The following is a 144179-nucleotide window of genomic DNA, read 5'->3' on the forward strand; positions in this document are numbered from 1 at the left end:
ATACTTTTCTTCGCGGCCTTCGTTTTCTCCCATTCTTCTATGCGTGACTTAAGGGTCACTTGACATTCATGGACTTGGCTTGGAAGCATCGGTGCTAATATGATTTTCCTCCCTTGGTGTTGGAATGAATACTTATTGGAAAATCCATCGTGAGTAGCCTTCTTGTCAAATTACCAAGGACGTCCTAATATAATGTGACTTGCACTCATGGGCACCACGTCACAAAGGACTTCATCATTGTATCTTCCTATTGAGAAAGGTACAACAACTTGTTTGGTCACCTTTGCTTTACCCACATCGTTGAGCCACTGAAGTTTGTATGGATGAGGATGCTTGGAAGTCTTGAGACCCAACTTTCCTACCATGTGAGTACTTGCTACGTTTGTACAACTTCCTCCATCAATGATCACCACACAAACTTTATCTCCCACGTGACATCTTGTATGGAAGATATTATCTCTTTGTTCATCTTATTGACTTTGAGTGTTCAAAGCCCTTTTGACTACAGATATGTTGGATGGAAGAGTCATGTTAGTAAATAAGGAAAAAACGAAATGTGTGTAGGACCTTACCAGAATATACTCTCACAAAGCCTCACGAGTCATTCCAAGGAAAACTTGAATGTCACTCAATCAACTCGTGTTTGCACTCTAGGACTTTAATGGCTTTTACTTGTCCTATTCTGATCTCACATACTCTCCAGCCTTTTTCCTCTCGATTCTCTTGTCCCAAGTTCTAGAGAACTTTACTCAAGAACGTATCAAGTAAATTTCTACTTGTTTGGCATTGGCTGCAAAAGGGTTAGTAAAAATGGAAAAACAAATATAATGAAAGGGTGGCTTAGAAATAGAAAGAAGATAACATAAAGGGTTACTTACACAAGTCACTTCACAACCTTCTATCACCACAATCAATTTAAACGGCTTACTTGAATTGCTTGGTGATGATAATTGTTGATGAGTGCTTCAACTTCTTTTCTTTCTTTTGAGTGCTAGATTTTTCTTTCTTTTGAGTGCTTCACTTTCTTTTCTGATTTTTTTATTTCTTTGACTTTGCACGTCTTTTTGTTGTTGTTGCATGTTACTTTCTTCCACCAATAGCTCTGATACCACTTGATGTAAGGAACTTGTACCTTAATAATTGATTGTGGTTCTAGGAAGGATGCAAAATAACCTGCATAAGCGAATGGCTCAAAAAGAGAGGGTTAAGGGTCGTATACGTATGGTGAATAGGTGGCTATTTAAAATGAGAGATGGAAGCGGAAGATGGTTGATATGGCTAAGGTTATGGCTTATGAAACAAAGGGATGGTTGTGAGGATAGTATCTTAAAGAAGACTCAAAGAAGAACCAATGCTATAGAGAGCAAAGACCCAGACTTTATATTGCTTCTTCAAGGGGTGGTATTAAATACTTTGACCCACTAGTTATATGAACTAGGAACCAGAAGTTTCAAGGTGAAAAGAAAGGGGTTGATGCCACAAGTATAAAATACTTGATAAGTCGATAAAAGTCACCAGGACTTAAGGAAGAGAATAATCTCACTTATATTAATAAAAAAGGTCTGATTACAAATGAAATATAATGTCCTATTTATAGTTTTTGAAGGGACTTGGCCGAATAGGTACATGTTGGTTCGGCCAGCCCTTGTACATTCCTAAAATGACATGATTTTTAATGAAAAAACAAGACTTTAATGAAAATACATGCTCTTGGCTGAATGGTTATGTGTTGGTTTGGCCCTGAGGATGATTTGAATGCATTTGGAAGTTATTTGGGTGCCAAAATGAAGAGGAAAGAGTCTTTGGCCGAATAGGAAGCATCCCTTAGTATTTTGGTGCCAAATTGATGTCACATGAGTGCACATGCTTGAATGATGCACATGGCAGCCTACTTGAATGCACATGGGTGATCTAGGGAGCCTTGTGGTGTAGCCTTGTGCATGAGATGATGGTTGGTCATGTGCTCCATCTTGGGCGTGCAAGTGTCTCCTCCTAGCTAGCTTGAATGTGGAGCTAGCTTAGCAAGCATGGGGTTGTTTGTGAACAAGCTTCCAAGCCGAGTCCTAGTGAGCTCCATAACAGCATGTTCAGCTACATTCAACTACCATTGATATCAGTTTTGAAAATCAACTCCAAATAGTTCAACTAGCTGAGTTTAGCTAGCCTTGAGCTTCTCAAGCTGAATTGAGCTTTCTTTAGTGTTCCATGAGCTGCCATGTTCCTTCTGAGCTGTTTGTTAGCTGCATTTGATGTCCAAATAATCCACCAAGTTACCCCAACATGTGACATGATCCAATGTACCTACATGTACAAGGAAACAAGGTAAGCCCATGGCATTGAGCTGATATGAGCTAAATACCTTCCTGCCATGCATGAATATGGTAATGTGAGCTATGATTGAAGGTCATGAGCTAAATATATCATCTTATAATATGTATGAACTAATGCATAAAGCTTAAGTGCTAAAATAAATGCATAGGAGCTGATAAAATGAATGATAATTATGCTGCCTTGATGTATATGTGATAATCATTCTTAAATGAATGCAAGACTAATATAGCATACTTAACATGCTTGAAATAACATTGTGGATATATGTTGTATGCATGAATATCATTTAACATGGTATTCATAATAAATGATAAATGGAAACGTGTAATAATAATATCCTAAGAAATGATATTTAATCATAGCACATATTTGAATGATATGAAGGACATGATCAACTAGGCATAAGATGGAATTATTATGATAATTTATACTAACATGTGAATGCATGCTTATGATAGAATAGAATGTATGAATTATATAATATAAGATAAGGTAAGGAAGAACTCCCTTAGAAACAGAAATGAAAAACATCCATGGCTTCAAATCTATGTTTCTCAAATCGATTGTCCTCAAATCGAAGTAGTTTCTCATTGAAGACCTTCTTGATGTAGGAAGGATTGAATCTTATGTTTTCCTCCAATAGATGATTCACATGATTTGTTTAACCTCTGGCTTCAAATCTGGTAACTTCACGTCCTTTACTGGGAGGACCCAATGTTTGGGAACCATCACATGTCATTGGAACAGGAGAGACAAATCCCTTCACGAACCAACTTGATCCTTTTTCTTTATTCTTTGAATCATCATAATGCTTGGAAAGGACCTCTATATCTTCATTTCCTCCTTTTAATTCACCATGCTTGTTGGTGAAAAGGTTTGTCTCTTGGTTGGAGTCATCACGTCGCTTGGTGAAGATAAGTGTTCTTTGAATGACTCATTCGGGCTGATTTAAATCATTATGTTCTTTCACCATTGTGCCTCTCCAAAATATTGCCTTGAAGGTTGGTATGATTTCTTCACCAAAAGGATGAAACAAGTTGCTGCAAAACAAATCAAAGTTAGTAAATGAAAAACTATTAACAATATGAATGGAAATAGCAAACATGGAGGATGTTTAATGGGTGTTGGTTGCTTGATGATGAAAAATTCCATTGGTTGCTGAAATCTCTTCAATAGTTGTAATGTACTTGGAGCCTCAATAATCACAACTTGTGGCACTTCAATTGGCACATTCTTTAGAATTTCAAGAGGTATATCATTTGAAATGTCAAAGGACATGTCTTGTGGATCGCCAAAAGTCACATCTATTGATTCTTCAAAAGACATGTTTCTTGAATCTCCAGCTTGAAAAAATATGTCTCTTGGAATATCCTGCAAGGAAAAAGAAATAGTAGAAGAAGATTTGTTAGGTAAAATTTGTCCTTCACTCTACTTCTCTTCTCTACACTCATCCTTTTCAAATATGCCATTTTCAATTTGCTCCACTACTTGCAAATCATCATTTTCAACTTCAACAGATTCATTTCCAATTCTTCTTGTCCCTCAAAATATTCTTCTTCAATGGTATTTTCTTTGATTTGCTCATTTCTCCTTATATCTTTAATACTTTTCTACATGGCCTTCGTTTTCTCCCATTCTTCTATGCGTGACTTAAGGGTCACTTGACATTCAAGGACTTGGCTTGGAAGCATCGGTGCTAATATGATTTTCCTCCCTTGGTGATGGAATGATACTTATTGAAAATCCATCGTGAGTAGCCTTCTTGTCAAATTACCAAGGAAGTCCTAATATAATGTGACTTGCACCCATGGGCACCACGTCACAAAGGACTTCATCACTACATCTTCCTATTGAGAAAGGTACAACAACTTGTTTGGTCACCTTTGCTTTACCCACATCGTTGAGCCACTGAAGTTTGTATGTATGAAGATGCTTGGAAGTCTTGAGACCCAACTTTTCCACCATGTGAGTACTTGCTACGTTTGTACAACTTCCTCCATCAATGATCACCACACACACTTTATCTCCCACGTGACATCTTGTATGGAAGATATTCTCTCTTTGTTCATCTTCTTGACTTTGAGTGTTTAAAGCCCTTTTGACTACAAATATGTTGGATAAAAGAGACATGTTAGCAAATAAGGAAAAAATGAAATGTGTGTAGGACCTTACCAGAATGTACTCTCACAAAGCCTCATGAGTCACTCCAAGGAAACTTGAATGTCACTCAATCCACTCGTGTTTGCACTCTAGGACTTAATGGCTTTTACTTGTCCTCTTATGATCTCACATACTCTCCAACCTTTTTTTCTCTCGATTCTCTTATCTCAAGTTCTAGAGAACTTTACTCAAGACTGTATCAAATAAATTTCTACTTGTTTGGCATCGGCTACAAAAGGGTTAGTAGGAAGGGAAAACAAATATAATGAAAGGGTGGCTTAGAAATAGAAAGAAAAGAACAAAAAGGGGTTACTTACACAAGTCACTTTACAACCTTCTATCACCACAATCAATTTAAACGGCTTACTTGACTTGCTTGGTGATGAGAATTGTTGATGAGTGCTTCAACTTCTTTCTTTTCTTTTCTTTGCTTTTTCTTCTTTTTGAGTGCTGTATTTTTCTTTCTTTTGAGTGCTTCACTTTTTTTTCTGATTTTTTTTCTTGATTTCTTTGACTTTGCACTTCACTTTGCACTTCTTTTTGTTGTTTTTGCATGTTGTTTTCTTCCACCAAAGCTCTGATTATCACTTGATGTAAGGCATTTGTACCTTAACAAATTGATTATGGATCTTGGAAGGAACCAAACAACCTGCACAAGTGAATGGCTCAAAAAGATATGGTTAAGGGTGGTAAACGTATGGATGATTAGGTGGACTGTTTAAATGAGAGATGAAAGCGGAAGATGATTTAAATGGCTATGGGTTATGGCTATGAAACAAAGGGATGGAAGTGAGGATAGTATCTTGAAGAAGTCTCAAAGAAGAACCAATGCTATAGAGAGAAAAGACCCAGACTTTATATTGCTTATTCAAGGGGTGGTATTAAGTACTTTGACCCACTAGTCATATGAACTAGGAACCAGAAGTATCAAGGTGAAAAGAAAGGGGTTGACACCTCAAGTATAAAAATACTTGATAAGTCGATAAAAGTCACCATGACTTAAGGAAGAGAATAATCTCACACTTATATTAATAAAAATGGTCTCAGTACAATTGAGATATGCTTTCCTATTTATAGTAAATGGAGGGAAATGGCCGAATAGAGACATAATTTAAATGCTAAAAGAGATGATGGTTCAGCCCTTGATGAAGGGAAATCATCCTTGGCTGAATAACACTTGTATCCCTTCAAATTGGTGCCAAATGGAAGAGGAGATGATGCTTGGCCGAATGGTTAAAGGGCTCTTCATCTTGGCGCTTAAATGAGTCAACATGCAAGGCACATGGGGGCTGGTCATATGGCATGAACATGGGTGATTTAGGAGCCTTGTGGTGTAGCCTTGTGCATGGAATGATGGCTGGTCATGTCCTCCATCTTGGGCGTGCACGTGTCTCCTACCAAGCTAGCTTGAGTGTGGAGCTAGTTAGCAAGCATGGGTTGTTTGTGAACAAGCTTCCTAGCCGAATCCTTATGAGTTTCATAACAGCACGTTCATCTATATTCCACTACCATTGACATCATTTTTGATAACTAAATTCCAAATAGTTCAACTAGCTGAGTTTAGCTAGCCTTGAGCTCCTCCAGCTGAATTGAGCTTTCCTTAGTGATCCATAAGTTTCCTTGTACTTTTTGAGCTGTATAGGACGTCCAAATCATCTACCAAGCTACCTCATTGTGCATCACACTCCAATGTACCTATATATACAAAGAAACAAGGTAAGTCCATGATATTGAGCTGTTATGAGCTAAATACCTTGCTATCATGTATGATTATGGTGATGTGAGCTATGTTTGAAGGTCATGAGCTAATTATATCATCTCAAAATATGTGTAAGATAATGCATGAAGCTTAAGAGCTAATATGAATGCATATGAACTAATGAAATGATTTATAATGATGCTGCCTTGATGTATATATGATAATCATGCTTAATATGATTATAAGACTGTCCTAACATGCTTATAACATTGTGTATCAATCATAAAGATATGGGTATATGTTGTATGCATGAATATCATATAACATGGTATTCATAAATGATAAATGGAAACATGTAATAATAATATCCTAAGAAATGATATGTAATCATAGCATATATTTGAATAATATGAAAAACATGATCAAATAAGCATAGGATGGAAATAATAATATGATAATTTATACTAACATGTGAATGCATGCTTATGATAGAATAGAATGTATAAATGATATAGTATAAGATATGGTAATGAAGAACTCCCTTAGAAACAGCTTTGAAGAACATCCATGGTGTGTTCATGTCATGGAGAAAGTTGGAGCTAGTTTGGATCGTATCATCTGGCCTTAAATGACTTGTAACATGGTGAAAATTTGGGCAGTTCCTTGCTGAGGTGGCAACTATTCGCGAAAAGGTACGATTTCACAAATTTTAACTTAGGACATATTTGAAGTGTCCTAAGTGGTGATGATGATGGTGTAGCTCCCCAGCTGAAATGAGGTCATCTTGTAGCTCAAATCTTCAGCTCAATCCAGCTATGAGCTCACGAGCCTCCAGATAACTTTTCACCAATGAATCCTTATGCTCTCCTAAACGTCCCTATGTGAGTTTCCTTGCTGTTACATGCACCATTTAGCTCCAGTGTAGCTCCCAAGTATTGGTCGAATATGCCTAATTGCATAACATAAGAAAATAAACTAAGTATATAAACTTATATAATGTGTATATTATAAGAATGTGACTATAATATATAATAAATACTTATATTTCACATGTTAATGAATAAGTTATTATCATAATAACAATAGATATAATATATATATATATATATATATGATAATAACTATAGTGTAACATATGAAATAAGCAAAGTTAGAAAGTTTCTTCCCTTGTAAGGTTGAAATAGCCTTTGTAAACATGATGCTGAATTGGATCACATCACTTAGGCTCTTACAAGGATTCCTCCTCACCTATATAAAGGAGGCTCCCCTTTCATTGTTTCACGTATCTTTTTCATTGAAAAATAGTATAACATTGATTACATTTTTGTAAGAGTTGATTACCTTGTGCATTCGAAGCATATTTTTCTTTAAGTTCTTCCAAGTTCTTGAGAGAGAGATCTTCACACTCTGATTTTCCTTCTCAATGCGATTAAGAGAGCTTGTTAGAGTCATTTTGTTGAGTTTTCCTTTTTATTATGACTATGAGGGTTCGGTAGGACATATCCATCTATCTTTCATCTCCATAATTCATCCTCCTCCTCCACTATCATCACGCCATCATCCTTTCCCCATTCTTAAGGTTTGTGTTAGCATATACCTATCGGGGGTAAATTTTCAAATCAACTTTTACGAAGTTCTAACCGTCAAATTCTGATATGTTATCTTCTTTGTGATCTTTATCACGTTATCTTTTCAACGAGTATTCATCCATCAAAATGCACATTGATATTTAAGCATATTAGGATAGTTTTATAATCATAGTAAACATGATTACCTTATATACATCAAGGCAGCATCATTATAATTTGTTTTATTAGATCATATGCATTCATATTAGCTCTTAAGCATCATGCATTATCTTACACATATTATGAGATGATATATTTAGCTCATGACCTTCAATCATAGCTCACATTACCTTATTCTTACATGGCAGCAAGGTATTTAGCTCATAACAACTCAATACCATGGACTTACCTTGTTTCCTTGCACATATAGGTACATTGGAGTGTGATGCACGATGAGGTAGCTTGGTGGATGATTTAGACGTCCTATGCAGCTCGTAAACAACTCACAAAGTACAAGGGAACTCATGGAACACTAAGGAAAGATCAATTCTGCTGGAGGAGCTCAAGGCTAGCTAAACTTAGCTAGTTGAACTATTTGGAGCTAAGTTGTCAAAAAATGATGTCAATGGTAGCTGAATATAGCTGAACGTGCTGTTATGAAGCTCATAAGGATTCGGCTAGGAAGCTTGTTCACAAACAGCCCATGCTTGCTAACTAGCTCCACACTCAAGCTAGCTTGGTAGGAGACACATGCACGCCCAAGATGGAGCACATGACCAGCCATCATTCCATGCACTAGGCTGCACCACAAGGCTCCCTAGATCACCCATGTGCATACCATATGACCAGTCCCCATGTGCCTTGCATGTGGACTCATTTAGTCACCAAGATGAAGAGCCATTTAACCATTCGGCCAAGCATCATCTCCTCTCCCATTTGGCGCCAATTTGAAGGGATACAAGTGTTATTCGGCCAAGGATCATTTCCCTCCATCAAGGGCCAAACCATCATCTCTTTTAGCATTTAAATTATGTCTTTATAGGGAGATACATGGGCTGGCCGAACCATTATGTCTCTATTCAGCCATGTCCCTCCATTTACTATAAATAGGAAAGCATATGTCAATTGTACGCAAACCATTTTGATTAATATAAGTGAGATTATTCTCTTCCTTAAGCCCTGGTGACTTTTATCGACTTATCAAGTATTTTTATACTTGTGGCGTCAACCATTTTATTTTCACCTTGATACTTCTGGTTCCTAGTTCAAATAACTAGTGGGTCAAAGTACTTAATACCACCCCATGAAGAAGCAATATAAAGTCTGGGTCTTTGCTCTCTATAGCATTGGTTCTTCTTTGAGACTTCTTCAAGATACTATCATCACTACCATCCCTTTATTTCATAGCCATAACCCATAGCCATTTCAATTATCTTCCGCTTCCATCTCTCATTTTAAACAGCCCACATATTCACTATACGCCTACCGCCCTTAACCCTCTCTTTTTAAGCCATTCACTTGTACAGGTTGTTTACTTCCTTCCTAGATCCATAATCAATTTGTTAAGGTACAAGTGCCTTACATTAAGCGGTAATTAGAGCCTTGGTGGAAGAAAGCAACGTGCAATAACAACAAAAAGAAAAATACAAAAAAGAAGTGCAAAGTGAAGTGCAAAGTCAAAGAAATCAAGAAAAACATCAGAAAACAAAGTGAAGCACTCAAAAAAAAATCCAACCCTCAAAAAGAAGAAAAGCAAAGAAAAGAAAAGAAAAGAAGTTGAAGCACTCATCAACAATTATCATTATCAAGCAATTCAAGTAAGCCGATTAAATTGATTGTGGGGATAGAAGGTTGTAAAGTGACTTGTGTAAGTAACCCCTTTTTGTTCTTTTCTTTCTATTTCTAAGCCACCCTTTCATTATATTTTGCTTTCCATTCCTACTAACCTTTTTACAGTCGACGCCAAACAAGTAAAATATAAAGTCTGGGTCTTTGCTCTCTATAGCATTGGTTCTTCTTTGAGACTTCTTCAAGATACTATCCTCACTGCCATCCCTTTGTTTCATAGCCATAACCCATAGCCATTTCAATCATCTTCCGCTTTCATCTCTCATTTTAAACAACCCACCTATTCACCATACGCCTACCACCCTTAACCATCTCTTTTTGAGCCATTCACTTGTGCAGGTTATTTGCTTCCTTCCTAGATCCACAATCAATTTGTTAAGGTACAAGTGCCTTACATCAACATGGGTGAATAACCATGTAGTGGTTCATCTAAGGTGGTGTTCTTATTATAATACATGATGTTTTAATGATAAATGATGTACCTAAACCCAAAAGAATTTAACAATTCGGCCAAGTGTGAAAACACCCTTGAAAACACATATTTTTATGAAGATTCATGATTTTAATGAAAATTCATGCCTTAGGCCGAAAGGTTAGGCGTTGGTTCGGCCAAGGGTGTGTTTTTAATGCATTTAAATAATTGAATTCAAAAGTAGGTTTAGATAATTGAATTCAAAAGTGGATATAATACATGGTGAATAGTGATGATGCTTGCCTCATGTCTCTTCTAGTTCTAAGCATCTTTTGGAGGAAATTTCTACATCAACGTGCACCTCTTGAGATGGGGGACTCATTCTGAAATTCAACTTGATGAAAGGTCACAATGCTTGGAGGTAACCTGATGTAGGTTGATCTGCACGCTTTGGTAGAAGAGAGTAGATAGTCTTATTGTGTCCCAATCTAGGATTGACAAGTACTGATGTCCTTGAATTTATAGGCTTAGGCTGCAATAAAATAAAAAAGAAATAAGATTAATGATGGACTTAAGAAATGGATAATAATATAAGTAATGGAAATAGAAAGAAATGAAATAAAGATTAAAAGGAGATGGCAACAGAAGTATAAAGTTGGTGATGGTCTGGATGAAGGATGTTGATAATGGTTGATGATGAAATGGAGATGGTGGTGTTGTTGTATCTCAAGCACGCCAAAGAGGAAACAATGTTAGGAAGCACAATCCCGTTCTTCACAAACTTGCTTGAGGGGTGGTAGAAGTGTCTTCAACCCACTAGATATCAATCTAGTAATTTAAGAATAAAAATGGAAGGAATGACGCCATAAGTATATGAATTATACTTGCTTAATCGATAAAGTTCACAAAGAACTTTGAAGAGAAATTAACTCACAAGAGTATATTTTATATATGAGATGAGATGAGTACAAATGAAGGCAAGCCTCTCAATTTATAGGAAAAGAGAGGGTTTGGCCGAATGGTTACATAGGTATTCGGCTAGGTACATGTCTTTATGGAAGTACATAATGATTCAAGATGAAAGGATAAGTCCCTGGGCCTGCTGATGGTTCGACTAACCCTTCATGAAGGGCCTTGTTGTTTCGGTAAAAGGGTGGGGAGGCCCCTTGGCCGAATGTGAATGTTGGTTTAACTTGGCGCTAAAATAATCTACTTGGTTGAATTATGATGTGCCTCCTCATGCTTGGCACTAAAGCTCTCATGTGCAAGGCATGTAGTGTGGCCGAATAGGTATGGAGCTCTATCTCAAGTCTCTTGGTGATTTAGGCCTCCAATGGGTGTGATCTCTTCACCAACGTGGTGAAAGGGCATCTTCATGGGCAGCATCATTCATGAAAGGTCACAATGTTTGGTAAAGGTAACCTTTCATGTTGGAGCTAGTTCGGAGGTGAATGAGCTAGAGGTGAGCTGGCCATAAGTCAAGGTGAGTTGTAGCATGGTGATCGTTTTGGCAGCTCATTTTGAAAAGGTACCTCTTGAGGTGGTAACTATTCACGAAAAGTTACGATTTCATAAATTTTGACTTAGGACATATTTGAAGTGTCTTGAGTGGTGATGATGATGGTATAACTCCCCAGCTGAATTGAAGTCATCTTGCAGCTCAAATCTTTAGCTCAATCCAGCTATGAGCTCACGGGTCTCCGGATAACTTTTCACCAATGGTTCCTTATGCTCTCCACATGTCCCTATGTAAGTTTCCTTGCTGTTGCATTCTCTATTTAGCTCTAATATAGCTCCCAAGTTCTGGCCGAATGTACCTACACTTAAAATACAAAGAATAAGTTAAGTACATGAACTATATTAATGTTTATAAGATAAATGTGTACTATAGTTTATAATAATAACTCATGCATCATATGATAATGAATGAATGTGATTATTATAACTACAGATTATATGCATGAATATAAATCAATGATGCAAACCATAGTACATAATGAATACACATGTTATGATAATTCAAGTATAGTCTAATATGCAAATGTATTCTCATAATAATATATAGTGCATAAATGAGTAAATATAATATAATGTACGGTAGAACTCCCTTATATTGAGCTTGATGGATTTTTAATGATGTGAGTATGTCATGAAGAAAGTTGGTAGGCAAGATCACATCATCCTCCCTTCTTTTGGGTTATTTGTCCTCAAATCGAAAGATGACTTCTCCAAATTGTACGCCCATTCAATCATTGTTGGTTTGCCTCCATAGATCATCCTTATGAAAGGATTCTTATCAAAAGTAATATCCTTGAATAGGTTTCTTGAATGTCCATGACCTGAAAAGATAAGAAAGTTTCATAATCAAGAGAATTATTAATTATGGGTAAATGAAAGTTGTACTCCTATTATCATGTTTTGGATTGCCAAAAGTTATGTCTTTTGAAGACATATTGTCTTGAATGATCATATCTCTTGGTACCCCAAAAGACATATTGTTTGGTTCTTCAAAAGTCATGACCATTGACTTATAAAAATTATAGCTTTTGGCACTTGAAAAGATAATTCTCTTAAGATTCTATGGATCATGCCTCTTGGTTCCTCCATTTGACCAATTGTGTCATTTGGAATATCTCTTTGATTTGTAACATCACATTCTTTTAAAAGAGTATGTAACTCTTCATCTCTACACTTTGAATCATCATGACGGTTTATGGAGAGTCTTAGCCTTTGAAACTTCTTGAAATGCTTGAGTTCAATGCACCAATCAGGCTTATAACGACAAAGAATCTTGTGATTAACATTTAGTAGGATAATACCATGTACATAACTCAAATTCTTGCAAATTAAATCAAAGTTAGAATATGAAAAATTATAAACAAAATAAATGAAAGTATCAAACCAAGGTGGATGTTTAATGGGAGTTGGTTGTTGAATTCATTTCATGATTGGCAATGCACTTTGAATATCAACGAACGAAACTCTTGGTACTTCAAGTGACGCTTGATGTAAGGTAACTCTACCTCTTCGATTGATTGTGGATCTAGGAAGGAAACAAAACAACCTACATAAGTGAATGACTCAAAACAAATGGTTTGGATAGTAGATGTAAAGGTGAATAGGGTAGGCTATTTATAATATGAGAGATGGTAGCGGAAGATTGTTGATATGGCTATGGGTTTGGTTGATGAAACAATGTAATGGTTATGAGGATAGTATCATAAAGAAGACTCAAAGAAAAACCAATGCTATAGAGAGCAAAGACCCATAATTTGTATTGCTTCTTTAAGGGGTGGTAAAAAGAACTTGGATCCACTATCTATATGGAGATTGGAACCAAAAGTATCAAAAGGAAGGGGTTGACGCAACAAGTAAATTATTTACTTGATAAGTCGATAAAAGTCATAAGGACTTAAGCAAAGAGAATAATCTCACTTTAATTAAACAAAAAAGTCTGATTACAAATGAAATATGATAGCTTATTTATAGGTTTTGGAGGGGCATGGCCAAATGGTTACAAGGGGTTTCGGTCAACCCTTGTGTCTCCCTATAAGGACATAATTTAATACATAATTAACTTGAATAAATAGGTGAGGGTTTGGTTGAAATGTAGGAACATGTCTCATGGACGAGTTCCAAATGATAAAGCAATATGTGATTGGTTTATATAGAGTTTGAGGCCAAAGTTGAAAGAGATGATGTTGTCTTTGAACTTACCGAGTTTACAAAAAGCCATAAACTGAGTCAAATCTATTGAAAGAGCTTAGGAGGAGATGTTAACTACGGAGCAGAGTGATACGATCCAAACTAGCTCCAACTTTCTCCATGACTTGAACACACCATGATGTTCTTCAAAGCTGTTTCTAAGGGAGTTCTTCATTACCCTATCTTATATTATATCATTTATACATTCTATTCTATCATAAGCATTCATTCACGTGTTAGTATAAATTATCATATTATTATTTCCATCCTATGTTTAGTTAATCATGTCTTTCATATCATTCAAATATATGCTATGATTACATATCATTTCTTAGGATATTATTATTACATGTTTCCATTTATCATTTATGAATAGCATATTATATGATATTCATGCATTCACATCTTTATAATTGATGCACAATGTTATTTCAAGTATGTTAAGTATGTTATGTTAGTCTTTCATTCATTTAAGCATGATTCAATTCATTCGTGAAATGGCAGAATGCTTAATCATTCATTTGTTAGCTCACGTGCATTCATTTTAGCTCCTAGGTCTTATACATTAGCTTACATATGTTATATCATTATGTACTTAGCTCATGACATGCATTCATAGCTCATATCACTCAAACACCTCACGGCAGCATGCATTTTACCTTAAATGAGCTCACACAGTGCTTATTTTATTTGTTTGGTGATTCCTATAGATGAAACACAAAACAAGGCATATTATGGTAGCTTGGCTAGCTAAAAGGACAAGCACAGCAACTCACACTAGCTCATGAACATTATGGCAGCTCATTTCATCACATAAGGAGATTAAACTTAGCTGGAGGAGCTAGCATGTAGCTGAACTTAGCTGGAGGAGTGCTTTGGACCAAATTACTGAAAAGTGGACTAGAGGTAACTGGAAGTAGCTGGGAGAGTAGCTGAGGAGTTGAGAAGGCCAAAGCTAACTAGCTTGAGTTCATCAAGCTATAACTCACCTAGTTAGCTACCAAGACACTCACCTAGCTTACCTTGAAGCTAGTTCATCTCTAGGCTGCCCAATGGATGCCATGTCACCTAGATGCATGTTGGAAGCTAATTCACGCCTAATTGTTGCCTAACTTCATTTCATGGACTTCAAGACATCATCCTATGGTTTCAACCTCATCAAAGCAGTAAGACCCATGTGCATTCATGTAGGCTGCCATGTGCATCATTCAAGCATGTGTACTCCATGTGACATCAAATTGGCGCTAAAACACCAAGGGATGCTTTCATTCGGCCAAAGGCTCTTTCCTCTTCATTTTGGTGCCCATATAACTTCCAAATGCATTCAAATCATCTTTAGGGCCGAACCAACACATAATCATTCGGCCAAGAGCATGTATTTTCATAAAAGTCTTGTTTTTTCATTAAAAATCATGCCATTTTAGGAAGGTACAAGGGCTGGCCGAACCAACATGTACCTCTTCGGCCAAGTCCCTTCAAAAACTATAAATAGGCTATTATATTTCATTTGTAATCAGACCTTTTATTTTAATTGAAGTGAGATTATTCTCTTTCTTAAGTCCTGGTGACTTTTTATCGACTTATCAAGTATTTTATACTTGTGGCATCAACCCTCTTCTTTCATCTTGATACTTCTGGTTCCTAGTTCATATAACTAGTGGGTAAAAGTACTTAACACCATCCCTTTGAAGAAACAATATAAAGATTGGGTCTTTTCTCTCTATAGCATTGGTTCTTCTTTGAGCATTCTTCAAGATACTATCCTCGCAACCATCCTTTTTGTTTCATTGCCATAACCATACCCATTTCAATCATCTTCCGCTTCCATCTCTCATTTATTAAATAGCCTACCTATTAAACCATATGTTTACCACCCTTATCCATTCTGTTTTGAGTCATTCACTTGTACAGGTTGTTTTGCTTCCTTCCTAGATCCACAATCAAACGAGAAGGTAGAATTACCTTACATCACAGAGTTTACAAATGGGGAAAAGAGTAGGAATGCCTTCAACTCCCCATCATGTTAAAAGAGGCAAGGGCTCGAGTTCTATATATACTGATAGAGATAGTTCTATAGCAGTTTCACAGAAAAAGATGCAATCTCAGTCTTTTACTGCTAGCTCGTGTAGAGCATATGGGGAAAGAATTCAATATCAAACATGTGGTAAATTACACCTTGGAGCATGCAGACTTCTCAGTGGAGCTTGTTTCCAATGTTGCGAGATTGATCACTTTACTAGAAAATGTCCTAAGAAATCTGAGACAATTCGGCGCAATCTGAAAGATCGGTGGCAGTCTTAAATAGAAGCAGATGAAGGGGTAGATCCAGGGGATAATCAAATTCAATGCAGGGAGAATAGACTTGGGGAGTCACTAGAATTTACAAGTTTAAGACTAATGAGGATCGAGATGACCATGAAATCATAACATGTATTTTTCATCTTTTTGATGAGCCTATATTTGTTTTAGTTGTTCTTGGTTCTACACACTCATACATCAGTAGAAAGTTGGTTAAAGCTAGAGGAATCCCTTTAGAACCAATTGTTAGTGAGATGATAGCGGTAAACCCTATGGGTCACAGTACGAGAGAAACTCGAGTATGTAGAAAATGCCCTATAAAGTTCCAAGGGATTGTGTTCCCAACAAACTTGATGGAGTTGCCCTTTGATAAAATTGAAAATATTTTAGGCATGGATTGGTTGTCTTCACATTATGGATGGGTTAATTATCGTAAGAAACGCTTATTTCTAAAAGATGTAGAAGGTTCAGAAATCATAGCGATCGACAAAAAAACGAAATCACCATCGAATGTGATATTAGCTATGACTGCAAGGAAAATGATGTCAAAAGGATATATAACTTTTCTAACCAATATGATAGATACTTGAATACTGAAGTTAGAGTATATGATATTCCCACTGTTAGAGAATTTCTATACGTTTTTCCCGTGGAGTTACCGGGATTACCTCCGGATCGTGAGGTAGAATTGAGGATTTAGGTTTATCTGGGTACCAAACCTGTTTCTATGGCTCCATATAGGATGACTTCGACTAAATTGAGAGAATTAAAAGCCTAACTGCAAGAGTTACTCGATAAAGGATTTGTGAGACCAGTGTTTCTCCTTGGGGAGCACTTGTGATATTTGTGAAAAAAAGATGGGCCTATACGATTATGTATCGATTACCGCTAGTTAAATAAATTAAAAATAAAGAACAAGTATCCTCTTTCGAGGATTGATGATCTGTTTGATCAATTAAAAGGACCAACAGTGTTTCTAAGATAGATCTAAGGTTAGGGTACAATAAGCTAAAGATCAAAGAGGACGATATTTCAAAGACAACTTTTCGGACTCGGTATGGGCACTGTGAATTTGGGTGATGCCATTTGGTTTGACTAATGCTCCTACAACATTTATAGATTTAATGAACCGAGTGTTCCAACCTTACTTGGATCAATTCGTGGTGGTATTTATAGATGATATTTTGATATATTCCATGTCAAGAGAGGAACATGATGCTCATCTTTGAGTAGTTCTTCAAACACTTCGTGAGAAGAAATTGTATGCCAAATTGTTAGTGCAAAATTTGGTTAGCGAAATTACTTTCCTTGGTCACATATTATCCACAGAAGGCATAAGAGTAGATCCCAGAAAGATCCAAGCTATAGTGGATTGGTAACCCCCAAAAAATATTTCTGAAGTTCGGAGTTTCTTGGGACTTACTAGTTATTATAGACGATTTGTGAAGAACTTCTCAATGTTAGCATTGCCACTAACTAAGTTATTACGAAAGGATATTCCATTTTTCTGGATTGAGAAATGTCAATAAAGTTTTGAAAGACTCAAGATAATAGTAACAAATGCCCTCGTGCTGGTACAACCTGAGTCAGGTAAAGACTATGTTGTTTTCAGTGATGCATCCCATAATAGACTGGGGTGTGTACTGATGCAAGATGGAAAAGTTGTGGTTGATGCCTCGAGACAGTTGAAGAATCATGAGAAAAATTATACGACACACGATTTAGAATTGGCAGCAGTTGTGTTTGCATTGAAAATCTGGAGTCATTATCTGTATGGTGAGCGGTGCCATATTTATATGAATCACAAGAGTCTAAAGTACTTGCTGACTCAGAAAGAATTGAACTGAGGTAAAGAAGATGGATTGAGCTTTTAAAGGATTCTGATTTAATTATCTATTATCATCCGGAAAGGCGAATGTGGTACGTATGCACTGATCCGAAATTTTTTTGCCTCTCTACAGGCTTTGGATACGCATATGTCATTGAAGAAATATGGTACCTTGATTAGTGAACAAAGACTTCGAAATAAGAATCATAAGGTGGAATAAGGTACTTGGGAAAGAGAGGAGGATATGAGAATACAATTTCCATACCTCTTTGTTCAAGTATTTATTTAAATTTGAGGATGAATTTTCTTAAGGGGCAAGAATTGTACTACCCCAAATATCAGGTCAGTGACCTTGTTGAAAAAATTTAAAAATTTAAGATTTATTTGAATAAATGGTAAAATATGAGAAAATGATTTGGAATAGTGTTTAGACTAATTTGTAAAAATAGATAAATTAAGAGGGCACTTTGGTCTTTTAAGAAGAAAAATGAATTTACAATATATTTCTTATTAGGGATTTTAAATGGGGAAACGAGGAAAGTTAAGCTCTTTCTACTATTATTCTTCTTATTCACGTGGGTTGAGCTCTTCTCCATACTATAAGGTAAACATAAATTAGTTAGTTCTTCCTTTAAATTTTGGTTGCTCTTGTAACATTAAGTGATATGTAAGCTTAAGGAAGGATTAATGAAGAGTAAAATTAAGTGGTGGATGTTTTATATGAGATTTGAGGAAATGGGTTTTTGAATGATATGTTGATATATGAGTTTTTATTATGGTTTGTTAGTAGAATTGAATTGTCAAATGAGTGAATAAGAGATTAGAAACATTGGATATGATTAAAAACATGTTAGAAAAAAGTTATATGATTCTTGGGTTGAGATGTTATAAGAGGCTAAATGAAGTAAAGTTAGTTGGTTTAAGTAAAGAAGAGTTTAAAGGTATTGTTGGAGGTAAAAGTAAAAGATTATAGGGGGAATTAAGTGAAATTCGAGCTGAAAAATGGTAAATTTGGGCAATGGTATCGATACTAATAGAACAGTACCGTATTATTGGTGTAAATGGGTAGAAATTTGATGAACAATATCGTTACCGATGTAAGTGGTATCGATATTGATAGGGTACCTATACTAACATAGAGAATTATCGATACCATGGATAACAAAATACGAAAATGGTATCAATACCGAAAGAGAGTATCGGTACCATAGTGTAGTAGTATCGATACTGAGAGAAAGGTATCGTTACCATAATATAGAATTATCGATACCATGGTAGGGGTATCGATACTATTGAGTTTGGAACTCTAAGATAGATTGGAATTATTATAGAAATTGAAATAATGATACTTTTGAGTATTATTAAAGTATAAATGTTAGGGAATATACTAACATTTGGTATGATATATGTGTTAAATGGTTGCTTGTGTAGATCATAACCAAGCTCCTGAATCCAGTAATAAAAAGGGGAAAGATAAAGTTGCTGATTAGCTAGATATCTCTACATCTTGTTAGCGGGGATTATCAAGTGAGTACATTTATTGTAATTATCTAAGATGAAGAAGATTCATAATGATTCAAATTAGAATATTTTAAATTAATGTATGTTTTATAGTATTGAATATGTTATCATTATATGTATGTAAAGGATATTGGAATAAGTTTTAGAGTATGAACTGCTCTAAACCGAGTTCATAACTGAAATGCATACTAGTGCATTAAGACATAAAAGGATGCCATAACTGAAAGGCATCATGGTTCATTAAGGCATGTAAGGATGCCACAACTGAAATGCATAACGGTGCATTAAGGCATGAAATGATGACACATTTGAAATGCATAACGGCGTATTAAGGCATGAAATGATGCCATAACTGAAATACATAATGGTGCATTAAGACATGAAAGGTTCTATAACTGATATGCATAATGGTGCATTAAGGCATGAAATGATGCGATAAATGAAATGCATAACAGTACAATAAGGCATGAAATGATGCCATAAATGAAGATAATAAATAATTACTAAAGAAAAAAGGGAAAATATACAGAAAGAGAAGTATGTTGGACATACTAAGAATGTTTATGATGATAGTATGAAACAAAGTTGGTTTTAATAATAGGGAATTATCTAATCCTTATGGATGATACGAATTATTTCGAAACCAAATAACTATGGTAAACTTAAGTATACATTGTTGTTTATTTACAATATTATGTCTCATTAAGTATACATCAGCGCTACTACAACTGCACTCCTTACAATTAAAGCCTAACACCAATCCTTATAAATTTAACAAGGGGTGGTAATGTAGACTTTGACCACATTGATATCTTTAATCAAAATGACCTAAAGTATCAAAGGAAGAAGAGGGTTGGCACCACAAGATCCAAAAGAACTTCATTAGTCGATAAAAGTTCAACAGAACTTAAGAAAGATTAAAAACTTTCAAGTATATTTGATAATGCAAAGAGATATGCCTTACAAATGCCAAGGCATTGTCAATTTATAGGAAACGAAGAGACTAGGTTGAATAAACATGTGTTGGTTCGGCTAGACACTTTCTTAAATGATTACATTGCTTGAAATGAAAATTTCTATGTTGGAATGATGAGAAAACAAGACATTGGGTCGGTTAGGATAGTCATTCTTTTGGCCAAATGATGGTGTTATTTTTTCTCTTGAATTGTATAAATAAGTTATGAGAGAGCCTTGCTGAATTGGTGTATTGCTCTTAATATTTGGTGCCCAAATGAGTGGTGGAGAGTGTTTGGTTGAATGGTGCGAAACTTATTCATAGTTTTCACCCAAGTAGTTATAGGATTCCTTGTTTCAATTCAAAACAAAGTCACATGCCTTTTAATGAAATCACATGACCTTGATTTAATGTTATCTTCCATGCCTTGTTATGAGGCATCCTCAACCACATGACTTGCACATGGTGTGTGTGGTTCCTTTAAGATGACATAGGTGACTAGTGAAGCAAGCTAGTTAGATGAGCGAGTAGCTTAGCTAGGCACCTAGTGTCACTTCAGCTACCTTCAGCTGCCATGAGTTCTCAACTACATCCATCTATTGTTCAGCTACCTCGGCTACATTCCAGCTAGGGTCGTCAACTTTGTTGGTTTCATGAGCTAAAGTAAGCTAATGTGAGTTGTAATGAGCTGCTTTAAGTTTATGTTGAGCTAGTGTAGATGTCAAAAGATGAGTGAGTTTCCAATAAGCTAGCAAAAGGTTCCCAAATATCCTTATTGTAATACCCCAAATACCATGTCAGTGACTTTATTGGAAAGATTTAAAATTTGAAGATTTATTTGAATAAATGATAAAAAGTAAAAAATGATTACGAATAGTGTTTAAGACTAATTAGTAAGAATGTATGAATAAAGAGGGCATTTTAGTCTTTAAAGGGAAATAAATTTAAAATTCATTTTTATTAGGGTATTAAAGTATAGGAAAAAGGGGAAAGTGAAAAACACTAAGTTATCTTCTTCCCTTCTTTCCCATGAAAGAGCTCTCCTCCATAACCAAAGGAAAGGTTTAATTTGGCTAGCTTTTCCTTTTATTTTTGGTTGGTTTTTGAGACATTGAGTATTATAGAGGCTTAAGGAATGATTAAATAAGATTTAAACTAAGAGATGAATGAATTATTTGAGATGAAACAAAATGTGTTTATGAATGACATGTTGGAATATGAGTTTTTACTGATGTTTATTTGTATATTTGATTGTCAAAGAAGTAAATAAGATATTAGAAGCTTTAGGTATGATTACAAACATGTTAGAAAATGATACATGCATCACAAGACTCACATCAAAGGAAGAAGTAATAACTGTTCCAAATGATCCACTCGTCCAAGCATTGGAAAAGAAGATCAGAACAGAAGAAGACTTGATACGACTTTTTGAATGGGATCCTGATCTTATTTGGTCAAGATGTTTTCTGGATATACAACCGTCTGTCTCTTGTCTTTCCAACGATTCTTGAATCGCATCATTCTAATATCGGGAACTCATGATATGACTATTTTACTGAAGACGGTGGATGCAGGAAATCCTTTACGGGATTAATACGTGATTTTGTAAATATTACGAATTTTCAATAATTTAATGATTATTTGTAATATAATTTAATATAGTATGAAGAATTATCTTTTAGGATCATATTTATTATTTTATTAGGAATTAAGGTTGGGTAAAACAATATTTTTAGTTATTATTATTTTATTAGGAATTAGAGTTAAGACATGTTTAGTTTAGTATTATTTTATTCTTTAGTTATTTAAGACCTTTAGAACTCAGCCCCTATATAAAGGAGGGTTCATTCAACTTTGTAAATGAAGATTTCTTTGATTAATAATACAACGAGAGTTCGTTTTTGCAAGTGCTGATTGCCTTGTTCCTTCGAAGCTTCTTCTCCTTGAGTTCTTTCAAGTTCTTGTGAGGGAGATTAATCTTCACACTCCAATTTGCTTTTTCATCGCGACTAGGAGGGTTGGTTAGAGTCATATTATCGTGTTTACCTTTTCATTACGACTAGGAGGGCTCGATAGGACATTATCCATCGATTTTCCACATATCCATCCAAGTCATCAATCATATTTACCGTTCACCTTTAAAGAGAGATCTTTTGATTTCTTGGTTATCTTATTTTATTTGCAATTCCTTTATCTTTTCTTTATCTTGTTTTAATCTTATTTCTTATCTTGTTTCCAGCACCAAAAAGAAATCCCAATAACCCTAATTGCTACCACCACCTTCCCCTATTCATTCCCCATTGTTCTTCATCTAGTCTAGAGCTTTTCTAGGTTTGATTCTTCAATAAGAGCAACGTTCATTAACCGCCACCGCTTCTTATCAATTGGTATCAGATTTGGGCTGATTCTTGGAAAAAAACAAGCAATCTTGCACAGAAAACCGTCAAGGTATCCCAATAGAGCTAATTCAGAGAAGATTCATCGTTTCAGGTTCTTTTTATTTAATTTTATTTTAGATTCAAATCCTTCTTGTTAGTTTGGTATTTTTCAAAAAAAAATAAAAAAAGGAAAAAAAAGGTAAAAAATAAATAAAAAAAGTCAAAATTTCAAAAACAATTGCAAACGAAGGTATTTATGGATGATTTTCTCCATATCTCATATTGATACTAAGATTATTATCCAGTCCAAATTTCACCTCAATCGGAGTTCATTAGAGCCTTCAAATACATCATTCAAGCTTCATCGATAGATTCGGTCTAGAATCTTGTCAAATTTCTTGAAAATTATACAGGAAGAATTTCGTGGTGAAAATTTCCAAATTTAACTTCATATATTTAAGATAATTCACAAAAAAATCATAATTTTCGGAGATCAAGAACACCTTCAAACAAAGCGATCAACAAAAACATATTGTTTGAGAACTCACCGTTCAACGGAGTCTACTGGATACTATTGAAGGTATTTGGTTCTGAAATTTTACAGGTGATTTCTTGATGCATTCAAAGACATTCATGAATTTTACAAGTGAGTTTTAAAGAGTACAAGATTAGCTTACTTGCCTCTCGTTCTGTTACTTTCTTGGAGTTACTTGTGAGGTTTCTTGTTTTGTTGAATTTTTTTTCTTTTATTTTCATTTTACTTTAAATTTTTTCCCGAGTGTTATGATTTCAGGATGGGCGACAATAACAACAAGACACTTACGACTATCTTAGCCGCACTTGCCCGACTCATGACTCAAGTTGAAAGATTTGATGAAATCATGAGAGAACGACAAGAACCACAACTAGATTTACCAAACCAGAATACAAGACCAAACAATGCTGAACTTTTGGTACCCAGGCGAGAACAACCACGTTTCCAAGCACCCGAACTCTTTGCAAAACCAAAGTTCATGATCCCATCTTTCAAAGGAGACAACGATCCAGACAGGAACATCGAATGGGAAGGAAAAGTTGATCTCATGTTCGCATACCATGACTGCCCCCAAGCTAAACAAGTTCACCTCATCACCATACAATTCGAAGGATATGCTCGAACTTGGTGGATGCAAACAAGGAAAAAGATCCAAAACTTCCAAATTCCAACAATCACTTCTTGGACCACCTCAAACAAACCATGAGGAAGAGATTCCTACCGGTATATTATACACAAAAAGTTAAACTACGACTACACCGACTTCGACAAGATAGAAGTTCAGTTAAAGGCTACTCCACGGAGATGATGTCCTTACTCAATAGGGCTAACATAACCAAAAACAAAAGGTCACCGTGTCAAGATTTGTCGTCGGTTTAAACTTAAACATCACGAAATCCAAAGGAGATTCCGATTCAGAGAACATTACGAAGGTACTTCATTCTCTTACGAAGGTAATCCTTTAAATCCTTTATCTACTCTATCTTCTCTAAAAAAAAGCCAAGAGATGACAAACCTAACAAGGAGAAAGAACGACCAGGAAAGAATAACACACTTCTATCCCCTAAAGATCAAATGATAATTTGTGAGGAGGTAGGGAAAACAAAAAAGAAAAAGATGAGAAAAAGGCAAAATCAAAAGAGGTCACTAGTTACAAAAGCCAAAAGAATAATGACCCATGGGTGGTGAGTGAACCTAAATGTGAGAAGAAAAGAGTGACTCAAAATCAATGTGTGAGCACAAAAGAATTGAGAGAGAACCTTCTTTACAAATAACCTTCCATCCTTGTTCACTTTAGGGAATCAATTGTTTCGATTTCTAACATTAAAAAGGATTTGCCTAGTGTGTTTTCATCTTTGTTATAGGATTTCGAGAAGTGTTAGGTGATCCACCTAACAAATTACCACCGAAAAGAGGAAAACAACACCAAACCAATCTAATTCAAGTCTTTATAGTTCGTGCATAGGGAATCCATGTAAATGATGAAAAAGTAAAAGCAACACGAGATTGGCCCACACCATCTTCCATCTCCAAGAGTTGTCGAATAGTGTTAGGTGACCCTCCTGATGGGTTACCACTTGAAAGCCCTAATCACTATGCCATATCAATGAAGAGTCACGATTTACGGGAGTCCAAAGGTAAGTATTTTATTACTCATATTAATGACAATGTAACGTACTTCTTCTCCTTTTTACAAGGTAAGGCTCGTGAAGTTGTCATCCATACTAAACATAACTCCTTTAAGTGCGTAACAGACCGAGGTAAGCAAAATACAGTAGACAATGCACTACCACGAAGGTATACTCTTACCTATCAAACGCATACTACTATTCGAGAATTGAACATATCAAAGATGTATATCACAATAACTCGGATATTTTTGATATTTCTACCCATACTTTTAAAAGTGCTTTTAATGAGCTTTATCTTGTACATGAGTTTCCTTGCCAACTAAACAGGTTTTTCAGTCCATAAATCTCCTCTAGAGAATTCTTAATTTATGAACCACACTTAGGAGACTTAAGGGATTACTTTAACAAACCAGTTGGCATGGTTTTTAAACACTCATTCTCGCCACACAAGAATAAAACCATGGATAAATTATCTGAAGCAATCATGCAGAAAGCCAATAGTGGTTGGCGCCATGTTGAATTTCAACCTAAACATAAGACTTGTATACAAAAGAGGATTTCAAGACTACAAGAAATCAGTTCCTACAAAGAAGAAACCTCGACTAAAACACATAAAGACACATCAGATTGATCCTGGTAAATGTTTCACAAGTTTTTCTTTCAACATATCTAATTCTCTTTCTTTTGGATTTTAAGATTCGAGGATGAATCCTTTTGAGAAGTGGGGGAATGATACATGCACCAGAGTCCATAATACATGCTTCTTTGGACTAATGTTTCTACTCGAACCTATTAGAAGAACAAAGTCTCGAAGATTCAAAGCATATCTATTGGTAAGTATAATGTGAATGAATCATTAAACGATTTTAATGTTTCCCCTTTAATGGTTTAGATTCGAGGTCGAATCTTTTTGAAGAAAGGGAGGATGATACATGCATCACAAGACTCACATCAAAGGAAGAAGTAATAACTCTTCCAAATGATCCACTCGTCCAAGCATTGGAAAAGAAGATCAGAATAAAAGCAGAATTAATACGACTTTTTGAATGGGATCCTGATCTTATTTGGTCAAGATGTCTTCTATATATACGACATTCTTTCTCTTTTCTTTCCAAAGATTCTTGAATCGTATCAATCCGATATCATAAACTCAAGATATGACTATTTTACTGAAGATGGGGCATGCAGAAAATCCTATACGGGATTAATACATGATTTTGTAAATATTACGAATTTTCAATAATTATATTGATTATTTGTACTATAATTTAATATAGGATGAATAATTATCTTTTAGGATCAGATTTATTATTTTATTAGGAATTAAGGTTGGGTAAAACAATATTTTTAGTTATTATTATTTTATTAGGAATTAGAGTTAAGACATGTTTAGTTTAGTATTATTTTATTCTTTAGTTATTTAGGACCTTTAGAACTCAGCCCCTATATAAATGAGGGTTCATTCAACTTTCTAAATGAAGATTTCTTTGATTAATAATACAACGAGAGTTCGTTTTTGCAAGCGCTGATTGCCTTGTGCATTCGAAGCTTCTTCTCCTTGAGTTCTTTCAAGTTCTTGTGAGGGAGATTAATCTTCACACTCCAATTTGCCTTTTCATCACGACTAGGAGGGTTGGTTAGAGCCATATTATCATGTTTACCTTTTCATTGCGACTAGGAGGGCTCGATAGGACATTATTCATCCACGTCATCAATCATCTTTACCGTTCACCATCATAAAGGAGATCTTTTGATTTCTTGGTTATCTTATTTTATTTGCAATTCCTTTATATTTTCTTTATCTTGTTTTAATCTTATTTCTTATCTTGTTTCCAGCACTAAAAAGAAATCCCAAGAACCCTAATTGCTACTACCACCTTCCCCTATTCATTCCCCATTATTCTTCATCGAGTCTAGAGCTTTTCTAGGTTTGATTCTTCAATAAGAGCAACGTTCATTAACCCGCCACCGCTTCCCTATCAGAAAAAGTGGTGTAATTCTTGGTTTAAGATGTTCTTGGGAGATTTTAGATGTTATAAGGAGTAAATGAAGGGAAGTTAGTTGGGATAAGTAATGAAGACTTTTAATAGTATTGTTGGGGATAAACATAAGGAAGTTTGACGAATTTTGGGTAAGAATCGGGCTGAAAAATGGAAAATCTGGGTATGGTATCGGTACTGTAAGAACAATACCGATACTATAGGTATAAATTTAGGGAAATCAGATGAATGGTATCGATACCAAGTAAGTAGTTATAGGATTCCTTGTTTCAATTCAAAACGAAGTCACATGCCTTTTAATGAAATCACATGACCTTGATTTAATGTTCTCTTCCACGCCTTGTTATGAGGCATCCTCAGCCACATAACTTGCACATGGTGTGTGTGGTTCCTTTAAGATGACATAGGTGACTAGTGAAGCGAGCTAGTTAGATGAGTGAGTAGCTTAGCTACGCACCTAGTGTCACTTCAGCCACCTTCAGCTGCCATGAGTTCTCAACTACATCCATCTATTGTTCAGCTACCTCAGCTACATTCCAGCTAGGGTCATCAACTTTCTTGGTTTCATGAACTAAAGTGAGCTAATGTGAGTTGTAATGAGCTGCTTTAAGTTTATGTTGAGCTAGTGTGAGCTGTCAAAAGATGAGTGAGTTTCCAATAAGCTGGCAAAAGGTTCCCAAATGTCCTTATTGTAATACCCCAAATACTAGGTCAGTGACTTTATTGGAAAGATTTAAAATTTGAAGATTTATTTGAATAAATGATAAAAAGTAAGAAATGATTGGGAATAGTATTTAAGACCAATTAGTAAGAATGGATGAATAAATTGGGAATTTTGGTCTTTAAAGGGAAATAAATTTAAAATTCATTTTTATTAGGGTATTAAAGTATAGGAAAAAGGGGGAAAGTGAAAAACACTAAGTTATCTTCTTCCCTTCTTTCCCGTGAAGGAGCTCTCCTCCATAACCAAAGGTAAGGTTTAATTTGGCTAGCTTTTCCTTTCGTTTTTGGTTGGTTTTTGAAACATTGAGTATTATAGAGGCTTAAGGAATGGTTAAATAAGATTTAAACTAAGAGATGAATGAATTATTTGAGATGAAACAAAATGTGTTTCTAAATGATATGTTGGAATATGAGTTTTTACTGATGTTTATTAGTATATTTGACTTCTCAAAGAAGTAAATAAGATTTTAGAAGCTTTAGGTATGATTAAAAACATGTTAGAAAAAGTGGTATAATTCTTGGTTTAGATGTTCTTGGGAGATTTTAGATGTTATAAGGAGTAAATGAAGGGAAGTTAGTTGGGATAAGTAAAGAAGACTTTTAATAGTATTGTTGGTGATAAACATAAGGAAATTTGACCAATTTTGGGTAAGAATCGGGCTGAAAAATGGAAAATATGGGTATGGTATCGGTACTGTAAGAACAATACCGATACTATAGGTATAAATTTGGGGAAATCAGATGAATGGTATCGATACTGAAAGGGAGTATCGGTACCATAGTATGGAGGTATCGGTACTAGAAGAAAGGCATCAATACCATGGATCCAGAATGTAGAAATGGCATCGATACTGAAAGGGAGTATCGGTACTAGAGTATAGAAGTATCGATACCATGGAAGGGGTACCGATACTATTGAGACATACATTATAGGATAGGCTGAAATTGTTATAGAAAATTAAATAAAAGTACTTATGAGTATTATTAAAGTATAAATGTTAGGGAATATACTAACATTGGGTATGATATGTGCCTTTAATGGATGCTTGTGTAGATCGTAATCAAGCCTATGAGTGAAGCAAACTAAAAGGCAAAGATAAAGTTGTTGAGTAATTGTATTTTCATTTTTGGATATAATATTGATACAGGCCAGGTGAGTGCATATATTGTAATTATATGGGTTGAGGGAGACTTACAATAAGTCCACGTCAAATGTTTAAATTAATGCATGTTTTACCTAATATGACATATGTTTATTATGTGTGTTGAAATTATATTATGAATAATTTTTAGGGTAAGAAATGTTCTTAAAATAAAAGATTAATTGCCTAGCTGTGCATTTGGCAGAAAGGTGCCAATATTGCAAGTTAGATGAAAGGCTAAATGCCTTCGAGTAAAAGATTAATTGCCTAGCTGTGTATTTGACATAACGGTGCCAATATTGCAAGTTAGATGAAAGGCTAAATGCCATTGAGTAAAATACTTTGAGTAAAAGATTAATTACCTAGCTGTGCATTTGGCATATAAGTGTCAATATTGCAAGTTAGATGAAAGGATAAATGCCTTTGAGTAAAAGATTAATTGTCTAGCTTGCATTTGGCATAAAGGTGCCAATATTGCATTAGATGAAAGGCTAAATGCCTTTGAGTAAAAGATTAGTTGCCTAGCTGTGCATTTGGTAGAAGCGACCAATATTGCAAGTTAGATGAAAGGCTAAATGCCTTTGAGTAAAAGATTAATTGCCTAGCTGTGTATTTGGCAGAAAGGGGCCAATATTGCAAGTTAGATGAAAGGCTAAATGCCTTTGAGTAAAAGATTAAGTGCCTAGTTGTGCATTATTGGTAGAAAGGTGCCATTAATGCAAGTTAGATGATAACTGTGCTTTTCGTAGAAAGGTACCACTAATGCAGGTTATATGAGGAACAGTGCATAGTTGGCATGAAAGGATACCGTAAATGAAAATGTATAACAATACATAATTGGCATGAAAGGATGCCACAAATGAAAATACATAATAGTGTATTAACGGGATATAAGGTGTCGGTCATGACAATTATAAAAGATAAAGGACCATTTGGCACTTTGGTACAATACATGTACATTACTTTCTCCTTTAACGGACATATAACAAATAAAGAATAATTGGGAAAATATACAGCATGATAGGTATGCTGGGCCTACTATGAAAATTTTTGATGTTTGTATGAAAGAAATCTTGGTTAACTGAGAAATATTTATTTGATCCTTATGGAGTATGCGATTAAATTTGTCTTTAAATAGTCATGAGATACTTATGTATAAGTTGCAAATTCTTTACAATATTATGTCTCACTGAGTAAATACTTAATGTGTGTTGATTTCACTTGTAGGTAAAAGTAAAGACTAGCTGGGTAAGTGGTGCAGTACCATCTATCATCAATCTAGGGTCAACTCTCATCAGTAACAGAAGGACAATCATGTTTCTTTGAAAAATTACTGCATGTAATCAAAATTAGGAAAAATGCTCTGGAATGTATTTAAAGTGGTAATTTTGGTAATATGTTTCAATGACTCTTTTATTGTTGGACTAAAATGTTATTTTTTAAATTTGAAATAAAGTTTTATGGTTTTTACAAATGGGTGAAAGTTTTTAAAAGTAATGTGACACCCATGACTTGTTTACGGAAACGTATACGGGAAATGGGTGTTACACTTATCACCTACAAAGGCAATGAAAATATAAAGATGAGCTATTAAACATATGTAATTTAATGTTATGCATGTGATTACATATGTATGAGCTAGTAATGACTTCAAATATATACAATGTGTATGAATGTCATGAGCTAAGATATGATGCATAATCATAAAATAGACTAAGTAAATATGTGAAATGCATGTTAAATGCTAAGTAAAGTACAAGTCTCTATATATCTATATATCAAGTATTATAGTTATGAATTCAACTAAGTATATACTAAAATGAATTATATTAGGCATGAATCTCGTATGGAAGTTTTCAAACAATACGTTTAACATGTTAAAGACATGGATGCAAAGCATAGTATGAGTTCATGTTATGTTGATGAAAATAATTAAAGAAATCTAAGAAGAATATAGTGAAAAATCCCTGTTCCTTGATGAGTTCCACACTTAAAGAAAGAAAAATGTAAACTAGAAGGTGCAGAAGTAGGATCACATCAATAAAGCCTTAAAGCAAATTTGTGGGTAACACAAGTTGAATAAAGGAACACCAATTGGGTTGAATATTTGGAATATTTTCCTTATATGATACATTGCAAGAAAGGTAAGGATAACATTGTGATAGACGCTCTCTCGAGATGGTGTGTTCTAGTTTCTATTATGGATTCCAAGCTTTTAGGTTTTTTCTTTATTAAAGAACACTATGCTATTAACCTTGATTTTGGAGAAAGGTATAAGCTTTGTGATGCAAGAGTTCAAGATAAGTATTATAAGCATGAAGGCTTTATTTTTAAAAAAAGGAAGATTGTGTATACCATAATGATAGGGAAGTAGTGGCGGATTGATAAACGTTGGTCTTGAAGAATCAAACCTAGAAAAGCTCTAGACTCGATAAAGAACAATAAGGGATGAATGGTGAAGGTGGCGGTAATAACTAGGGTTCTTTAGGGTTTCTTTTTGGTGTTGGAAACAAGATAAGAAACAATATATATAAAAGATAAAGGAATTGAAAATAAAGAAAAATAACCAAGAAATCAAAAGATCTCCCTTATGAAAGTGAACGATAAAGATGATTGATGGTGTGAATGGATATGTGGAAAATCGATGGATAATGTCCTACCGATCCCTCCTAGTCGCAATGAAAAGGAAAACACAATAATATGGCTCTAACCAACCCTCCTATTGTAATGAAAATGAAAATTGGAGTGTGAAGATTAATCTCCCTCACAATAACTTGAAAGAACTTCAGGAGAAGAAGCTTTGAAGGCACAAGATAATCAGCACTTGCAAAAAAGAACTCTCGTTGTATTATTAATCAAAGAAATATGATTTACAAAGTTGAATGAATCCTCCTTTATATAGGGGCTGAATCCTAAAGGTCCTAAATAACTAGAGAATAAAATAATAATAAACTAAACATGTTTTAACTCTAATTCCTAATAAAATAATAATAACTAAAAATATTGTTTTAACACAACCTTAATTCCTAATAAAAATAATAAATTTGATCCTAAAAGATAATTGATCATCCTATATTAAATTATATTACAAATAATCAATATAAATATTGAAAATTCATAATATTTACAAAATCACGTATTAATCCCGTATAGGATTTCCTGCATGCACCGCCTTTAGTAAAATGGCCATATCTTGAGTTCCCGATATCGGATTGATGCGATTCAAAAACCGTTGTAAAGATAAGAGACAGACGGTTGTATCTCCAGAAGACATGTTGACAGGATAACAACTGGATACCCTTAAAAACGTTGTTTCAAATCTGCTACTATTAGACCCTTACGGATGAATGCTTGAACTACGATTCGAAACTTGTCTTTAAGAACTTTGGTCTGACCTCGTATCATAGGGACAAGTGGTATGGTAAATTCATCATCCTTAGTTTTAGGGTGTGTAATGCATGTATCATCTTCTCCTTCCTTAAAAGGATTCATCCACGAATCTAAAATATCAAAAGGAGACAAGTGAAGTAAGGCTCTTCTGATGCCTTAACAAACTGATTATGGATCTAGGAAGGAAGCAAAACAACCTGCACAAGTGAATGGATCAAAAAGATATGGTTAAGGGTGGTAAACGTATGGTGAATAGGTGGGTTGTTTAAAATGAGAGATGGAAACGGAAGATGGTTGATATGGCTATGGTTATGGCGATGAAACAAAGGGGATGGAAGTGAGGATAGTATCTTGAATAAGTCTCAAAGAAGAACCAATGCTATAGAGAGAAAATACCCAGACTTTATATTGCTTCTTCAAGGGGTGGTGTTAAGTACTTTGACCCACTAGTTATATGAACTAGGAACCAGAAGTATCAAGATGAAAAGAAAAGGGTTGACGCCACAGTATAAAATACTTGATAAGTCGATAAAAGTCACCATGACTTAAGAAAGAGAATAATCTCACTTATATTAATCAAAATGGTTGATTACAAATGAAATAGGAAAGCCTATTTATAGTTTTTAAAGGGACTTGGCCGAATAGGTACATGTTGGTTCGGCCAGCCCTGGTACCTTCCTAAAATGACTTATTTTTAATGAAAAAACAAGACTTTAATGAAAATACATGCTCTTGGCCGAATGGTTATGTGTTGGTTCGGCCCTAAGGATGATTTGAATGCATTTGGAAGTTATTTGGCGCCAAAATGAAGAGGAAAGAGTGTTTGGCCGAATAGGAAGCATCCCTTGGTGTTTTGGTGCCAATTTGATGTCACATGGAGTCCACATGCTTGAATGATGCACATGGCAGTCTACTTGAATGCACGTGGGTCTTCTTGCAATGCTTTGGTGAGGTTGCAACCAAAGGATGATGTCTTGAAGTCCATGGGTAGCGTAGAGATTAACTAGCTTCAAGGTAAGCTAGGTGAATGTCTTGGTAGCTAACTAGGTGAGTTATAACTTGATGAACTCAAACTAACTAGCGTTGGTCTTCTCAGCTCCTCAGCTACTCTCCCAGCTACTTCCAGCTACCTTTAGTCCACTTTTCAGTAATTTGGTCAGAAGCTCTCCTCCAGCAAAGTTCAGCTACATGCAAGCTCCTCCAGCTTAGTTGAAGCTCCCATTGTGTTTTATGAGCTGCCATGATGTTTGTGAGCTAATTATGAGCTATATATCGATCCCCAAATACTCCAACAAGCTACCCCAATGTGTTCCATGCTTCTATGTACCTACATTTGCAAAGAAAACAAGTTAAATTAAAGGCATTAAGCTTGTATGAGCTAAATACTTAGCTGCCACGCATGATTATGGTATTGTGAGCTATGATTGCATGTCATGAGCTAAATATATTGATATGATCCTGTCTAGCTCCAATTTTCTCCATGACTTGATCACACCATGGATGTTATTCAAATATGGTTCTAAGGGAGTTCTACCTTACTTTATCTTATATTTACTTATTTATTCTCTATATATATTATTATGAGCATACATTTGCAGATTAGACTATACTTGAATTATCATAACATGTGCATTCATTCATTATATGGTTTGCATCATTGATTGATATTCAAGCATATAATCTATAGTTGTAATATTATTTATTCATTATCATATGATGCATGAGTTATTATTATAACCTATATGTCACATATTTATATTATAAGTTATTTACATCAAATACTTAGCTTATATTATGCTTTCTTTTATAGGTGCATGTTCGGCCACATAAAGGGAGCTGACTTAAAGCTAGAATCAGAGTCCAGGAGCTAAGAGAACTTACATAGGATGACTCGGGAGATCATGAAGAACAAATGGTGAAAAGTTGTCAGCTGACCCCCGAGCTCATAGCTCATTTGAGCTGGACTTTTGAGCTAGCTAGAGACCTCATTTCAGCTGGAGAGTTATACCATCATCTTCACCATATAGAGCACTACAAATATGGTTTAGGTCGAATTTTGTGAATTCGTACCTTTTCATGAAGAGTTGCCATTCTGATGTGATCCCTTTCAGCGTAAATAATGGACTTGCATCTCTAACCTTTCTCAATAATCAAAGGGGGATTTTCTTTAACTTAATCTTTCTTTATAACATAGTTATGATAATAACTTACATACATTATATTTATAGTTATGATAATGATATTATGAATGTATGAAGTTATTGTTATGAACCATATATTTATATATTTATATCTTATATTACTTAGCTTATAAATGTTTTCTTTTATAGATACATGTTTGGCCACATGATGGGAGCTGACTTAAAGCTAGCATTAGAGTCAACGAGCTAAGGAAAACTGACTAGGACAACTCCGGGACAGCTCAAGAACATTTTGGGACAAAGGTTCCAGCTGACCCCCGAGCTCATAACTCACTTGAGCTGGACTTTTGAGCTAGCTAGAGACCTCTTTTCAGCTGGAGAGTTACACCAACATCTTCACCACACAGAACACTACAAATATGGTCTAGGTTAATTTTTGTGACTTCGTACCTTTTCGTGAAGAGTTGCCATTCCGAGAAGTGCCTTTTCACAAGGAGCTGTCCTATGTCTTATACACATGTCCTTCATCTATGGCCAGCTCATCTTCAGCTCAAACACATGGGAAGTAGCTCAAATGATGAAATGTTGCCTTCCACAAATGTGACCTTTCATAAATAGTTGCTGCCCCATTGACGCCATGTCATCTAGAAGCAAGTTGGATGCAAAGTCACACCTAAGTTGCTACTCAACTTCACGCCAAGTAGGAGACACACCATAAGACCCCAAGCCACCCATGTGAGTGCCTCATGACCAGCCCACACATGTGCCATGCGTGTGGATAAAATGGGCACCAAAATAAAGAGGGTTCTCTCTATTCGTCCTAAGCATCTTTTGATTCAAAATTGGCGCCAAGATGAAGAGCAAGGAAACCATTCGGTCAAGGACATCTTCATTCATTAAAACATCATGTATTATTTAATAGTCATGTATTTAGCTGAATGGACACCTATTTATTCGGCCAAACCTATGCTAGCCTATAAATAGGCTTGGATATTTCATTTGTAAAAACAACCCTTTGATATTATAAATCCTTTGTGAGATTATTCTCTCTTTAAGTTCTTTTTAGAACTATATCGATTAAGCAAGCCTTTCTAAAACTTGTGGCGTCATTCCTATCCCTTGATACTTCTGGTTCCTAGTTCTTATAACTAGCGGGTCAAAGTCCTTAATACCATCCCTTATAAGACTTATAAGAAACAGGTCTTTGCTCTTTTATAACATTGTTTCCTCCTTAGTTTTATAAGATACAATCTGTTCATCACCATCTTCCATCACCATTATCACGCCTATATCATCGCCAAATTCCATTTCCATTTCTTCATCTTTGAATTATCCTTCAAACATCAACAAGGCATACGTCCAGCAATATCATTTGGAGGTCAAATTCATCAACTCTTGAAGGATTCTTCAACAACGCTTTCGCATCCCATCTTTGATAACTTTTCTATCCATTTTATTTCTTATCATTTGTTTTCTTCTTCCATATTCCATTTTAATCATTTCTTTCTTTTAATTTTGTGCAGATTACTTATTGATTCAAGTGTGGCATTTGGTGTCTCTCCTAGATCAGGAAACAACAAGGTTACCAACTTCTCCATTATTGAAGAAGCCTGGTTAGCCTTACATCACATTCCGAGAAGTGCCTTTTCATAAGGAGCTGTCCTATGACTTATACAGATGTCAAACTCATAGAAAGTAGCTCAAATGATGAAAGGTTGTCTCACACAAATGCGACCTTTCATAATTAGTTGTTGCCCCATTGATGCCATGTCACCTAGATGCAAGTTTGATGCCATGTCACGCCTAAGTTGCTGCTCAAATTCACGCCAAGAAGAAGCCACACCATAAGCCCCTATGCCGCTCATATGAGTGCCTCATGAACAGCCCACACATGTGCCATGCATGTGGATGAAATGGGCGTCAAAATGAAGAGGCTTCTAACCATTCGACCAAAGCATCATCTTGTTTCAAATTGGCGCCAAGATGAAGAGACAAGAGAACCATTTGGCCAAAGACATCTCCCCTCATCCAAGCATCATTTATTTTCGTTTTAAGACATGTACTTTGCCAAAAAGGCATATATCTATTCGGCGAAGCCTTTACAAACCTATAAATAGGCTTTGGCATTCATTTGTAAAAAAAAACCCTTTGATAATATAAACTCTTTGTGAGATTAATTCTCTCTTCAAGTTCTTTTAGAACTATGTCGATTAAGAAAGCTTAATTCTTAAGTTTGTGGCGTCATTCCTTCCCCTTGATACTTCTGGTTCCTAGTTCTTATAACTAGCGGGTCAAAGTCCTTACTACCATCCCTTATAAAACTTATAAGAAACGGGTCTTTGTTCTTTATAACATTGGTTTCTTCTTAGTTTTATAAGATACTATTTCCATCTCCATATCCCATAACCTTCATGCCAAATCTATCTGATGTAAGGTAATTCTACCTTCTCATTTGATTATGGATCTAGGAAGGAAGCAAAACAACCTACACAAGTGAATGACTCAAAACATAATGGATAAGAGTGGTAAACGTATGGTTTAATAGGTAGGCTATTTAATAAATGAGAGATGGAAGCGGAAGATGATTGAAATGGTTATGGTTATGGCGATGAAACAAAAGGATGGTTGTGAGGATAGTATCTTGAAGAATGCTCAAAGAAGAACTAATGCTATAGAGAGAAAAGACCCAATCTTTATATTGTTTCTTCAAGGGGTGGTGTTAAGTACTTTGACCCACTAGTTATATGAACTAGGAACCAGAAGTATCAAGATGAAAGAAGAGGGTTGATGCCACAAGTATAAATTATACTTGATAAGTCAGAAAAAAGTCACCAGGACTTAAGGAAGAGAATAATCTCACTTTAATTAAACAAAGGGTCTGGTTAAACATGATGATTGCTTTCCTATTTATAGGAAATGGGGAGACATGGCCGAATGGTTACAAAAGGATTCGGCCAGCCCTTGTGTCTCTATAAAATGACATAATTTTAATGCTAAATGACATAATGTTTCCGCCCTAGATGGAGGGAAATAACCCTTGGCCGAATAGATCTTGTGTCCCCTCAAGTTGGCGCCAAAATGGAGATAATGAGTGCTTGGCCGAATGGTGAGAAGACTCTTCATCTTGGCGCCTAAATGAAGTCACACACCTAGCACATGGTGGGCTGGTCACAAGGCGTGCACATGGCTCCTCTAGGATGCTTGTGGTGCATCCTTGTGCATGGAATGATGGCTGGTCATGTGCTCTCTTTTGGGCGTGTACGTGTCTCCTCCAAGCTAGCTTGAGTTGTGGAGCTAGCTAGCAATCATGGGCTGTTTGTGAACAACCTTCCTAGCTAAGTCCTTATATGCTCCATAACAGCATATTCAGCTACATTTAGCTACCTTTGACATCACTTTTGGCAACTCAGCTCCAAATAGTCCAACTAGCTAAGTTTAGCTAGCCTTAAGCTCCTCCAGCTGAATCGAGCTTCCCTTAGTGTTCCATGAGTTGCCTTGTAATTTGTAAGCTGTTTGTGAGTTGCATATGACGTCCAATTCATTCACCAAGCTACCTCAACATTCATTACGCTCCAATGTACCTACATATGCAAGGAAACAAGGTAATTCCATGGTATTGAGCTAATATGAGCTAATTACCTTGCTGCCATGTTTGATTATGGTAATGTGAGCTAAGTTTGAATGTCATTAGCTAATTATATCATCTCCTAATATGTGTAAGGTAAGGTATAAAGCCTAAGAGCTAATATGAATGCAAATGAACTAATGAAATGCATTATAAGTATGCTGCCTTGACGTATATGTTATAATCATGCATAATATAATTATATAGCTATCCTAACATTCTTAACATATTAAAATAACAATGTGTAAGATGTATTCATACTAAGTTATTCTTTATCTATTAAAACATTATATAACTTAACGTAGGAGGGTGTTAAGTTATCAAATGAATCAAAAGCTTCTAAAACTTAGTTAAGAGAACTTCCTTGAATTTTTTGGCTCTTGACCTAGTAATGGGACCATGTGGCATGACTTCCGGATCTGGTGTAGTGATTATCATCCCCCCTTTTTTAAGCGATTTGACCCGAATCATGTCCATCCTCAAAGGGATAAGTCGGTGATATTGAATGAAGCGCTAACGCCACCAACTCACTGGGCAATTCAAGTTATAGGCATTGTCGTTGATCTTATCTACAATCTGAAATGGGCCTCTCGGGTAGTTTAGACTTTCTTTGGTTTGGGAATCTTTCCTTCCTAAAGTGTACCCAAACCCAATCTCCCACGTCAAAAGTTACCTTATTCCTTCCTTTGTTTGTTGTTCATATTGTCTCGTTCTTCTCTCAATATTGTCCTTAACTTGTTGATGGAGTCTTTTAAAAATTCTGCTTTGTCCTTTCCATCTTTGTTCACTAATTGATCATAAGGTAAAGGAAGTAAGTCCAAAGGAGTTAAAGGATTGAAACCATACACTACCTCAATGGAGAAAATTTGGTTGTCGAATGAATGTTCGATTGTATGCAAACTCCACGTGTGGTGGCATTCTTCCCACGTCTTGATGTTTTTCTTGATGATGGATCATAGTAGTGTTGATAAAACTCTATTAACTACTACAGTTTAACCATACATTTGAGGATGACATGTAGTAGAGAATAGTAGTTTTGTGCCGATTTTACTCCACAAAGTCCTCCAAAGTGACTTAAGAACTTACATCTCTATCTGACCAATGGTTCGAGGAAGTCCATGTAATCTTACCACTTCTCGAAAAATAGGTTAGCAACATGAATATCATCGGTCTTGTGGCATGGAATAAAGTGAGCCATCTTGGAGAATCGATCAACACCACAATATTGAATCCTTTCCACTCTTTGTTTTTGGTAAGCCCAAAACAAAGTCCATTGAGATATCTATCCATGGCATGGTCAGTATTGGCAAAGACATATAATCCATGAGGCAGACTCTTGATTTTTCCCTTTTACATACTAAAACCTTTCACATACCTTTTCAACATACCTTTCATCTTTGGCCAAAAGGTGTTCCTTCAAAATGTTAGAGTCTTTTCAACTCCAAAGTGTCCCATGAGTCCTCCTTCATGCGCTTCTTTGGTTAGTACTTCTCTTATGGAACCTTGTGGAATACATAGTCGTCCTTCTTTGAAAAGATATCCATCATGCTGATAATATTTATCATGAGCACCTGTTTCACATAACTTATACCTTTCTCCAAAGTCCAAATCAGTAGCATAATGTTCCTTAATGAATGAAAAACCAAGAAGTTTGGAATCCAAAGTGTTAAGTGAGACATACCTACGTGAAAGAGCATCTGCCACGACATTATCCTTTCCTCTCTTATAGTGGATGACATAGGGAAAAGACTCGAGAAATTTAACCTATTTGGCATGTCTCTTGTTGAGTTTGTGTTATCCTTTGATATGCTTTAATGCTTCATGGTCAATGTGTATCATGAATTCTTTTGGTAATAAGTAGTGCTGCCAAGTCTCCAATGCTCGAATGAGTGCATACATTTCTTTGTCATATGTTTGATAGTTCAAAGTTTCACAATTTAGTTTTTTCACTAAAGTAGGCAATGGGCTTTCCTTCTTGACTTAAAACAACACCAATTCCAATTCCTGAGGCATCACATTCAACTTCAAATGTTTTCTCAAAGTTTGGCAAGACTAGTAGTGGAGCCTTTGTCAAACAACCCATGAGTTCGTTGAATGCTTCTTCTTGTTCTTTTCCCCAAGAGAAGTTTGAATTCTTCTTAATAATCCCTGTTAAGGGGGCGGTAATAAAACTAAAATTTGGTACGAACCTTCTATAAAAACTGGCTAATCCATGGAAATTCCGGACTTGGCTTACATTGATAGGCTTTGGCCACTCTTGTATTGCCTTAATCTTTTCTGGATCCACTGATCCCTGTGAACTTACAATGAAGCCTGAGAAAGTAACTTGATTAGTACAAAATCACACTTCTTGAGATTAGCATATAGGTGCTCTTCTCTCAAGTGCTAAGAATAAGGTAATGTTCACATGATCTTCTAGTGACTTACTGTATATCAGATATCATCAAAGTAAACAACACAAAACTTACCAAGTAGGGCTGAAGAACAGATTCATGAGTCGCATAAAGTACTAGGAGCATTAGTCAACCAAAAGGCATGACTAACCATTCATACAAACCTTGTTTGGTCTTGAATGCAGTTTTCCACTCGTCACCTTCCTTTATTCTTATTTGATGATAGCCACTTTTCAAATCAATTTTGGAGAAGATGTTGGCTCCACTAAGTTCATCGAGCATATCATCCAACCGAGGTATAGGGTGCCTATATTTGATAGTGATTTGATTCACTGCCCTACAATCCACACACATTCTCCAAGTTCCATCTTTCTTTGGTACCAACAAAACGGGTACAACACAAGGACTTAAACTTTCCCGAATGTAACCTTTGTCGAGGAGTTCTTTGACTTGCCTTTGTTCAATTGGGAATGGTCCTATATGTTGGTCTATTGGGAATGGTGGCTCCAGGAATGAAATCAATTTGATGTTCAATTCCTCTAATTGGTGGCAATCCATCGGGAATTTCTTCGAGAAACATATCCTCAAATTCCTGTAAAAGATTAGAAATAGAAGAAGGCAAGCCTTCAAGAGGGTTAGTAAGAAGAAAATTTTCCTTATATATAAGTACAAGTAAAGCCTTCTTAGTTGATAAATATTTCCGGATATCTCTGCTGGATGAATATTCATCTTGGAGTATGATTTCTTTGGCCTTCTTTTTTCTCCCAGCCTTCTATGCGTGACATGAGGGTCACTTGGCATTCATGAACTTGGCTTGGTAACAAGGGTGCCATATAATTTTCTTCCTTGATGCTGGAAAGTATTTATTAGAGAATCCGTCATGGGTAGATTTCTTATATGCCAAGGACGTCCTCGTATAAGGTGGCTTGCACTCATGGGCACCACATCACAAAGGACTTCTCATTGTTCTTCCAATTGAAAAAGGTATACAACTTGTTTGGTTACCTTGGCTTCACCCACATCGTTGAGCCACTGAAGTTTGTAAGGATGAGGATGCTTGGAAGTCTTGAGACCCAACTTTTCAACCATATGAGTACTTGCTACGTTTGTACAACTTCCTCCATCAATGAAAACCACACAAACTTTATCTCCCACGTGACATTTGGTATGGAAGATGTTCTCTCTTTGTTCATCCTCTTGACTTTGAATGCTCAAAGTCCTTTTGACTACAAGAATGTTGGATGGAAGAGACATGTTAGCAAATAAGAAAAAAATTGAAATGTGTATAGGACCTTACCAGAGTATACTCTCAAAAAACCTCACGAGTCACTCCAAGAAAATTTGATGTCACTCAATCCGCTTGTGTTTGCACTCTAGGACTTTAATGGCTTTTACTTGTCATCTTCTGATCTTACACACACTCCAGCCTTTTCCCTCTCGATTCTCTTGTCTCAAGTTCTAGAAAACTTTTACTCAAGACTATATCGAGTAAATTTTACTTGTTTGGCGTCGGCTGCAAATGGGTTAGTAGGAATGGAAAGAAAAATATAATTGAAAGGGTGACTTAGAAAAAAATAGAAAGAAGATAATAAAGGGGTTACTTACACAAGTCACTTTACAACGTTCTATCACCACAATCAAATTTATAGGCTTACTTGAATGGCTTGGTGATGAGAATTGTTGATGAGTGCTTCCAACTTTTCTTTTTTTTTTTCTTCTTTTGAGTGTTTTCAATTTCTTCTTTTTGAGTGCTTCTTTTCTGATTTTTTTTCTTGCTTTCTTTGACATTGCACTTCTTCTTTTTGTATTTTTATTTTTGTTGCACGTTCCTTCTTTCACCAAAGCTCTGATTACCGCTTGATGTAAGGTAATTCTACCTTCTCATTTGATTATGGATCTAGGAAGGAAGCAAAACAACCTGCACAAGTGATTGGCTCAAAACATAATGGATAAGGGTGGTAAACGCATGGTTTAATAGGTAGGCTATTTAATAAATGAGAGATGGAAGCGGAAGATGATTGAAATGGTTATGGTTATGGCGATGAAACAAAAGGATGGTTGTGAGGATAGTATCTTGAAGAACCCTCAAAGAAGAACCAATGCTATAGAGAGCAAAGACCCAATCTTTATATTGTTTCTTTAAGGAGTGGTGTTAAGTACGTTGACCCACTAGTTATATGAACTAGGAACCAGAAGTATCAAGATGAAAGAAGAGGCTTGACGCCACAAGTATAAATTATACTTGATAAGTCGATAAAAAAGTCACCGGGACTTAAGGAAGAGGATAATCTCACTTTAATTAAACAAAGGGTCTAGTTACAAATGATGATTGCTTTCCTATTTATAGGAAATGGGGAGACATGGCCAAATGGTTACAAAAGGATTCGGCCAGCCCTTGTGTATCTATAAAATGACATAATTTTAATGCTAAATGATATAATGTTTCGGCCCTAGATGGAGGGAAATAACCTTGGCCGAATAGCTCTTGTGTCCTCAAGTTGGCGCAAATTGGAGAGAAAGGAGTGTTTGGCCGAATGGTGAGAGGACTCTTCATCTTGGCGCCTAAATGAAGTCACACACCTAGCACATGGTGGGCTGGTCACAAGGCGTGCACATGGCTCCTCTAGGATGCTTGCGGTGCATCCTTGTGCATTGAATGATGGCTGGTCATGTGCTCTCTCTTGGGCATGCACGTGTCTCCTCCAAGCTAGATTGAGTTGTGGAGCTAGCTAGAAATCATGGGTTGTTTGTGAACAAGCTTCCTAACTAAGTCCTTTTAAGCTCTATAACAGCATATTCAGCTACATTTAGCTACCTTTGAAATCACTTTTGGCAACTCAGCTCCAAATAGTCCAACTAGCTAAGTTTAGCTAGCCTTAAGCTCCTCCAGCTGAATCGAGCTTCCCTTAGTGTTCCATTAGCTACCTTGTACTTTGTAAGCTGTTTGTGAGTTGCATATGACATTCAATTCATTCACCAAGCTACCTCAACGTTCATTACACTTCAATGTACCTAATGTGCAAGGAAACAAGGTAATTTCATGGTATTGAGCTAATATGAGCTAATTACCTGTTGCCATGTTTGATTATGGTAATGTGAGCTAAGTTTGAATGTCATGAGCTAATTATATCATCTCCTAATATGTGTAAGGTAAGGTAAAAGCCTAAGAGCTAATATGAATGCAAAGAATGAAATGCATTATAAGTATGCTGCCTTGATGTATATGTTATAATCATGGATAATAAATTATATAGCTACCTTAACATGCGTTAACATATTAAAATAACAATGTGTAAGATGTATCGTAATAAGTTATTTTCTTTAAGGAGTGGTGTTAAGTACGTTGACCCACTAGTTATATGAACTAGGAACCAGAAGTATCAAGATGAAAGAAGAGGCTTGACGCCACAAGTATAAATTATACTTGATAAGTCGATAAAAAAGTCACCTAAGGAAGAGGATAATCTCACTTTAATTAAACAAAGGGTCTAGTTACAAATGATGATTGCTTTCTTATTTATAGGAAATGGGGAGACATGGCCAAATGGTTACAAAAGGATTCGGCCATCCCTTGTGTATCTATAAAATGACATAATTTTAATGCTAAATGATATAATGTTTCGGCCCTAGATGGAGGGAAATAACCCTTGGCCGAATAGCTCTTGTGTCCTCTCAAGTTGGCGCCAAATTGGAGAGAAAGGAGTGTTTGGCCGAATGGTGAGAGGACTCTTCATCTTGGCGCCTAAATGAAGTCACGCCTAGCACATGGGTGGGCTGGTCACAAGGCATGCACGTGTCTCCTCCAAGCTAGATTGAGTTGTGGAGCTAGCTAGAAATCATGGGTTTTTGTGAACAAGCTTCCTAACTAAGTCCTTTTAAGCTCTATAACAGCATATTCAGCTACATTTAGCTACCTTTGAAATCACTTTTGGCAACTCAGCTCCAAATAGTCCAACTAGCTAAGTTTAGCTAGCCTTAAGCTCCTCCAGCTGAATCGAGCTTCCTTGTTCCATTAGCTACCTTGTACTTTGTAAGCTGTTTGTGAGTTGCATATGACATCAATCATTCACCAAGCTACCTCAACGTTCATTACACTCAAGTACCTAATGTGCAGGAAACAAGGTAATTCATGGTATTGAGCTAATATGAGCTAATTACCTGTGCCATGTTTGATTATGGTAATGTGAGTAAGTTTGAATGTCATGAGCTAATTATATCTCCTAATATGTGTAAGGTAAGGTATAAAGCCTAAGAGCTAATATGAATGCAAATGAACTAATGAATGCATTATAAGTATGCTGCCTTGATGTATATGTATAATCATGGAATATAATATATAGCTACCTTAACATGCTTAACATATTAAAATAACAATGTGTAAGATGTATTCGTATAAGTTATTCTTTATCTATTAAAACATTATATAACTTAACATAGGAGGGTGTTAAGTTATCAAATGAATCAAAAGCTTCTAAACACTTAGTTAAGAGAACTTCCCTGAATTGTTTGGCTCTTGACCTAGTAATGGGAGCATGTGGCATGACTTCTGGATCTGGTGTAGGTGTGATTATATCACTATCACCATTCCAATACCATCTTCATCACCAATTAAAACATCATTCATTCATCATTAAGGCATACGACCAGCAACATCATTGGTGGCCGAATTCTCATGCATTGAAGGATAAATCAACATTACTTCCGCAGCTCATCTTTGTAACATTCCTTTCTATTTCAATTCTTTCCATTTATATTTACTTTTCATTTCTTAATTATCATATTACTTAATCAATTCTTCTTCTTTTGTGTAGATTACTTTCAATCCAAGGTGTAGCATTTGGTGTCTCTCCTAGATCGGGAAACAACAAGGTTGCCAACTTCTCCATCATTGAAGAAGCCTGGTTAGCCTTACATCATATATCAACATATAATATGTGTGAGCTAATGTATATGACTTAGGAGCTGAAATGAATGCAAATGAACTAACAAATGAATGATTAAGCATGCTGCCATGTCATGAATGTATTGGAACATACTTAGATGAATGCAACACAAATATGAAACAATACCATGCTTGAAGTATCATTGTGTAGCAATTAATATAAACATGTGGATATGTTATATGTATGAATATCATATAACTTGGTATTCATAATAAATGATAAATGGAAACATTTAATAATAATATCCCAAGAAATGATATGTAATCATAGCATAGATTTGAATGATATGCAAAACATGATGAACTAAACATAGGATGGTATGAATGATATGATAGTTTACACTAATATGTGAATGCATGATTATGATAGAATAGAATGTATAAATGATATAATATAAGATAAGCTAATAAAGTACTCCCTTAAAATCATCTTTGAATAACATCCATGGTGTGTTCAAGTCATGGAGAAAGTTAGAGCTAGTTTGGATCGTATCATCCTCCCCTTATTTTAGGTGATTTGTCTTCAAATTGAAGTAGTTTCTCATTGAAGACCTTATTGATGTAGAAAGGATTGAATCCTTATGTTTTCCTCCAATAGATGATTCACACGAAATGTTCAACCTCTTGGCTTTAATTCTGGTAACTTCACGTCCTTTGATGGGAGGACACAATGTTTGGGAACCATCACATATCCTTTGAATGGAAAAGACATATCCCTTCTCGAAACAACTTGATCCTTTTACTTTATTCTTTGAACCATCACAATGCTTGGAAAAGACCTCTATCTCTTCAATTCCTCCTTTTAATTCACCATGCTTGTTGGTGAAAAGGTTTGTCTCTTGATTGGAGTCACTATGTCGCTTGGTGAAAATAATTATTCTTTGAATGAATCCTTTCACCTTTGTGCCTCTCCGAATGATTGCCTTTAAGGTTGGTAGTATTTCACTATAAGGATGAAACAAGTTGCTGCAAAATAAATCAAAGTTAGTAAATGAGAAACTATTAACAAGATGAATGGAAATAGCAAACCAGGGTGGATGGCATTGGTTGATTAATGATTATAAACTCCATTGGTTGCTGAATTCCCTTCAATATGTGCAATGTACTTGGAGTCTGAATGATCTCAACTCTTGGTACTTCAATTGGCTCATTCTTTTGAATTTCAAGAGGTGCATCCTTTAAAATGTCAAAGGACTGATCACCAAAAGTAACGTCTATTGATTCTTCAAAAGACATGTTTTTTGAATCTTCAACTTGAAGTGACATGTCTATTGGATTGTCCTGCACATCAAAAGAAAGAATAGGAGTAGAATTAGATAAAATATGTTCTTCACCCTCATTTTCCTTTTACTCTTTGCTCCCATATTCAATCCTTTCATTTTTCTCATTTTCAACTTTGTTCATGACTTTAGCTTTCTCCCATTCTTCTATGCGTGACTTAAGGGTCACTTGGCATTCATGGACTTGGATTGGAAGCATCGCTGCTAATATGATTTTCCTCCCTTGGTGCTGGAATGAATACTTATTGGAAAATCCATCGTGAGTAGCCTTCTTGTCAAATTGCCAAGGACGTCCTAATATAATGTGACTTGCACTCATGGGTACCACGTCACAAAGGACTTCATCATTGTATCTCCCAATTGAGAAAGGTACACAACTTGTTTGGTTACCTTAGCTTCACCCACATCGTTGAGCCACTGAAGTTTGTAAGGAAGAGAATGCTTAGAAGTCTTGAGACCCAACTTTTCCACCATGTGAGTACTTGCTATGTTTGTACAACTTCCTCCATCAATGATCACCACACAAATTTTATCTCCCACGTGACATTTGGTATGGAAGATGTTCTCTCTTTGTTCATCCTCTTGACTTTGAATGTTCAAAGTCCTTTTGACTACAAAGATGTTGGATGAAAGAGATATGCTAGCAAATAAAGAAAAAATGAAATGTTTGTAGGACTTTACCAGAATATACTCTAGCAAAGCCTCACGAGTCACTCCAAGGAAACTTAAATGTCACTCAATCTGATCGTGTTTGCACTCTAGGACTTTAATGGCTTTTACTTGTCCTATTCTGATCTCAGACACTCTCAAGCCTTTTTCCTCTCGATTCTCTTGTGTCAAGTTCTAGAGAACTTTACTCAAGACTGTATCAAATAAATTTCTACTTGTTTGGCATCGACTGCAAAAGGGTTAGTATGAACGGAAAATAAAATATAATAAAAGGGTGGCTTAGAAATATAAAGAATAGAATAAAAGGTTACATACACAAGTCACTTCACAACCTTCTATCACCACAATCAATTTAAAAGGCTTACTTGAATTGGCTTGGTGATGAGAATTGTTGATGAGTTCTTCAACTTTCTTTCTTTTCTTTGTTTTTTTCTTCTTTTTGAGTGCTGGATTTTTCTTTCTTTTGGAGTGCTTCACTTTCTTTGCTGATTTTTTTTATTTTCTTTCACTTGCACTTCTTTTTGTATTTTTATTTTTTTTGTTGCACGTTGCTTTCTTCCACCAAAGCTCTGATTACCGCTTGATGTAAGGCTTTTCTGATGCCTTAACAAACTGATTGTGGATCTAGGAAGGAAGCAAAACAACCTGCACAAGTGAATGGCTCAAAAAGAGATGGTTAAGGGTGGTAAACGTATGGTTAATAGGTGGGCTGTTTAAAATGAGAGATGGAAGCGGAAGATTGTTGATATGGCTATGATTATGGCGATGAAACAAAGGGGATGGAAGTGAGGATAGTATCTTGAAGAAGTCTCAAAGAAGAACCAATGCTATAGAGAGCAAAGACCCAGACTTTATATTGCTTCTTCAAGGGGTGGTGTTAAGTACTTTAACCCACTAGTTATATGAACTATGAACCAGAAGTATCAAGATGAAAAGAAAGGGGTTGACGCAACAAGTATAAAATACTTAATAAGTCGATAAAAGTCACCAGGACTTAAGGAAGAGAATAATCTCACTTATATTAATCAAAATGGTCTGATTACAAATGAAATAGGAAAGCCTATTTATAGTTTTTGAAGGGACTTGGCCGAATAGGTACATGTTGGTTCGGCCAGCCCTTGTACCTTCCTAAAATGACTTGATTTTTAATGAAAAAACAAGACTTTAATGAAAATACATGCTCTTGGCCGAATGGTTATGCGTTGGTTCGGCCCTAAGGATGATATGAATGCATTTGGAAGTTATTTGGGCGAATAGGAAACATCCCTTGGTGTTTTGGTATCAATTTGATTTCACATGGAGTCCACATGCATGAATGATGCACATGGCAGCCTACTTGAATGCACATGGGTCTTATTGCAATGCTTTGGTGAGGTTGCAACCATAGGATGATGTCTTGAAGTCCATGGGCAGCGTAGAGATGAACTAGCTTCAAGGTAAGCTAGGTTAGTGTCTTGGTAGCTAACTAGGTGAGTCATAACTTGATGAACTCAAGCTAACTAGAGTTGGTCTTCTCATCTCCTCAGCTACTCTCCCAGCTACTTCCAGCTACCTTTAGTCCACTTTTCAGTAATTTGGTCCAAAGCTCTCCTCCAGCTAAGTTCAACTACATGCTAGCTCCTCCAGCTAAGTTGAAGCTCCCATTGTGTTCTACGAGCTGCCATGATTTTTGTGAGCTATTTATGAGTTGTATATCGATCCCCAAATACTCCAACAAGCTACCCCAATGTGTGCCATGCTTCTATGTACCTACATGTGCAAATAAAATAAGGTAAATCAAAGGCATTGAGCTTGTATGAGCTAAATACTTAGCTTCCATGCATGATTATGGTATTGTGAGCTATGATTGCATGACATGAGGTAAATATATCATCATATAATATGTGTGAGCTAATGTATATGACTTAGGAGCTGAAATGAATGCAAATGAGCTAACAAATTAATGATTAAGCATGCTGCCATGTCATGAATGTATTGAAACATACTTAGATGAATGCAACACGAATATGAAACAATAACATGCTTGAAGTATCATTGTGTAGCAATTAATATAAACATGTGGATATGTTATATGTATGAATATCATATAAATGGTATTCATAATAAATGATAAATGGAAACATGTAATAATAATATCCCAAGAAATGATATGTAATCATAGCGTAGATTTGAATGATATGCAAAACATGATGAACTAAACATAGGATGGTATGAATGATATGATAATTTACACTAATATGTGAATGCATGATTATGATAGAATAGAATGTATAAATGATATAATATAAGATAAGGTTAGAAAGTACTCCCTTAAAATCAGCTTTGAATAACATCCATGATGTGTTCAAGTCATGGAGAAAGTTGGAGCTAGTTTGGATCGTATCAATAAGTCAAAAACATTAAAGGATGCACTCACGTTATACTCACTGGGAAGATCAATGCGGTAGGCATTTTCATTGATTCGTTCAAGGAATTGGAATGGGCCATCGCCTCGTCGGTCTAGCTTGGATTTCCTTTGTGTCGGGAACCTCTCTTTTCTCATGTGAACCCAAACCCAATCTCCTGGTTCAAATGTGACATGTCGTTGGCCCTTGTTAACTCGGTTTACAATTGCCTCGTAGGTTTTCTCCATCTTGAGTTTGGCTTTGGCATGAATGTCTTTGACAAGGGAAGTCTTCTTTCCACCATCTAATCTGGCAACCTGATCTATAGGTAAGGGAATAAGATCCAAAGTAGTTAATGGGTTAAAACCATAAACTATTTCGAATGGAGAATAACTTGTTGTGGAGTGAATGGATCGATTATAAGAAAACTCAACAAAAGGTAAACATTCTTCCGAATTACGAGTATTCTTACCTACCACCGTTCTTAGAATTGATCCTAGAATCCGCTTTATTACTTCGGTTTTCCATCGGTTTGAGGATGAAAAGAAGTGGAATAGAGAAGTTTTGTGCCAATCTTACCTTATAATACCTTCTAAAAGTGGCTTATGAACTTAGTGTCACGATCGGACACAATGGTACGAGGAATACCTTGAAGGCAAACTATTTCTCGAAAAAATAAATTAGCAATGTGTGTGGCATCGTTCATTTTATGGCAAGGAATAAAGTGTGCCATCTTTGAGAATCTGTCCACAACCACAAAAATATTATCTCGTCCTTTCTTAGTGCGGGGTAAGCCAAGTATAAAATCCATCGATAAATCGATCCAAGGAGAAGAAGAAATCGGTAAAGGCATGTACAAACCATTAGGATTTACCTTTGACTTTGCTTGTTTGCACGTGATGCATGATGCACAAATCTTGATACGATCATAACTAGCTCCAATTATCTCCATGACTTGATAATTCCATGGACGTTTTTCATTTCCATTCCTAAGGGAGTTCTTCCTTATCCTATCTTATGTTATATCCTTTATGCATTTTATTCCATCATAAGCGTGCACTTACATATTAATTATCATATTATTATCATATGCTTTGTTGATCATGTTATTCATAACATTGAAATATATGCTATGGTTACATATCATTTCTTAGGATATTATTTCTACATGTTTCCATTTATCATTTATGAATACCATATTCATGCATTACTTATTAATTCACATCTTTATATTTCATTCAATGCACATGCATTCATAGTTATCTCATTTTCATATCATGTCACGCATACTACTATATTAGTTTTGCATTTATTTTAACATTTAAGATGTTCACGTGTTATGCATTAGCATATATCATAACAGCATACATGCATTTCGTGTAAATCCATGCATTCATTTTAATACTTATGTTTTTTCACGTGTTATTCATGTTAAGCATTCACATAACAACATATCATTGATTTAGTTCATTGCATTCATCTTTTAAGATTTTCACGTGTTGTTCATTTGATGCAACCATGGTTTACCAAGCACAAGGACAAACATGGCAGCACTTGTTCTCATTCATAACAGAACCATATCATTAAAATAACTTGCTATTTTGCATGTGTAGGAACATTAATAATCTGCCCCAGGCTGGAAAGTTTAGTGAAACATTAGAAGATAAATTCCACTCACAAAACATGGCAACAAAGGGTATTAAAATATGGCATATGTTGAGTAGCGTGTTGAAGCACTTTCAAGACTTTTCCAGCCCACAAAAAACGGCAATGAGGACTATTAAAGAATGATACATGGTGGCAACACTTAAGAAGACATAACCCGATCGTGGGCAGCTTGGGAGATTAAATCGGCTGGAAATGCATCATATCCACCATCCTCTGTCTTTGATAATTAATTCCCACCTAATCAAGCTTAAGAAGAAGACAATTCATGCCACTTTGATGCTACAAATCCTACACACAATTGCACCTAAGAAACAACCCATGTGTGTGACTTGGCATTCCACTACAAACAACCCATGTTCTTGCAAAGATGCTTGTCTCCACTAGCCATCACTTGAAGGGAGGATTCGGCCAAGGTACTTTCCTCATCCATTTGACCGAATTTATGCATGAAAATCATGCTCAAAATATGTTTGGATTATATGCCTAAGAGTGCCACATCAACAAAGCAACATTTGGCCAATTATAATGGAACCTTCGGCCATGCAAATGTAACTTACGTCCATGTATGTTTTAATTCCTATAAATGGCTTTCATATTGCATTGTAAACACAACTTTGAATTGAAATTAAACTTGAGAGTTTTCTCTTATTGAGTCCTTTGTGACTTTTATCGACTTATCATGTAACTTGTTACTTATGGCATCATTCTATTCACCTTGATACTTGTGGGTTCCTATCTCTTTATAGATAGCTGGTCAAAGTCCTATTTACCATCCCTTATAATGATTTGTAAGGCTGGATCTTTGCTCTTTATAGCACTGGTTCTTCTGAGATACTATTCATTCCTTATTTATCATCCCTTATTGAAGCAATATAAAGTATGGGTCTTTGTTCTTTAACATTGGTTCTTCTTTGAGTCTTCCTTAAGATACTATCATATTTACCATTCCATTATTTCATAAACCATTTCATAACCACAACCAAACGCCTTCTCTATCATCCCTTAAACCGACCATTTACCATCACCTTTATGACTTTTAACTATCCATTTACAGCGTTATCTTATGCAGGTTGTTTTGCTTCCTTCCTAGATCCACAATCAATCATTAAGGTGGAAACACCTTACATCAAATCTTTTCCACTGTTTTACGCATGTGCAGTCAAAAGAAGTGTTCCATGACCATATCGAGTGTTTTGTGAACATCGACGTGTCCCATGAGTCCTTCGGCATGTGACTCGTGAACCAAGAACTCTCGCAAAGAGCCTTATGGTATACACAACCTGTTCATGCGAAAAAGAAAGCCATCTACAAGATAAAACTTGTTAAAAGCACCTTTTACACATTGTTTATAAATCTCAAAAAAATCTGGATCGTTAGGATAAAGTTCTTTAATATGTGCAAAACCCATAACAGTAGCATGAATTTGAGTGATAAGTGTGTATCGTCGAGATAATGCATCAACTACGATGTTATCTTTCCCTTGTTTGTATTTGATGATGTAAGGAAAAGATTCAATGAACTCAACCCATCGAACATGTCGTTTGTTTAACTTACCTTGTCCATTTAACCATTTGAGTAATTCATGGTCCGTGTGAATGACAAACTCTTTAGGGAGAAGATAGTGTTGCCACACTTCGAGTGCTCGGACGAGTGCAAGAAGTTCCTTGTCGTAGGTAGAGTAGTTCAATTGTGCACCTTTTAACTTTTCACTAAAGTAAGTGATAGGTTGTCTTTCTTGCATGAGGACGACACCAATGCCTATGCCTGAAGAATCACATTCTAGCTCAAAGGTGTTAGAAAAATTGGGAAGACGAAGAATAGGGGCAGAACATAACTTATCTTTAAGAAGTTCAAAATCTTTTTGTTGTAGTGGTCCCTATTTGGATTCAACTGACTTTTTGATGATCTCGGTTAATGGTGCAGTAATGGTTGAGAAATCATTGACAAAGAGATGGTAGAAACTTGCTAAACCATGAAAAGATCTTACCTCGGTGATGGAAGTAGGCGTGGGCCATTCTTGAATTGCCTTGACATTCTCTTTATCTACATGGATACCCTGTACACTAACTATAAAGCCTAAAAACATAAGCTTATCACTATAAAACACACACTTATCCATGTTAGCATATAAATGTTCTTGTCGAAGAAATTCGAGAACCATTCGAACGTGAATGACATGAGAATCAAGAGAAGATGAGTATATAAGAATGTCATCAAAGTAAACGACAACAAATTTACCTATAAACTCCTTAAGAATGTGATTCATTAATCTCATGAAGGTGCTTGGAGCGTTTGTGAGTCCAAAGGGCATAACAAGCCATTCATACAAGCCGAACTTTGTATTGAATGTTGTTTTCCATTTGTCACCTTCTTTTATTCGAATTTGATGGTAACCACTCTTCAAGTCAATTTTGGTGAAGATACTTACACCATGTAGTTCATCCAACATATCATCTAGGCGTGGAATAGGATGCCTATACTTGATTGTTATCCGATTGATAGGTCGGTAATCTACACACATTTGGAATGTGCCATTTTCTTTGGAACTAGGATGACGGGAACCACACAAGGACTAAGACTCTAATGAATGTGTCCTTTATGTAACAATGAATCTATTTGTCTTTCCAATTTCTTCGTTTCCTCAGGATTGCATCTGTAAGTGAGGCGGTTTGGTATGGTTGATCCAGGGATGAAGTCGATTTGATGTTCGATTCCTCTTGTAGGTGGTAAACCATCCGGTGGGTTGCTTAAGACATCTTGAAACTCCTTCAATAGAGAATAAAATACACTAGGTAAATCTGTGATGTTAGTGATAGTTGATAAAATGGAGTCCTTGAAACGGACTAGAATGCACAGCCTATTTTGAAAAAGGGTCTCTCTCATGTCTTTTGCACTCGTATAAATGTTTTGAGACACTTTTATTTTAACATTGAGGTTCACTCACCACCTATGGGTCATTTGTTTGGATTTTATCAGTTGTGACCTCTTTTGCCTTTTTTTTCAAGTTCCCTATCTCCTTGAGAATTCGTTGTTGATCTATGAGAATCTCTTTGGGGGGTAGAGGGTTAAGTTGAAATATTTTACCTTTTATTGGAATTGTGTAAGTGTTCTTTCGGCCATAATATGTGACGTCGTTGTCGTATTGCTAAGAACGTCCTAGGAGAATGTGGGATGTTTGCATCGGAATTACATCACACCATACGTCGTCACAATACTTTCCCATCTTGATATTAACGAGACATTGTTTAACCACCTTCATCTCGGTACTTTCATTAAGACATTGTAAGCAATAAGGTTTCGAATGTCGTTGGTAAGGAAGTTTGAGTGATTCAACAACGTTGGAGCTAATGACGTTGACACAACTACCATTGTCAATGATGATGGATAATGGTTGTTCCTTGATTAGGCAGCGTATGTGGAAGATGTTGGAACGTTGTATGTCAGACTCGTCGGATGCTTGGATGTTCAAGGTATGGCGGATAACTAAGATTGTGTCATTGTACTCATCGCTTCCATAGTCATCACTATCTTCTTTGGCTTCGGTATGTGTTGGAATGTCGGGGGTGTCATCATCGTAGCCAGAATTATAAGATCCATCACCTAGTATGGTTAGAGTCCTCGTGTTTGGACAATTACGGCTGATATGACCTCTTCCTAAGCATTTAAACACTTGATGTCTGATGTTATCCAAATCAGCATCATGGATATTCCACCCTTACAAGGGAAGAGACTTTCTAACTTTACACATATACATGCTTATTTTATAGTTATTTTATCTACATATATTATATCTATAGTTATTATGATGATAACTTATCCATTAATATGTGAAATATGAGTTATCATAATATACTATAGTACACATCCTTATATTATACATTCTATAAGTTCATTTACTTAGTTTATTTCTTTATGTTATGCATGTAGGCATATTCAGCCAACACTTGGGAGCTACATTGGAGCTAAATGGAGCATGCAACAACTAGGATACCTACATGGGAACGATTAGGAGAGCATAAGGAGCAATTTGGTGAAAAGTTGTTTTGAGGCCTTGAGCTCATAGTTGGATTGAGCTGAAGAATTGAGCTACAAGATGACTTTATTTCAGCTAGGGAGCTGCACCATCATCATCACCACTTAGGACACTTCAAATATGTCCTAAGTTAAAATTTGTGAAAACGTACCTTTTCGCGAATAGTTTCCATCTTAAGAGGAACCATTTCACTAGGTACTTCCATAATGTTCATCATGCTACAAGTCACCTATGGCTAGCTCACCTTTAGCTCATTCACACCATAAGTAGATCAAATATGAAGGGACACCTTTCTCAAACATTGTGACCTTTCATGAATGATGCTGCCCATGAAGATGCCTTATCATCCAAGAGCACGTTGTTGAAGAAATTACAAACAATGGAAGCTTAAATCACCAAGTGACATAATATAGAGCTCCATGCCTATTCGGCCACACATATTCCATGCACATGAGAACCTTTTGGCGCCAAACATGAGAAGACACATCACCATTCGGCCATGGGGAGAAAATGGCGCCAAGATGAACAAGCATACCCATTCGGCCAAGGGAGATGTCTTCCCATCCTTATTTGAATCATCAAGCCCCTTTATAAAGGGTTAGCCGAACCATCACAAGCCCAAATAACTTAATCTTTCATTTTAAAGCATTATGTATCTTCATAAAGTCATGTATCAAGCCGAAACATCATGTAACCATTCGGCCAAGCCCTCTCATTTCCTATAAATAGAGTGGCTTGCCATAATTTGTAATCATCTCATCTCTTATATAAAATATACTCTTGTGAGTTATTTCTCTTCAAAGTTCTTTGTGAACTTTATCGATTAAACAAGTATAGTTCCTATACTTGTGGCGTCATTCCTTCCATCCTGATTCCAAAATTCCTAGATTGTTATCTAGTGGGTTGAAGACACTATCACCACCCCTCAAGCAAGTTTGTGAAGACCGGGATTGTGCTTCATAGCATAGTTTCCTCTTTTGCCTGTTTGAGATACAATATCACCACCATTGCCATTTCATCATCACCATCATCCATCTCTTCCATCAATTCCGTAACCATCTCTATCCTTTCTTTATTTCATTTCATTCTTATTATTTCTTTTCATTACTTATATTATTATCCCCTTTATTAATTCCATTATTAATCATTCATTTCTTATCTTATTTTGCAGCCCAAACTTATAAATTCAAGGACATCAGTACTTGTCAATCCTAGATCGGGACATAATAAGGCTATATACTCTTTTCATCAAAGTGTGTAGATTCACCTTACATCAATGTCTCTTGCTCGGGTGTCATCTTTAGGGGCTGGAAGTGTCTCATTCTTTGCTGGTCGTTGTTTCTCCTTGTCGGGTTTGTCATCTCTCAACTTTTTTTGAAAAGATGGAGTAGAAGATAAGGAAGGATTTGAAGGATTACCTTGGTAAGAGAATGAAGTACCTTTGTAATGTTCTCTGAATCGAAATCTCCTTTGGATTTGTGCTTCGATTGTCATTGCTTTCTTTAGTGTATCTTCAAGGTTTTCATATCCATAGAGATCAAGAAGATCAATGATGTTTGAGTTTAAGCCGACGATGAATCTTGACATGGTGTCCTCTTCCTCTTCGGTTATGTTAGCCCTATTGAGTAAGGACTGCATCTCCTTGTAGTAATCTTCAACTGAACTTCTACCTTGTCAAAGTCGGTGTAGACATTGTTTAACTTCTCGTGTATAATGTGTCGGTAGGAATTGGTTCCTCATGGCGTGTTTGAGTTCGATCCAAGAAGTGATTGGTTGAATTTGGAAGTTGTCGATCTTTTTCCTTGTTTGCGTCCACCAAGTGTGAGCATATCCTTCGAATTCCAAGGTGATGACGGGAACTTGTTTAGTTTGGGGCAGTCATGGTATGCAAACATGAGATCAACTTTTCCTTCCCAATCGATGTACTTGTCTGGATCATATTCTCCTTTAAAAGACGGGATCGTTAACTTTGCAAAGAGTTCGGGTGCTTAAAATCATGGTTGTGCTCGCCTGGGGGCCAAAAGTTCATAATTGTTTGGCCTTAGATTCTGGTTTGGTAGACCCAGTTGTATTTTTTTCGTTCTCTCAAGGCATTGTTAAGTTGATCAAATTAAGTTGTGAGTCGTTCAAGTGTGGCTAAGATAGCCGTAAGTGTCTCATTGTTATTGTCGCCTATCCTGCAATTATAACACTCAAAAGAAGATTTTAAAGTAAAATAAAAATAAAAAGAAGTAAATTCAACAAAGCAATAAACTTGACAAGTCACTCCAAGAAAGTAACACAACGAGAGGCAAGTAGGCCAATCTTCCACAGTTCGTATCGGAGTTTGATTACTAGCAAAGGCGATAAGAAAAACCTAAAAGCTCTAAGAGGCCAAAAAAGGGTTATACTCCAAGAGAACGAGAATGCAAAGAAGGACGAAGTATGCAAACTATTTAGCCCTACTAACACAAGAAAGATAATGTGTTAGATAATGAAAAAGAATAATAAAAAGGAAAAAACAAAAGAACCTAAAGCACTAAGAGTCCAAGCAAAAAAGAACCAACCCAAAAACCTGGAAAACGCTAGATGAACTTGAGAAACGTTTTTGAGGGTGTTACTGGTGTCCACAAATTTTGAAAATATTCTTGAATGTCTTTCTATGCGTCAAGAAACCACCTGTAAAATTTCATAACTAAATACCTTCAGTAGTATCCAGTAGACTCCGTTAAACGGTGATTCCTCAAACAATATATTTTTCTTGATCACGTTGTTCGAAGGTGTTATTGATCTCCAAAGGTTTTTATTTTTTGTGTAAATGATCTTCAATATATTATGTTGAAATCTAGAAATTTTAACCATGAAATTCCTCCTTTAGAATTTGCAAGAAATTCGACAAGATCCTAGACCGAATCTGCCGATGAAACTTGAAGGATGTATTTGAAGGCTTTAATGAACTCCAATTTGGGTGAATGTTATACTGAAGATTTTATTAGGATGAATATGATATCTTGAGAAAATCAGCCTTAAATACCTTCGTTTGCAATTTTTTTGAAATTTTGGCTTTTTGGTTTTTCTTATTTTTTTTAAAAAAATAGCAAACTAACAAGAATGATTTGAATCTAAATTAAAATTAAATAAAAATAACCTGAAACGATGAATCTTCTCTGAACTAGCTCCATTGGGATACCTTAACGGTTTTGTGTGAAAGATTGCTTGTTTCTTTCCAAGAATCGGTCCAAATCTGATACCAATTGATAGGGAAGCGGTGGAGGATTGATGAATGTTGCTCTTGAAGAATCAAACCTAGAAAAGCTCTAGACTCGATGAAGAATAATAAGGGATGAATAGGGAAGGTGGGGCAATAGCTAAGGTTCTTTAGGGTTTCTTTTTGGTACTGGAAACAAGATAAGAAACAAGATTAAAACAAGATAAAGAAATTGAAAATAAAGAAAAATAACCAAGAAATCAAAAGATCTCCCTTATGAAAGTGAACGGTAAAGATGTGATGTGATCCAATTCAACATCATGTTTACAACGGCTATTCCACCCTTATAAGGGAAGAAACTCTCTAACTTTACACATATATATGTTTATTTCAAATGTTTTAATATAGTTATTTTCATATATATTATATCTATGGTTGTTATAATAACTTAATCATTAATATATGAGATATAAGTTATTATATTTTACACATTATATAAGTTTATATACTTAGTTTATTTCTTATGTTATGCATGTAGGCATATTCGGCCAATACTTGGGAGCTACATTGGATATAAATGGAGCATGCAACAATAAGGAAACTTACATGGGAACGATTAGGAGAGCATAAGGAGAAATTGGTGAAAAGTTATTTAGAGGCCATGAGCTCATAGCTGGATTGAGCTGAAGATTTGAGCTACAAGATGACTTCATTTCAGCTGGGGAGCTACACCATCACATAACCACTTAGGACACTTCAAATATGTCTTAAGTCAAAATTTGTGAAATTGTATCTTTTCACGAATAGTTGCCACCTCAAAGGGTACCTTTTCACAAGGAGTTGCCATAATGTTCACCATGCTACAAGACACCGATGGCCATATTACCTTTAGCTCATTTACACCAGAAGTAGCTCAAACATGAAGGGTTACCTTTCCAAAACATTGTGACCTTCCATGAATGATGCTGCCCATAAAGATGCCTTTTCATCCAAGAGCACGTGAGTGAAGAAATTGCAAACATTGGAGGCTTAAAACACCAAGAGACATGATATAGAGATCTATTACTATTCGGCCACACCCCCATGCCTTGCACATGTGAGATTTGGCGAAAATTTAAGGAGACATATCACTATTCGACCAAGGGAGATGTTCCCTCATCATTACCAAAACATCAAGTCTCTTTATGAAGGGTTAGCCGAACAAACACCAAGCCTGTAGACATGTTCTTTCATTTTGAAGCATTATGTATCCTCCTAAAGTCATGTATCTAGCCGAAACATTATGTAACCATTCAGCCAAACCCTCTCATTTCCTATAAATTGAGAGGCTTGCCATCATTTGTACTCATCACATCTCATATATAAAATTTCTCTTGTGAGTTAATTTCTCTTCAAAGTTCTTTGTGAACTTTATCGATAAAAAAAGTATAATTCCTGTACTTGTGGCGTCATTCCTTCCATCTGATTCCAAAATTCTTAGATTAATATCTAGAGGGTTGAAGACAGTATCACCACCCCTCAAGTAAGTTTGTGAAGATCGGGATTGTGCTCTTTAGCATTGTTTCATCTTTGGCGTGCTTGAGATACAACATCATCACCATCTCCATTTCATCAACATCATCCATCAGGACCATCAATTTCACAACCATCTCTATCCTTTTTTTATTTCATTTCATTTCTTATCTTTATTATTTCATTTATTCTTCCTTTATTAATCATCTTCCTTTTGTTATCTTTGTTGCAGCCAAACTTATAATTCAAGGACATCAGTACTTGCCAATCCTAGATCGGGACACAATAAGTCTATCTACTCTCTTCCATCAGAGCGTGTAGATCAGCCTACATCAAGATGATTGATGGCGTAGATGGATATGTGGAAAATCGATGGATAATGTCCTATCGAGCCCTCCTAGTCGCAATGAAAAGGCAAACACGATAATATGGCTCTAACCAACCCTCTTAGATGCAATGAAAAGGTAAATTGGAGTGTGAACATTAATCTCCCTCACAAGAAGTTGAAAGAACTCCAGGAGAAGAAGCTTCGAAGGCACAAGGCAATCAACACTTGCAAAAAAGAACTCTCGTTGTATTATTAATCAAAGAAATATGATTTACAAAGTTGATTGAAGCCTCCTTTATATAGGGGCCGAATCCTAAAGGTCCTAAATAACTAGAGAATAAAATAATAATAAGCTAAACATGTTTTAACTCTAATTTCTAATAAAATAATAATAACTAAAAATATTGTTTTAACCCAACCTTAATTCCTAATAAAAATAATAAATCTGATCCTAAAATATAATTGATCATTATACATTAAATTATATTACAAATAATCAATATAAATATTGAAAATTCATAATATTTACAAAATCACGTATTAATCCCGTATAGGATTTCCTGCATGCACCACCTTCAGTAAAATGGTCATATCTTGAGTTCCTGATATCGGATTGATGCGATTCAATTGGAAAGATAAGAGACTGACGGTTGTATCTCCAGAAGACATATTGACCGGATAACAACTGGATACCCTTCAAAACGTTGTTGCAAATCTACTGCTATTAGACCCTTACGGATGAATGCTTGAACTGCGATTTAAAGCTTGTCTTTAAGAAGTTTGGTCCGACCTCGTGTGATAGGGCCAAGTGGTATAGTAAATTCATCATCCTTAGCTTTAGGGTGTATGGTGCATGTATCACATAAGGATCCCTACGAGACTTGCTAACTAAGGAGGCACATGAAGAGGAGTCATGGGACACTTTGGAATTGAAAAAACACTTAGCACTTTGAAAGAACATCTCTTTTGGCTAAAGATGAAAAGGGATGTCGAGAGGGTCTGTGAATGGTGTCTTGTTTGCAAGCAAGCCAAGTCAAGAGTCATGCCTCTTGGAATATACACACCTCTTCCCATACCTAACATGGCATAGGGTGATATCTCTATGTATTTCATACTTGGGTTGCCAAGAACCAAGAACTACCGAGATTCTATCTTTGTGGTGATGGATAGGTTCTCCGAAATGGCTAATTTTATTCCATACTATAAAACAAATGATACTACTCATATATCCAATCTATTCTTTAAAGAAGTGGTGCGTTTGTATGGAGTTATGAGGATCATAGTCTCATATAGGGAAGTCAAATTCCTTAGTCTCCTCTAGAGGACACTATGGAGCAAGATCGGGACTAAGTTGCTGTTTTAACAACTTTTGATCCTCAAACTGATGGACAAATAGAAGTAGTGAATTGAGTACTCTCAATATTAATTAGAGCAATTGTCAAGAAAAACATCAATGCATGGGAATAATATTTTCCCCATGTGGAGTTTAACAATAGAGCAAAGCATTCAACCACCAAGCATTCTCCATTCGAGGTAGTGTATGGTTTCAATCCCTTAACTCTTTTGGGTTTAATACCTTTTTTGTTTGAACACATGACCAGCAAATATGGCGAGGAAAATATTGAATACATCAAGAAACTCCACGAACAAGTATGGGACCACACTGAAATGAGGACACAACAATATAATAACAAGCTGACAAAGGAAGAAATAAGGTAACTTTTGAAGATGGTGTTTGGCTTGGGTTAATTTTCAAAAATAACATTTTCCAAATCAAAACAAATCGAAACTCATGCCAAGAGGAGACAATCCATTTCAAGTTGTAGAGAAGATCAATGATAATGCTTACAAGATTGACCTACGAGGAGATTACTTAGTAAGTGTAACATTAAATGTCTCGGATCTTACTCTTTCTGAAGAAAATAGTGATTTGGGGACAAATCACTTCAAAGAATGGGGATGATGTGATCACATAGAACTTGATCTGGAAATCTTACCTCAAGGGACGATCTCAATATCAAAGGACAAACAATTCAGGGAAGTTATTTCACTCAAATGCAAACAAACCTTTGTTTTATTCAAAGAATTTCCAACTATAAGCTATGGAGTATATAATGTCATGTATATAGATATGTAGGCATGCATTTCAAATCTTTAATTAGTCTATTTTATGATCGTGCATCATATCTTAGCTCATGTCATTCATACACATTATATGCTAGATGATCTTATGCATTTAAAGTTATTATTTGCTCATACTTAGGTGATCATATGCATAACATTCATTTAATTATGTTTCACAACTCATCTTTATGATTAATTTGCCTTTATAGGTGTTATAGAAGTTTGGTAGCCTTTGACCACTTAACTTATAAAAGCTTATACCAGCTCAAAATAGACTTAAGGCAGCTCACTACTACTCACATTAGCTCACTTTATCTCGTGAAACCAAAAAAGTAGCTGACAATAGTTGGAAGGTAGTTGAGGTAGCTTAACATTAGTTGGATGGTAGCTGAGAAGTTAAGACAGCTGAAGGTAGCTATAGTGACACTAGGTGCCTAGCTAAGCTACTCAGTCACCTAGCTAGCTTACTAAGGTGCTAACTTGATCACTAACCACCTATGTCATCTCACAAGAAACCATATGCATCATGTGCAAGTCAAGTGGCCAAGAATGCACCATAACAAAGCATGGATAAACACATTCAATCAAGGTCATGTGAATTCATTAAAGAAGCATGTGATATCCTTTTGAATTCAATCAAGGGTGCCAACTCCAAGAGGTTTCTCACCATTCGACCAAACACTCTCCACCACTCATTTGGGCACCAAAGATGAAGAGCAACACACCATTCGGCCAAGGATTTCTCCACCATTTATTTGAATAAATTCAAGAGACAAAACACCACCTTCATTCGGCCAAAAGAGGGACAAGCCTAACCCAACCATTGCCATGTTTTTTTCACCTTTACAACATTGTAATTTTTCATTTAAAAATCATGTACATTAATAGAATGTTTTTTTTCTAAAACATCACATGTATTTTTGGCCAAATATCTTCATTTCCTATAAATTGATAATACCTTGGCATTTGTAAGGCATCTGTCTCCACATATCAAATGTATTTGTGAGGCTTTGCACTTTTCTTGAGTTTTGTTGAACTTTTATCGACTAATAAAGTTTCTTTGGATCTTGTGGTGTCAACCCCTTATTTCATTTATACTTTTGATTATCTTGGTTAAAAATACCAAAGTGGTCTAAGTCCTATATTATCACCCCTTGTTCAATTTATAAGGATTGGTGTTAATATTTAATATAACCCAGTTTCTTCCTTTAATTGTCCAATATATCTTTTAATCCTTCCATATTCATTCATAAGCCAATCACCACGCCCCAAACACTTTAGCAGCCATTCTCTCTTACATTCATCATAAATAACCCACTATTTCACCTTGACATCAATTACTAAACCCCCCATTTCAGCCCATCTTCTTATAGGTATTTTCTCTCTCACTATATCCACAATCACAGCAGGAGTACCATACAACACATAAGCTACCATGCTTGCCTCTTAGCTATGACAAGCTTCCATGTAATGGCTTACCTTTGTGCTTACCTATGAAAATAAATGCAATAAATCATATAAGTGATGTGTGAGCTAGAATCAATCCTAAAGCTTGTTGCCGCCTATGTTAACCATGCAATTGAGCTGTAATAGCTATGGAAGAATACAAAATTCATCAAAACCAACTCATAAGTTAGGTATTATCATGCATGAGCTAAACAATGATATAAATATATAATATAACAATGTATTAAGCTAGGAATGAAGGTAATGCATAACAAATGCATAGTATAAGTTAAGTATGGAAATATGGGGCTATAACATGTTATATCATATCATAAAGAGTTGGTAACTTCTCAAATGAATCAAAAGCATTAAGGCATTTATGTAAAAGAACTTCCTTGAATTGTTTGGCCTTGAAAAGAGTAATAGATCCTTATGGCAACACCTCTATATCAGGTGTGGACGTTCTTGTATCATTTCTTTCTAAACAATTTGTTCTCTATAAATGGGGAGAGATCTACCACATTGAATGAAGCACTTACCTTACAAAACTCAGTAGGTAAATCTAACCTATAGCATTATCATTGATATTTTCCACAATTTGAAATGGAGCATATCCTCTAGGTAGGAGCTTGGATTTCCTTTGATTTGGAAACGTTAACTTCCTAAAGTGAACCCAAATTCAAATTCCAACTTTAAAAGTTAGCCTTCTCCTTCCCTTGTTGGCTTGTTTTTTATATTGTCAAGTTCTTTTGTTAATGTTCTCCCATACTTGTTAATGAAGTTTCTTTGCAAACTCAACCTTCACATTCCCATCTTGGTTCACTATTTGATTGATAGAAAAGGGACAACGGAGGGTGATCGTTGCACTTTGCTGAGGAATTTAACCTAGAAAGCTCTAGACTCGATCAAAGAACGAGATTATGGATGAATGATATGGATGGCATCAATATGTTTGGATTAGGTATTTTGAATGATGATATTAAGACAAGTAGATTAGGTTAAGATAATAAAATAAAGATAATTTTAATTTAAGGACAAAATGGTAAAAAAGATAATAAAAAAACACGTCATAAAGAAATTAGATTAACTTCCCTTATGATGGATGACAAGGGGTTATTGTGGTGGATTTTGATGAATGAATACTCGTTGGAAATATAACGAGATAAGAATTGTAATGAAGAAAATAGATCAAAATTATGATAGTCAGATCTTCGTAAAAGTTGATTTGAAAATTTACCCTCGTTGGGTCTACGCTTAATGAAAGCCTTATAATGGGGAGAGGATGTCGGCATGATTATGAGGGATGAAGATAATAAGTTATGGAGATGGAAGATAAATGGGTATGTACTACAACAACACAACTCTAACCAAGCCTCCTAATCGCAATGAGAAGGTAAACCAGAGTGTGAAGTTCTCTCTCTCAAAAACATAGAATAACTTAAAGGAAATGATGCTTCGAAGACACAAGGCAGTCATCTATTGGAAAAATGTACTCGACATTATACTATTATTCAAAGAAAATAAGTGTCAAACAATAAAGGGATCCTCCTTTATATAGGTGAGGAGGAATACTTATAAGAGCCTAAGAATGGAATAAAATAATAAAAAAACATGTCCTAATTGTACTAGAATTGGCTGCATGAATAATGGCCATTGATGAAGATCCTGATCCAATAGTTGCGATAAAATCAAGGATTTTAAAATCATGATGAATCCTCTAGCTTGATGGACGGTTCGGATGAGCCTTCTAGAAGATGAAAGGGCGCAATGAATGATGAAACAACGGAGGGCCAACCATATAATGATGATGGAAATTATAGGCTTTTATACATTTTGTCATTACAAGCAATCACCATCTTTGGGTTTGATCCTAGTATAATAAAAAACAACTTAAATAACTAAAATCTAGATAGGAAAAGTAATCCATGCTTTATATTCTAGCAATGGATACTTTATACAAGGTTTTAGTAATTTAAGGGGGATTGAAATTAATTTCAGGGCCATCTTCATGAATCTTGCAATTTGGTCATAGTTATCTTCAACTTGGGTTATGGAGGCCCACATAGTATTATGAGGAATGATGAATAAGTTTCGTCTTGAAATTATTCTCTCTCTATGTGGACTTGTATCCATTTACTGATGAAAGCCTGGACTACAATCTAAACCTTGACTCTTAAGAGCTTGGCTCGGTTTCTTGTAATTGAGCGAGATGAAAGAGTTTGTCCATCCTTTTTATCAAAGTGGTATGGTGAATGTATCATATCACAAGGTAAAGGGAGTAAGTAAAATGGATTTAGAGTGTTAGAATCGTACACTACCCCAAATGGTGAATGTTTTGAGGCTGAATGAAAAGATCAATTGTATATAAACTCCACGTGTGGTAGACATTCCTCCCAAGTCTTGATGTTCTTTTTGATGATAGACCTCCGAAGTGTTGATAAGACATGATTCACCACTTCAGTTTGTCTGTGTGCTTGTGGCTGAGAAGTTATAGAGAAAAGAAATTTTATTCCCACCATGCTCCAAAGTGTCTCCAAATCTGACTTAAGAACTTGACATATCTATCTGACACAATTGTCTGAGGAAGTCCATGCAATCTTACTACTTCTTTAAATAATAAATTTGGAACATGAATGGTCATCGGTCTTGTGGCATGGTATAAAATTAGCCATTTTTACAATCTATCAAACACCACAAACATATAGTCTTTTCTAGTTTTGGTTCTCGGTAGTCCCATCAGAAAGACTATAGAAATATCAACCCACGGCATGGTCGGAATGAGAAGAGTCATGTACTTTCCTTGAGGCATGACTTTTGATTTTACCCTTTTGCACACAAGGCAGCTTTCACAAACTCTTTCAACGTATCTTTTCATCTTTGGCCAAAAGAGGTGGTTATACAAGCACACCCACACTTGATCGAGATATATTGCCATAATGACCTATTATCTATTCCAAGGCTAAATAATTTAGGGAAGTTATCTTACTTAAATACCTTAATGTTTTTTATTATTTATCAGTTACCATCCCTTCATGATAAGATATATAAAATGCTACAAGTTCATTAGTTACATGAAATAAGCCCTACGTTACCATAAGAAGTGTATACTATGTATTTGTTATGTTTTACCTTCATTCCTAGATTAATACATGATTATGCTATTCATTTATATCAATTCATATCTCATTCATATTCATACATAGCTTATAGTTTGATTATATTAGCTCGTGGATTCATTATTATCTCATCTTATCTCATTTGCATGGTTGACATAGGTGGCATCAAGTTGTTGATTAAATTATAACTCCCACATTACTAATTTCCTTATTTTCTATTCATTGTTTGGTAAACACATCCAGGATGCATCATTTGGTAGCTTGGCATAGCTGAAAGGCAAGCATGGAAGCTCATGAATAGTTCATAATAGAAATAAGTTGCTGACCTTAGCTCAATCATGATGATCCTAACTCACAGTTAGCTAAAGGAGTTGAAAGGTAGCTGACACTAGTTAGAGAGTAGCTGACATTAATTGGAAGGTAGATGAGGACTACAATAGTAGAGTTGAGGAATTAAGGTAGCTAGAGAGACACTAGGTGCATAGCTATCTACCTACACTATATCAAGCTATCTACTTAAGCTTCTAACTTGCTCACTAGCTTACTTAGCTACCTAGTCATTACCTAGCATGAACCGATCCATGTTAGAAGCATGTGGCCAAGGGAGCAGCATAGGTTAGGGTCATGTGCATTCATTAAGGAAGCATGTGCTCACTTTTGAAGTCAAACAAGGCGCCAACTCCCACGGGAGTTACAACTACTTAACCAAGCCCTCACAACCATTCATTTAGCCACCAATAATGAAGAACTATAAGCCTTTTTGGCCAAGCAATGTAAACCACTTATCCAAGTACTTTAAGGGCCAAACTAAGGCAACCATTCAGCCAAAACACATCTTTGGTCTTAAGAGAATGCTAGTCAAACCAACACTTATCCATTCATCACCAAATGTTAAAAACATTCAATAAAGAAACATCTACTTTCTTAGAAAACATCATTTGGACAAAAATACATAACCATTCGGCCTAGTCCATTCAATTATATAAATATCCAATGCCTTGGCTTTACAAGGCTTAATCTTTTTGCTTATTGATTCAATTAAGAGTTAATCTCTTTTAATTAGTCCTCTGTAACTTTATCGACTCACAAAGTATTAATACTTGCAGCATCAACCCTCTATCTTTCCATTGATACTTATGGTTCCTATATCCTATATCTAGTGGGTCCAAGTCCCTGTCTACACCTGATACATGCACCAGAGACCAAAATACATGCTTCTTTGGACAAATGTTTCTACTCGAACCTATTAGAAGAACAAAGTCTCGAAGATTCAAAGCATATCTATTCGGTAAGTATAATGTGAATGAATCATTAAATGATTCTAATGTTGCTCCCTTTAATGTTTCATATTCGAGGTCGAATCTTTTTGAAGAAATGGAGGATGATACATGCATCACAAGGCTCACATCAAAGGAAGAAGTAATAACTCTTCCAAATGATCCACTCGTCCAAGCATTGGAAAAGAAGATCAGAACAGAAGCAGAATTACGACGACTTTTTGAATGGATTCGGATCTTATTTAGTCAAGATTTATTCTAAAGATACGACCGTCTATCTTTTATCTTTCCAACGGTTCTTTAATCGCATCAATCCGATATCAGAACTCAAGATATGGCTATTTTACTGAAGACGGTGCATGCAGAAAATCCTATACGGGATTTTGTAAATATTCCGAATTTTCAATATTTTTATTGATTATTTGTAATATAACTTAATATAGGATGATGCATTATCTTTTAGGATTAGATTTATTATTTTATTAGGAATTAAGGTTGGGTTAAAAATATTATCTTTAGTTATTATTATTTTATTAGGAATTAGAGTTAAGATATGTTTAGTTTATTATTATTTTATTCATTAGTTATTAAGGACCTTTAGAACTCAGCCCCTATATAAAGGAGGCTTCATTAAACTTTGTAATGGAAGATTTATTTGATTAATAATACAACGAGAGTTTGTTTTTGCAAGTGCTGATTGCCTTGTGCCTTCGAAGCTTCTTCTCATTGAGTTCTTTCAAGTTCTTGTGAGGGAGATTAATCTTCACACTCCAATTTGCCTTTTCATCGCGACTAGGAGGGTTGGTTAGAGCCATATTATCATGTTTTCCTTTTCACTGCGACTAGGTGGGCTCGATAGGATATTATCCATCGATTTTCCACATATCCATCCACGTCATCAATCATCTTTACCTTTCACCTTCATAAGGGAGATCTTTTGGTTTCTTGGTTATCTTATTTTATTTACAATTACTTTATCTTATCTTTATCTTTTTTTTAATCTTATTTTTAATCTTGTTTCCAGCACCAAAAATAAACCCTAAAGAACCCTATCTATTGCCGCCACCTTCCCCATTCATCCCTTATTATTCTTCATCGAGTCTATATCTTTTCTAGGTTTGATTCTTCAACAAGAGCAACGTTCATTAATCCGCCACTGCTTCCATATTAATTGGTATCAGATTTGGGCCGATTCTTGGAAAGAAGTAAGCAATCTTGCTTGTTCTTGCACACAAAACCGTCAAAGTATCCCAACGGAGCTGGTCTGGAGAAGATTTGTCGTTTCAGGTTCTTTTTATTTAATTTTAATTTAGATTCAAATCCTTCTTGTTAGTTTGCTATTTTTTTTACAAAAAAAAAAAAAAAAAACAAAAAAAAAAACACAAAAGCCAAAATTTCAAAAAAATTGCAAACGAAGGTATTTAGGGCTTATTTTTGTTCAGATATCATATTCATCCTAATATAAATCTCCAGTCCAAAATTCACCCAAATCGAAGTTCATTAGTTCCTTCAAATACATTCTTCAAATTTCATTGGCAGATTCAATCTAGGATCTTGTCTAATTTCTTGAAAATTCTACAGGAAGAATTTCGTGGTGAAAATTTCCAGATTGCAACTTCATATATTGAAGATAATTTACACAAAAATAAGAATATTTGGACGTCAAGAAACCTTCAAACAAAGCGATCAAGAAAAATAGATTGTTTGAGGACTCACCGTTCAACAGAGTCCATTGGATACTACTGAAGGTATTTGGTTCTGAAATTTTACAGGTGGTTTCTTGACGCATCGAAAAACATTCAAGAATTTTTCCAAAATTTTCGGACACCAGTAACCCCCTCAAAAATGTTGCTCAAGTTGATCCAGCGTTTTCCAGGTTTCTGGGTTGGTTCTTGTTTTTCTTACTCTTAGTGCTTTAGGTTCTTTTGTTTTTTATTTTTATTTTCTTTTGCATTATCTAACACATTATCTTTCTTGTGTTAGTAGGACTAAAGAGTTTGCATATTTCTTCCTTCTTTGCATTCTCGTTCTCTTGGAGTCTAACCCTTGTTTGGCCTCTTAGAACTTTTAAGTTTTTCTTATAATCTTTTCTAGTAATCAAACTCCGATACGAACTATGGAAGACTACTTGGTAAAGTGAGTTTTAAAGAGTACAAGATCGGCTTACTTGCCTCTCGTTGTGTTACTTTTTTGGAGTGACTTGTGAGGTTTCTTGCTTTGTTGAATTTTCTTTCTTTTATTTTTATTTTACTTTAAAATTTTCTTTTGAGTGTTATGCTTTCAGAATGGGCGACAATAACAACAAGATACTTACGGCTATCTTAGCCACACTTTCCAGACTCACGACTCAAGTTGAAAGATTTGATGAAATCATGAGAGAATGACAAGAAGCACAACTGGATCTACCAAACCAGAATCCAAGACCAAACAATGATGAACTTTTGGTACCCGGGCGAGAACAACCACGTTTCCAAGCACCCAAACTCTTTACAAAACCAAAGTTCACGATCTCGTCTTTCAAAGGAGACAACGATCCAGACAGGTACATCGAATGGGAAGGAAAAGTTGATCTCATGTTCGCATACCATGACTGCCCCCAAGCTAAACAAGTTCACCTCATCGCCATACAATTTGAAGGATTTGCTCGAACTTGGTGGATGCAAACAAGGAAAAAGATCCAGAACTTCCAAATTCCAACAATCACTTCTTGGACCGACCTCAAACAAACCATGAGGAACAGATTCCTACCGACACATTATACACGAGAAGTTAAACAACAACTACACCAACTTTGACAAGGTAGAAGTTCAGTTGAGGATTACTACAAGGAGATGCAGTCCTTACTTAATAGGGCTAACATAACCAAAAAAGAAGAAGTCACCTTGTCAAGATTCATCGTCGGCTTAAACTCAAACATCACTGATCGTCTTGATCTACAAGGGTACAAAAACCTTGAAGATACACTAAAGAAAGAAATGACAATCGAAGCACAAATCCAAAGGAGATCTCGAATCAGTGAACATTACCAAGGTACTTCATCCTCTTACCAAGGTAATCCTTCAAATCCTTCCTCATCTTCTACTCCATCTTCTCTGAAAAAGCCAAGAGATGACAAACCTGACAAGGAGAAAGAACGACCAGCAAAGAATGACACATTTCCAGTCCCTAAAGATCAAATAATAATTTGTGAGGTGGTAGGGAAAACAAAAAAAAAATTGAGAAAGAGGCAAAAGCAAAAGAGGCACTAGTTATAAAAGCCAAAAGAATAATGACCCATGGGAGGTGAGTGAACCTAAATGTGAGAAGAAAAGAGTGACTCAAAATCTATGTGTGAGCATAAAAGAATTGAGAGAGAACCTTCTTTACAAATAACCTTGCATCCTTGTTCGCTTTAGGGAATCAATTGTTTTGATTTCTACATTAACAAGGATTTGCCTAGTGTGTTTTCATCTCTTTTACAGGATTTTCGATAAGTGTTAGGTGATCTACCTAACGAACTACCACTGAAAAGAGGAAAACAATGCCAAACCAATCTAATTCAAGGTTCTATCATACCTCGTCAAATATACAATCTCGAAGAAACCAAAAAGTTGGATTTGTTACAAAAAGGCTACATCTAGGAAACCTTAGTCGTGACGCCATCTTAATGAAGAAACATGATTTGAACAACTATACAGGCTTTATAGTTCGTGCACAGGAAATCCATGTAAATGATGAAATAGTAAAAGTAATACGAGACTGGCCCACACCATCTTCCATAGCCAAGAGTTGTCGAATAATATTAGGTAACCCTCCTGACGGGTTACCACCTGAAAGCCCTAATCACTATGCCTTATCAATGAAGAGTCACGATTTACGGGAGTCCAAAGGTAAGTATTTTATTACTCATTTTAATGACATTGTAACATACTTCTTCTCCCTCTTATAAGGAAAGGCTCGTGAAGTTGTCATCCATACTAAACACAACTCCTTTAAGTGCGTAACAAACCGAGGTAAGCAAAACACAATAGACGATGCACTACCACGAAGGTATACTCTTAAGCATGCTACTATTCCAAGAATTGAACATATAAAAGATGTATATCACGATAACTCGGATATTTCTGATATTTCTACCCATACTTTTAAAAGTGCTTTTAATGAGTTTTATCTTATATATGAGTTTCCTTGCTAGCTAAACAGGTTCTACATTCCATAAATCTCCTGTCGAGAATTCTTAATTCATGAACCACACTTAGGAGACTTAAGGGATTACTTTAACAAACCAATTGACATGGATTTTAAACACTCATTCTCACCACACACGAATAAAACCATGGAGAAATTATCTGAAACAATCATACAGAAAGCAAACAGTGGTCGACACCATGTTGAATTTCAACCTAAACATCAGATTACAAGACTTGTATGCAAAAGAGGATTTCAAGACTACAAGAAATCAGTTCCTACAAAGAAGAAACCTCGACTGAAACGCATAAAGACACATCACATTGATCCTGGTAAATGTTTCACAAGTTTTCCTTTCAACACATCTAAGTCTTTTTCTCTTGGATTTTTAGATTTGAGGTCAAATCCTTTTGAGGACTGGGGGAATGATACATGCACCAAAGTCCAAAATATATGCATCTTTGGAAAAATGTTTCTACTCGAACCTATTAGAAGAACAAAGTCTCGAAGATTCAAAGTATATCTATTCGGTAAGTATAATGTGAATGAATCATTAAACGATTCTAATGTTGCTCCCTTTAATGTTTCATATTCGAGGTAGAATCTTTTTGAAGAAAAGTAGGATGATACATGCATCACAAGGCTCACATCAAAGGAAGAAGTAATAACTCTTCCAAATGATCCACTCGTCCAAGCATTGGAAAAGAAGATCATAACAGAAGTAGATTTACGATGACTTTTTGAATGAGATAGTGATCTTATTTAGTCAAGATGTCTTTTGAATATACGACCGTCTATCTCTTATCTTTCCAACGGTTCTTAAATCGCATAAATCTGATAACAGGAACTCAAGATATGGCTATTTTACTAAAGCCGGTGCATGCAGAAAATCCTATACGGGATTAATACGGGATTTTGTAAATATTCTGAATTTTCAATATTTTTATTGATTATTTGTAATATAACTTAATATAGAATGTTTCATTATTTTTTAGGATTAGATTTATTATTTTATTAGGAATTAAGGTTGTGTTAAAAATATTATCTCTAGTTATTATTATTTTATTAGGAATTAGAGTTAAGATATGTTTAGTTTATTATTATTTTATTCATTAGTTATTTAGGACCTTTAGAACTCAACCTCTATATAAAAGAGGCTTCATTAAACTTTGTAATGGAATATTTATTTGATTAATAATACAACGAGAGTTCATTTTTGCAAGTGCTGATTGCCTTGTGCCTTCGAAGCTTCTTCTCCTTGAGTTCTTTCAAGTTCTTGTGAGGGAGATTAATCTTCACACTCCAATTTGCCTTTTCATCGCGACTAGGAGGGTTGGTTAGAGCCATATTATTGTGTTTTCCTTTTCATTGCGACTAGGAGGGCTCGATAGGACATTATCCATCGATTTTCCACATATCCATCCACGTCATCAATCATCTTTACCTTTCACCTTCATAAGGGAGATCTTTTGATTTCTTGGTTATCTTATTTTATTTGCAATTCCTTTATCTTTTCTTTATCTTTTTTTAATCTCGTTTCCAACACCAAAAAGAAACCCTAAAGAACCCTATCTATTGTCGCCACCTTCCCCATTTCCCTTATTATTCTTCATCGATTCTAGATCTTTTCTAGGTTTGATTCTTCAACAAGAGCAACGTTCATCAATCCGCCACCGCTTCCCTATCAACACCCCTTGAAGAGATCATATAAAGGTGAGTCCATACTTCTTAATATAGGTTCTTCTTTGAGTCTTTCTTCGAGATACACTTAAAAATCGTTTCCCTTTTCTTGTTAACCACACCCCACAACCATATTCTCAAACCAATCCTTTGCTTACATCAAAATCAACACACCTTCATCACTATATATCGTTCTTCCAAGCCATTCTCTTTTCAACCATTCACTTGCTTGCAGGTTGTTTGCTTCCTTCCTATATCCACAATCAAACGTAGGTTTGCCCTACATCAAGCGATATTTAGAGCCTTGGTGGAAGAAGCAAAGTGGAACAACAAACATCAAAGTGAAGCCTATCAAAAAGAACCAAAAAGGGAAAACATCTTTCATACCATATCTAATGTTGAGGACAAGGTGTGTGTAATGATCATCGATGGAGGAAGTTGCACCAATGTGGCTAGCACCGTAATGGTTGAAAAATTAGGCCTCAAAACTACCAAGTACCCTCATCCATACAAATTGTAATGGCTAAATGATGTGGGGGAAGTCAAATTAAAAAAAAATGTTTCATTCTCCATTAGAAGATAGAAAGGTGAAGTACTTTGTGATATGGTACCAATGAGTGCAAGTCATCTCCTACTCGGGCTTCCATGGCAATTTGACAAGAAGGCTTCTCTTGACGGGCTCACCAATCAATATTCTTTTTAACATGAATGAAGAAATGATGTGATCCAATTCAGCATCAAAAATGCACTTGCATCTCCAACTTTCTCAATAATCTAAGGGGGATTTTCTTTAACTTAATCTTTCTTTATACCATAGTTATGATAATAGCTTACATACATTATATTTATAGTTATGATGATGATATTATGAATGTATGAAGTTATTATTACGAACTACATATTGACATGATTATATCTTATATTACTTAGCTTATAAATACTTTATTTTGTAGGTACATGTTCGACCACATGATGGGAGCTGGCTTAAAGCTAGCATAGGAATCAATGAGCTAGGAAAACTTACATAAGATGACTCGGGAGATCATGAAGAACAAATGGTGAAAAGTTGTCAGCTGACCCCCGAGATCATAGCTCACTTGAGCTGGATTTTTGAGCTAGCTAAAGGCATCATTTCAGCTGGAGAGTTGCGCCATCATCTTCACCACACAGAGCACTAAAAATATGGTTGATGCAAGCACGTTTCATCTACAAAGGGAGTACTTTTTAATATCTCTATATTGAATTTACTTATTACTAGCTTTATAATAAATGCTATTATAATACAATTTATGATAAGAATATTAGTTATGTAACTTAGTATGGACACATCATGCACATTGTTTATTTTAATATGTTAAGTATGTTAGAATAATCTTATAATCATATTAAGCATGATTATCACATATACATCAAGGCAAAATACTAATTATACATTTCATTAGTTCATATGCATTCATATTAACTCTTAAGCTTTATGCATTAGTTCACACATATTATGGGATGATATAATTAGTTCATGGCCTTCAAACTTAGCTCACATTACTATAAATCAAACATGGTCGCAAGGTATTTAGCTCGTCTTAGCTCAATATCATGGACTTACCTTATTTCCTTGTACATATAGGTATAATGGAGTGTGATGAACATTGAGGTAGCTTGGTGGATGATTTGGACATCATATGCAGCTCACAAACAGCTTACAAAGTACATGGCAGCTCATGGAACACTAAGGAAAGCTCAATTCAGCTGGAGGAGCTCAAGGCTAGCTAAACTCAGCTAGTTGGACTATTTGGAGCTGAGTTGCCAAAAGTGATATCAATGGTAGCTGAATGTAGCTGAACATATTGTTATGGAGCTCACAAAGGAACGGCTAAGAAGATTATTCACAAAACAGTCTATACTTGTTAGCTAGCTCCACAACTCAAGCTATCTTAGAGGAGACATGTGCACGCCCAATAGGGAACATATGACCAGCCATCATCCCATGCACAAGGCTGCACCACAAGGCTCCCTAGAACACCCATGTGCGTGCCATATGACCAGCCCCCATGTGCCGTGCATATGATCTCATTTAGGCGCCAAGATGAAGAGCCATTTAACCATTCAGCCAAGCATCATCTCCTCTCCCATTTGGCACCAATTTGAAGGGATACAAGTGTTAATTGGCCAAGGATCATTTCCCTCCATCAAGGTCCAAACCATCATCTCTTTTAGCATTTAAATTATGTCTTTATATGGAGATACATGGGCTGGCCGAACCATTATGTCTCTATTCGGCCATGCCCCTCCATTTACTATAAATAAGAAAGCATATCTCAATTGTACTCAGACTTTTTGATTAATATAAGTGAGATTATTCTCTTCCTTAAGTCCTGGTGACTTTTATCGACTTATCAAATATTTTATACTTGTGGCGTCAACCCCTTTCTTTTTTACCTTGCTACTTCTGGTTCCTAGTTCATGTAACTAGTGGGTCAAAGTACTTAGTACCACCCCTTAAAGAAGCAATATAAAGTATGGGTCTTTACTCTCTATAGCATTGGTTCTTCTATGAGACTTCTTCAAGATTCTATCCTCACTACCATCCCTTTGTTTCATAAGCCATAACCATAGCCTTAGAAACCATCTTCCGCTTCCATTTCTCATTTTAAACAGCCCACCTATTCACCTATACGTTTACCACCTTAAACCATCTCTTGTTGAGCCATTCACTTGTGAAGGTTGTTTTGCTTCCTTTCTAGATCCACAATCAATTGAAGAGGTATAAGTACATTGCATCAAGTGGCATTAGAAGCCTCACATCAAGTGGTATCAGAGCTTTGGTGGAAGAAAGCAACGTCCAACAACAATAAAAAGGAAAATACAAAAATAAGTGCAAAGTCAAAGAAAAATCAAAAAAGAAAGTGAAGCACTCAAAAGAAAGAAAAAAAATCCAGCACTTAAAAGAAGAAAAAGAAAAGAAAAGAAAAGAAAGAAGTTGAAGCACTCATCAACAATTATCATCACCAAGCAATTCAAGTAAGCCGTTTAAATTGATTGTGGTGATAGAAGGTTGTGAAGTGAATTGTGTAAGTAACCCCTTTTGTTCTCTTCTTTCTATTTTTCTAAGCCACCCTTTCAATTATATTTTGCTTTCCATTCCTACTAACCCTTTTGCAGCTGACGCCAAACAAGTAAAATTTACTTGATATTGTCTTGAGTAAAGTTCTCTAGAACTTGGGACAAGAGAATCGAGAGGAAAAAGGCTAGAGTGTGTGAGATCAAAAGAGGACAAGTAAAAACATTAAAGTCCTAGAGTGCAAACACGAGTAGATTGAGTGACATCAAGTTTACTTGGAGTGACTCGTGAGGCTTTTTGAGAGTATATTCTGGTAAGTTCTTTTACACATCTTATTCTTTTTTTATTTCACTAACCATGTCTCGGAGTCCAGGAAGAACCCCAGAAAGAGAAGGCCCTAACTTACAAACATAAGCCATTATACATGAAATGGCAAAATTGATGAAATTAGAATTGGAGCATTTGCATGATCGTATGGATCAATTTGAAGCATCATTAGGCAACCCGAGAGTAAATCGCCCTAGAATGGAAGAAGAATCGAGGAGGAGGAGGTTGAAGTAACATCAATAGCAAGAAGAGATGTTCATCGAAATCAAAATGACAACTTCAGCAACATTAAGGTAACCATTCCTCCATTTCAAGGACAAACTGATCCTGAAACCTATCTTGACTGGGTAATCAAGATCGAACACATTTTTGAATGTCAAAACTATATGGAACAAAAGAAGGTCAGGCTTGCTGTTATGGAATTCATGGACTATGCCCTAGTTTGGTTGATGCAAGCACGTTTTCATCTATAAAGGGAGTACTCTTGAACATCCTTATATCACATTTACTTTATACTAGTCTTATAATATATGTTATTATAATACATATCATGCTAAAAATATTAGTTATGTAGTTAAAGAATAACTAAGTATGAACACAACATGCTCATTAATATTTAAGCATATTAGGATAGTTTTATAATCATATTAAGCATGATTACATTATATACATCAAGGCAGCATCATTATAATTCGTTTTATTTGATCATATGCATTCATATTAGACCTTAGGCTTTATACACTAATTCACACATAATATGAGATGATATATTTAGCTCATGACATGCAATCATAGCTCACATTACCATATTTTTACATGGCAAGAAGGTATTTAGCTCGTGTTAGCTCAATATCATGGACTTACCCTATTTCCTTACACATATAGGTACAATGGAGAGTGATGAACGTTGAGATAGCTTGGTAGATGATTTGGACGTCCTATGCAGCTCACAAACAGCTCACAAAGGATAAGGCAGCTCATGGAACATTAAGGAAAGCTCAAATTCAGCTGGAGGAGCTCAAGGCTGCTAAACTCAGCTAGTTGAACTATTTGGAGCTGAGTTGCCAAAAGTGATATCAATGGTAGCTGAATATAGCTGAACATGCTGTTATGAAGCTCATAAGAATTCGGCTAGGAAGCTTGTTCACAAAACAGCCCATGCTTGCTAGCTAGCTCCACACTTAAGCTAGCTTGGAGGAGACACATGCACGCCTAAGAAGAGAACACATGACCAGCCATCATCCCATGCAAAGGGCTGCACCACAAGGCTCCCTAGAACACCCATGTTCTTTGCATATGATCAACCCCTATGTGCCTTGCATGTGATTCATTTAGGCACCAAGATGAAGAGCTCTCTCCCTATTCGGCCAAGCATCATTTCCCATTCAATTTGGCGCAACTTGAGGGGACACAAGAACTATTCGGCCAAGGATTATTTCCCTCCATATAGGACCAAAACATTTTGTCATTTAGCATTTAATTATGTCATTTTATATAGGCATAAGGGCTGGCCAAACCACCATGTATCCATTCGGCCATACCCATCCATTTCCTATAAATAGGAAAGCATAATTCATTTGTTAGCAGACCTTTTGTTTAATTAAAAGTGAGATTATTCTCTTCCTTAAGTCCTGGTGACTTTTTATCGACTTATCAAGTATAATTTATACTTGTGGCGTCAACCCCTTATCTTTTCACCTTGATACTTCTGGTTCCTATTTCTTTATAACTAGTGGGTCAAAGTACTTCATACTACCCCTTAAAGAAGTAATATAAAGTCTGGGTCTTTGCTCTATATAGCATTGGTTCTTCTTTGAGTCTTCTTTAAGATACTATCCTCACAACCATCCCCTTTGTTTTATAAACCATAACCATAGCCATATCAACCATCTTCCGCTTCCATCTCTCAATTAAACAGCCCACCTAATCACCCACACATCTACCACCCTTAACCATTCTGTTTTGAGCCATTCACTTTGCAGGTTGTTTTGCTTCCTTCCTAAATCCACAATTATTTTGTTAAGGTAACAAAAGAGCCTTACATCACTGGTGGGATCAATTGGTGAGTTCAAGAAGATGAAATGATGAACGTCCCATCACTACGTGGGAAGAAATGAAGGCTATTATGAGGAAAAGGTTCGTGCCTACTCACTATCACAGAGATCTCTATCATAAGTTACAATATCTTATTTAAGATACTATCCTCACAACCATCCCCTTTGTTTCATAAACCATAACCATAGCCATATCAACCATCTTTCTCTTCTATCTCTCAATTAAACAGCCCAACTAATCACCCATACGTCTACCACCCTTAACCATTCTGTTTTGAGCCATTCACTTTGCAGGTTTTTTGGCTTCCTTCCTAGATCCACAATTAGTTTGTCAAGGTAATAGAAGAGCCTTACATCATTGGTGGGATCAATTGGTGAGTTCAAGAAGACGAAATGGTGAACGTCCCATCACTACGTGGGAAGAAATAAAGGCTATTATGAGGAAAAGGTTCGTGCCTACTCACCATCATAGAGATCTCTATCATAAGCTACAAAATCTTAAACAAGGGAGCAGGAGCGTTGAAGATTATTTCAAAGAAATGGAGATAGTCATGATCCGAGCCAATGTGGATGAAGATAGAAAAGCTACAATGGCAAGGTTCTTATCTGGCCTAAATCTTGATATTGTTAACCTTGTTGAACTTCAGCATTATGTAGAGATTGAAAAAATGGTACATGTGGACATGAAAATTGAACGACAACTTAAAAGGAAAACCTACAATCAGAGCAGTCCAAATTCAGCCACCAAATGAAAGCAAGAGCCTAATACCTTCCGAAAAACAATTCCAACCCAAGCAAAGGATCCTATAGAAATTAATAAGACTAAACAAGTGGGTGAATCTAGCAAGGGTAAAGAAAAGCAAACCAACACTTTCAAGAGGTCCAGAGACATCAAATGTTTCAAGTGTTTTGGGAAAGGACATGTTGCTAGTCAATGTCCCAACCGAAATGCCATGATAGTACTTGGCAATGGATATATTGTCTCAGATTCTGAAGACCCTGTTTATGATGAGGAACCTGAAACAATATAAGATGAAGAATCTAAAGAAACTGCAGATCATGGTGAGATGCTTGTTTCGAAAAGGTGCCTACAATCAAAAACATCCCAAGAGGATATTCAAAGAAGCAATATTTTCCATACAAGATGCCATGTCAAGGACAAGGTTTGTACAATGATCATCGATGGAGGAAGTTGCACAAACGTAGCCAGCACTCTTATGGCTGAAAAACTTGGATTGACAACATCAAAGCATCCCACTCCATATAAACTCCAATGGCTCAATGAAGGAGGTGAGTTAAACGTTACCAAACAGGTTATAATTCTTTTTTCAGTTGGTAGGTATAAGGACTAGGTGCTTTGTGACATTGTCCCTATGCATGCTAGCCACATCTTACTTGGAAGACCATGGCAGTATGACAAAAGGGCCATTCATGATTGTTATCACAATCAATACACTTTTAAGCATGATGGACGCAAGGTAACCTTGGTGCATTTAACGCCTAAAGAAGTGCAAAAAGATCAATTGCATATGCGAAAGAGTGTACAAGCATGGCGCAGAAGCAAAACCCCAATGAAGAATGAAGAGGAATGAAACAAGAAACCAAGCTTCTTCATAATGAAAGACGATGGTTCAATGCTGAAAAATGAAGGTTCTCCTATGAGAAATGGTGATGGTTGGGACTTAAAGTCACAATTCTTCACCAATGGTTTTAATCTTCAAAAGGTAATTACCGCTTCATATGAAACCTTTTCTCTTCTCACTTTTCAGGACCAATCACGTGAAAGGTCACTTCCAAAAGGGATATCCCTAGATAAAGATCATTCCCAAAAGGTACCTGTTGGAAAATCATATTCCAAAGAAAGACCTAAAGGGAAATCTTACGAAAGGGAACCTAATCGAAAAACACAAACGTTCAAAGGATGCTTTCTTTTAGCAAAGAGACGTGAAGCTATGAAGGGACATAAAGAACTCGATTTGAGGACAAATCGCCCTAAAGAAGGGGGGATGATGCAAGCATGTTTTCATCTACAAAGGGAGTACTTTTTAATATCTTTATATTGAATTTACTAATTACTAGCTTTATAATAAATGCTATTATAATACAATTTATGATAAGAATATTAGTTATGTAACTTAGTATGGACACATCATGCACATTGTTACTTTAATATATTAAGTATGTTAGAATAATCTTATAATCATTTTAAGCATGATTATCACATATACATTAAGGCAGCATACTAATTATACATTTCATTAGTTCATATGCATTCATATTAACTCTTAAGCTTTATGCATTAGTTCACATATTATGAGATGATATAATTAGCTCATGGCCTTCAAACGTAGCTCACATTACTATAAATCAAACATGGCATCAAGGTATTTAGCTCGTCTTAGCTCAATATCATGGACTTACCTTATTTCCTTGCACATATAGGTATACTGGAGTGTTATGAACGTTGAGGTAGCTTGGTGGATGATTTGGACATCATATGCAGCTCACAAACAGCTTACAAAGTACATGGCAGCTCATGAAACACCAAGGAAAGCTCAATTCAGCTGGAGGAGCTCAAGGCTAGCTAAACTCAGCTAGTTGGACTATTTGGAGCTGAGTTGCCAAAAGTGATATCAACGGTAGCTGAAAGTAGCTGAACATATTGTTATGGATCTCACAAAGACTTGGCTAAGAAGATTATTCACAAAATAGTCCATACATGTTAGCTAGCTGCACAACCCAAGCTATCTTAGAGGAGACATGTATACGCCCAATAGGGAACATATGACCAGCCATCATCCCATGCACAAGGCTGCACCACAAGGCTCCCTAGAACACCAATGTGCGTGCCATATGACCAGCCCCCATGTGCCGTGCATATGATCTCATTTAGGCGCCAAGATGAAGAGCCATTTAACCATTCTGCCAAGCATCATCTCCTCTCTCATTTGGCACCAATTTGAAGGGATACAAGTGTTATTCGGCCAAAGATCATTTCCCTCCATCAAGGGCCAAACCATCATCCCTTTTAGCATTTAAATTATGTCTTTATAGGGAGATACATGGGTTGGCTGAACCATTATCTCTCTATTCGGCCATGCCCCTCCATTTACTATAAATAGGAAAGCATATCTCAATTGTACTCACACTTTTTGATTAATATAAGTGAGATTATTCTCTTTCTTAAGTCCTGGTGAATTTTATCAACTTATCAAGTATTTTATACTTGTGGCATCAACCCCTTTCTTTTTCACCTTGATACTTCTGGTTCCTAGTTCATATAACTAGTGGGTCAAAGTACTTAATACCACCCCTTGAAGAAGCAATATAAAGGCTGGGTCTTTGCTCTCTATAGCATTGGTTCTTCTTTGAGACTTCTTCAAGATACAACCCACACTACCATCCCTTTTTTTCATAAGCCATAACCATAGCCTTAGCAACCATATTCTGCTTCCATCTAGCATTTTAAACAGCCCACCTATTCACCTATACGTTTACCACCTTAAACCATCTCTTGTTGAGCCATTCACTTGTGCAGGTGTTTTTGCTTTCTTCCTAGATCTGCAATCAATTGAAGAGGAATAAGTGCATTGCATCAAGTGGCATCAGAAGCCTCACATCAATAGTCTAGGTTGAATTTTGTGAATTCGTAACTTTTCACGAAGAGTTACCAATCAGAGAAGTGCCTTTTCACAAGGAGTGTCATAAGACTCATCTTCATGCATTTCATCTATGGCCAGCTCATCTTCAGCTCAAACACATGTGAAGTAGCTCAAATGATGATTGGATGCTTCACACAAATGTGCCCTTTCATAATTAGTTGCTGCCCCATTGATGACATGCCACCTAGATGTTAGATAAATGCCAACTCACATAAAGTTGCTGCTCATTTTCACACCAAGGATAAGCCACACTATAAGTTCCCTAAGCCGCCCATGTGAGTACCTCATGACCAGCCCACCCATGTGCCATACGTATGGATGAAATGGGGGCCAAAATAAAAAGGCCTATCTCTATTTGGCCAAAGCATCACCTTGCTTCAAGTTGGCGCCAAGATGAAGAGACAAGGGAACCATTCGATCAAAGACATCTCCCCTCATCCAAGCATCATTTATTTTCAATTAAGACATGTATTTTGCCGAATGGACATCTAATTATTCGGCCAAAACTATGCAAGCCTATAAATAGGGCTTTGGCATTTCATTTGTAACATAACCCTTTGATAAATTAAAACTCTTGTGAGATTATTCTCTCTTCAAGTTCTTTTTAGAACTATATCGATTAAGCAAGCTTTTCTAATGTTTGTGGCGTCAATCCCTTCCTTGATACTTCTGGTTCCTAGTTCATATAACTAGTGGGTCAAAGTCCTTTCATACCATCCCTTATAAGACTTATAAGAAATGGGTCTTTGCTCCTTTATGGTTCCTTTTTTAGTTTTATAAGATACTATCTATAACATCACAATCTTCCATATCATGCCTATATCATCACCATCTTCCATCTCCATATCACGCCAATAACATCATCATTCCATTACCATTTCTTCACCATTAAATCATCCTTCATTCATCAAAAAGGCATACTTCATCACCACCATTGGAGGTCGAAGTCAACATCACTTGAAGGAGATTTATTCAACACTTTCGCATCCCATCTTTTATAACATTTCAATCCATTTCCTTTCTTCTTCCATATTCCATTTTAATTATTTCTTTCTTTTAATTTTGTGCAGATTACTTATTGATTCTAGTGTGGCATTTGGTGTCTCTCCTAGATCGGGAAACAACAAGGTTACCAACTTCTCCATTATTGAAGAAGCCTGGTTAACCTTACATCAAGAAATATCATATAGGTTCCATTAGGTCCAAACCAAGTTAATGAATGACAAGTCACTCTCAAATCTCATATAGAAGTCTGGGAGAAATCCAAAGTAATGAAGAAGAAAAAGGAGGAACTCAAGGCAAATACAACTAGAAAATTGAACATTTACGCCAATTGAGGAGACATCAGAAGATGCTTATCCACAAAGAAAGCTCTTCCTGTACTCATGTACAATAAAAGTTTTCTACTTACTAACCCTCCTAAAGGTTTGCCTTCTTTTATTTCATCTCTTTTCCTGGATTTTGAATATATTTTCCCTAAATAGATTCCAAATGGTTTACCCCATATTCAAGGATTTGAGCATAAAATTGATTTCATTCCCTAGGATACTATTTCAAATAGACCAGATTATAAGAGTAATCTATAAGAGACTAAGGAATTACAAAGGCAAGTCAAATATCTCATGGACAAATGATACATTAGGGAGAGTTTGAGTCTATGGATGAATGTTCATGAATGTATCTTCCTTGAAATTCTTCCCCCTTGTGTGAACATGACTATTTGGCTTCTTGTATGAATATGCATGAATGGATGAACTTAAAAGCCTTTGAATGAAACCTTGCACCTTCTAAAAAATGTTCTGATTCATTTTAATACATTTTTTTTGTCCATTCATGTCTCCATTAATGCCTATCATGCATAAATCTTTTGAAGGAGATGAATGGTTTGAAATCCCGTACTTATTTCCAGCCTTCACTATCTTCAGTAATCTGGGCATATCTCGAGCTCCCAATATCGGATTGATACGATTCAAAGTGCGTTGGAAATATAAGAGATATGGAATTAAATGTTAAGAGACTTCAACACCCAAAGATGCTTGTAGCATGTTCAAAAAATGGCGATCAATATGAGTGACGTGAACTGTCCATTGGATTGCCTTGAATGTACCTTCCACTAAATACAAAATGTATATAAGTTACAATGCTCAAGTTCATGAACAAATAATAACATTCAAATGTAACACATGATTCCATGGCTAATATAATAATGCAATTGATATGATAACATAAGTAAGGAATGTGTAACATATGCATGAAACAAGCTAATTAAAGATGTGACATGCATGAATATCATATAGGATGCAAACATAGGACAATATATGAATATTCAAGCATCGTTGATGTAAGGCTTCTGATGTCAATTGATGTAAGTCACTTTTACCTTAATAATTGATTATGGATCTAGGAAGGAAGCAAACAACCTGCACAAGTGAACGGCTCAAAAAGAGATGGTTAAGGGTGGTAAACGTATGGGTGAATACGTGGGCTGTTTAAATGAGAGATGGAAGCGGAAGATGATTGAAATGGCAATGGGTTACGGCTATGAAACAAAGGGATGGTAGTGAGGATAGTATCTTGAAGAAGTCTTAAATAAGAACCAATGTTATAAAGAGCAAAGACCCATACTTTATGTTGCTTCTTCAAGGGTGGTATTAAGTACTTTGACCCACTAGTTATAAGAACTAGGAACCAGAAGTATCAAGGTGAAAAGAAAGGGATTGATGCCACAAGTATAAAATACTTGATAAGTCGATAAAAGTCACCAGGACTTAAGGAAGAGAATAATCTCACTTATATTAATCAAAAGGTCTGATTACAAATGAATATAATGGCCTATTTATAGTTTTTGAAGGGACATAGCCGAATAGGTACATGTTGGTTCGGCCAGCCCTTGTACCTTTCTAAAATGACATTATTTTTAGTGAAAAAACAAGACTTTAATGACAATACATGCTATTGGCCGAATGGTTATGTGTTGGTTCGGCCCTAAGGATGATTTGAATGCATTTGGAAGTTATTTGGGCACCAAAATGAAGAGGAAAGAGTCTTTAGCCGAATAGGAAGCATCCCCTGGTATTTTGGCACCAATTTGATGTCACATGGAGTGCACATGCTTGAATGATGCACATGTCAGCCTACATGAATGCACATGGGTCTTCTTGCTATGCTTTGATGAGGTTGCAACCATAGGATGATGTCTTGAAGTCCATGGAATGAAGATAGGCAACAACTAGGTGTAATTAGCTTCCAACGTGTTTCTAGATGACATGGCATCGATTGGGCTGCTTAGAGATGAACTAGCTTCAAGGTAAGCTAGATGAGTGTCTTGGTAGCTAACTAGGTGAGTTATAGCTTGATGAGCTCAATCTAGTTAGCTTTGGTCTTCTCAGCTCCTCAGCTACTCTCCCAGCTACATCCAGTTACCTCTAGTCCACTTTTCAGCAATTTGGTCCAAAGCTCTCCTCCAACTAATTTCAGCTACATGCTAGCTCCTCCAGCTAATTTGATGCTCCTTATATGATGAAATGAGATGCCATAGTGTTCACGAACTAGTGTGACCTACTATGCTTATCCTTTTAGCTAACCAAGCTACCATAATATTCCTTGCTTTGTGTTTCACCTATAGGAATCACCAAAAAAATAAAATAAGCAATGTGTGAGCTTATTTAAGGTAAAATGCATGCTGTCGTGAGGTGTTTGAGTGATATAAGCTATGAATGCATGTCATGAGCTAATACATAATGATATAACATATGTAAGCTAATGTGTAAGACCTATGAGCTAAAATGAATGCATATGAGCTAACAAATGAATGATTAAGCATGCTGCCATTTCATGAATGTAATGAATCAGCTTAAATGGATGTAAGATTAATCTAACATACTTATTACATTGTGTATCAATCATAAAGATCTGGGTATATGTTGTATGCATGAATATCATATAACATGGTATTCATAAATGATAAATAGAAACATGTAATAATAATATCCTAAGAAATGATATGTAATCATAGCATATATTTGATGATATGAAAGACTTGATCAACTAAGCATATGATGGAAATAATAATATGATAACTTATGCTAACATGTGAATGCATACTTATGATATAATAGAATGTGTAAATGATATAATATAAGATAGGGTAAGAAAGAACTCCCTTAGAATCATCAATGAAAACATTCATGGTGTGATTAAGTCATGGAGAAAATTGGAGCTAGTTTGGATCGTATCATCCTCCCCTTCTTTTAGGCGATTTGTCCTCAAATCGAAGTAGTTTCTCATTAAAGACCTTCTTGATGTTGGAAGGATTGAATCCTTATGTTTTCCTCCAATAGATACTTCACACGAAATGTTGAAACTCTTGGCATCAATTCTGGTAACTTCACGTCCTTTTATGGGAGGACACAATGTTTGGGAACCATCATATGTCATTTGAACAGGAGAGATAAATCCCTTCACGAACCAACTTGATCCTTTTTCTTTATTCTTTGATCATCATAATGCTTGGAAGGGACCTCTATATCTTCATTTCCTCCTTTTAATTCACCATTCTTGTTGGTGAAAAGGTTTGTCTCTTGGTTGAAGTCATCACATCGCTTTGTGAAGATAAGTGTTCTTTGAATGACTCCTTGGGGCTGATTTAAATCATCATGTCCTTTCACCATTGTGCCTCTCCAAATTATTGCCTTCAAGGTTGGTATGATTTCTTCACCATAAGGATGAAACAAGTTACTGCAAAATAAATCAAAGTTAGTAAATGAAAAACTATTAACAAGGTGAATGGAAATAGAAAACTAGGGTGGATGTTTAATGGGCATTGGTTGCTTGATGATGGAAAACTCTATTCGTTGTTGAAATCTCTTCAATATTTGTAATGTACTTGGAGCCTTAATGATCACAACAGTTGGCACTTCAAGTGACACATCGTTTTGAACTTCTAGAGACATAATTATTGGAACCTCAAAGGACATGTCTTGTGGATAACCACAAGTTATGCCTATTGATTCTTCAAAAGACATGTTCTTTGAGTCTTCAATTTGAAGTGATATGTCTCTTGGATTGTCCTGCAAAACAAAAGTAATAATTGGAGGAAAAGAGTTGTTAGGTGAATCATGCTATCCATTCTCCCTTTCTTTTCCAATGTTTCTCGTATCAATCTAATTTTCCACTTGGTCTACTTGATGCTCTTGCAAGACTTCTCTTTCAACACTAACATTTCATTTACAATTGTTCTTGTCTCCTCAAAATGTTCTTCTTTAAGGTTCTTTTCATGGCTTTCTTTTTCTCCCATTCTTCTATGCGTGACTTAAGGGTCACTTGGCTTTCATGAACTTGACTTGGAAGCAGAGGTGCCAATATGATTTTCTTTCCTTGATGTTGGAAAGAATACTTGTTGGAAAATCCATCATGAGTAGCCTTCTTTTCAAATTGACAAGGACATCCTAGTATAAGGTGGGTTGCACTCATGGGCACCACATCATAAATGACTTCATCATTGTATATTCCAATTGAGAAAGGTACATCAACTTGTTTGATTACCTTGGCTTCACCCACATCGTTGAGCCATTGAAGTTTGTAAGGATGAGGATGCTTAGAAGTCTTGAGACCCAACTTTTCCACCATGTGAGTACTTGCTACGTTTGTAAAACTTCCTCCATCAATTATCACCACACAAACTTTTTCTCCCACGTGACATCTTGTATGGAAGATATTCTCTCTTTGTTCATCTTCTTAACTTTGAATGTTCAAAGCCCTTTTGACTACAAATATTTTGGATGGAAGAGACATGTTAGCAAATAAGAAAAAACAAATGTGTTTAGGACCTTACCAATATTGCTCTCACAAAGCCTCACTAGTCACTCCAAGAAAACTTGAATTTCACTCAATCCACTCGTGTTTGCACTCTAGAACTTTAATGGCTTTTACTTGTCCTCTTCTGTTCTAACATACACTCTAGCCTTTTTCCTCTCGATTCTCTTGTCTCAAGTTCTAGAGGACTTTACTCAAAACCGTATCAAGTAAATTTTACTTGTTGTGCATCGGTTGCAAATGGGTTAGTAGGAAGGGAAAAACAAATATATTGAAAGGGTGGCTTAGAAATAGAAAGAAAAGAACAAAAGGGGTTACTTACACAAGTCACTTCACAACCTTCTATCACCACAATCAATTTAAACGGCTTACTTGACTTGCACGGTGATGAGAATTGTTGATGAGTGCTTCAACTTCTTTCTTTTCTTTTCTTTGCTTTTTCTTCTTTTGAGTGCTTCACTTTCTTTTTTGATTTTTCTTGATTTCTTTAACTTTTCACCTCACTTTGCACTTCTTTTTGTATTTTTCTTTTTTTTGTTGCACGTTGCTTTCTTCCACCAATAGCTCTGATTACCGCTTGATGTAAGGCTTCTGATGCCACTTGATGTAAGGCACTTTTACCTTAACAATTGATTGTGGATCTAGTAAGGAAGCAAACAACCTGCACCAGTGAATAGCTCAAAAATAGATGGTTAAGGGTGGTAAACATATGGGTGAATAGGTGGGCTGTTTAAATGAGAGATGGAAGCGGAAGATGATTGAAATGGCTATGGGTTATGGCTACAAAACAAAGGGATGGTAGTGAGGATAGTATATTGAAGAAGTCTCAAAGAAGAACCAATGCTATAAAGAGCAAAGACCCATACTTTATATTACTTCTTCAAGGGGTGGTATTAAGTACTTTGACCCACTAGTTATATGAACTAGGAACCAGAAGTATCAAAGTGAAAAGAAAAGGGATGACGTCACAAGTATAAAACACTTGATAAGTCGATAAAAGTCACCAGGACTTAAGGAAGAGAATAATCTCACTTATATTAATCAAAAGGTCTGATTACAAATGAAATATAATGGCCTATTTATAGTTTTTGAAGGGACTTGGCTAAATAGGTACATGTTGGTTCGGCCAGCCCTTGTACCTTCCTAAAATGACATGATTTTTAATGAAAAAACAAGACTTTAATAAAAATACATGCTCTTGGCCGAATGGTTATGTGTTGGTTCGGCCCTAAGGATGATTTGAATGCATTTAGAAGTTATTTGGGCGCCAAAATGAAGAAGAAAGAGTCTTTGGCCGAATAGGAAGCATCCCTTGGTGTTTTGGCACCAATTTGATGTCACATGGAGTGAACATGCTTGAATGATGCACATGGAAGCCTACATGAATGCACATGGGTCTTCTTGCTATGCTTTGATGAGGTTGCAACCATAGGATGATGTCTTGAAGTCCATGGAATGAAGATAGGCAAAAACTAGGTGTAATTAGCTTCCAACGTGTATCTAGATGACATGGCACCGATTGGGCAACTTAGAGATGAACTAGCTTCAAGGTAAGCTAGATGAGTGTATTGGTAGCTAACTAGGTGAGTTATAGCTTGATGAACTCAAGCTAGTTAGCTTTGGTCTTCTCATCTCTTCAACTACTCTCCAAGTTACTTCCACCTACCTCTAGTCCACTTTTCAGCAATTTGGTCCAAAGCTCTCCTCCAGCTAAGTTCAGCTACATGCTAGCTCCTCCAGCTAAGTTGAAGCTCCTTATGTGATGAAATGAGCTTCCATAATGTTCACGAGCTAGTGTGAGCTGCTATGCTTGTCCTTTTAGCTAACCAAGCTACCATAATATGCCTTGCTTTGTGTTTCACCTATAGGAATCACCAAACAAATAAAATAAGCAATGTGTGAGCTTATTTAAGGTAAAATGCATGTTGTCGTGAGGTGTTTGAGTTATATAAGCTATGAATGCATGTCATGAGCTAAGTACATAATGATATAAAATATGTAAGCTAATATGTAAAACCTAGGAGCAAAAATGAATGAATATGGCTAACAAATGAATGATTAAGCATGCTGCCATTTCGTGAATGTAATGAATCATGCTTAAATGAATGTAAGATTAATCTAACACTTATAACATTGAGTATCAATCATAAAGATCTGGGTATATGTTGTATGCATGAATATATAACATGGTATTCATAAATGATAAATGGAAACATGTAATAATAATATTCTAAAAATGATATGTAATCATAGCATATATTGAATGATATGAAAGACTTGATCAACTAAGCGTAGGATGGAAATAATAATATGATAACTTATACTAACATGTGAATGCATGCTTATGATAGAATAGAATGTATAAATGATATAATATAAGATAGGGTAAAAAGAACTCCCTTAAATCAGCAATGAAAACATCCATGGTGTGATTAAGTCAAGGAGAAAATTGGAGCTAGTTTGGATCGTATCAATAGTTTAGAATGTCAAAGAATGCTTATAACACATATAAAGCATAAATGAGTAAATAAGTAATAAAATAAGGAAGAACTCCCTTAGAATCATCATGGAAGAACTTCAAAGTTGTGAGCATGTTTTGTTTGAACATGGTGGTCGGTATGATTACATCATCTTATCACCTTCTTCAGTGAAAAGTTTAATGGTGCAATTTTAAGCTACCCAACTTATGACAAGGAGATGTATACACTTATTTGGGGTTTGGAAACATGGTAGCATTATCTATGGCCAAAATAATTTGTTATCGACACTGATCATGAAGCATTGAAGCACATTAAGCGACAATATAAGCTTAACAAGATAAATGCCAAATGGGTTGAATTTCTTAAATAATTTCCCTATGTTATCCACTACAAGAAATGAAAGGATAACATTGTTGTTTATGCCTTATCAAGGAGGTATTTTATTCTCAGCACTTTGAATTCTTAACTCCTTGGTTTATATTTTATAAAAGAACATAATGTTACTGACCTTAATTCTAGAGAAAGGTATCAATTATGTGAAAACGTGGTCATGATAAGTACTAACAACATAATGGATTTCTATTCAAAGAATGAAGACTTTACATACCCCAAGGATCTATTCGAGAAGTACTAACCAACGAAGCACATGAAGGAGGACTCATGGGGCATTTTGGAATTGACAAGACACTAAGTATCTGGAAAGAACACCTCTTTTGGCCAAAGATTAAAAGAGATATTGAAAGGGTTTGTGATAGGTTTATTATGTGCAAAAGGGCAAAATCAAAAGTCATGCCTCATGGAAAGTACATGCCTCTTCCTATTCCATCCATGCATTGGATTGATATTTCCATGGACTTTGTGATAGGTTTTTCGAGAACTAGAACTGGAAAGGACTCCATATTTGTGGTGGTTGATAGGCTCTCAAAGATGGCTAATTTCATACCATGCCATAAGACTGATGATGTCATTCATATTGTAAACTTATTCTTCAAAGAAGTGGTAAGATTGCATGGACGTCCTAGAACAATTGTGTCGGATCGAGATGTCAAATTGTTAAGTAACTTTTGGAGGACACTTTGGAACACGGTGGGAAAAATTACTTTTCTCTACAACTTGTCATCTTCAAATAGATGGGTAGATTCAAGGGTGAATTATGTTTTATCAATACGTTTGAGGTCTATCATCAAGAAGAACATCAAGACTTGGGAGAAATATCTACTACACGTGAACTTTGTATACAATTGATCTTGTCATTTGGCCATAAAACATTCACCATTTGAGGCGGTGTACAGTTTTGATCCTCTAACTCCATAAAACTTACTTCCTTTACCTTGTGATCAAATAGTAAACAAAGATGGTAAGGAGAACTGTAATACCCAAATATCGGGTAGGTGACCATAATGAAAGGATTTAAAAAACTGGACGATTAAAATGAATAAATGATAAAGTATAAGAAATGATTTAATTAAGACCAATTAGAAAGAATGGAGGAATAAAATGGTATTTTGGTCATTTAGAGGGAAATGGATTTAAAATTAATTTTTATTAGGGATTTAAGAGAAAAAATGGGAAAAGTTAAAAAGGCTAGCTATTTTTCTTATTCTCTTTCTTCTTCCCCGTTGCCCGTACTCTCCCTACAATTAAGGTAAGTTTTCTTAGAGTTAGTTTATTCTTTAGTTTATGGGCAAGTTTTGAAACCTTAAGTGATATAGAGGCTTAAGGGAAATTCATGGATGATTAAAACTAAGTGATTAGTGAAATATACGAGATTGAAGAGAATGTGTTTTTTAGTGATATGATAAAATATGAGTTTTTTTTTATTGAATATTACAAGTAAATTTGACTTGTCAATGAAGTAAATAAGAGATTAGCCTTGAAAATGATTAAAAACATGTATGAAAAAGTTGTGTGATTCTTAGCTTGTAGTGTGGTGGACCAACACTACAATGTATACATAACCTGAGCAAGTGACCTGACAATTCTTTCAAGATGAGTTTAAGAACAAGTACATCGGTGAGTAGTTTATGTGGTCAATACTACTGAAGTTTCTTAATTTGAAACAAGGCGATCGAGTAGTATATGAGTATGAGGTTGAATACAACAAGCTTAGTCATTATGCTACTAAGGTAGTTCAAATGATAAATCCCGACGTGATTGGTTCATTGAGGGTTTGAGGCCTAAGTTGAAATAGATGATGTTGGCTTTAAATTTTCCTAGTTTGCAAGAAGTTATTAATCGAGCTAAGGCTATTGAAATAGCTCAAAAGGAGACTCTTACAGCGGAGCAAAGGATGAAGACGGAAAAATAGTTAGAATGTCTTCAACTTCCCATCATCCTAAGAGAGGCAAGGGCTCGAGTTCTCGATATACTGATAGAGTTAGTTCTGCTGCAGCTTATCAGAAAACTAAAGAATCACAATCTTCACAATCTTGCTTGAGGGGTGGTGATAGTGTCTTCAACCCACTAGATATCAGTATAGGAATTAGGAATCAAGATGGAATGAATGACGTCACAAGTATAGGAACTATACTTGTTTAATCGATAAAGTTCACAAAGAACTTTGAAGAGAAATAACTCACAAGAGTATATTTTATATAAGAGATGAGATAAGTACAAATGATGGCAAGCCACTCTATTTATAGGAAATGAGAGGGTTTGGCCGAATGGTTACATAATTTTTCGACTAGATACATGACTTTAGGAAGATACATAATGCTTCAAATGAATGATTAAGCCCTTTGGGCTTGTGATGGTTCGGCTAACCCTTCATGAAGGGGCTTAATGATTCGACAATGATGAGGAAACACTCCCTTGGCCGAATGGTGTTGTTCCTTCTCATGTTGGCGCCAAAAGCTCTCATGTGCATGGCATGTGTGTGGCTGAATAGGCATGGAGCTTTATATCATGTTCTTTGGTGATTTAAACCTCCAATGATTACAATGTCTTCATCAGCATTCTCTTGGATGTAAAGGCATCTTCACGGGCAGCATCATTCATGAAAGGTCACAATGTTTGAGAAAGGTGTCCCTTAATGTTTGAGCTACTTATGGTGTGAATGAGCTAAAGGTGAGCTGGCCATAGGTGACTTGTAGCATGGTGAACATTATGGCAGCTCCCTGTGAAAAGGTACCTCTTGAGTTGGCAACTATTCGCGAAAAGGTACGATTTCACAAATTTGACTTAGGACATATTTGAAGTGTCCTAAGTGGTGATTATGATAGTGTAACTCCCCAGCTGAAATGAGGTCATCTTGTAGCTCAAATCTTCAGCTCAATCCAGCTATTAGCTCACGGCCTCAAAACAACTTTTCACCAATTTGCTCCTTATGCTCTCATAATCGTTCCTATGTAAGTAACCTTGTTGTTTCATGCTCCATTTAGCTCCAATGTAGCTCCCAAGTGTTGGCTGAATGTTCCTACATACATAACATAAAGAAATAAACTAAGTATATATAAACTTATATAATGTATAATATAAGTATGTGAACTATAGTATATTATGATAACTTATATCTCACATATTATTGGATAAGTTATCATCATAATAACTATAGATATAGTATAGTAGATGAAATAACTATATTAAAATATTTGAAAATAAGCATATATATGTGTAAAGCTAGAAAGTCTCTCCCCTTATAAGGGTAGAATATCCATGATGCTGAATTGGATCACATCCTCCTCCCCTTCTTTTAATCGATTTGTCCTCAAATCGAAAGATCTTCTTTTCCTTGTGTCCTTCCATTCGATAAGTACCTTTATAAAAAGGTTCATATGTTTTGAAAGAATGCCTTGTAAGTTCTTGATCTGAAAAGAAAGAAAACTTTCATTAGTATGAATGTGATCAAACAAAATTAAAGTTAAGAAATACTTCCTAAAAAATAGTTTCAAAGATCATGTCTATTGAAGACATTTGGCTTTGAACAGTGGTACCCTTTTGTATTCCAAAAACCATGCCCCTTTCCATAGATAGATGCATTGATTCATGAAAGGTGATGACTCTTGGAACGGTGATGTCCTCATAAGTCACGCCCTTTGGATGAAAAATCATTTCCCTTTGGTTTTCAATAAGCATGACTCTTGATTCTTGATGGATCACGTCCTTTGGATGAAGAGTTACCATTCTTTACTCTTCAATAGTCGCACCTCTTGGCTCTTGAAAACTCATATCCTTTAGTTCACCAAATTGATGGATTGTGTTGCTTGTTCATCCTGCAAATCAAAGGAAACTCTTGTTTTGTTAAGGTTAGAAAAATCAGCATCAACTTTGTGTATTGTCAATAGACATCTTTATGACAAGCACTTAGATATACAAGTACTTTTTTTGGGCTGGTTTCCTCCTCTATTAACTTCAATTTTCCTTTCTTCATGGCCTCAACACTTTGTTTCATCTTGATTTGATCAATTTGGATGATGTGATCCTGTCTAGCACCAACTTTCTTCATGACATACTTACATCATTGAAGATCCATCAAAATCAATCTAAGGGAGTTCTTACTTACTTTATATTATATTTACTCATTTATATACTATATATATTATTATGAGCATACATTTACATTTTAAACTATGCTTGAATAATCACATGTTATCATTCACTTGCATATTATATGATTTTCACACATAACATATGTTTTCACATCTTTACTTAGCTTTATATTATGTCTTACGTATGTTTTAGATTCATTTATTATGTTTGCATATCATGTACATATCATGGCAGCATGTATTCAGTCATTCATTAACTCATGACATGTTATTCTAGCTCATGTTATGTTTACATTAGATCACCAACTTTAAATCCATGTTTCTTTAGCTCATTTGCATGCATGCATCTATTTTCTAGCTCATATATGTTTTCTCAAAGCTCATGAACGTCCCATGCCTTTTATCTAGCTTATATACATGTTATCTTAGCTTCTAGATGATCATTCATAGCTCATATCACTCAAACACCTCACGAAAACATGATTTTACATTAAATGTACTCACACAATGCTTACGTGGTTTGTTTGTTAATTCCTATAGGTGAAACACAAAGCAAGGCATATTATGGTAGCTTGGTTAACTAAAAGGATAAGCATAGCAGCTCACACTAGCTCATGAATGTTATGGCAACTCATTTCATCACTTAAGAAGCTTCAACTTAGCTGGAGGAGCTAGCATGTAGCTGAACCTAGTTGGAGGAGAGCTTTGGACCAAATTGTTGAAAAGTGGACTAAAGGTAGCTGGAAGTAGCTGGGAGAGTAGCTGAGGAGTTAAGAAGACCAAAGCTAACTAGATTGAGTTCATCAAGCTATAACTCACCTAGTTAGCTACCAAGACACTCACCTTGCTTACCTTGAAGCTAGTTCATCTCTAGGCTGCCCATGGACTTCAAGACATCATCCTATGGTTGCAACCTCACCAAAGCCTTGCAAGAAGACCCATGTGCGTTCAAGTAGGCTGCCATGTGCATCATTCAAGTATGTGCACTCCATGTGACATCAAATTGATGCCAAAACACCAAGGGATGCTTCCTATTCGGCCAAAGACTCTTTCCTCTTCATTTTGGCGCCCAAATAACTTCAAATGCATTAAAATCATCCTTAGGGCTGAACCAACAAATAACCATTCGCCCAAGAGGATTTAACTTCATTACAATTATGTATTTTCATTAAAAATCATGTGTTTTCAAAGGGGTTTCAACCTTGGCCGAACCATAATGTGTCTATTCGGCCTAAAGCTTTTGAAAAAACTATAAATAGGCTAGTGCATTTCATTTGTAATCATCTTATCTCATATATAAAAATTACTCTTGTGAGTTAATTTATCTTCAAAGTTCTTTGTGAACTTTATCGATTAAACAAGTATAATTCCTATACTTTCCTTCCATCCTGATTCCAAAATTCCTAGATTAATATCTAGAGGGTTGAAGACACTATCACCACCCCTCAAGCAAGTTTGTGAAGACCGGGATTGTGCTCTTTAGCATTGTTTCATCTTTGGCGTACTTGAGATACAACATCATCACCATTTCCATTTCATCATCATCATCCATCAAGACCATCAATTCCGCAACCATCTCTATCCATTCTTTATTTTATTTCATTTCATTTCTTATCTTTATTATTTCATTTATTCTTCCTTTATTAATCATCTTCCTTTTCTTATCTTTGTTGCAGCCAAACTTGTAATTCAAGGACATCAGTACTTGTCAATCCTAGATCAGGGCACAATAAGGCTATCTACTCTCTTCCATCAAAGCATGTAGATCACCTTACATCAAGCGGTAATCAGAGCATAGTTGGATTGATAATAAAAATGTCATTGGCATGCAAAGCAAAAAAAATTCAGAAGAGAAAAAGACTCCTTCATCAAAATTGGAGTGAAAAAAGAAAAGAAAAGATAAAAGAAGAAAAATTCAGAAAAGAATAAAAGAAAAGAAATAGAAATTCAAAAAGAGAAAACAAGCCAAGGAAAGTGCTCTACCATTGCAAGTACATCAAAGAGGCCATCTACACTAAGAGAAGATAACCTTATTGTTTCTTGAGAAAGGTTGCAGTAAGTGTTGTTTCTTGAATTGTAAGTCACCTCTTCCTTTTCATCCTTTCATTTTCCTTGTCTTCAACCATTTATTTCTTTTAATACCTTGAATCCTTTCTTCTACCTTTCCATTTCTTCTATTCTTTCTACCCTAACCTATTTGCAGCTGACGCACACAAGGAAAGAATTAACTTGTTCTAATCTTGAGTAAGTTCTTCAAAGGGCTTAGCAAGAGAAATTGAGTGGAAAAAGGCTATTAAAAGAGTGATATCAGAAGGGGAATTGTTAAAAGCCAAGTCATATTCCCGAGAGTAAACACGAGTGTTGAGTGGAGTGATCTTATCTTTTCTTTGGAGTGAAGATTGTGGGGCTTTGTGAGTGTGCTGGTAAGGTTTTAATTTTCTTTATTTTATACTAATAATGTCTTGTGATCTTCCATCTTTCTAAACATTGGAGGACGAACAGCAAAGGACAAACACCTTTCACACTCGTTGCCATGTAAATGGTAAAGTGTGTCTTGTATCTATTTACGGAGGAAGTTGTACAAACATTGCAAGCACATACATGGTGAACAAATTGGGGCTTACAACGATTAAACATTCCAGCCCATATGAATTCCAATGGTTGCATGGCAATGAAGAATTGAAGGTTACTGAACAAGTACTTGTTCTATTCTCACTTGGAAGTTACAAAGAAGAGATTCTATGTGACGTGGTACATATGAATACGAGTCATTTACTCTAGGGGTGGCCATGGAAATTTGACAAGAGGGCTGTCCATGATGGTTTCACAAACCGATACTCTTTCTTTCACAATGAAAGGAAAATCATCTTGACTCCACTATCTCCTAGCCGAGTAAATGAAGATCAAACACCTTGAAGAAGAACATTAAGCAATGAAAGAACAACTTAAAGACAACGCAACTGAAGAATGTTTGGAGAAACATTCAAATGAACAAAACCATTTTGAAGTTGAACAAAATGATGGAGTTGAAAATGATGAACAGATAGTGGATGACGAAACCATTGAAATTGAAAAGAATGAATCTAGAGGAAAAGAGGAGAGTGAAGAACAATTTTTATCTAACCTTACTTCTTCTCCTATTCTCTCTTTATTTTACATGATAATTCAAGAGACATATCTTTTCAAGGAGATGATTCAAAAATCATGGCTTTTGGAAAACCAAAAGATGTGACTTTTGAAGAACCAATAGTCATGACTTTTGGTGATTCACAAAACATGTCTCTTGATATTTCAAAGGTTATGCCATTTGAAGTTCCAAAAGAAGCATCAGTCGAAGTGCCAAGAGTTGTGTTCATTGACATTCCAAGTACATTGCCAATCCAGAAAAGAATTCAGCAACCAACTCCCATTAAACATCCACCCTGGTTTGATATTTCCTTTCATCTTGTCAATAGTTTTTCATTTATATTTTTGATTTATTTTGTAGGAAATCGATTCATGTCTATGGCATTATCTTATCAAAATTTGATGACAAGGTCATTCGAGAATGCCTATGGACGAGACAAAAGATCAAGAATGATTATTCTCACCATAAAATTGTAGAATTTTTCTTTGATTTGCAGGACAATCTAAAAGGCACAAATTTTCAAATGGAGGAACCAAGAGACATAATCGATGGAAGTTTAAAAGACTTATATTTTGATTTACCAAAGGCTGTAATTTCTCAATCAAAGGACATGACCCTTGGAAAACTAAATAATGTGTCTTTTAGAATGCCAAACGTTATGAATGTTCAAAGAAACATCTCTTGTGATTCAAAAGACATCACTCTTGGCCATCCAAAAGATGTGAACATGGAGTATACTTTCAACCTAACAATGGTTCATAAGTCCCTTACTTATGAAAGTCTTCTTTCTTTTCAGGACAAGGAGGTTCAAGGTACTTATTCAAGGTTTATAACTTTTCACAAAGATCCTCTCATACATCTTTTCGAAAGGGAATGTCTTGAACAAGTTGCTACTGAATGGATATATTTTGAAGAACCAAACAATATGTTTTTTGGGGTACCACGAGATATGATCATTAAAGACAATATGTCTTCAAAAGACATGACACTTGACCATCTAGCAAATATAGACAGGGAGTACTTCTTTCACTTATTTATCATTAATCATTCTCTTACTTATGAGATTCCTTTCTCTTTTCAGGTCATGGACACTCGAGGAACTTATTCAAGGGATGTGATTTTTGATAAGAATCATTTCATAAAGATAACCTATGAATGGGCGTACTATTTGGAGAAGTCACCTTTTGATTTGAGGACAAATTGCCTAAATGAAGGGGAGGATGATGTGATCCTGTCTAGCACCAACTTTCTTCATGACATACTCACATCATTGAAGATCCATCAAAATCAATCTAAGGGAGTTCTTCCTTACTTTATATATATTTACTCATTTATACTATATATATATTATGAGCATACATTTGCATTTTAAACTATGCTTGAATATGATGTGTTATCATTCACTTGCATATTATATGATTTTTACGCATAACATATGTTTTCACATCTTTACTTATCAGTATATTATGTTTTACGTATGTTTTAGATTCATTTATTATGTTTGCATATCATTTACATATCATGGCAGCATGTATTCATTCATTCATTAACTCATGACATGTTATTCTAGCTCATGTTATGTTTATATTAGCTCACTAGCTTTAAATCCATGTTTCTTTAGCTCATTTGCATGCATGCATCTATTTTCTAGCTCATATATGTTTTCTTAAAGCTCATGAACGTCCTATGCCTTTTATCTAGCTTATATACATGTTATCATAGCTTCTAGATGATCATTCATAGCTCATATCACTCAAACACCTCACGACAGCATGCATTTTACATTAAATGAGCTCACACATTGCTTACTTGATTTGTTTGTTAATTCCTATAGGTGAAACACAACGCAAGGCATATTATGGTAGCTTGGTTAGCTAAAAGGATAAGCATAGCAGCTCACACTAGCATATTATGGTAGCATGAACATTGATATTTAAGCATATTAGGATAGTTTTATAATCATATGATTACCTTATATACATCAAGACAACATCATTATAATTCATTTTATTAGCTCATATGCATTCATATTAGCTCTTAAGCTTCATGCATTATCTTACACATTATGAGGTGATATATTTAGCTCATGACCTTTAATCATAGCTCACATTACCATATTCCTACATGACAGTAAGGTATTTAGCTCATAACAGCTTAATGCCATGGACTTACCTTGTTTCCTTGCACATATAGGTACATTGGAGTGTGATGCACGATGAGGTAGCTTGGTGGATGATTTGGACGTCATATGTAGCTCAAAAAGTATAAGGCAGCTCATGGAACACTAAGGAAAGCTCGATTCAGCTGGAGGAGCTTAAGGTTAGCTAAACTCAGCTAGTTGGACTATTTAGAGCTGAGTTGCCAAAAGTGATGTCAAAGGTAGCTGAATGTAGCTGAACATGTTGTTATAGAGCTCACAAGGACTCGGCTAGGAAGCTTACTCACAAATAGTCCATAATTGCTAAGCTAGCTCCACACTCAAGCTAGCTTGGAAGGAGACACATACACGCCCAAGATGAAGCACATGACCAGCCATCATTCCATGCACAAGGCTACACCACAAGGCTCCCTAGAACACCCATGTGCATTCCATATGACCATCCCTTATGTGCCTTGCATATGGTCATTTAGGTGCCAAAATGAAGAGCCCTCTCCCTATTCGGCTAAGCATCATCTCCCATTCAATTTGGCGCCAACAGGAAGGGACACTAGAGCTATTCGGCCAAGGGTTATCACCCTCAATTTAAACTTGAAACATCATCTCTATTTTGTAATTAATTATGTCTCTATAGGAAGGGACAAGGCTGGTCGAATCCCCTTGTAACCATTCGGCCACGCCTCTCCATTTCCTATAAATAGGAAAACATATATCATTTGTATCCAGACCTTTTAATTAATATAAGTGAGATTATTTTCTTCCTTAAGTCCTGGTGACTTTTATCAACTTATCAAGTATTTTATACTTGTGGCGTCAACCCCTTTCTTTTCACCTTGATACTTCTGGTTCCTAGTTCATATAACTAGTGGGTCAAAGTACTTAATACCACCCCTTCAAGAATCAATATAAAGTTTGGGTCTTTGCTCTCTAAAGCATTAGTTCTTCTTTCAGACTTCTTCAAGATACTATCCTCACTACCATCCCTTTGTTTCATAAGCCATAACCATACCCTTATAAACCATCTTCCGCTTCCATCTCTCATTTTAAAAAGCCCACCTATTCACCATACGTCTACCATCCTTAATCCTCTCTTTTTGAGCCATTCACTTGTGCAGGTTGTTTGCTTCCTTCCTAGATCCACAATCAATTTGTTAAGGTACAAGTGTCTTACATCAAGTGGTATCAGAGCTTTGGAGGAAGTAAGCAACGTGCAACAACAACAAAAAAAATACAAAAATAAGTGCAAAGTGAAGTGCAAAGTCAAAGAAATCAATAAAAATCATAAAAGAAAGTGAAGCATTCAAAAGAAAGAAAACTCTAGCACTCAAACAAAGAAAAAGCAAAGAAAAGAAAAGAAAGAAGTTGAAGCACTCATCAACAATTCTCATCACCAAGCAAGTCAAGTAAACCGTTTAAATTGATTGTGGTGATAGAAGGTTGTGAAGTGACTTGTGTAAATAACCCCTTTTATTCTCTTCTTTATATTTCTAAGCCACCCTTTCATTATATTTATTTTCCCTTCCTATTAACCCTTTTGCAGCCGACGCCAAACAAGTAGAAATTTACTTGATACAATCTTGAGTAAAGTTCTCTAAAACTTGGGACAAGAGAATCGAGAGGAAAAAGGATGGAGAGTGTGTGAGATCAGAAGAGGACAAGTAAAATCTATAAGTCTTAAAGTGCAAACACGACCGGATTGAGTGACATTCAAGTTTCCTTGGAGTGACTCATGAGGCTTTGTGAGAGTACATTCTGGTAAGGTCTTTTACATATTTTATTATTTTATTTCACTAACCATGTCTCGAAGTCCAGGATGAACCCCTAAAAGAGATGCCCCTAATTTGCAAACTCAAGCAATCATGCATGAAATGGCCAGATTGCTGAAATTAGAATTGGAGCCTTTGCATGATCGTATGGACCAATTTGAAGCATCTTTAGGCAATCAAAGAGTAAATTACCCTAGAATAGAAGAAGAATTTGAAGAAGAGGAGGCTGAAGTAACATCAGTAGCACAAAGAGATGCTCATTGAAATCAGAATGACAACTTCAGCAACATCAAAGTGACCATTCCTCCATTTCACGGACGAAATGATCCTAAAGCCTATCTTGATTGTGTAATCAAGATTGAACACATTTTTGAATGCTAAAATTATACGGAGCAAAAGAAGGTCAGGCTTGCTACTATGGAATTCGTGGATTATGCTTTAGTTTGGTGGGACCAATTGGTGAGTTCCAGAAGATGAAATGGTGAACGTCCCATCAATACATGGGAAGAAATGAAGGACATTATGAGAAAAAGGTTCGCTCCTACTCACTATCACCGAGATCTTTACCATAAATTACAAAATCTGAAATAAGGAAGCAAGAGCGTTGAAGATTATTTCAAAGAAACAAAGATAGCCATGATTCGAGCCAATGTTGATGAAGACAGAGAAGCAACCATGGAAAGGTTTTTATCTGGCCTAAGTCCTGATATTGCTAACCTTGTTGAACTTCAGCATTTTGTAGAGATTGAAGAGATGGTACATGTGGACATGAAAATTGAAAGACAACTCAAAAGGAAATCCTACACTAGGAGCAGTCCAAGTTTGGCCACCAAATGGAAGCAAGAGCCTATTACCTTTAGGAAACCAATTCCATCACAAGTAAAGGATCATATAGCAGTTACCAAAACTAAACAAGTGGGCGAATCTAGTAAGGGTAGAGAAAAGAAAACCGGTACTTTCGAGAGATCCAGAGACCTCAAATGTTTCAAATGTTTTGGGAAAGGACATGTTGCTAGTCAATGTCCAAACCGAAATGCCATGATGGTACTTAACAATGGAAATATTGTATCAGATTCGGACGAGCCTATTTTTGATGAGGAACCTGAAACAATGCAAGACGAAGAAACTGAAGAAAATGCAGATCATGGTGAGATGCTTGTTTCGAAAAGGCGCCTACAATCACAAACATCCCAAGAGGATATTCAAAGAAACAATATTTTCCATACAAGATGCAATATCAAGGACAAGGTTTGCACAATGATCATTGATGGAGGAAGTTGCACAAACGTAGCCAGCACTCTTATGGTTGAAAAACTTGGATTGGCAACATCAAAGCATTCCACTCCATATAAACTCCAATGGCTCAATGAAGGAGGTGAGTTAAACGTTACCAAACATGTTCTAATTCCTTTTTCAGTTGGTAGGTACAAGGACGAGGTGATTTGTGACATTGTCTCTATGCATGCTAGCCACATCTTACTGGGAAGACCATGGCAGTATGAAAAAAGGGCCATTCATGATTGTTATCACAATTAATAAATTTTTAAGCATGATGGACGCAAGGTAACCTTGATACCTTTAACGCCAAAAGAAGTACAACAAGATCAGTTGCATATGCGAAAGAGTGTACAAGCATGTCGCAAAGACAAAACCCCAATGAAGAATGAAGAGGAATGAAACATGACACCAAACTTCTTCATAGAGAAACATGATGGTTCAAGGCTGGAAAATGAAGGGGTTCCTACGAAAATTGGTGATGATTGGAATTTAAAGACAAAACTCTTCACCAAGGGTTTTAATCGCCAAAAGGTAAGTAACCCTTCATTTGAAACATCTTCTCTCCTCACTTTTCAGGACCAATCACGTGAAAGGTCATATGCAAAAGGGATATCCTTAAAGGAAGATCACTCTCAAAAGGTACCTGTTGGTAAATCAAATTCCAAAGAAAGGCCTAAAGGGAAATCTTATGAAAGGATACCTAATGGAAGAACACAACCGTTCAAAGGATGCTTTTTTTAGCAAGGAGACATGAAACTATGCAAGGATATAATGAACTCAGTTTGAGGATAAATCACCTTAAAGAAGGGGATGATGCAAGCACGTTTCATCAATAAAGGGAGTACTCTTGAACACCTTTATATTGAAATTACTATATATTAGTTATATACTACATGCTTTTATAATACAATTCATGATAAGAATTCTTGTTATGTAGTTAAAGAATAACTTAGTATGAACACAACATGCACATTGATATTTAAGCATATTAGGATAGTTTTATAATCATATTAAAAATGATTACCTTATATACATCAAGGCAGCATCATTATAATTCATTTTATTAGCTCATATGCATTCATATTAGCTCTTAAGCTTCATGCATTATCTTAAACCTATTATGAGATGATATATTTAGCTCATGACCTTCAATCATAGCTCATATTACCATATTCTTACATGGAAGCAAGGTATTTAGCACATAACAGCTCAATGCCATGGACTTACCTTGTTTCCTTGCACATATAGGTACATTGGAGTGTGATGCACGATGAGGTAGCTTGGTGGATGATTTGAACGTCATATGCAGGTCACAAAGTATAAGGCAACTCATGGAACACTAAAGAAAAGCTAGATTCAACTGGGGGAGCTTAAGGCTAGCTAAACTCAGCTAGTTGGAATATTTGGAGCTGAGTTGCCAAAAGTGATGTCAAAGGTAGCTGAATGTAGCTGAACATGTTGTTATAGAGCTCAGAAGGACTCGACTAGGAAGCTTGCTCACAAACAACCCATAATTGTCAAGCTAGCTCCACACTCAAGCTATCTTGGAAGGAGACACATGCACGCCCAAGATGGAGCACATGACCAGCCATCATTCCATGCACAAGGCTGCACCACAAGGTTCCCTTGAACACCCATGTGCATGCCATATGACCAACCCCCATGTGACTTGCATGTGGTCTCATTTAGGCTCCAAGATGAAGAGCCCTCTCCCTATTCAGCCAAGCATCATCTCCCATCCAATTTGGTGCCAACATGAAGGGACACTGGAGCTATTCAGCCAAGGGTTATGACCCTCTATTTAAACTGAAACATCATCTATATTTTGTAATTAATTATGTCTCTATAGGAAGGCACAAGGATGGCCGAATCCCCTTGTAACCATTCGGCCATGCCTCTCTATTTCCTATAAATAGAAAAGCATATATCATTTGTATTCAGACCTTTTGATTAATATAAGTGAGATTATTCTCTTCCTTAAGTCATGGTGAATTTTATCAACTTATCAAGTATTTTATACTTGTGGCGTCAACCCATTTCTTTTCACTTTGATATTTTTGGTTCCCAGTTCATATAACTAGTGGGTTAAAGTACTTAATACCACCCCTTGAAGAAGCAATATAAAGTCTGGGTCTTTGCTCTCTATAGCATTGGTTCTTCTTTGAGACTTCTTTAAGATACTATCCTCACTACCATCCCTTTGTTTCATAAGCCATAACCATAGCCTTATCAACCATCTTTCGCTTCCATCTCTCATTTTAAACAGCCCACCTATTCATCATACGTCTACCACCCTTAACCCTCTCTTTTTGAGCCATTCACTTGTGCAGGTTGTTTACTTCCTTCCTAGATTCACAATCAATTTGTTAAGGTACAAGTGCCTTACATCAGCTACCAAGACACTCACCTAGGTTACCTTGAAGCTAGTTCATCTCTAGGCTGCCCATGGACTTCAAGACATCATCATATGGTTGCAACCTCACCAAAGCCTTGCAAGAAGACCCATGTGCGTTCAAGTAGGTTGCCATGTGCATCATTCAAGCATGTGCACTCCATATGACATCAAATTGGTGCCAAAACACCAAGGGATGCTTCCTATTCGGCCAAACACTCTTTCCTCTTCATTTTGGTGCCCAAATAACTTCCAAATGCATTCAAATCATCCTTAGGGCCGAACCAACACATAACCATTCGGCCAAGTGCATTTATCTTCATTAAAATTATGTATTTTCATTAAAAATCATGTGTTTTCAAAGGGGTTTCAACCTTGGCTGAACCATCATGTGTCTATTCGGCCTAAACCCTTTTAAAAACTATAAATAGGCTAGTGTATTTCATTTGTAATCATCTTATCTCATATATTAAAATTACTCTTGTGAGTTAATTTCTCTTCAAAGTTCTTTGTGAACTTTATCGATTAAACAAGTATAATTCCTATACTTGTTGCATCATTCCTTCCATCCTGATTCGAAAATTCCTAGATTAATAACTAGAGGGTTGAAGACACTATCACCACCCCTCAAGCAAGTTTGTGAAGACTGGGATTGTGCTCTTTAGCATTGTTTCATCTTTGGCGTGCTTGAGATACAACATCATCACCATCTCCATTTTATCAACATCATCCATCAAGACCATCAATTCCGCATCCATCTCTATCCCTTCTTTATTTCATTTCATTTCTTATCTTTATTATTTCATTTATTCTTCCTTTATTAATCATCTTCATTTTCTTATCTTTGTTGCAGCCAAACTTATAATTCAAGGACATCAGTACTTGTCAATCCTAGATGAGGCACAATAAGGCTATCTACTCTCTTTCATCAAAGCGTGTAGATCACCTTACATCATTGGACTTGTTTAGGAGTCAAGGGTGTTAGGATGATCTTCTTCCCTCCATGGTTGAATGAATACTGATTGGTAAAACAATCATGAATGGTCCTCCTATCATATTGCCATGGTCTTCCAAGGAGTAAATGGGTAGCATGCATAGGAACAACATCGCACATAACCTCATCCTTGTACTTATCAATGGAGAAAGGAACCATCACCTGTTTGTTGACATTAATTTCTCCTCGTTCATTTAACCATTGTAATTTGTAGGGACTTGGATGCTTCAACGTTTTTAATCCCAATTTCTCCACCATAATGGTACTTTCCACTTTGGTACAACTTCCACAATCTATGATCATAAAACACACATTTTCTTTCACATGGCAGCGTGTATGAAAGATGTTTTCCCGTTGTGCATTGTCTTCTACCACTTGAGCACTTAGACTTCTTTTGACCACTAGGATTTCACCTTCTATCGGAGCACTAATTTCGGCTTCTTCCTCAACTTCTATTGGTGGTGGTGGCGCTTTTTCTTCTTCATGGTCAGATTTAACCTCTTCATTTCCAAGTAGTAATATGGTGTTTCGGTTGGGACATTGTGTGGATACATTCCCCCTTCCAATATATTTAAAGCAACGGATGTCTCTTGATCATTCAAGGATCTTTTTTTCGATTATCATTGTTGAGTTGGGAAGCATTTGAGGATTCGGCCTTTTCCTTGATAGGAGTAGGAGTAGACTTCTTCAAATTGTTAGGACTCCATCTAGAAGGCATGGCAGTGCGAGATCTTCTCCGTTGTTGCCTCTCTATTTTCATAGCCATTTGCACCATTTCATCAAGTTCTATGTAATGGTACAACTCTAGTGTATTGGCAATCTCGGGATTAAGTCCGGCAAGAAATCGAACCATGGTTCCTTATAGTTGTTACCTCCAAGGAGTATCATTGTTTCTGGTTTGTGGTTGATCTAATCTTGGTCTAGTTTCTCATGGAGAGCATCAAGTTCTGTTCGAAACATTCTCATTATTTCTCCAATCAGTTCTTGCATTTGCAAATTGGGTTGACCTACATTTCCTTTAGGACTTTGAGACATGGTTAGTAAATAAAACAAAAATAAACCTTACCAGCACACTCACAAAGTCTCACAAGTTCACTCCAAAGAAAATATAAGATCACTCTACTCAACACTCATGTTTACTCTCGGGAATATAATTATGGCTTTTAACAATTCCCCTTCTGATCTCACTCTCTCAATATTCTTTTTCCACTCAAATTTCTCTTGTTAAGTCCTTTGAGGAACTTACTCAAGATTATAACAAGTTAATTCCTTCCTTGTGTGCGTCGGCTGCAAATAGGTTAGGGTAGAAAGAATAGAAGAAATGGAAAAGGTAGAAGAAAGGATTTAAAGGTATTAAAAGAAAGAAATGGTTGAAGACAAGGAAAATGAAACGATAGAAAAGGAAGAGGTGACTTACAATTAAAGAAACAACACTTACTGCAACCTTTCTCAAGAAACAATAAAGTTATCTTCTCTTAGTGTAGATGGCCTCTTTGATGTACTTCGCAATGGTAGAGGACTTTCCTTGGCTCGCTTTCCCTTTTTGAACTTCTTTTTCTTTCTTCTTTTCTGAATTTTTCTTCTTCTTCTTTTTGTCTTTTCTTTTCTTTTACTTTGTACACCAATGACACTTTTGTTGTCAATCTAACTATGCTCTGATTACGGCTTGATATAAGGTGATCTACACGCTTTGATGGAAGAGAGTAGATAGCCTTATTGTGTCCTGATCTAGGATTGACAAGTACTGATGTCCTTGAATTTATAAGCTTGGGCTGCAGAAAATAAGAAAGGAAATATGATTAATGATGGACTTAATAAAGGGAATAATAATATAAGTAATGAAATGAAATAATAAGAATGAAATGAAATAAAGAAAGGATAGAGATGGCTGCGGAATTGATGGAAGAGATGGATGATGTTGATGATGAAATGGAAATGGTGGTGATGTTGTATCTCAAACACGCCAAAGAGGAAACTATGCTATGAAGCACAATTCTGGTCTTCATAAACTTGCTTGAAGGGTGGTGATAGTGTCTTCAACCTACTAGATATCAATCTAGGAATTTAGGAATCAAGATGGAAGGAATGACGCCACAAGTATAGGAACTATACTTGTTTAATCGATAAAGTTCACAAAGAACTTTGAAGAGAAATAACTCACAAGAGTATATTTTATATAAGATGAGATAAGTACAAATGATGGCAAGCCACTCTATTTATAGGAAATGAGAGGGCTTGGTCGAATGGTTACTTAATGTTTTGGCTAGATACATGACTTTAGGAAGATACATAATGCTTCAAATGAATGATTAAGTCCTTTGGGCTTGTGATGGTTCGGCTAACCCTTCATGAAGGGGCTTAATGATTCGACAATGATGAGGAAACATCTCCCTTGGCCGAATGGTGTTGTTCCTTCTCATGTTGGCGCCAAAAGCTCTCATGTGCATGGCATGTGTGTGGCCGAATAGGCATGGAGCTTTATATCATGTTCTTTGGTGATTTAAACCTCCAATGATTACAATGTCTTCATCAGCATTCTCTTGGATGTAAAGGCATCTTCACGGGCAGCATCATTCATGAAAGGTCACAATGTTTGAGAAAGGTGTCCCTTCATGTTTTATCTACATATGGTGTGAATGAGCTAAAGGTGAGCTGGCCATAGGTGACTTGTAGCATGGTGAACATTATGGCAGCTCCTTGTGAAAAGGTACCTCTTGAGTTGGCAACTATACGCGAAAAGATACGATTTCACAAATTTTGACTCAGGAAATATTTGAATTGTCCTAAGTGGTGATGATGATGGTGAAGCTCCCTAGCTGAAATGAGGTCATCTTGTAGCTCAAATCTTCAGCTCAATCCAGCTATGAGCTCACGGCCTCAAAACAACTTTTCACTAATTTGCTCCTTATGCTCTACTAATCGTTCCCATGTAAGTATCCTTGCTGTTGCATGCTCCATTTAGCTCAAATGTAGCTCCCAAGTGTTGGCCGAATATGCCTACATGCATAACATAAAGAAATAAACTAAGTATATATAAACTTATATAATGTATAATATAAGTATGTGAACTATAGTATATTATGATAACTTATATCTCGCATATTAATGGATAAGTTATCATCATAATAACTATAGATATAGTATATGTAGATGAAAATAACTATATTAAAATATTTGAAATAAACATATATATGTGTAAAGTTAGAAAGTCTCTCCCCTTGTAAGGGTGGAATATTCATGTTGCTGAATTGGATCACATCACCATCCAATGTGATTTCAGCCATGACTGGAAAGAAAAAGATGTCAAAGGGATACACAAATTTTCTAGCTATTGTGATAGACACTCGAGTATCGGAAGTGAGAGTAACGATTAGGGAGTTTTCAGATGTATTTTCGGAAGTGTTACCAGGTTTACCACCAGACCGCGAGGTGGAATTCAAGATTGATGTTTACTCATTACCGAACCTATTTCTATGACTCCATATCAAATGGCTCCAACGGAGTTAAGAGAATTAAAAGATCAATTGCAAGAGCTACTTGATAAGGGATTTATCATACCCATTATTTCTCCTTGGGGAGCTAATGCAAGCAGGTTTCCACCTACAAAGGGAGTACTCTTGAACATTTTTATGTTATATTTACTTTATACTAGTTTAATGATATACTATTATGATATATCTCATGTTAAGGTTACTAGTTAGGTAACCTACAAACAGCTCGGGGAACACTAAGGAAAGCTCAACTGAGCTGGAGGAGCTCAAGGCTAGTTAATCTCAGCTAGTTTGACTATTTCAAACCAAGTTGTTAAAAGTAACATCAAGTGTAGTTGAATATAGCTAAATGTGTTGTTATGAAGCTTGTAAGGTCTCGTCTATGAATCTCATTCATAACTAGCCCCTTTCTTGCTAGCTAGCTACACACTCAAGCAAGCTTGGAGGAAGACACATGCATGCCCAAGATGATGCACATGACCAGCCTTCATCCTATGCACAAGGCTGCACCACAATGCTCCCTAGAACACCCATGTGCGTGCCATATGACCAGCCACCATGTGCCTTGCATGTGGTCTCATTTAGGCGCCAAGATGAAGAGCCATTTAACCATTCGGCCAAGAATCATTTCCTCTCCCATTTGGTGCTAACTTGAAGAGATACAAGAGCTATTCGGCCAAGGGTTATTACCCTTTATTTAGGACCGAACCATCATCTCTTTTAGCATTTAAATTATGACTTTATAGGGAGACACAATGGGTGGCCGAACCACCATATATCTATTCATCCATGCCCCTCCAAAACCTATAAATAGGCCATCATATTTCATTTGTAATTAAACCTTTTTGATTAATTAAAGTGAGATTATTCGCTTTGTTTAAGTCCTTGTGACTTTTATCGACTTATCAATTTTTTTAATACTTATGGCGTCAACCCTTCCCTTTGATACTTGTGGTTCCTATCTCCATATAGATAGTGGGTCCAAGTCCTTACTACCACCCCTTAAAGAAGCAATATAAAGTTTGGATCTTTGCTCTCTATAGCATTGGTTCTTCTTTGAGTCTTCTTTAAGATAATACCTCACAACCATTTGATTGTTTCATCAACCTCACCATAGCCATAACATAAATAGCCTACCTATTCACCTTTACATCTACCACCAAATCATTTATTTGAGCCATTCACTTATGCAGGTTGTTTTGCTTCCTTCCTAGATCCACAATCAATTGAAATGGTAGAATTACCTTACATCAAGTGGTAATCAAAGCTTTGGTGGAAGAAGCAACGTGCAATAACAACAACAACAAAAATACCAAAAGGAAGTACAAGTGAATGAAAATAAAAAAAAATCAGCAAAAGAAATTGAAGCACTCCAAAAGAATAAGAAAAGTCAAGCACTCAGAAAAAGAAGAAAAGAAAAGTAAGAAAGAAAAGTTAAAAGCACACAACAATTCTTATCACCAAGCCATTCAAGTAAGCCTTTAAATTAATTGTGGTGATAGAAGGTTGTGAAGTCACTTTGTGTAAGTAACCCTTTTTGTTCTCTTCTTTCTATTTCCAAGCCACCCTTTTCATTATATTTTGTTTTCTATTCCTACTAACCCTTTTGCAGCCGACACACAACAAGTAAAATTTACTTGATACAGTTTGAGTAAAGTCATTTAGAACTTGGGATAAAGAGAATCGAGAGGAAAAAGGCTTGAGCATGTGTGAGATCAGAAGAGGACAAGTAAAAGCCTTAAAAGTCCTAGAGTGTAAACACGAGCAGATTGAGTGACATTCAAGCTTTCTTGGATTGACTCGTGAGGCTTTGTGAGAGTATTATCTGGTAAGGTCTTTTACACATCTTTTTATTTTCTTATTTCAGTAATCATGTCTCGGAGTCTAGGACGAACCCATGAAAGAGAAACCCCTAACTTGCAAACTCAATCAATTATGCATGAAATTGCAAGATTGTTGAAATTAGAATTCGAGCCTTTGCATGATTGTATGGATCTATTTGAAGCATCTTTGGGCAATAGGAGAATAAATCGCCCTAGAATGGAAGAAGAATTTGAGGAAGAAGAGGTTGAAGTAACGTCAGAAGTAAGAAGAGTTGTTCATCGAAATCATAATGATAACTTTAGCAACATTAAAGTAACCATTCCTATATTTCAAGGACAAACTAATCTTGAAGCCTATCTTGTCTGGGTAATTAAGATCGAGCACATTTTTTAATGTCACAACTATATGGAACAAAAGAAGGTCAGGCTTGCTGCTTTGGAATTCGTGGACTATGCCCTAGTTTGGTGGGATCAATTGGTGAGTTCAAGAAGACGAAATGGTGAACACCCCATCACTACATGGGAAGAAATGAAGGCCATTATGAGGAAAAGGTTCATTCCTACTCACTATCACCGAGATCTTTATCATAAACTACAAAATCTTAAACAAGGAAGCAAGAGCATTGATGATTATTTCAAGAAGATGGAGATAGCCATGATTCGAGCCAATGTTGATGAAGATAGAGAAGCAACCATGGAAAGGTTTTATCTGGCCTAAATCCTGACATTGATAACCTTTTTGAACTGCAGTATTATATAGAGATTGAAGAGATGGTACATATGGCCATGCAAATTGAACGACAGATTAAAATAAAAGCCTTCACCCGGAGTAGTCCAAATTCAACCCCCAAATGGAAACAAGAGCCTAGTACTTTTCAGAAGCCAACTCCAGTCCAAGCAAAGGATCGTGTAGAGGTAACCAAAACTATACAAGTGGGTGAATCCAGCAAGGGAAAAGAAAAGCAAACTAACTCTTTTGGAGAGGTCCAAAGACATCAAATGCTTTAACTGTTTTGGAAATGGACATGTGGCCAGTCAATGTCCCAACTGAAATGCTATGATTGTACTTGATAATGGAGAAGTTGTCTTAGATTCTGAAGAACTTATCTATGATGAGGAACCTGAAGCAATCCAAGACGAAGAATCAGAAGAGAAAGCATACCATGGAGAAATGCTAGTTTTAAAAAGGTGCCTACAATCACAAACATCTCAAGAGGATTGACAAAGAAACAACATTTTCCATACCAGGTGCCATGTCAAGGACAAAGTTTGCATAATGATTATAGAAGGAGGGAGTTGAAAAAACGTACCCAGCACTCTTATGGTTGAAAAACTTGGTTTGCCAACATCAAAGCATTCCACTCCATATAAACTCCAATGGCTTAATGAAGGAGGTGAGTTAAACGTTACCAAAGAGGTTCTAATTCCATTTTCAGTTGGTAGGTACATGGACGAGGTGCTTTGTGACATTGTCCCTATGCATGCTAGCCATATTTTACTTGGTAGACCATGGCAATATGATAAAAGGGCCATTCATAATTGTTATCACAATCAATACACTTTTAAGCATGAAGGAAACAAGGTAACATTGGTGCCTTTGACGCCTAAAGAAGTACAACAATATCAATTACATATGAAAAAAAATGTACAAGTATGGCGCAAAGACAAACCACCAATGAAGAATGAGGAAGGACAAAACATGAAACCAAACTTCTTCATGAAGAAACATGATGGTTCATTGCTGGAAAATGAAGGGTCTCCTACGAAAAATGGTGATGGTTGGGATTCAAAGTCACAACTCTTCACCAAAGGTCTTAATCTTCTAAAGGTAAGCAACCCATCATTTAAAACCTCATCTCTCCTCACTTTTCACGACCAGCCACATGAAAGGTCACTTCTAAAAGGGATGTCCCTATTAGAAGATCATTCCCAAAAAGTACATGTTGGAAAATTATATTCCAAAGAAAGGCCTAAAATGAGATCTTGTGAAAGGGTACCTATTGGAAGAACACATTCATTTAAAGGATGCTTTCATTTAGAAAAGAAACGTGAAGCTATGCAAGGATAGGATGTTAAACAACTTAAAGGTTTCGATTTTAGGACAAATCATCCTAAAGAATGGGGGATGATACAAGCACGTTTCCACCTACAAAGGGAGTACTCTTGAACATTTTTATGTTATATTTACTTTATACTAGTTTAATGATATATACTATTATGATATATCTCATGTTAAGGTTACTAGTTATGTAATTAATAAATTACTTAGCATGAACACATCTTCACAATAGATGCACATTGTTATTTAGATATGTTAAGCATGTTAGAATAATCTTGCAATCATATTAAGCATGATCCATCACATTTATATAATGGCAACATACTTATCATTTGTTATTAGCTCATATGCATTCATTTTAGCTCGTTGGCTTTAAACATTAGCTCACACATATTATACGATGATATATTTAGCTCATATCAGCTCAATGCCATGGACTTACCATGTTTCCTTGCACATGTAGGTACATTGGAGCATGACATACGTTGGGGTAGATTGGTGGATTATTTGGACATTATATGCAGCTCACAAACAACTCACAAATAGCTCGGGGAACACTAAGGAAAGCTCAACTGAGCTGGAGGAGCTCAAGGCTAGTTAATCTCAGCTAGTTGGACTATTTCAAACCAAGTTGTTAAAAGTGACATCAAGTGTAGTTGAATGTAGCTGAATGTGTTGTTATGAAGCTTGTAAGGTCTCATCTACGAAGCTCATTGACAACTAGCCCCTTTCTTGCTAGCTAGCTACACACTCAAGCAAGCTTGGAGGAAGACACATGCATGCCCAAGATGATGCACATGACCAGCCTTCATCCTATGCACAAGGTTGCACCACAAGGCTCCCTAGAACACCCATGTGCGTGCCATATGACCAGCCACCATGTGCCTTGCATGTGGTCTCATTTAGGCGCCAAGATGAAGAGCCATTTAACCATTCGGCCAAGAATCATTTCCTCTCCCATTTGGCGCTAACTTGAAGGGATACAAGAGCTATTCGGCCAAGGGTTATTACCCTTTATTTAGGACCGAACCATCATCTCTTTTATCATTTAAATTATGACTTTATATGGAGACACAAGGGCTGGCCGAACCACCATAAATCTATTCATCCATGCCCCTCCAAAACCTATAAATAGGCCATCATATTTCATTTGTAATTAGACCTTTTTGATTAATTAAAGTGAGATTATTCTCTTTGCTTAAGTCCTTATGACTTTTATCGACTTATCAATTTTTTTAATACTTATGGCGTCAACCCCTTCCCTTTGATACTTGTGGTTCCTATCTCCATATAGATAGTGGGTCCAAGTCCTTACTACCACCCCTTAAAGAAGCAATATAAAGTTTGGGTATTTGCTCTCTATAGCATTGGTTCTTCTTTGAGTCTTCTTTAAGATAATACCTCACAACCATTTGATTGTTTCATCATCCTCACCATAGCCATAACATAAATAGCCTACCTATTCACCTTTACATCTACCACCAAATCATTTATTTGAGCCATTCACTTATGCAGGTTGTTTTGCTTCCTTCCTAGATCCACAATCAATTGAAATGGTAGAATTACCTTACATCAAGTGGTAATCAAAGCTTTGGTGGAAGAAGCAACGTGCAATAACAACAACAACAAAAATACAAAAAGGAAGTGCAAGTGAATGAAAATAAAAAAAAATCAGCAAAAGAAATTGAAGCACTCCAAAAGAATAAGAAAAGTCAAGCACTCAGAAAAAGAAGAAAAGAAAAGTAAGAAAGAAAAGTTAAAAGCACACAACAATTCTCATCACCAAGCCATTCAAGTAAGCCTTTAAATTAATTGTGGTGATAGAAGGTTGTGAAGTCACTTTGTGTAAGTAACCCTTTTTGTTCTCTTCTTTCTATTTCCAAGCCACCCTTTTCATTATATTGTGTTTTCTATTCCTACTAACCCTTTTGCAGCCGACACACAACAAGTAAAATTTACTTGATACAGTTTGAGTAAAGTCATTTAGAACTTGGGATAAAGAGAATCGAGAGGAAAAAGGCTTGAGCATGTGTGAGATCAGAAGAGGACAAGTAAAAGCCTTAAAAGTCCTAGAGTGTAAACACGAGCAGATTGAGTGACATTCAAGCTTTCTTGGATTGACTCGTGAGGCTTTGTGAGAGTATTATCTGGTAAGGTCTTTTACACATCTTTTTATTTTCTTATTTCAGTAATCATGTCTCGGAGTCTAGGACGAACCCATGAAAGAGAAACCCCTAACTTGCAAACTCAATCAATTATGCATGAAATTGCAAGATTGTTGAAATTAGAATTTGAGCCTTCGCATGATCGTATGGATTAATTTGAAGCATCTTTGGGTAACCGGAGAATAAATCACCTAGAATGGAAGAAGAATTTGAGGAAGAAGAGGTTGAAGTAACGCCAGAAGTAAGAAGAGTTGTTCATCGAAATCATAATGATAACTTCAGCAATATTAAGGTAACCATTCCTCTATTTCAAGGACAAACTAATCTTGAAGCCTATCTTGACTGGGCAATTAAGATCGAACACATTTTTTAATGTCAAAACTATACGGAGCAAAAGAAGGTCAGGCTTTTTGCTTTGGAATTCGTGGACTATGCCCTAGTTTGGTGGGATCAATTGGTGAGTTCAAGAAGACGAAATGGTTCATTCCTACTCACTACCACCGAGATCTTTATCATAAACTACAAAATCTTAAACAAGGAAGCAAGAGCATTGAAGATTATTTCAAGAAGATGGAGATAGCCATGATTCGAGCCAATGTTGATGAAGATAGAGAAGCAACCATGGAAAGGTTTTTATCTGGCCTAAATGCTGACATTGCTAACCTTGTTGAACTGCAGCATTATATAGAGATTGAGGAGATGGTACATATGGCCATGCAAATTGAATGACAGATTAAAATAAAAGCCTTCACCCGGAGTAGTCCAAATTCAACCCCCAAATGGAAACAAGAGCCTAGTACTTTTCAGAAGCCAACTCCAGTCCAAGCAAAGGATCGTGTAGAGGTAACCAAAACTATACAAATGGGTGAATCCAGCAAGGGAAAAGAAAAGCAAACTAACTCTTTTGGAGAGGTCCAAAGACATCAAATGCTTTAACTGTTTTGGAAATGGACATGTGGCCAGTCAATGTCCCAACTGAAATGCTATGATTGTACTTGATAATGGAGAAGTTGTCTTAGATTCTGAAGAACTTATCTATGATGAGGAACCTGAAGCAATCCAAGATGAAGAATCAGAAGAGAAAGCATACCATGGAGAAATGCTAGTTTTAAAAAGGTGCCTACAATCACAAACATCTCAAGAGGATTGACAAAGAAACAACATTTTCCATACCAGGTGCCATGTCAAGGACAAAGTTTGCATAATGATTATAGAAGGAGGGAGTTGAAAAAACGTACCCAGCACTCTTATGGTTGAAAAACTTGGTTTGCCAACATCAAAGCATTCCACTCCATATAAACTCCAATGGCTTAATGAAGGAGGTGAGTTAAACGTTACCAAAGAGGTTCTAATTCCATTTTCAGTTGGTAGGTACATGGACAAGGTGCTTTGTGACATTGTCCCTATGCATGCTAGCCATATTTTACTTGGTAGACCATGGCAATATGATAAAAGGGCCATTCATGATTGTTATCACAATCAATACACTTTTAAGCATGAAGGACACAAGATAACATTGGTGCCTTTGACGCCTAAAGAAGTACAACAATATCAATTACATATGAAAAAAAATGTACAAGTATGGCGCAAAGGCAAACCACCAATGAAGAATGAAGAAGGACAAAACATGAAACCAAACTTCTTCATGAAGAAACATGATGGTTCATTGCTGGAAAATGAAGGGTCTCTACGAAAAATGGTGATGGTTGGGATTCAAAGTCACAACTCTTCACCAAAGGTCTTAATCTTCTAAAGGTAAGCAACCCGTCATTTAAAACCTCATCTCTCCTCACTTTTCACAACCAGCCACATGAAAGGTCACTTCTAAAAGGGATGTCCCTATTAGAAGATCATTCCCAAAAAGTACATGTTGGAAAATTATATTCCAAAGAAAGGCCTAAAATGAGATCTTGTGAAAGGGTACCTATTGGAAGAACACATTCATTTAAAGGATGCTTTCATTTAGAAAAGAAACGTGAAGCTATGCAAGGATAGGATGTTAAACAACTTAAAGGTTTCGATTTTAGGACAAATCATCCTAAAGAAGGGGGGATGATACAAGCACGTTTCCACCTACAAAGGGAGTACTCTTTAACATTTTTATGTTATATTTACTTTATACTAGTTTAATGATATATACTATTATGATATATCTCATGTTAAGGTTACTAGTTATGTAATTAATAAATTACTTAGCATGAACACATCTTCACAATAGATGCACATTGTTATTTAGATATGTTAAGCATGTTAGAATAATCTTGCAATCATATTAAGCATGATCCATCACATTTATATAATGGCAACATACTTATCATTTATGTTATTAGCTCATATGCATTCATTTTAGCTCGTTGGCTTTAAACATTAGCTCACACATATTATACGATGATATATTTAGCTCATATCAGCTCAATGCCATGGACTTACCATGTTTCCTTGCACATGTAGGTACATTGGAGCATGACATACGTTGGGGTAGATTGGTGGATTATTTGGATATTATATGCAGCTCACAAACAACTCACAAATAGCTCGGGGAACACTAAGGAAAGCTCAACTGAGCTGGAGGAGCTCAAGGCTAGTTAATCTCAGCTAGTTGGACTATTTCAAACCAAGTTGTTAAAAGTGACATCAAGTGTAGTTGAATGTAGCTGAATGTGTTGTTATGAAGCTTGTAAGGTCTCATCTACGAAGCTCATTGACAACTAGCCCCTTTCTTGCTAGCTAGCTACACACTCAAGCAAGCTTGGAGGAAGACACATGCATGCCCAAGATGATGCACATGACCAGCCTTCATCCTATGCACAAGGTTGCACCACAAGGCTCCCTAGAACACCCATGTGCGTGCCATATGACCAGCCACCATGTGCCTTGCATGTGGTCTCATTTAGGCGCCAAGATGAAGAGCCATTTAACCATTCGGCCAAGAATCATTTCCTCTCCCATTTGGCGCTAACTTGAAGGGATACAAGAGCTATTCGGCCAAGGGTTATTACCCTTTATTTAGGACCGAACCATCATCTCTTTTATCATTTAAATTATGACTTTATATGGAGACACAAGGGCTGGCCGAACCACCATAAATCTATTCATCCATGCCCCTCCAAAACCTATAAATAGGCCATCATATTCATTTGTAATTAGACCTTTTGATTAATTAAAGTGAGATTATTCTCTTTGCTTAAGTCCTTATGACTTTTATCGACTTATCAATTTTTTTAATACTTATGGCGTCAACCCCTTCCCTTTGATACTTGTGGTTCCTATCTCCATATAGATAGTGGGTCCAAGTCCTTACTACCACCCCTTAAAGAAGCAATATAAAGTTTGGGTATTTGCTCTCTATAGCATTGGTTCTTCTTTGAGTCTTCTTTAAGATAATACCTCACAACCATTTGATTGTTTCATCATCCTCACCATAGCCATAACATAAATAGCCTACCTATTCACCTTTACATCTACCACCAAATCATTTATTTGAGCCATTCACTTATGCAGGTTGTTTTGCTTCCTTCCTAGATCCACAATCAATTGAAATGGTAGAATTACCTTACATCAAGTGGTAATCAAAGCTTTGGTGGAAGAAGCAACGTGCAATAACAACAACAACAAAAATACAAAAAGGAAGTGCAAGTGAATGAAAATAAAAAAAAATCAGCAAAAGAAATTGAAGCACTCCAAAAGAATAAGAAAAGTCAAGCACTCAGAAAAAGAAGAAAAGAAAAGTAAGAAAGAAAAGTTAAAAGCACACAACAATTCTCATCACCAAGCCATTCAAGTAAGCCTTTAAATTAATTGTGGTGATAGAAGGTTGTGAAGTCACTTTGTGTAAGTAACCCTTTTTGTTCTCTTCTTTCTATTTCCAAGCCACCCTTTTCATTATATTTGTTTTCTATTCCTACTAACCCTTTTGCAGCCGACACACAACAAGTAAAATTTACTTGATACAGTTTGAGTAAAGTCATTTAGAACTTGGGATAAAGAGAATCGAGAGGAAAAAGGCTTGAGCATGTGTGAGATCAGAAGAGGACAAGTAAAAGCCTTAAAAGTCCTAGAGTGTAAACACGAGCAGATTGAGTGACATTCAAGCTTTCTTGGATTGACTCGTGAGGCTTTGTGAGAGTATTATCTGGTAAGGTCTTTTACACATCTTTTTATTTTCTTATTTCAGTAATCATGTCTCGGAGTCTAGGACGAACCCATGAAAGAGAAACCCCTAACTTGCAAACTCAATCAATTATGCATGAAATTGCAAGATTGTTGAAATTAGAATTTGAGCCTTCGCATGATCGTATAGATTAATTTGAAGCATCTTTGGGTAACCGGAGAATAAATCACCCTAGAATGGAAGAAGAATTTGAGGAAGAAGAGGTTGAAGTAACGCCAGAAGTAAGAAGAGTTGTTCATCGAAATCATAATGATAACTTCAGCAATATTAAGGTAACCATTCCTCTATTTCAAGGACAAACTAATCTTGAAGCCTATCTTGACTGGGCAATTAAGATCGAACACATTTTTTAATGTCAAAAACTATACGGAGCAAAAGAAGGTCAGGCTTTTTGCTTTGGAATTCGTGGACTATGCCCTAGTTTGGTGGGATCAATTGGTGAGTTCAAGAAGACGAAATGGTTCATTCCTACTCACTACCACCGAGATCTTTATCATAAACTACAAAATCTTAAACAAGGAAGCAAGAGCATTGAAGATTATTTCAAGAAGATGGAGATAGCCATGATTCGAGCCAATGTTGATGAAGATAGAGAAGCAACCATGGAAAGGTTTTTATCTGGCCTAAATGCTGACATTGCTAACCTTGTTGAACTGCAGCATTATATAGAGATTGAGGAGATGGTACATATGGCCATGCAAATTGAATGACAGATTAAAATAAAAGCCTTCACCCGGAGTAGTCCAAATTCAACCCCCAAATGGAAACAAGAGCCTAGTACTTTTCAGAAGCCAACTCCAGTCCAAGCAAAGGATCGTGTAGAGGTAACCAAAACTATACAAATGGGTGAATCCAGCAAGGGAAAAGAAAAGCAAACTAACTCTTTTGGAGAGGTCCAAAGACATCAAATGCTTTAACTGTTTTGGAAATGGACATGTGGCCAGTCAATGTCCCAACTGAAATGCTATGATTGTACTTGATAATGGAGAAGTTGTCTTAGATTCTGAAGAACTTATCTATGATGAGGAACCTGAAGCAATCCAAGACGAAGAATCAGAAGAGAAAGCATACCATGGAGAATGCTAGTTTTAAAAAGGTGCCTACAATCACAAACATCTCAAGAGGATTGACAAAGAAACAACATTTTCCATACCAGGTGCCATGTCAAGGACAAAGTTTGCATAATGATTATAGAAGGAGGGAGTTGAAAAAACGTACCCAGCACTCTTATGGTTGAAAACTTGGTTTGCCAACATCAAAGCATTCCACTCCATATAAACTCCAATGGCTTAATGAAGGAGGTGAGTTAAACGTTACCAAAGAGGTTCTAATTCCATTTTCAGTTGGTAGGTACATGGACGAGGTGCTTTGTGACATTGTCCCTATGCATGCTAGCCATATTTTACTTGGTAGACCATGGCAATATGATAAAAGGGCCATTCATGATTGTTATCACAATCAATACACTTTTAAGCATGAAGGACACAAGATAACATTGGTGCCTTTGACGCCTAAAGAAGTACAACAATATCAATTACATATGAAAAAAATGTACAAGTATGGCGCAAAGGCAAACCACCAATGAAGAATGAAGAAGGACAAAACATGAAACCAACTTCTTCATGAAGAAACATGATGGTTCATTGCTGGAAAATGAAGGGTCTCCTACGAAAAATGGTGATGGTTGGGATTCAAAGTCACAACTCTTCACCAAAGGTCTTAATCTTCTAAAGGTAAGCAACCCGTCATTTAAAACCTCATCTCTCCTCACTTTTCACGACCAGCCACATTAAAGGTCACTTCTAAAGGGATGTCCCTATTAGAAGATCATTCCCAAAAAGTACATGTTGGAAAATTATATTCCAAAGAAAGGCCTAAAATGAGATCTTGTGAAAGGGTACCTATTGGAAGAACACATTCATTTAAAGGATGCTTTCATTTAGAAAAGAAACGTGAAGCTATGCAAGGATAGGATGTTAAACAACTTAAAGGTTTCGATTTTAGGACAAATCATCCTAAAGAAGGGGGATGATACAAGCACGTTTCCACCTACAAAGGGAGTACTCTTTAACATTTTTATGTTATATTTACTTTATACTAGTTTAATGATATATACTATTATGATATATCTCATGTTAAGGTTACTAGTTATGTAATTAATAAATTACTTAGCATGAACACATCTTCACAATAGATGCACATTGTTATTTAGATGTTAAGCATGTTAGAATAATCTTGCAATCATATTAAGCATGATCCATCACATTTATATAATGGCAACATACTTATCATTTATGTTATTAGCTCATATGCATTCATTTTAGCTCGTTGGCTTTAAACATTAGCTCACACATATTATACGATGATATATTTAGCTCATATCAGCTCAATGCCATGGACTTACCATGTTTCCTTGCACATGTAGGTACATTGGAGCATGACATACGTTGGGGTAGATTGGTGGATTATTTGGATATTATATGCAGCTCACAAACAACTCACAAATAGCTCGGGGAACACTAAGGAAAGCTCAACTGAGCTGGAGGAGCTCAAGGCTAGTTAATCTCAGCTAGTTGGACTATTTCAAACCAAGTTGTTAAAAGTGACATCAAGTGTAGTTGAATGTAGCTGAATGTGTTGTTATGAAGCTTGTAAGGTCTCATCTACGAAGCTCATTGACAACTAGCCCCTTTCTTGCTAGCTAGCTACACACTCAAGCAAGCTTGGAGGAAGACACATGCATGCCCAAGATGATGCACATGACCAGCCTTCATCCTATGCACAAGGTTGCACCACAAGGCTCCCTAGAACACCCATGTGCGTGCCATATGACCAGCCACCATGTGCCTTGCATGTGGTCTCATTTAGGCGCCAAGATGAAGAGCCATTTAACCATTCGGCCAAGAATCATTTCCTCTCCCATTTGGCGCTAACTTGAAGGGATACAAGAGCTATTCGGCCAAGGGTTATTACCCTTTATTTAGGATCGAACCATCATCTCTTTTATCATTTAAATTATGACTTTATATGGAGACAAAAGGGCTGGCCGAACCACCATAAATCTATTCATCCATACCCCTCCAAAACCTATAAATAGGCCATCATATTTCATTTGTAATTAGACCTTTTTGATTAATTAAAGTGAGATTATTCTCTTTTACACATCTTATTCTTTTCTTATTTATTAACCATGTCTCGGAGTTTAGGACAATCCCCAGAAAGAGATTCCCCTAATTTGCAGACTCAAGCCGTTATGCGTGAAATGGCAAGATTGCTGAAATTAGAATTGGAGCCTTTGCAAGATCGTCTGGATCAATTAGAAGTATCTCTAGGCAATCGGAGAGTAAATCGCCCTAGAATGGAAGAAGACTTAGAAGAGGAAGAGGCTGAAGTAACATCAGTAGCAAGGAGAGATGTTCATCGAAATCAAAATGACAACTTCAGCAACATTAAAGTGACTATTCCTCCATTTCAAGGACGAACTGATCCAGAAGCATATCTTGATTGGGTAATCAAAATTGAACACATTTTTGAATGCCAAAACTATACGGAGCAAAAGAAGGTTAGACTTGCTGCTATGGAATTCGTTGACTATGCCTTAGTTTGGTGGGATCAGTTGGTGAGTTCAAGAAGACGAAATGGTGAACGCCCCATCACAACTTGGGAAGAAATGAAGGCTATTATGAGAAAAAGGTTTGTTCCTAATCACTATCACCGAGATCTCTATCATAAGTTACAAAATCTGAAACAAGGAAGCAAGAACGTGAAGATTATTTCAAGGAGATGGAGATTGCCATGATCCGAGCCAATGTGGATGAAGATAGAGAAGCAACAATGGCAAGGTTCTTATCTGGTCTAAATATTGATATTGCTAACTTTGTTGAACTTCAGCATTATGTAGAAATTGAAGAGATGGTGCATGTGGCCATGAAAATTGAAAGACAACTCAAGAGGAAATCCTACACTAGGAGCAGTCCAAATTCGGCCACCAAATGGAAGCAAGAACCTATTACCTTCCGGAAACAAACTCCAATCCAACCAAAGGATCGCACAGAGATACCCAATCTGCACAAATGGGCGAATCTAGCAAGGGTAAAGAAAAGCAAACCAGCACTTTTGAGAGATCAAGAGACATCAAATGTTTCAAGTGTTTCGGAAAAGGACATGTTGCTAGTCAATGTCCCAACCGAAATGCCATGATGATACTTGACAATGGAGATATTGTATCAGATTCTGATGAACCTATTTTTGACGAGGAACCTGAAATAATACAAGACGAAGAAACAGAAGAAAATGCAGATCATGGTGAAATGCTTGTTTCAAAGAGGTGCCTACAATCACAAACATCCCAAGAGGATATTCAAAGAAACATATCTTTCATACAAGATGCCATGTCAAGGATAAGGTTTGCACAATGATCATCGATGGAGGAAGTTGCACAAATGTAGCCAGCACTCTTATGATTGAAAAACTTGGATTGGCAACGTCAAAGCATCCTACTCCGTATAAACTCCAATGGCTCAATGAAGGAGGTGAGTTAAATGTTACCAAACAGGTTCTAATTCCTTTTTCAGTTGGTAGGTACAAGGACGAGGTGCTTTGTGACATTGTCCCTATGCATGCTAGCCACATTTTACTTGGGAGACCTTGGCAGTATGATAAAAGAGCTATTCATGATTGTTTTCATAATCAATATACTTTTAAGCATGATGGACGCAAGGTGACCTTGATGCCTTTAACGCCCAAAGAAGTGCAACAAGATCAGTTGCATATGAGAAAGAGTGTACAAGCATGGCGCAAAGACAAAACCCCGACAAAGAATGAAGAGGAACAAAACAAGAAACCAAACTTCTTCATAGAGAAACATGATGGTTCAATGCTGGAAAATGAAAGGTTTTCTACAAACAATGGTGATATTTGGGACTTAAAGTCGCAACTCTTCACCAATGGTTTTAATCTTCAAAAGGTAAGTAACCTTTCATATGAAACCTTTTCTTTTCTCACTTTTCAGGACCAACCACGTAAAAGGTCACTTCCAAAAGGGATATCCTTAGATAAAGATCATTCCCAAAAGGTATCTGTTGGTAAATCATATTCCAAAGAAAGACCTAAAAGGAAATCTTACAAAAAGGTACCTAATGGAAGAACACAAACGTTCAAAGAATACTTTCTAATAGCAAAGAGGCGTGAGGCTATGCAAGGACAGAATGAACTCGATTTGAGGACAAATCGCCCTAAAGAAGGGGGGGATGATATCATCACGTTTTCATCTACAAAGGGAGTACTTTTGAACATCTTTATATTGAATTTACTTATTATTAGCTTTATAATATATGTTATTATAATATATATTATGATAAGAATATTAGTTAAGTAACTTAGTATGAATTCATATTACACATTTTTTATATGTTAAGCATGTTAGGATAGTTTTATTATCATATTAAGCATGATTGTTATATATACATCAAGGCAGCATACTTATAATGCATTTCATTAGTTTATTTGCATTCATATTAACTCTTAGGCTTTATACATTATCTTACACATATTAGGAGATGATGTACTTAGCTCATGACCATCATACTTAGCTCCCATTACCATAACAAACATGGCAGCAAGGTATTTAGCTCGTTTTAGCTCAATATCATGAACTTACCTTGTTTCCTTGCACATGTAGGCACATTGGAGCATGGCACACGTTGAGGTAGCTTGGTGAATGATTTGGACTTCATACATAGCTCACAAACAGCTCACAAAGTACAAAGCAGCTCATGGAATGCTAAGGGAAGCTCGGTTCAGCTGAAGAAGCTTCAGGCTAGCTAAACTTAGCTAGTTGGACTATTTGAAGCTGAGTTGCTAAAAGTGATGACAAAGGTAGCTGAATGTAGCTGAACATGTTGTTATGGAGCTCAAAAGGACTCGGCTAGGGAGATCATTCATAAACAGCCCCATTCTTGCTAGCTAGCTCAACACTCAAGCTAGTTTGGAAGGAGACACATGCACGCCTAAGATAGAACCCATGACCAGCCATCATTCCATGCGCAAGGCTACACCACAAGCATCCTAGAGAGACCATGTGCACGCCTTGTGACCAGACCACCATGTGATTGGCGTGTGACTTCATTTAGGTGCCAAGATGAAGAGTCCTCTTACCATTCGGCCAAGCACTCCTTTCTCTCCAATTTGGCGCCAACTTGAAGGGGTACAAGCACTATTCGGCCAAAGGATATTTTCCTTCAATTAAACCGAACCATCCTCTATATTTGTAATTAAATTATGTCATTTCATAAGAGGCACAAGGGCTGGCCGAAACCTCTTGTAATCATTCGGCCATTTCCTTCCATTTCCTATAAATAGGAAAGCATATTTCATTTGGAAACAGACCTTTGATTCAATTAAAGTGAGATTATTCTCTTCTTAAGTCCTGGTGACTTTTTATCGACTTATCAAGTATTTTATACTTGTGGCGTCAACCCCTTTTCTTTCATCTTGATACTTCTGGTTCCTAGTTCATAAACTAGTGGGTCAAAGTACTTAATACCACCCCTTGAAGAAGCAATATAAAGATTGGGTCTCTGCTCTCTATAGCATTGGTTCTTCTTTGAGATTTCTTCAAGATACTATCCTCACAACCATCCTTTATTTCATCACCATAACCATAGCCTTATCAACTATCTTCCGCTTCCATTACTCATTATTTAAATAGCCTACCAGTTCACCCATACGTCTACCACCCTTAACCATTCTATTTTGAGCCATTCACTTTGCAGGTTGTTTTGCTTCCTTCCTAGATCCACAATCATTTGAAAAGGTACAAGTACCTTACATCAAGCGGTAATCAGAGCTTTGGTGGAAGAAGCAACGTGCAACAACAACAAAGAAGAAAATACAAAAAGAAGTGCAAAAGTGAAGTGCAAAGTCGAAGAAAAAAAAAATCAGCAAAGGAAAAAGAAGCACTCAAAAAGATTGAAAGCACTCAAAAAAGAAGAAAAAGCAAAGAAAAGAATGAAAAGTTGGAAGCACTCATCAACAATTCTCATCACCAAGCATTTTCAAGTAAGCCTTTAAAATTGATTGTGGTGATAGAAGGTTGTGAAGTGACTTGTGTAAGTAACCCTTTCATTCTCTTCTTTTTAATTTCTAAGCCACCTATTCAATTATATTTGCTTTCCATTCCTACTAACCATTTGCAGCCGACGCCAAACAAGTGAAATTACTCGATATAGTCTTGAGTAAAAGTTCATTAGAACTTGAGACAAGAGAATTGAGGAAAAAGGCTGGAGCGTGTGTGAGATCAGAAGAGGACAAGTAAAAGCCATTAAAGTCCTAGAGTGCAAAAACGAGCGGATTGAGTGACATCAAGTTTTCTTGGAGTGACTCGTGAGGTTTTGTGAGAGTATATTCTGGTAAGGTCTTTTACACATCTTATTCTTTTCTTATTTATTAACCATGTCTCGGAGTTTAGGACAATCCCCAGAAAGAGATTCCCCTAATTTGCAGACTCAAGCCGTTATGCGTGAAATGGCAAGATTGCTGAAATTAGAATTGGAGCCTTTGCAAGATCGTCTGGATCAATTAGAAGTATCTAGGCAATCGGAGAGTAAATCGCCCTAGAATGGAAGAAGACTTAGAAGAGGAAGAGGCTGAAGTAACATCAGTAGCAAGGAGAGATGTTCATCGAAATCAAAATGACAACTTCAGCAACATTAAAGTGACTATTCCTCCATTTCAAGGACGAACTGATCCAGAAGCATATCTTGATTGGGTAATCAAAATTGAACACATTTTTGAATGCCAAAACTATACGGAGCAAAAGAAGGTTAGACTTGCTGCTATGGAATTCGTTGACTATGCCTTAGTTTGGTGGGATCAGTTGGTGAGTTCAAGAAGACGAAATGGTGAACGCCCCATCACAACTTGGGAAGAAATGAAGGCTATTATGAGAAAAAGGTTTGTTCCTAATCACTATCACCGAGATCTCTATCATAAGTTACAAAATCTGAAACAAGGAAGCAAGAACGTTGAAGATTATTTCAAGGAGATGGAGATTGCCATGATCCGAGCCAATGTGGATGAAGATAGAGAAGCAACAATGGCAAGGTTCTTATCTGGTCTAAATATTGATATTGCTAACTTTGTTGAACTTCAGCATTATGTAGAAATTGAAGAGATGGTGCATGTGGCCATGAAAATTGAAAGACAACTCAAGAGGAAATCCTACACTAGGAGCAGTCCAAATTCGGCCACCAAATGGAAGCAAGAACCTATTACCTTCCGGAAACAAACTCCAATCCAACCAAAGGATCGCACAGAGATACCCAAATCTGCACAAATGGGCGAATCTAGCAAGGGTAAAGAAAAGCAAACCAGCACTTTTGAGAGATCAAGAGACATCAAATGTTTCAAGTGTTTCGGAAAAGGACATGTTGCTAGTCAATGTCCCAACCGAAATGCCATGATGATACTTGACAATGGAGATATTGTATCAGATTCTGATGAACCTATTTTTGACGAGGAACCTGAAATAATACAAGACGAAGAAACAGAAGAAAATGCAGATCATGGTGAAATGCTTGTTTCAAAGAGGTGCCTACAATCACAAACATCCCAAGAGGATATTCAAAGAAACAATATCTTTCATACAAGATGCCATGTCAAGGATAAGGTTTGCACAATGATCATCGATGGAGGAAGTTGCACAAATGTAGCCAGCACTCTTATGATTGAAAACTTGGATTGGCAACGTCAAAGCATCCTACTCCGTATAAACTCCAATGGCTCAATGAAGGAGGTGAGTTAAATGTTACCAAACAGGTTCTAATTCCTTTTTCAGTTGGTAGGTACAAGGACGAGGTGCTTTGTGACATTGTCCCTATGCATGCTAGCCACATTTTACTTGGGAGACCTTGGCAGTATGATAAAAGAGCTATTCATGATTGTTTTCATAATCAATATACTTTTAAGCATGATGGACGCAAGGTGACCTTGATGCCTTTAACGCCCAAAGAAGTGCAACAAGATCAGTTGCATATGAGAAAGAGTGTACAAGCATGGCGCAAAGACAAAACCCCGACAAAGAATGAAGAGGAACAAAACAAGAAACCAAACTTCTTCATAGAGAAACATGATGGTTCAATGCTGGAAAATGAAAGGTTTTCTACAAACAATGGTGATATTTGGGACTTAAAGTCGCAACTCTTCACCAATGGTTTTAATCTTCAAAAGGTAAGTAACCTTTCATATGAAACCTTTTCTTTTCTCACTTTTCAGGACCAACCACGTAAAAGGTCACTTCCAAAAGGGATATCCTTAGATAAAGATCATTCCCAAAAGGTATCTGTTGGTAAATCATATTCCAAAGAAAGACCTAAAAGGAAATCTTACAAAAAGGTACCTAATGGAAGAACACAACGTTCAAGAATACTTTCTAATAGCAAAGAGGCGTGAGGCTATGCAAGGACAGAATGAACTCGATTTGAGGACAAATCGCCCTAAAGAAGGGGGGATGATATCATCACGTTTTCATCTACAAGGGAGTACTTTTGAACATCTTTATATTGAATTTACTTATTATTAGCTTTATAATATATGTTATTATAATATATATTATGATAAGAATATTAGTTAAGTAACTTAGTATGAATTCATATTACACATTTTTTATATGTTAAGCATGTTAGGATAGTTTTATTATCATATTAAGCATGATTGTTATATATACATCAAGGCAGCATACTTATAATGCATTTCATTAGTTTATTTGCATTCATATTAACTCTTAGGCTTTATACATTATCTTACACATATTAGGAGATGATGTACTTAGCTCATGACCATCATACTTAGCTCCCATTACCATAAACAAACATGGCAGCAAGGTATTTAGCTCGTTTTAGCTCAATATCATGAACTTACCTTGTTTCCTTGCACATGTAGGCACATTGGAGCATGGCACACGTTGAGGTAGCTTGGTGAATGATTTGGACTTCATACATAGCTCACAAACAGCTCACAAAGTACAAAGCAGCTCATGGAATGCTAAGGGAAGCTCGGTTCAGCTGAAGAAGCTTCAGGCTAGCTAAACTTAGCTAGTTGGACTATTTGAAGCTGAGTTGCTAAAAGTGATGACAAAGGTAGCTGAATGTAGCTGAACATGTTGTTATGGAGCTCAAAAGGACTCGGCTAGGGAGATCATTCATAAACAGCCCCATTCTTGCTAGCTAGCTCAACACTCAAGCTAGTTTGGAAGGAGACACATGCACGCCTAAGATAGAACCCATGACCAGCCATCATTCCATGCGCAAGGCTACACCACAAGCATCCTAGAGAGACCATGTGCACGCCTTGTGACCAGACCACCATGTGATTGGCGTGTGACTTCATTTAGGCGCCAAGATGAAGAGTCCTCTTACCATTCGGCCAAGCACTCCTTTCTCTCCAATTTGGCGCCAACTTGAAGGGGTACAAGCACTATTCGGCCAAAGGATATTTTCCTTCAATTAAACCGAACCATCCTCTCTATTTGTAATTAAATTATGTCATTTCATAAGAGGCACAAGGGCTGGCCGAAACCTCTTGTAATCATTCGGCCATTTCCTTCCATTTCCTATAAATAGGAAAGCATATTTCATTTGGAAACAGACCTTTGATTCAATTAAAGTGAGATTATTCTCTTCTTAAGTCCTGGTGACTTTTTATCGACTTATCAAGTATTTTATACTTGTGGCGTCAACCCCTTTTCTTTCATCTTGATACTTCTGGTTCCTAGTTCATATAACTAGTGGGTCAAAGTACTTAATACCACCCCTTGAAGAAGCAATATAAAGATTGCGTCTCTGCTCTCTATAGCATTGGTTCTTCTTTGAGATTTCTTCAAGATACTATCCTCACAACTATCCTTTTATTTCATCACCATAACCATAGCCTTATCAACTATCTTCCGCTTCCATTACTCATTATTTAAATAGCCTACCAGTTCACCCATACGTCTACCACCCTTAACCATTCTATTTTGAGCCATTCACTTTGCAGGTTGTTTTGCTTCCTTCCTAGATCCACAATCATTTGAAAAGGTACAAGTACCTTACATCAACTCTTATGGTTGAAAAACTTGATTTGCCAACATCAAAGCATTCCACTCCATATAAACTCCAATGGCTTAATGAAGGAGGTGAGTTAAACATTACCAAAGAGGTTCTAATTCCATTTTCAGTTGGTAGGTACATGGACAAGGTGCTTTGTGACATTGTCCCTATGCATGCTAGCCATATTTTACTTGGTAGACCATGGCAATATGATAAAAGGGCCATTCATGATTGTTATCACAATCAATACACTTTTAAGCATGAAGGACACAAGGTAACATTGGTGCCTTTGACGCCTAAAGAAGTACAACAATATCAATTACATATGAAAAAAAATGTACAAGTATGGCGCAAAGACAAACCACCAATGAAGAATGAAGAAGGACAAAACATGAAACCAAACTTCTTCATGAAGAAACATGATGGTTCATTGCTGGAAAATGAAGGGTCTCCTACGAAAAATGGTGATGGTTGGGATTCAAAGTCACAACTCTTCACCAAAGGTCTTAATCTTCTAAAGGTAAGCAACCCGTCATTTAAAACCTCATCTCTCCTCACTTTTCACGACCAGCCACATGAAAGGTCACTTCTAAAATGTCCCTATTAGAAGATCATTCCCAAAAGTACATGTTGGAAAATTATATTCCAAAGAAAGGCCTAAAATGAGATCTTGTGAAAGGGTACCTATTGGAAGAACACATTCATTTAAAGGATGCTTTCATTTAGAAAAGAAACGTGAAGCTATGCAAGGATAGGATGTTAAACAACTTAAAGGTTTCGATTTTAGGACAAATCATCCTAAAGAAGGGGGGATGATACAAGCACGTTTCCACCTACAAAGGGAGTACTCTTGAACATTTTTATGTTATATTTACTTTATACTAGTTTAATGATATATACTATTATGATATATCTCATGTTAAGGTTACTAGTTATGTAATTAATAAATTACTTAGCATGAACACATCTTCACAATAGATGCACATTGTTATTTAGATATGTTAAGCATGTTAGAATAATCTTGCAATCATATTAAGCATGATCCATCACATTTATATAATGGCAACATACTTATCATTTATGTTATTAGCTCATATGCATTCATTTTAGCTCGTTGGCTTTAAACATTAGCTCACACATATTATACGATGATATATTTAGCTCATATCAGCTCAATGCCATGGACTTACCATGTTTCCTTGCACATGTAGGTACATTGGAGCATGACATACGTTGGGGTAGATTGGTGGATTATTTGGACATTATATGCAGCTCACAAACATCTCACAAATAGCTCGGGGAACACTAAGGAAAGCTCAATTGAGCTGGAGGAGCTCAAGGCTAGTTAATCTCAGCTAGTTGGACTATTTCAAACCAAGTTGTTAAAAGTGACATCAAGTGTAGTTGAATGTAGCTGAATGTGTTGTTATGAAGCTTGTAAGGTCTCATCTACGAAGCTCATTGACAACTAGCCCCTTTCTTGCTAGCTAGCTACACACTCAAGCAAGCTTGGAGGAAGACACATGCATGCCCAAGATGATGCACATGACCAGCCTTCATCCTATGCACAAGGTTGCACCACAAGGCTCCCTAGAACACCCATGTGCGTGCCATATGACCAGCCACCATGTGCCTTGCATGTGGTCTCATTTAGGCGCCAAGATGAAGAGCCATTTAACCATTCGGCCAAGAATCATTTCCTCTCCCATTTGGCGCTAACTTGAAGGGATACAAGAGCTATTCGGCCAAGGGTTATTACCCTTTATTTAGGACCGAACCATCATCTCTTTTATCATTTAAATTATGACTTTATATGGAGACACAAGGGCTGGCCGAACCACCATAAATCTATTCATCCATGCCCCTCCAAAACCTATAAATAGGCCATCATATTTCATTTGTAATTAGACCTTTTTGATTAATTAAAGTGAGATTATTCTCTTTGCTTAAGTCCTTATGACTTTTATCGACTTATCAATTTTTTTAATACTTATGGCGTCAACCCCTTCCCTTTGATACTTGTGGTTCCTATCTCCATATAGATAGTGGGTCCAAGTCCTTACTACCACCCCTTAAAGAAGCAATATAAAGTTTGGGTCTTTGCTCTCTATAGCATTGGTTCTTCTTTGAGTCTTCTTTAAGATAATACCTCACAACCATTTGATTGTTTCATCAACCTCACCATAGCCATAACATAAATAGCCTACCTATTCACCTTTACATCTACCACCAATCATTTATTTGAGCCATTCACTTATGCAGGTTGTTTTGCTTCCTTCCTAGATCCACAATCAATTGAAATGGTAGAATTACCTTACATCAAGTGGTAATCAAAGCTTTGGTGGAAGAAGCAACGTGCAATAACAACAACAACAAAAATACCAAAAGGAAGTGCAAGTGAATGAAAATAAAAAAAATCAGCAAAAGAAATTGAAGCACTCCAAAAGAATAAGAAAAGTCAAGCACTCAGAAAAAGAAGAAAAGAAAAGTAAGAAAGAAAAGTTAAAAGCACACAACAATTCTCATCACCAAGCTATTCAAGTAAGCCTTTAAATTAATTGTGGTGATAGAAGGTTGTGAAGTCACTTTGTGTAAGTAACCCTTTTTGTTCTCTTCTTTCTATTTCCAAGCCACCCTTTTCATTATATTTTGTTTTCTATTCCTACTAACCCTTTTGCAGCCGACACACAACAAGTAAAATTTACTTGATACAGTTTGAGTAAAGTCATTTAGAACTTGGGATAAAGAGAATCGAGAGGAAAAAGGCTTGAGCATGTGTGAGATCAGAAGAGGACAAGTAAAAGCCTTAAAAGTCCTAGAGTGTAAACACGAGCAGATTGAGTAACATTCAAGCTTTCTTGGATTGACTCATGAGGCTTTGTGAGAGTATTATCTGGTAAGGTCTTTTACACATCTTTTTATTTTCTTATTTCAGTAATCATGTCTCGGAGTCTAGGACGAACCCATGAAAGAGAAACCCCTAACTTGCAAACTCAATCAATTATGCATGAAATTGCAAGATTGTTGAAATTAGAATTTGAGCCTTCGCATGATCGTATGGATTAATTTGAAGCATCTTTGGGTAACCGGAGAATAAATCACCCTAGAATGGAAGAAGAATTTGAGGAAGAAGAGGTTGAAGTAACGCCAGAAGTAAGAAGAGTTGTTCATCGAAATCATAATGATAACTTCAGCAATATTAAGGTAACCATTCCTCTATTTCAAGGACAAACTAATCTTGAAGCCTATCTTGACTGGGCAATTAAGACCGAACACATTTTTTAATGTCAAAACTATACGGAGCAAAAGAAGGTCAGGCTTGTTGCTTTGGAATTCGTGGACTATGCCCTAGTTTGGTGGGATCAATTGGTGAGTTCAAGAAGACGAAATGGTTCATTCCTACTCACTACCACCGAGATCTTTATCATAAACTACAAAATCTTAAACAAGGAAGCAAGAGCATTGAAGATTATTTCAAGAAGATGGAGATAGCCATGATTCGAGCCAATGTTGATGAAGATAGAGAAACAACCATGGAAAGGTTTTTATCTGGCCTAAATACTGACATTGCTAACCTTGTTGAACTGCAGCATTATATAGAGATTGAGGAGATGGTACATATGGCCATGCAAATTGAACGACAGATTAAAATAAAATAATTCACTCGGAGTAGTCCAAATTCAACCCCCAAATGGAAACAAGAGCCTAGTACTTTTCAGAAGCCAACTCCAGTCCAAGCAAAGGATCGTGTAGAGGTAACCAAAACTATACAAGTGGGTGAATCCAGCAAGGGAAAAGAAAAACAAACTAACTCTTTTGGAGAGGTCCAAAGACATCAAATGCTTTAACTGTTTTGGAAATGGACATGTGGCCAGTCAATGTCCAAACTGAAATTCTATGATTGTACTTGATAATGGAGAAGTTGTCTTAGATTCTGAAGAACTTATCTATGATGAGGAACCTGAAGCAATCCAAGACGAAGAATCAGAAGAGAAAGCATACCATGGAGAAATGCTAGTTTTAAAAAGGTGCCTACAATCACAAACATCTCAAGAGGATTGACAAAGAAACAACATTTTCCATACCAGGTGCCATGTCAAGGACAAAGTTTGCATAATGATTATAGAAGGAGGGAGTTGAAAAAACGTACCCAGCACTCTTATGGTTGAAAAACTTGGTTTGCCAACATCAAAGCATTCCACTCCATATAAACTCCAATGGCTTAATGAAGGAGGTGAGTTAAACGTTACCAAAGAGGTTCTAATTCCATTTTCAGTTGGTAGGTACATGGACGAGGTGCTTTGTGACATTTTTCCCTATGCATGCTAGCCATATTTTACTTAGTAGACCATGGCAATATGATAAAAGGGCCATTCATGATTGTTATCACAATCAATACACTTTTAAGCATGAAGGACACAAGGTAACATTGGTGCCTTTGACGCCTAAAGAAGTACAACAATATCAATTACATATGAAAAAAAATGTACAAGTATGGCGCAAAGACAAACCACCAATGAAGAATGAAGAAGGACAAAACATGAAACCAAACTTCTTCATGAAGAAACATGATGGTTCATTGCTGGAAAATGAAGGGTCTCCTACGAAAAATGGTGATGGTTGGGATTCAAAGTCACAACTCTTCACCAAAGGTCTTAATCTTCTAAAGGTAAGCAACCCGTCATTTAAAACCTCATCTCTCCTCACTTTTCACGACCAGCCACATGAAAGGTCACTTCTAAAAGGGATGTCCCTATTAGAAGATCATTCCCAAAAAGTACATGTTGGAAAATTATATTCCAAAGAAAGGCCTAAAATGAGATCTTGTGAAAGGGTACCTATTGGAAGAACACATTCATTTAAAGGATGCTTTCATTTAGAAAAGAAACGTGAAGCTATGCAAGGATAGGATGTTAAACAACTTAAAGGTTTCGATTTTAGGACAAATCATCCTAAAGAAGGGGGGATGATACAAGCACGTTTCCACCTACAAAGGGAGTACTCTTGAACATTTTTATGTTATATTTACTTTATACTAGTTTAATGATATATACTATTATGATATATCTCATGTTAAGGTTACTAGTTATGTAATTAATAAATTACTTAGCATGAACACATCTTCACAATAGATGCACATTGTTATTTAGATATGTTAAGCATGTTAGAATAATCTTGCAATCATATTAAGCATGATCCATCACATTTATATAATGGCAACATACTTATCATTTATGTTATTAGCTCATATGCATTCATTTTAGCTCGTTGGCTTTAAACATTAGCTCACACATATTATACGATGATATATTTAGCTCATATCAGCTCAATGCCATGGACTTACCATGTTTCCTTGCACATGTAGGTACATTGGAGCATGACATACGTTGGGGTAGATTGGTGGATTATTTGGACATTATATGCAGCTCACAAACATCTCACAAATAGCTCGGGGAACACTAAGGAAAGCTCAACTGAGCTGGAGGAGCTCAAGGCTAGTTAATCTCAGCTAGTTGGACTATTTCAAACCAAGTTGTTAAAAGTGACATCAAGTGTAGTTGAATGTAGCTGAATGTTGTTATGAAGCTTGTAAGGTCTCATCTACGAAGCTCATTGACAACTAGCCCTTTCTTGCTAGCTAGCTACACACTCAAGCAAGCTTGGAGGAAGACACATGCATGCCCAAGATGATGCACATGACCAGCCTTCATCCTATGCACAAGGTTGCACCACAAGGCTCCCTAGAACACCATGTGCGTGCCATATGACCAGCCACCATGTGCCTTGCATGTGGTCTCATTTAGGCGCCAAGATGAAGAGCCATTTAACCATTCGGCCAAGAATCATTTCCTCTCCCATTTGGCGCTAACTTGAAGGGATACAAGAGCTATTCGGCCAAGGGTTATTACCCTTTATTTAGGACCGAACCATCATCTCTTTTATCATTTAAATTATGACTTTATATGGAGACACAAGGGCTGGCCGAACCACCATAAATCTATTCATCCATGCCCCTCCAAAACCTATAAATAGGCCATCATATTTCATTTGTAATTAGACCTTTTTGATTAATTAAAGTGAGATTATTCTCTTTGCTTAAGTCCTTATGACTTTATCGACTTATCAATTTTTTAATACTTATGGCGTCAACCCCTTCCCTTTGATACTTGTGGTTCCTATCTCCATATAGATAGTGGGTCCAAGTCCTTACTACCACCCCTTAAAGAAGCAATATAAAGTTTGGGTCTTTGCTCTCTATAGCATTGGTTCTTCTTTGAGTCTTCTTTAAGATAATACCTCACAACCATTTGATTGTTTCATCAACCTCACCATAGCCATAACATAAATAGCCTACCTATTCACCTTTACATCTACCACCAAATCATTTATTTGAGCCATTCACTTATGCAGGTTGTTTTGCTTCCTTCCTAGATCCACAATCAATTGAAATGGTAGAATTACCTTACATCAAGTGGTAATCAAAGCTTTGGTGGAAGAAGCAACGTGCAATAACAACAACAACAAAAATACCAAAAGGAAGTGCAAGTGAATGAAAATAAAAAAAAATCAGCAAAAGAAATTGAAGCACTCCAAAAGAATAAGAAAAGTCAAGCACTCAGAAAAAGAAGAAAAGAAAAGTAAGAAAGAAAAGTTAAAATCACACAACAATTCTCATCACCAAGCCATTCAAGTAAGCCTTTAAATTAATTGTGGTGATAGAAGGTTGTGAAGTCACTTTGTGTAAGTAACCCTTTTTGTTCTCTTCTTTCTATTTCCAAGCCACCCTTTTCATTATATTTTGTTTTCTATTCCTACTAACCCTTTTGCAGCCGACACACAACAAGTAAAATTTACTTGATACAGTTTGAGTAAAGTCATTTAGAACTTGGGATAAAGAGAATCGAGAGGAAAAAGGCTTGAGCATGTGTGAAGATCAGAAGAGGACAAGTAAAAGCCTTAAAAGTCCTAGAGTGTAAACACGAGCAGATTGAGTAACATTCAAGCTTTCTTGGATTGACTCGTGAGGCTTTGTGAGAGTATTATCTGGTAAGGTCTTTTACACATCTTTTTATTTTCTTATTTCAGTAATCATGTCTCGGAGTCTAGGACGAACCCATGAAAGAGAAACCCCTAACTTGCAAACTCAATCAATTATGCATGAAATTGCAAGATTGTTGAAATTAGAATTTGAGCCTTCGCATGATCGTATGGATTAATTTGAAGCATCTTTGGGTAACCGGAGAATAAATCACCCTAGAATGGATGAAGAATTTGAGGAAGAAGAGGTTGAAGTAACGCCAGAAGTAAGAAGAGTTGTTCATCGAAATCATAATGATAACTTCAGCAATATTAAGGTAACCATTCCTCTATTTCAAGGACAAACTAATCTTGAAGCCTATCTTGACTGGGCAATTAAGATCGAACACATTTTTTAATGTCAAAACTATACGGAGCAAAAGAAGGTCAGGCTTGTTGCTTTGGAATTCTTGGACTATGCCCTAGTTTGGTGGGATCAATTGGTGAGTGCAAGAAGACGAAATGGTTCATTCCTACTCACTACCACCGAGATCTTTATCATAAACTACAAAATCTTAAACAAGGAAGCAAGAGCATTGAAGATTATTTCAAGAAGATGGAGATAGCCATGATTCGAGCCAATGTTGATGAAGATAGAGAAGCAACCATGGAAAGGTTTTTATCTGGCCTAAATGTTGACACTGCTAACCTTGTTGAACTGCAACATTATATAGAGATTGAGGAGATGGTACATATGGCCATGCAAATTGAACGACATATTAAAATGAAAGCCTTCACCCGGAGTAGTCTAAATTCAACCCCCAAATAGAAACAAGAGCCTAGTACTTTTCAGAAGCCAACTCCAGTCCAAGCAAAGGATAGTGTAGAGGTAACCAAAATTATACAAGTGGGTGAATCCAGCAAGGGAAAAGAAAAGCAAACTAAATCTTTTGGAGAGGTCCAAAGACATCAAATGCTTTAACTGTTTTGGAAATGGACATGTGGCCAGTCAATGTCCCAACTGAAATGATATGATTGTACTTGATAATGGAGAATTTGTCTTAGATTTTGAAGAACTTATCTATGATGAGGAACCTAAAGCAATCCAAGACGAAGAATCAGAAGAGAAAGCATACCATGGAGAAATGCTAGTTTTAAAAAGGTGCCTACAATCACAAACATCTCAAGAGGATTTACAAAGAAACAACATTTTCCATACCAGGTGCCATGTCAAGGACAAAGTTTGCATAATGATTATAGAAGGAGGGAGTTGCACAAACATACCCAACACTCTTATGGTTGAAAAACTTGGTTTGCCAACATCAAAGCATTCCACTCCATATAAACTCCAATGGCTTAATGAAGGAGGTGAGTTAAACGTTACCAAAGAGGTTTTAATTCCATTTTTTCAGTTGGTAGGTACATGGACGAGGTGCTTTGTGAAATTGTCTCTATGCATGCTAGCCATATTTTAGTTGATAGACCATGGCAATATAACAAAAGGGCCATTCATGATTGTTATCACAATCAATACACTTTCAAGCATGAAGGACACAAGGTAACATTGGTGCCTTTGACGCCTAAAGAAGTACAACAAGATCAATTACATACGAAAAAAAGTGTACAAGTATGGCGCAAAGACAAACCACCAATGAAGAATAAAGAAGGACAAAACATGAAACCAAACTTCTTCATGAAGAAACATGATGGTTCATTGCTGGAAAATGAAGGGTCTTCTATGAAAAATGGTGATGGTTGGAATTCAAAGTCACAACTCTTCACCGAAGGTCTTAATCTTCAAAAGGTAAGCAACCCGTCATTTAAAACCTCATCTCTCCTCACTTTTCAGGACCAGCCACAAGAAAGGTCACTTCTAAAAGGGATGTCCCTAGAAGAAGATCATTGCCAAAAAGTACCTGTTGGAAAATTATATTCCAAAGAAAGGCCTAAAAGGAGATCTTGTGAAAGGGTACCTATTGGAAGAACACATTCATTTAAAGGATGCTTTCATTTAGCAAAGAAACGTGAAGCTATGCAAGGATAGGATGTTAAACAACTCAAAGGTTTCGATTTTTAGACAAATCGTCCTAAAGAAGGGGGGATGATACAAGCACGTTTCCACCTACAAAGGGAGTACTCTTGAACATTTTTATGTTATATTTACTCTATACTAGTTTAATGATATATGTTATTATGATATATCTCATGTTAAGGTTACTAGTATGTAATTAATAAATAACTTAGCATGAACACATCTTCACAACAGATACACATTGTTATTTAGATATGTTAAGCATGCTAGAATAATCTTGCAATCATACTAAACATGATCCATCACATTTATATAATGGCAGCATACTTATCATTTATGTTATTAGCTTATATGTATTCATTTTAGCTCTTAAGCTTTAAACATTAGCTCACATATATTATATGATGATATATTTAGCGCATGACATTCAATCATAGCTCACATTACCATAATCATGCATGGCAGCAAGGTATTTAGCTCATATCAACTCAATGCCATGGACTTATCTTGTTTCCTTGCACATGTACATACATTGGAGTATGAAACACGTTGGGGTAGCTTGGTGGATTATTTGTACATTATATGTAGCTCAAAAATAGCTCACAAAGTACATGGCAGCTCGTGGAACACTAAGGAAAGCTCAACTCAGCTGGAGGAGCTCAAGGCTAGCTAATCTCAGCTAGTTGGACTATTTCAAACCAAGTTGTTAAAAGTGACATCAAGTGTAGTTGAATGTAGTTGAATGTGTTGTTATGAAGCTTGTAAGGTCTCGTCTACGAAGCTCATTCATAACTAGCCCCTTTCTTGCTAGCTAGCTACACACTCAAGCAAGCTTGGAGGAAGACACATGCACGCCCAAGATGATGCACATGACCAGCCTTCATCCTATGCACAAGGGTACACCACAAGGCTCCCAAGAACACCCATTTTCATGCCATATGACCAGCGAGCATGTGCCTTGCATGTGGTCTCATTTAGGCGCCAAGATGAAGAGCCATCTAACCATTCGGCCAAGCATCATTTCCTCTCCCATTTGGCGCCAACTTGAAGGGATACAAAATCTATTCAGACAAGGGTTATTACGCTTCATTTAGCACCGAACCATCATATCTTTTAGCATTTAAATTATGACGTTATATAGAGACACAAGGGATGGACGAACCACCATGTTTCTATTCGGCCATGCCCCTCCGAAACCTATAAATAGGCCATCATATTTCACTTGTAATCAGACCTTTTTGATTAATTAAAATGAGATTATTCTCTTTTCTTAAGTCCTTGAGACTTTTATCAACTTTTCAAGTATTTTAATACTTGTGGCGTTAACCCCTTCCCTTTGATACTTGTGGTTCCTACCTCTATATAGATAGTGGGTCCAAGTCCTTACTACCACCCCTTAAAGAAGCAATATAAAGTTTGGGTCTTTGCTCTCTATAGCATTGGTTCTTCTTTGAATCTTCTTTAAGATAATACCTCACAGCCATTCCATTATTTCATCAACCTCACCATAGCCATAACATCCTTCCGCTACCATCTCTATTATCATAAATATCCTACCTATTCACCTTTATGTCTACCACCAAACCATCTATTTGAGCCATTCACTTATGCAAGTTATTTTACTTCCTTCTTAGATCCACAATCAATTGAAAAGGTAGAATTACCTTACTTCAGGAGCACCTGTGCTATTTGTGAAAAAGAAGGAAAAGTCTATGTAGTTATGTATCAACTATCATCAGTTAAATAAAGTAACGATAAAGAATAAGTATCAACTTCCGAGGATTGATGATCTATTCGATCAATTGAAAGGCGCAGTAGTGTTCTCTATGATAGACTTGAGGTCGAGGCCACTAATTAAAGATAAAAGAATATGATATTTCAAAGATAGCTTTTCAAACTCAGTATGGACACTACAAATTGGTGGTGATTCCATTTGGATTGACTAATGCTCTTGTAGCATTTATGGACTTGATAAACCGAGTATTCCAACCTTACTTGGATTAATTCGTGGTGGTCTTTATATATGATATTTTGGTATATTCCAAGTCAAGAGAGGAACATGATGCTCATCTTCGAGTAGTTCTTCAGTCGCTTCGAGAGAGAAAATTGTATGCCAAAATGTCCAAGTGTGAATTTTGGTTAGCTGAGATTGCTTTCCTTGGTCATATAGTCTCCACAAAAGGCATTAGACTAGTTCCCAAAAAGATTCAAGCTATAGTGGATTGGTAACCCCCAAAGAATGTTTCAAAAGTTTATAGTTTCTTGGGGCTTGCTGGTTATTATAGACGGTTAGTGAAGAACTTCTCAATGTTAGTTCGCCGCTAACTAAGTTGTTAGGGAAAGATGTGCCTTTTGTTTGGTCGGAGAAATGCCAAGAAAGTTTTGAAATGCTAAATAAAATCGTAATCGAGGCCCCATTGCTTGTACAACCTGAGTCGGGTAAAGACTACGTCATTTTCATTGATGCATCCCATAATAGATTGGGATGTTTGTTGAGGCAAGATGGAAAAGTTGTGGCTTATGCCTCAAGACAACGGAAGAATCACGAGAGAAAGTACCCGACTCCTGATTTGGAATTGGCAGCAATAGTTGATGTAAGGCTCTTCTGATGCCTTAACAATTGATTGTGGATCTAGGAAGG

The sequence above is a fragment of the Hibiscus syriacus genome, unplaced genomic scaffold, assembly GCF_006381635.1.
Source record: "Hibiscus syriacus cultivar Baekdansim isolate YM2019G1 unplaced genomic scaffold, ASM638163v2 tig00111000_pilon, whole genome shotgun sequence".
NCBI classification, from domain to species: Eukaryota; Viridiplantae; Streptophyta; class Magnoliopsida; order Malvales; family Malvaceae; genus Hibiscus; species Hibiscus syriacus.